The following is a 144,179-nucleotide window of genomic DNA, read 5'->3' on the forward strand; positions in this document are numbered from 1 at the left end:
CCATGGTTAACTGAAATTGCAGTTCTCTTCTGTTTGGATTTGTTAGCTCTTTTAAGACCTATGAGGCATATAAACTCATTTTTACCCTATCTACTTCAAGAAAGAGGTGTGAAGTAGATACATACAACAGAACAATATAAATAATGAGTGAACTAAAGGCAAAGATTGAAGGAAGGGCTGGGATATAGCAGGGCTAGGGTAGAAGGGGGAATTAATTGTAGCTGTGATTTATTCATTTTTATTGCTCAGTTTATTTCGTTGTGTGAACGTCTTACAATTTATTCTGCTAATTGTGGTTTGAGTTGATCCAGTTTTTGGCTACTACACATCATGCTACCAGGAACATTCATGTACATGCCTTTTGATGCACATACAGATGCATTTCTGTTGGTATGTAACTATGAGTGGAATTACTGGGTCATGGAATATATGGGTCATAGGAATAGACAGATATCTTTATTAGGTACTACCAAACAGTTTTCCAAAGCGGTTATGCCAATTTAAACTCCCACCAGCAGTTTATAAGAGTTCCAATTGCACCATATCCTTGTCAAGATTTGGCTTTGTCAGTGTTTTTAATTTTAGCCATTCTGGTAGATGTGTGATGATATCATTTTAATTTGCACTTCCCTGCATACTAATGATGTTGATCGTCTCTTTATGTACTTGTTGGCCTTTGGCTGTTCTCTTTTGTGAAATACCTATTTAAGTCTCTTGCTCACTTTTTTTGTTGGATTTATTGTCTTTTACTTATTGATTTATAGGAGTTTTTAAAAATATATTCCAGTTATGGAAACTTTTGGTTATGTACGTTGCATATATCTTCTTCCACTCTGACTTTTCACTCTTTTGTCTTTTGATGAAAACAAATGTTTAATGTTAATGTACTCCACTTTATCAGTCTTTTTTTTCATGGTTAGTGCTTACCAGGCCCTGTTGAGGAAATTATTACCCAAGGTCATCAAGATATGCTGTGTTACCTTCCAGAAGTGTTACCGTTTTACCTTTCAAATTTAGCTGATTGGCCCACACCATGTATTAAAAACCTTGTTTCACAGTGCTATGCGTTTGTCATAAATCAAGTGTCTGCGTGGGGGTCTGTTTCTGGGCTCTTTTGTCTGTTCCACTGGCCTATTTGTCTACTTGTACAAATATCACACTGTCTTAATTAGTGTAGCTTGTAACTCTTGATTTCCAGTACAATAAGTTTTCCAGTTTTGAAGGTCTTCAAGAGCATCCTTGCTATCCTTGATCTTTTATATTTCCATATAAATTTTAGAATCAGTTTGTCAGTTTCACACATGTACACACACATCTCCAGGGATTTTGATTAGGTTTACAGTGACTAGAGATAATTTGAAAAGAATCGACATCTTCTGATCTATGAACATGGTATACCATATTTATTTAGGTTTTCTTTAATTTCTGTATAAAGGTCTTCCACATATTCTATAAGATTTACTCCTGGATCTTTGATGTTTTTCAAGCTATTGTAAATGTTGTCATTTTTAAAATGCTGTTTTAAATTTTTTGTTGCTGGTCTCTAGAAACAAATGGATGTTTTCATATCAACCTTGTATCCAATGACATTGATAAATTCATTTATTCTAATAGTTTGTCAGTAGCTTTTTTAGATTTTCAATTTACACAATTATGTTATCTGTGAATAATGGTCTTTATTTCTTTATTTCAAGTCCCTACAACATTTATTTTTCTTGTCTGGTCACACTTACTAGGACCTTTGGTACAATGCTGAATAGAAGTGGTGAGAGTGGGCATCCTTATCCCCTAATACCGAGGGGAAAAGTTTTCAATATTTCACCACTAAGTATGCTGTAGGCTTTTTGTAAATTCTATTTGTTAGATAAAGAAGGATTCATTCTATTCTTAGTTTGCAAAGAGTTTTATAAAACTTATGAATGGATGTTGAAATTTATCAAATGCTTTTTCTATGTCTATTGAAATGATTACATGGGTCTTTTATTTTGTTCATGTGTGAATTACATTGATTAATTTTAAATGTTAAACCAATCATATGTTGCCAGAATAAACTAAATTTGATCATGATACAATTTTCATATGTATATGAAATGTCTTTTTTATATTTTCTTTAGGATTTTTGCATGTATGTTCATGAGAGAGATTGGCCTTTAATTTTCTTTTCTTGTAATGTCCTTGTCAAGGTTGTGGTATCAAGATTATTCTGGCCTTATTGAATGAGTTGGGAAATGTTCTCTCATTTTCTATGCTCTGGAAGAATTTGGACAAGATAGGATTATTTCTTCCTTAATGTCTGGAAGAATTCATTGTTGAAGCCATCTGAGCCTAGAATTGTTGTTTATATGTTTTTTAGGAATGCTTTTAGTTATGGATTCAGTTTCTTTCATACATGTAAGATTTTGAGATTTTTTTTGGTTACTTCCTCTTGTGTCAGTTTTGGAAAATTATTAGAAATTTTTTCCTTTCATCTAAAATTTAAAATTTACTGTCAGAAAGTTCATAATAATACTGTGTGTGTGTGTGTGTGTGTGTGTGTGTGTGTGTATGTTTTAATGACTCTGGGGTCTTAGTGATCTCCTCTCTTCTTTACTGATACTGGGTGATGTTTATCTTCTTTTCTTTTTGGTTAGTATTTCCAGGTGTCTATTGGTCTATTCAAAGAACTATATTTTGGTGTTATGTTTCTCTTTTGTAAGTTTTTTTTTTCTTGCCTTTTTAATTCAGAGCTCTTCAGCAGTGATTCTTAACCTTGGCCACCAACACAGAATTAGCTGTGTCACTTTTAAAAAGGCCTGCCAAAGCCTCAGCTGTACTGACACTGACTTGTTAGATTTGGGCTGGTCCCCTGATGCTTTTATGCTTAGAAAGCATCACAGATGATTCTGATATACAGTCACAGCTGAGAACTACTCCTTCATAGACTTCTCTGCCTACTAAGAAAGTGGCTTTTACGTTGTCATCAACACACTGAATTCTGTGGTTTCATAAAAAGTGTGTAGAACCTTCAATGATAGTTTACAGACTTTCATGCTTTCTGAATTAATATATTTTATCTTTGGCACATTCCTCATACTAACTTCAACTTTGATGGAGAGATAGAAAAGTATTTTTTTCTATATAATTAAGCTTTCTTCTAATTTCTGTAAACATGTCAGTTCCTTAAAGTTTACTCACAGGCTCAACTTCTCAGCTATTCAGTCATTACATTACTTTTCCCTGAGCCTTTAAAAAAATTCTCCATATTTTTTTCAGTTGTTGAACATTAAAGTAACATATTAATCTACTACAAGTCAAAGTGGAGTTAGTTAAGAGAGATTTTAAGGGCATTTCCATGTCTTCTTTCTTTCAGCACTCTTGCTTGCTCATTGTCCATTAAGTTGTTGGCTAGTTAGGATGACCCTCAAGCTCCCTGTTGTATAGTTGATTGGCCATTTATAGACAGGTGAATGGATTCTACAGGGCAGAGACCTGGTCTTTTTCCTTGTGCAAATAAGATAAGCCTTGATTGTTCCTGCTACACCAGGAGGAAAAGAAATTGTGACAATAAGCAATGAAAAGGAATATTAACTTTGAGTAGAAGTAGGGGATAGAAACCTTCTAAAGAGTTTAGGTGACTTGGAATTGATAAGCTGGCACAAAAGTGGTACCCAGGAACTGCCAGTAGTGAGCTTTGAAAATTGTCTGCTAGTCCTGGTGTTAGTCGTATTCATGGAGGGATGGCCACTTTTCTATCTAGAGTCCTGATGGTGGGCTAGATGTATCACTGCTTGCCAAAGATGGTCTTCCCAAATTAGCATTTAGATTTTAACAGCAAGGACAGAATCCCCAGTGATGACCTGGAAGTAGCATAGTCATTCAGTAAATCATCTTGACTGTCCCTGCTTATGGAATAGCCAGATCTCATTCATAAGTCAAACAGTTTTACGGCTTTCCTGATTTATAAATCACTGCTGAATCAGTATGTTTCTTATGAAGATGTGGTTCATGGAAAGAATATTGACATTGGAATCTGACACATTTGAGTTCAAATACTAGCTGAACCTGTGTTCCTGGTCTGTAACACTGGAAAATACTTAACCTTGCAGTTATGTTTAAATGAGACAGTAGTTGCAGCAATGACTCAGTGTAAAGTAGCGCTCCAGATGTAGTTTTCATAGGGAACTGTGTCATGGGGCAAGAATTTTAAGGCCTCTCCTGGCCTGCGTAGGGCCCACAAGTGAGTTCTAAATAATTGGGGCATAATATCCAGGGGGCTATGGGCCTCTGGCAAGTGGATGTGTTCATATTAGCCAATCTGATTAGAAGAGAGAGGTGTTAAAGGGATCAGGGCTTATGCTGGAGAGAAAAATAACATCATCTCCTCTCTGATTCTTTTCCTGTTTTAGATATATTTTTTTCTTTAATCATTTTATTGAATGGCCTGAACTTGATAAGGTACAGTGAGTCAATAGCTTTCTTTTTGTTTCCACTGCTATCTTCCAATATGATCTTTTGGATCTCCTGTCCCTGCTCCTTGACAGCATCTCAAGAAGACCTTATAACTTTATTGTCAAGTTTATCTCAAACTTTTTAAATTTTATTTATTTATTTATTTTTTCCCCCAGAGCCCCAGTAGATAGTTGAATGTCATAGTTGCACATCCTTCTAGTTGCCGTATGTGGGACGCGGCCTCAGCATGGCCGGATAAGCGGTACGTCGGTGTGCACCCGGGATCCGAACCCCGGGCTGCCAGCAGCGGAGTGCGCGCACTTAACCGCTAAGCCACCGGGCGGGCCCTATCTCAAACATTTTATAGAGTCTGAACTAATCTAGATCAAAAGTTCACTCTCATTCATTTGCTTCAGCACTTCTCCCCTTACCTTAGTTCAGGCCTGAGCCTGAAGTTCAGGGACTAGCAGTAAGGAAAGAGCCGTGGAATGTTCTTTTCACTCTCCCTGCTCATTCCCTTCCTCACCCCCAACTTCTGGCTGCCTTAGAGCCTGGAGGAGGAGGTTTAAACGAGAAGAAGGCAAAGGACATTGTTTACTTTTATTTATTTATTTTTATTGAGGTCATGATAGTTTATAACATTGTGAAATTTCAGTTGTACGTTATTATTTGTCAGTCACCATATGGATGCGTCCCTTCACCCTTTGTGCCCACCCCCCCATTGTTTACTTTTTCAAGAAACAGCTAATTTTGTTTGTAATACTCTCTTGGTCCTCAAGTGTCCATTGTTATGGCAAGAATCTGGTTACTAGCTCTTTTGTGGTGCATTTACAGATTCTTCAGAGAACCCCGTAGAAAACTTCCACATCAGTTCCCTGATGTGGCCGACCTCTTAAAGTCCCTCTCAGCTCCTACCCTAGTCATCCACACCTTCCAGCAGTGCTCTGGAACAGTGTCGCCCACACTGCCTTCCCCAACATCCATTTGGATGATGGAAAGCTCACCATCCTTGCCCCAATAAGAGGCAGAAGTACAGGTGCTGCCGCCGTGCCCCATGCCATCAGCGCTCTGCTTCAGGCTGCTCCAGTGGTGGTCAGGCACCCTTCTCAATGCCTCCACAACACAGGTCAGGTTTTCCTGAGAACTTTCTTGGGGACCATCCTGGTGGCAGCAGGAGTGGGCCAGGAGTTTCTGCAGCTCAGCAGGGGCAGGATGGGTCTGTTTGGATACTGGTCGTCTCTCCTGGGAACAACTGCCTTCTCTGAGTGGTTCTCTTGAGGTCCATCTTCACCCCATTTCTCACAGGGAAGAGTAGAGAACATCACAATACTCCCAACTGTTATGAATTTCCTTCCAGGAACCCTCCCTAATGAATCTGTGTGCTTCTCTTAGGTAGGCTATTGGGTGTGAAGGCCAACCAGCTTGTCTACTTCTTAGCAACAATGCGTTGAGCCCCTCTCTTTAGACCATGGTGCATACATCACCCATGGGACTTGGCTTTGAGGCTCTATTCAAAATTCTGGGGAATAGAATAGTCCATTCCACATTCTATAAATGTGGAGAAGTAGTAAGGAGAATGACAGGCTTAAAAAAAGTCCATCAATTAGTAGAGTGGAAAGTGAACTCGGCATCTTTCAGTACCACATTAGAGATGAGTGACTGCAAACGTTTTCCTAACTCTGAGTTTTTTATTATCCTAACACTGGGTGCTAAGACACGTCTCCTGTCCAGAAGCCCATGAAACCATTTCTGACTTCCCTCCACATCCCAAAATGTTTCTAACCCGTACTGGGGTCCCTTAGGACTTTTTCCTTAGAGCTAGTCTCAGAGGCTCAGAAGGGTAACAGGTAAGTATTTTAATAGGGACCTTCTGGAATGCCTTACTGCTAGTGGTGAAATTTTCAGACCCAAAGGCAGGCTGGTGGAGAATATAGCACTGAACGCATCCAATTCTAAACGCATCAAATTTGGTGAGTCCTTGAGTTATTTTCTTACAATGCCTTGCACATAAAAGCTTTAGACTTGAAATATTGATTGATTGATGTCCCTTTCTGTTTCTAATACATATGACAACACATCTCTCCATGTGTAACCACAATAAAGAAATGTTTTTAATGTTAGAATAATTTGTCACAAATATATGAGAAAAGGCTGAGTTGAAGCTAAGATACAATTAGTTCTATTTTTATTTCCCATTATTCTCCCTACCAAGTGGGTAGATAAAAACATGGGCAGTTTTAGGTGAAAAGCATCTTCTTCCTCAGAGTCGTTCTCTACAAGTGAACTCTGACCAGAATGCACATCACATTCCCTTCTGGGGAGGACATGCTGGGAATCCATCAACAGTCCCCACTCCACCCCCATTTTTAAAAAATGCCTTTATGTTCTTTATAAGGAGAGTTAGGAAGACAGACTATTTTCTTAACAAATCTTTAGTTTGTGTCCATTTTTTTTTTGCAGAGAAAGCCGTAATCACATGCTGATGAAAAATATCAACACCTGCAAACGTGGGATGAGGATGAGGGCTGTGAGCCACCAGCAGGAGCAGGTGAGCCACCTGGCAGCAAAGACGCTGTTTAGACCTCAACAAAAGCACAAAGGACAAGATTTTTCTTCGTAGGTCTTTGTTTTTTCCTTCTGCTTCGGTGCTAGTTCTTCTTTTGGTCTGGTGGATTGTCTTGGGAGCCCATCCCCATGAAGCAACAGGATGGGGTGACAAAAGACCACCATGGCATCAAAACCCCAGATTCAAGTCCTGACCAGCTAATTACTCGCCGTGGGCATGTTGCCTAAATCCTCTGAATCTGTTTCCTCATTAGCAAAACAAATAATATCTGTTCTCCCAACTTCAAAAAAATTCAAGATACATTAAATAAAACCGCCAAGAAATGTGAAAGAGCTTTGTAAACCTTACACCCTGCACAGCTGTGTGACAGAGAAACTGCACAGGGACATGGTATTGGAAAAGGGGGAGCAGGCTACTGCCATAGTCACCTGGGGCTGAGCTCCTGTTCCCGGCCACATGCTTGGCTTCCTGTGGTCCTGAGAATAGAGACAACATTCCTCTGCCTGACCTACAGGCCCTGCAAGATCTGGCTCCTTCCTACTTCACCAGCCTCGCCTTGTACGTTTTTCTCTCTCCATCTAGAACTGCTATCCATCCTTTAGCTTTTAGCCAGTTATCACTTCCATAGGGTACCCACCCGTGACTCCCTGACCAAGTTAAATTCCTCTATTGCTTGATCTTACAGAAACATGTATTTTTCCAAATTTGTAAAGTTTGTCATGGTTACAATTTACAATAGTTTGAGTGATTTTACATCAGTATCTGTCTTTCCTATTTGCCTGTACAATGGACAGGGATAAATTTTCTCTTACCGTTTTATTCCTGGCTCCTAGCACAATGCCCGACATATGGTAGATGCTCAATAAATATTTGTTAAGTGAGTGAATAAGTGATCAGATGAATGAATGATGAACTGAGTCCTTCTTGTAAATCCTGTGCGACCAAAGGATGACTCTTGGATATCTGAGCCTCACCTCTGATTGAAACTTGGCCCAAAGAGCTTTGAAACTTTGAGAAGGGGTAATTGAAAAAATGAGCATTAGAACCAGAGAAGGCCAGAATACAACTTTGATGCAAACTACCCTTTCATGCTTAGAAATTTATTTAAAGAGTCATTTGGATTTGGGTATGTCAAGTAAACATACACAAAAGGACATATATAAAAGGAAAAGGAGCTTTCTGGAGAAACTGTGCCTCCTCGAGAACCCTCTTCTGGCTGAGAAGGTAAAAATTGATGGAGATGAAGTTGCACCTGAGCAGATTTGTTTCTTCTGTAAAAAATGTTATTTTTTTGAGGAGGGAATTGGCCTGGGTTATGCTTGCAAAGCTGTTTATTCTTGTGTTGGCGTGTGTGTATATTCTTGCTTGAGCAGCGGCTATCTCAAGATGCCTGGGCTATGCTAGGGCTATTTTATCAAGGCGAGAGGTGTCATGGGGCTTTGAGCACAAGCAAAGTGGCCTCAGAGCCGAGTTGGCAAAGCACACACCAGCAGAGGAGGAAGGCGTCTCCTTAGTTCTGCAAGCAATCCAGCATGCCGCTGAACTGCAGAAGTGACCTATTTGGAGACATTGGGAGCCATCACCCTTAGCTGTTCTCCTGTGAGAATTGTTGGCAGGGTTAATGGTGACTCTTTTTCAACTGATTAAGGGAGTAGGGGACAGGTGGTAATGAGAAGAACAGGGTGGATACTGCAGAGTGATTGCTGCTGACAGACAGATTAAGCACGAGGCTCCTCCTTGTGGACTTGCAGAAATGCCCGAGGGAGGCCTAGGGTGGGGTAGTCAGGCAGAGGGTCTGCCAGTGCAGGTGAGACAAGCAAAGGAACTTAGGTCATTGTTGTAAAAGGGACTTTATTTGTAGTCATAGCCTGGGTAGGTCTACTGACGTTTGGGTTAAAATTTAAGGGATTTATAATGTGATTTTGCCTGTAGTAAAAGACATTTCTGAGGAGCTGATGCTTCTCTCCACATATGTGCTCACATTGGGCAGTTCTTGGGCACAGCCACTCTAGGGTAACCAATTTGTCCCGGTTTGCCGAGGACTTTCGTAGTTTTAGCACTGGAAGTACCCAGTTCTGGACAAACCAGGATTGTTGGTCACCCCACCACTCACTCACACTGACTTATTTCTTACCTTCATGCCAGGGAGACAGGACAGAGCACTTATAGGCTCATAACAGAGCAGAAACAAGAATATGTCTTCTCTATGGGATATTAAGGGTGTACAAACGGCCAAGATATATTGTGAAACTCTCTTTCAAATTGTGTACCTGAGGCTAAACATGGAAGCAAGGAGGGTTCTTATCCTAAGGTGCTATTCTGGGCCAATAATTCATTTTAATTTGCCAATGCATCTCCTTCAGCTTTGCTTGCTCTCTCTCTCTCTATCTAGTGACTATTAACACTAGATTTTCTATGATAGATACAATTTTTAATATATTTTACTTAGTAATAAAAGAATCAAGTTTATAATTAATGGTATGAGTTTAAAAACATTTTATATAAATAAAATCTCAAATCAGAAAAACATGTTTGTTAGAAACCATGCCTTGATTTTTCATTCTGAAATTAGGATCACCATATGACCAAGATAGTCAAATCTTTAACAAATGGGACAGTGACCACCCCTCCCACCACCACAAATGAGGCAAACAAATATAGAGTGATGAAAAGTAAGGAAAAGAAAGGATTCTACTGACATTCCTTTATTCCAGAGATTCCTTGGCAGAAGCGAGTCCTAGATGAACAGGTTCCTCGGTCTTGGTGTTAGATAGAAGGAGCCATCAGACTCCTCTGCTGGAGCACAGGATGATGGGGCTGTGGGACCAGGCATCCGGGGAGACAGCACATCTTCTTTTCGCAGGCAAGCCGAGGACATAAGGAGTAACCCACCAAGGGCCAGGAAAATGCCAGCAGCCCAGCCCAAGTAGAGAGCATCTCCAAACTCCCACCGAGGCACAATCTCAGGGACACTGTCATCCCAGAAGTCTTGGATTGTGGCATAGGCCACCCAGGAGACTGGAAAGAGGGTAGTGGCTGAGGCTGATGCCTCCAAAGTTCCTCCCAGGAGGCAAAGCCGCCTCTTAAATACCCATCCAATCCTGTGAAACTGGAAGCATTCGGACCCAAAGACAGAGAGCAGAAGCCCCAGTAGTCCCAGCCCATGCGAGGCTACCATGAGGATGCGGGATACCTGGAGCTCCTGGGGCAGAGACAAGAAGGACTCAAAGGCCTTGCACACGGTGGCAATTGCCTCCTGATTCACACAGACCTCCCAAAGTCCCATGATCCAGGTCTCCATTTCGTTCAGTTCCAGATTGAGAGTCTTCCACTGGGGCAGGACGGTGGTGGCACACGAGCAGACCCAGCCAAGGAGAGAGAGGATCAGTCCCCCCAGCTGGACTTTTCCACAGAAACTCCAAGCCATGGTTGCTCCCACCAAAGAGGCAGAAAGAAAAGGACAGTGGCTCGGTGACTGGTTAGCAGAGAGTCGTTTTGGGGAGATTGAGTGGAAGATCTTTCACATTTGGAGAGGGTTCCTGTTTCAGTTTTATAGGCTGCAGCTGAGGCAGGTGCCAGGAACTTGGCAATGTTTGGGTTTAGGGGGTGTGCCCAAGATCAGATGTGGGTGTGGATTCTGGGGGAGGGTCCCATGAAAGGTAAAAAAGCCAGACAGTACACCGTCAATACATATTTGATGAGTAAATTCATAGACTTAAAATCATTCTCCAGTTCTGAGATGACAAGAATGATGTTTGGAGAATATACATTGATGTAACCTTTCTGGAGGGCAACATGACTTCATGTTTCATGTTTTTAAATATATGCATATTTTGACCCAACATCCTACCTCCAGGAACTTATCCTTACTGATTGTGAATATATACAAGGATTTATGAAAATGTCCATTGAAATATTGTTAATGTACATTTTGGTTAATACTAGACAACCATTTTAAGCTGATGTAGAAGAAATTTTAATGACATGAAAAATGTTTTTGATATGTTGTTAAGTGAGAAAAGCAGGTGAAAAGCAGTATATAGAGTATATAGAATATTTCACTCATAAAAAAGTGCATATATCTACACTGACATCTATATCTATATATATATCTATGTATGTATATACATATCATATACCACAAAATATTAACCACAGTGAGTTTAGTTGTAGGACTATGGATAGTTTTTATTTCCTTATTTTGTGCTTATCTATGTTTTTGTAAATTTTATAAATTTATCATTTAGTATTTTTGTAAGCAGAAAAAAATTGAAAATTCCCCAACCCAAAGAACTTATCCAGACCCAGAATATGCCAGGAGAGAAGCCTCCCTCCCCAGTATCCTGCTGCTGCTAGGATAGCAACTATAAATAGACGGTAGTCATACCAGCTTCCATTCCTAGGTATTTATTGCTGCTGCCAAGAATCAAGTTCTGACAGGAAAGGAAATAATTTGCATCTACTGAGCGCGGCTAAATGCCAGACTTTTGGCTAGATACTTTATCCTTATTTAATTTTCACGCTACCATTGTGGAGATACATGTTAGGTAACTTGCCAACATCCCCCAGCTGGTAAGCAACAGATCCGACTCCTGAGCCAGGAGGCTCAAACTGTGACATTTGACGTTCTTGTCCCCAGATTGCAACAGTGATTCCTCCTGCACTGCTCCAGCGTGTGGGTGAAGATTAACCTTTATGGCAAAACACAGAAGAAAACGGAGATTTATTATATTGAAGACATAAATGTTTGATCAGTGTATTCCCCTATTCATATTTTAAGCTACTGCATACCCTATGGTACACCACAAAGTGAAAGCAGAGGTGTAGGACAGTCAGCAAGGAGGAAACATCTGAGACAGCATCTTTACTTTATCTGAATGATGTCTCAACACCTAAGCAGCCTGAGTAGATTATCAGTGGTGTGGCGGTGGAGGGAGGCAATCAGAATCATCTGGAATGCTCTTTTTTCTTTTATGTTTTATTATAGAAAATTTCAAACATATACAAAAGTAGAGCAAATGGTATAAAGAAATCTCATGTCGCATCACCCAGCTTCAACAATTATCCACTCATACCCATTTTGTTTCATCCATACCTGCGTCCACCACTCCCTATCCCTCCCTTCATACTTTTTTGAAGCAAATGGGATGCTCTTTCAAATTGTAGGCTCCTTCTGTGGCTTTTTTAACAACCACATGTTCTAATCAACACAATGGCAAAATATTATGCGTCCTTGGAAACACTGTCTGCTTGTACTATATTCATCCAGATTTGTGTTTGATACTTTGCTTCCTGAACGCAGGTATGCTACTTGTGTGTGAGTCATGATAAGTCAGGAGGAATCCTTTCAGACATTGCTTCTTATTTCCTTTCCTTTTCTTCAGAGCGCTTTGTTGATGATTTGTGAAAATTTGTCAATTGGGAGACATACAAACTATCATAAGTGTGAACTATGAAGGAAGTAAGGTTAGTGAGGGAAAGTGGAACCCATTCATTTATTAATTTCTTTTTCCTTGTTCAAGTATTCATTCTTCCTGCATGCATTGACCATCTATGTGTGGCAATCACACCTCATTCCCTATGCTCTTTCTTCTCCTTCCTCAGACTAACCCTGGCTCTTCCCTGTCTTTTCCTGGAACCTTGAGGAATGGTCTTTGGCTTATGTAGGGACCTCTCTGCCCAGGGAGAGGTGGAGCTTCTGCAGTTATGTTTGTGGGTATGCAGTGATTGGTTTCCCAGAGGAAGATCCCAGAACCTCAACCTCAAAGCGGCACCTCCTTTCATTCTTAGTTCAGATGCCTCCTTACTGTGAAACCTCCCTGATTCAATCAGAGACTGGGTGCGGCTCCCCCAATATTTCCCCCGCCCTTTGTACCTTCCTCAGAGGTAGATTCAGTTTCAGGGTCTGCTACTTGCACAGGCCCCTTCCAAGGCCTGCACCTAATTTTCTATTTGTTATTTTACATTCTTTTCCTTAAAGAGTCCTCTCCTTCCCCACAACTCTAAGAGATTAGGCCCCACAAAATCTGTATCCCTCCCTCATCTACCTCCAAAATAGTAATTATCATATTTTCCTGTGATTATTTATTCACATATTTTGGATTCCCAGACCTAGCGTAGTATCTGTCGCGTAGTAGTTACTCAGTAAATAGGTAATACAAGTTTTCAGGAATTTCATCTGCAGGTCTTTCTTTCTCAATGAGCATTTATTACTGATAGCATTTAGGATTCAAAGTGAGGCTGACAGGTCTAACAAACAGAAGCTGATTTGGTTTTCTAGGGAGAAGTGTTTCCCAGGATGGTATGGCTGTCCTTTGTGCTTCCTGTCTCAACCCCAGTTTCATTTGCTTTGCTCATGTCACAGGAAGCTGCCCTTGCCTCAGTAGGATAAGCAGATTGTCCCACAGACCCTTAAAATTGACAAGGACCTTAGGGTTAGCATCTACTTGGGGTTAGCCCTCACAAGATATCTTTGTAAAAATTTAAAGACAACATTTTAATTAAAGCAGTACATTTTTATTGCAGAAAAAATAGAATAGATGGGGAAAGACAATAAATACCATAAGTCCACCACTCAGAGAGATAATTTGGTATATATCTTTTATCTCTATATACATATCTATATCTATTCATTTTTTAAAAAAAGAAATCATACTGTACATAGTATATTATGAATATCTTTCAGTATATAACACATTTAAATAATGAAACAATTTTTAAAAGCTTTTGATAAAGTTGATTTGTAATCTCTGATAGAAAGTGCTAAGTATCTTGTTCTAGTCCACACAGTGCTAATGTTATTTATACCTAGGTAATATAAATAATGTAAACATGTAATGTATTACGTCGATGTAATATAGGTATATTCATGTGTACATAGATGCAGTATATATAAATGTAATATATGTACATAGATGTAATATAAACTATGCAATGTAAAAGGAATGCAATTACAGGCAGACTTTTATTTATAATGAGGTGACGCCACTTCGTTGCACAACTCCAGAGGGCACCATTTGTACGGATTCTGATGGCCACTGCGCCTATGGGAGTGAATATTTAACGAAACAAAGATCAAGATGGGCTCGTCGGGTCTTCTAGCTAGAAATTTATCTAGCCAGAAGGTTATCAAAGCTAAGAGGTTTGAAGTTGAGAAAGGTTCAGTTAGCACTGATTATTAAATAAAAACATTTCATTTCTTCTAGTTAAAAACGGGCGGGAAGAGACCATCTATTTGAAAACAGCCAAGAAGAAAACGCGTCTCCCCACAGTTTGCCAACTACGGGACACCGTGGAAATTGCACACGAGGATAGTCGCGGTGCCTGCTGGGAGTTGTAGTGCGGCCCTCGTCTTTCGAGCGGTGGTCTGGGACCTGCGAGACTCCGTTTCCCGGCAGGCCGCGCGCCAAGGCCGCCGGCGGGACTGGAGCTGCCGCGCTGGCTACAGGAGAGTGGCTCTGTGTTGCTTCTTGTGGTGGCAATGGCCTCGTTCGTGACGGAAGTTCTGGCACACTCGGGGAGGCTAGAGAAGGAGGATCTGGGCACCAGGATCAGCCGCCTGACCCGGCGGGTGGAGGAGATCAAGGTGGGGGCGCGGCAGCAGTCGGCGGACTAGAAAGCGACGCCGGGTCGGTCTGTGAAGAGAGAGGAGTGGGGCCTAAGGGCGAACAGAGTGGGTACAAGCAGAGTCAAGTGTGGGGGCGGAGTGGGAAGAATGAGGAGTGGGAGGGCTGGGAAGTATATGGGTTGAGGAGGGAGCGTGGCGCCCGGATGAGTTGGGGACCGAGGAGGCGAGGAGGCCCGGGACCGTGGGAAAGAAGAGGCGGTGGCTGGGGGAACGTTGGGGAGTAGGGTTAGGTTGGGGAGGCATGGGGTAAGGGGCCGAGGAGGGAGACTGAGGAGGCCAGGAGGGCAGGGCGCGTGAGACTGAAAACCCCGAGGTGCCTAGGGAGGGATAGAAGGGATAGAAGGGAGGACCGGACCCCCTCCACATCGGTGAGTGTTTATCTCCTCCACCCACTCCTTTTTGTATGATTTGTTGAAGAATATAATAGCTTTGGGAGGAGTGTACCATTCTCCTCCCTGAAGTTTTGTTATGAAAACCTAGCAGTATGTTTATTAGGCTGTCTTCTCCATCCCCAAGCCCTTGAGGCTGTGCTGAGTGTTATAGAACATGTGAATGGCACTTCTCTGGACCCTGCTGTCTTGAGACTGATACAAAAACAAGAAGCACAGAGCCATACACAGGTTCACTGTGTATTGCTGTCCTTACCCTTGCCAATATTTGCCCACACCTTTGTTGCTTTCATTTAAAATTATGTGCACCTGCATAGTCTGGATTTAAGGGAGCCAGTTTGGCACCCTACCATAAAGGCACGAAAAATAGCTCTTCTTAACAACTCTTGATTTTACAAAAATGGTTTCCTACATTGTACGTATTCACGCCACTGACATCTCTTTGACATGGCTTTTGGACTTTTCACCACATTGTATATGATAGAAAGAGGACGGACTATTAAGCTACCTTAGCATGGGACTCGAGGCTCCTGTGTGTTCTGAACCTAACTTACCTTTCCTTTCACTAGTTTTCTTTACCAACTTGAATCTTCAGCCGATTGAGAATTACTTTTTGTGCTCCAAGAAGGCCCAATATCTTTTCTAGGTCCGGATTTTGCTTATGTTACCATTTCTCTATCTTTGCCTGTAGGATTTGTACTCATTTTTCATGTTCCATCTCAAATGTAGTTCCCTGCATGAAAAATATCCTCATTTTCCCTCAGGCAGAGGTGATGTCTTTCTCATTTGTGCTCCTGGAGAGCATTAACTCTGTTGTTGTGTTACATTTCTGTATTCTGTATTCTGGTTACTTAAGTGTATAGTATTTTTCCTACCTAAAAGGAATTTATTGGTGGGCAGGCATAATTTGTTCCTGTATCATCCAAAACATTGACTATTTTAGTGCAAAGTATTCAATAATTTGTTTATTAATGAAACTCAAATCAGTTTAGAGTTTTAAGATTAGACCTTAAAATTTTATAAGCAAGAAGATAGAATTCATAAATTGATTGAAGTATACAGAGTATGGATTGGATTTATCCATTTGCTTTCTTTTTTTTTTAGATATATGTATAATTAAAATTGGTTGCTATAGTCTGAGCTGATATAGTTCAATATGAGAACTTCTGATCCCACCTTCTCTTTTCCAGTGTTTGTACAACTCTTGCGCACTGGTGGGATTTGGTGATCACTGTCTTCTTGCACCCTAAGAATGTTATAGGACCCTCAAGGGTGGAAGAAATGTGTTCTTCAAAGAAACCCATTGGTTTGGAGGGAAGGTGAATGGGTCTGGGTAACTGGCAAGAAGGGTCCAACATGGAAGATTCCTTAAGGAAAATGAGCTGTATATTTTTAACAGAGTTCCCTACTCATCTCACTGTAATTCTTCTGTCTTATAGGGCGAGGTATGCAGTATGATCAGTAAGAAGTATAGTGAATTCCTGCCTAGCATGCAAAGTGCACAGGACCTGGTTTCCCAAGTGGATAAGCTATCTGATGACATTGACCTGCTGAAATCCAGGATAGAGAGTGAGGTAAGAAGAGCTTGTTATATTGGGTAGGTTTGCAGGGAGGTAGTTCAGCTTCCTGATTCCTAAGACAATTCAGTTCTGTACAACTTTTCAAGACCTCACTTTCCTTATGGGTAAATGGAAGTTAAATTAGATGATTTTAGGATAACTTCCAACTTAGAAATATTTTCCAAAATTATAATTTAAACAATTTCTTTTTTATGGTAAAATTTTTTAAGTTATAATAATAATGTCTTACATTTGAATAACACTTTATAAATCTTTTAAAAATAATCTGAGGATTTTATTGTCTTCATAATAAAATAAAAACAGATAAAGCTTAGAACTGGATCATTTGGCCTCTTCTGTTGTCTCCTCCTCGTTTAAAATGCTTGCATCTCTTAATGGCCAGCTTTCTCTTATGTCTGTAGCTGGCCTCAACACATTCAAGCTTCAGCACAATCTTTGTCTTTTGACCTTCTTCTGGAAAATTGGCTTGATTTGCTAATCACAACCACTCTACGTCTTGTCGTAAGGCTCCTCTCTCTGGACATACAGAGAATCCTTGCCCGTCTTGTACTGTGTCAGTTTGTGGGGCTAGTGCTTGCTATACTTTTTATGCAAAGTCTGGTGGGTTTTAAGAATGTTTACCATGTTTTCTGGAGTGCTTTCATCACAAAAAAAAAGTAAACCAGTGTGGAAACAAAAATATCTGCTTTATAATTTAAAAAAAATTTTTCACATATATTGTCTTACCAGGATATTCCCCCTGCAGTTTCCTTTTAGGAAAATTAAGCAGTTGAAAGAAAGCAAGCTGATACTAGAGGTTTAAACAACGTCTAATCTTAGGTGTCGTCTACATCTATTTCTAAATTATTGCTCAAGGCTCACTGATATCCAAAATCAAGATATTGAGGTATTCTCAAGGTCCTCAAGGAAAGACACCAGATCTCTTCTGTATGTGCTAGTTACTAAAGAAGGAAAGTGAACAGGTGTGTTTTTCAAAAGTTTTCTGGAAAACTTGAATCCCGAGTGAATCCCAAGTGGGGAAACTGCTAGTTACCTAGAAAATTTAACAACCGGTTCACCAATCATTCTGATTAGAAGTTTTAATAAAAATAAATCTGTTACTCTACAACTCTGGCACAGTTCACATAATATTTTCAAAGTGTATCTGTAATTAGTTGATTAATCAATGAGTCAATAGTGCAATCTTAGTCTGTACTACTAGAAATGAAGTATCTGGAACAAGAGAGTAGTGGGCTCTCTGTACCTTTTGCTGGCCAGGTTATGGCTGGTGAAATTTATTCAGTTCTGGTTGTTGTATTTTGAAAGACAGCTGGTCTAACTGAGAAGGTCCAAGCCTGAACACTGAACCATCTGAACTGAAGAACAGTGAAAGAAACTGAGGGTGTTTAGTCTTAGTAAGAAACACTTTCAAGATTTGAAGCCCCATCATGTGGTAGAAAGATTCAAATTTATATCTAGAGAAGGGGAATTAGATTCAATAGGTGGATATTATAAAGAGATTTATTGTCATTTGGTATATTTATTGAGCATCTGTAAAGTGCCAGATACTGTGGTAGTTACTGAACAAGACAGTTTTTTATTTCAAAATGTGACTCTCATGCCTGATGTAGATCAGTAAAATAGTGTGATAGACACTAAATAGGAATAATTCAGTTAGAGAGAGGAGATGTAGTCAAGGATAGTTTCCTGTAGGAAATAGTATCCAAACCAAAACCTGAAGTGATAGGTAATTAGGCAAAGAGGAAGGAAGAGTGTTTTAGGTAGACGTAAGGGACCACATTGCAGAGGCCTGGATGTAATGGACAGATGTCACTTTTGGAGAGCTGTAAGTATTCCATATGACTCATATTTAGAGAGTGTGATGGGAAGGGACATGAGATGAGGTTAGAAAGATAAGCAGGGACCTTGTATATCAGGTTAAGTAGTATGGATATTGTCTTCATGGCATTATGGAAGCCATAGAGGATTTTAAGCAGGGGAGTGACATCAGAATTGAATTTTAGGAATCCCATTCTGGTTGCAGTTTTAAGAAAGGACTTGAGGGAAAAGAGACTGGAAAATGAGAAGGCAGTTAAAGCATTAGGATACAGTTAAAGTAATCAGGGAAGACGGTGTGGTGACTTACTCTAAAGTCAGTGGCAATGAGGTTGGAGAAAAGTGGATGAATCCTAGTGACATTTAAGAGATAAGATCTTTGGGACTTGTTGATGTGGGGAGTGAAAGAGGGAGGAGGCAAGGATAACTGGGGAACTAGGTCATTGATGTGCCATGCATTGAAATAGAGAATCTAGAGAAGGAGTAGGTTTTTGTGGGAGAAATTAGTTTAAATATGGAGTGCCTGTAGGATATCCAAATGGAGTTGTACACTTGGGGTATATTAAGATGAAGGCTAGATGTTCGAGAGAGAGAGAGAGAGAGAGAGAGAGACGGACATTGAAATGCAGTGGCTCAAACAAGATACTTATTTTATTTTTATTTTTTTTCTGAGGAAGATTCGTCCTGAGCTAACATCCGTGCCAGTCTTCCTCTATTTTTTAGTATGTGGGTTGCCAGCACAGCATGGCTACTAACAGAGCAGTGTAGGTCCACATGGGAACCAAACCTGGGCCACTGGGGCTGGCCCAAGATACTTTTTTTTTTTTTTGAGGGAGATTAGCCTTGAGCTAACATCCGTTGCCAATCTTCCTCTTTGTGCTGAGGAAGTTTGGCCCTGAGCTAACATCTGTGCCCATCTTCTTCTATTTTATATGTGGGACGTCTGCCACAGCATGCCTTGATGAGTGGTGCATAGGTCTGCACCCACGATCTGAACCTATGAACCCCGGGCCACCAAAGTGGAGCGTGCAAATGTAACCACTATGCCACCGGACCAGCCCCTCAAGATACTTATTTTTTAATTGTAGTAGTCTGGGCTGGCAGGCTAATTTCTACAACCTTGGGCCTACCTACTCTAGTATAGTCTCTGTTGAGAACTGTGAAGGGGATCTGAGATTTTAACCTACTTGCAAGTTAGCCTGCCACGGTTTCATGGATGCTGTTAGAAGACATGAGACTCCTTGGGTGAGAGACGAAAAATAGTTTATTACTCACAGCAGTAGCCAGACTGAGCATTTTTGCACAGTGCCCTAAGCCCCAGTTCCTACAGGGCAATGTGCAGTGGGTTGCATTATAGAAGAGAACTCCTGAGCTTAGGGAACGGGAATCTCTTATAATGGTAGTAAGCATGCCTGCTTTTTGCTTTGGAGGGAAACACCATCTCTATTTTCCAAGCTGTTTATTACACAGACATCCTTGAAAAGATAGTCCAGAACAAAAGACCGTCATTGCTTCACTTGCAAGATAGTGCAGACCCCTAAAGGATTGTCCTTCAACAGTCTATAGAACAGCAGAATTAGCAAGACCTGGTGGCTTGTTAGAACTGGAGGATCTCAGGCCCCGTCCCAGACCTACTGAATAAGATTGCACTTTAATAAGATTCACTAAGTAATGTGTATGTCCGTTACAGTTTGAGAAGCACGAGGATTTTGTTGTTATTTGCGTGGTTGAAGTTAGTCTCTCCCTGTGTCCAAGTTAAGCTGGATATTAAGAGCAAAGAGAGGGCATGGAGGAGGCACATGTATTTTCTTAAGATTCAGACTTGGAAATTGTGCACATCACCTCTGCTTATATTCCATTGGTGAGATCTTGGATACATGGTTACACCCACCTGTGAGAGAGGCTAGAACATAATAGTCTAGTTGGGTAGCCATGTGCTGTTACTGTGGGATAATGGGAGTATAGATTTTAGTGGACAGTTTGCATATCACTCATCCATATATGTGTTTGGAGGTTAGGAAAATGATGTGGACTTGAGATAGCGGCACTTAGAAATTGAAGCCATGGGAATGGATGAGATTGTCCAGAGGGAGTATATAGAGCAGGGTTTCTCAAACTTGGCACTGTTGGTATTTGGGGCTGGATAATTCTTTGTTGTGGGAGAATATCCTGTACATTTAGGATGTTTAGCAGCATCCCTGGCTTCTCCTCACTAGATGCCAGTAGAAGTCCCTCAGTTGTGACAACCCAGAATGTCTCCACACATTGCCAAATGTCCCTGGATGGGAGTGGGGCAAAAAAAGTTTATTTTTTGAGAACCACTGGTTCAGAGTAAGAAGAGGGCCAGAGAGAAAGTGATATCAATATGTTCGAAGTGATCAGAGGGAAAATGAAGCTACCAAAAGAAAAGGAAAAGGAATGGCTAGAGAACTAAGAGGAAAATGAGTAGAGAATGGTGTCATGGAACTAAGGGAAGGAAAGTAACAGTCTACTGATAATTAAACACTGATGATGTATGCTTTGGATTTAGCAACAAAGAGTTGATTGGTGTTTTTGGCACCAACTGTTTTGGAATAGTTTTGATGGAATGGTGGGGGTAGAAACCAGATCACGGTGAGTTATACAGTAAATGAGAGATGAGAAAGTAAAGACAGTGAGTATGGATCACTCGCGAGAAGCTTGTGTGTGAGAGGAAGGAGAGAAATAAGGTAGTTACTGAGAAATAGGGTGGTTGCTGAGGTGGAGGAAATTTTTTCTCAAAGATGGGGGACATTTTAACATATTTAAATTTGATGGGAGGACCCATGCTGTAGTAGGTATTCAATCAGTATATATTTCATGAATGAAGAATGAATTAGGGAGAGGTAGAAGATATAGAAGAGAAGAAATAATTGATAGTGCAAAGTCCCTGAAAAGATGGGGCAGAATGGGACGTACATTCTGATTCAACATAAAATCTTTCTGATAGAACTATCCAGTGTAGAGTGAGTTATCACTTGGTAATGAGGATACCTTCTAGTAGTTCAGGTGGATGAGCTCTCTGATGAAAGATAACTGCTTAAATTAAGAATAGGTGGTGAGACAAGGATATTTCGTTGATGGGAATGGGTATTCCTGCATTGGATAATGGTTTGGACTAAGTGGACCGCTTAGGATCTCTTCCTGCTGTGTTCTGTGATTTTTATTCCAGTCTTAACCAGCATTTAAATTTCAACATGAATTATATTCACCTAATAAAGGTTATTGATTAGCTATAAATGTTTTGTGTCTTAGGTATAGAGTAGCTTAAAAGTACTTGTTTTTGATGTATGAATTAGGTCCGCCGGGATCTTCATGTATCAACTGCTGAATTTACAGACTTGAAGCAACAGTTGGAAAGAGACTCAGTAGTCCTAAGTTTGCTTAAACAGCTACAAGAGGTCAGTAAACTCAACTCAAACTTCCGTGTTTTGGTGGTGAGAAAGTAATTTTTTTTTCAATTGGTCTCATTATTAACTGAGTATTCCCTGACTATATGGTATTTTTTCCTATTTTAAAAACAAACAAGCAGACAGACTTGAAATAATAAGATATATAAAATAAAATGACTAATAACTATCTCATCTTTTTAGTTTTCTACTGCTATTGAAGAATATAATTGTGCATTAACAGAGAAGAAGTATGTCATTGCTGCTCAGCATCTGGAAGAGGTATTAAATGCTTTCTCCAAACATAAGCAATTAGTCCTATTCTTATTTTTAGTAAATGTTGTGTTCCATGTATTCCTTATCGTTATACAAATATATTCTAATTGCCCTAAATCCAGATGGAATGTTTAACAATGATTCTATTTCACTACTAGGCAGAGAAATGCTTGAAGTTATTAAAATGCAGAAAATACTTTGATTTAAAAGTGATAAAATCTCTCAGCATGGAGTTCACAATACAGAAACAGAACATACTTTATCACCTTGGAGAAGAGTGGCAGAAGCTGATTGTGTGGAAGTTCTCACCATCAAAAGGTGCTGCTGACCTCAGGTGGACTGCTTTGCTTAATCTGCCTGAACCAGTTTGACCTCTGAATGTATTCTACATATTTTATATTGGTAGATGAGAAGTTTTCATTTATTAATCACCCAAATGTACATTGAGTTTTCATATTACTCAAAATGCTTGTTAGGATCAACTCATCTGGGTCCCTAAAGTGTTCACACTTTACTTCCCTTACCTCTCTTTGTGTGCCCTTCACTGGGAAGGAGCAGAGAAGAGGGAAGATGATTGGATGGCTGGGCTCCATGTAATGAGGGTGTAGTAGAGGAGGTGGTAGTAATTTAAGACCACAAAAGTTTCCACTACATTGTAGGATGTAGCCATTCCCAATAGCCCTAATCCCAACAGTTTATCTTGGCTAGAAAACTTAAAGAAGCTGTTCAAACATTCTTTCTCTTGCTGAGGAAAGAAGACAGGGAGTCAGTAGGACAAGAGTCTGTCTCAAATTTCTTCAGTCGTTGGGGAAAAAATAGTGACAGAATCATGAGCTAGAGGTGCTTTGCAAGATGAAGCAGTAGAATAACTCTGGCCCTGGCTTTGAGTTATGCTACTTGGCTTTCAGCCCCTCTGCCCACCTCTGAGTGTGAGCCCTCTTTGATATCTTCTTAACAAGAAGGACAACCTCTGAGGGTAGAGGCAAAGGACATGCCATTACACCTGTGTATTTTCCAATATTGAAACTTGAAATTTAGTCTATTTCAGGGGAAACCTCACAGGCTCCCTCCACCCCCTTTCCCACATCCACTTTGGCCTCCAAATATGTTATATATGTATGTGTGTACATAGAGACACACACACACACAGGTATGTATTTCAGGTACTTTGAAGGAAGTAATCTAGAAAATTTTAGATTCTATTTTCAAGCAGACTGTAAAATTAAGAGAAGATAGCAGGTGTGTTAATTATTTATTATAACACACCCTTCCTGTTAAACATGTTTGGCAGGCTCTTCTCTTTACTTGGTAAGAAAGAACATTGACTAGGAGGTCTTAAGTGAAACTAGAACCTCACTTTTCATTCCTTCCCTTCATTCACTACATATTTCATAAACATTTATTGTGGACACATCATCTTGCTTTTGCACTTTGATTCTTTAGACATATCAAAAAAAGTCATTTCCTGTTTTAAAGTGATGCCAAGGACATGTATGTCATAATTAATATTTGGTTGCATTAAAATTGTATTGTAATAAAACCACTTATTTAGGAATCTCAGTAGAGAATGGGCACTGAGTAATAGAATTGGAAACATCTTGTGTTGCTGAGACACTGATATTTTTTCCTTTTTTCTTAGATACTGGCAACTTGGAATCTTGCCTACAAACAGAACTTCATTTATGCACTGAACAATCTCAGAAAGAAGAGAAGACCCCTGTGTCACCAATCAGTTCTATCCTCTTGGCATTTTCTATTCTTGGGGAGCTACATACCAAGCTTAAATCATTTGGTAAGGCGTACTACTTTGTTTCATTTACATGAACTTTTAGAAGGTCCAGTGTTAAAGGAATGACAGGAAAAATTATAAAAATATTCTCTGGATAATACTGATGATGGATCACAGGGTTTGGCCTCATGATTCATCAAATGGAATTGTCATAAATATTACCCTTTTTATTAAGGGCTTAGATCCTTTCTTTCTTTTTTCCCTCTCTAAACTAGCTGCTACTATTTATTTTATTTGATTTTTTGAATAATTTAAATAAAAATCCATAGACAATCTGGGAAACTTCAGTGGGAAAATCTGCAGCATCTAATGAGCAGTGTGTAAAGTCATGGTATATGTATTTTTGTTGTTAGGCTCAAAGATCTTTATTTGTTTTTGACATGCTTACCTTTTAAAAGTTTCTTCTAGTGATTTCTGTTGAGTTTTCACATAATTTTTCAGGTCAGATGCTGCTAAAGTACATCCTTAGGCCTCTGGCATCTTGCCCATCTCTTCATGCTGTGATAGAAAGCCAGCCTAACATTGTTATCATTCGTTTTGAATCTGTGGTGACTGACTTGGAACATCCGTCGCCATCTGAGGTTTTTGCAAAGATCAGACAGGTACTGGAAGTGCTCCAGAAACAGCTTCTAGGTATGTATCCCCAAGGCAGTGCTTTTATATTTTGGAAAAGTCAATATTGTTTCTAAAAGCAAATATTGTTATTTTAAAGTAGATAAAAATGCCCATAATCTGAATGAGTGGAGGATCAGAGGTGAGTAAATTATGCCATAGGGCCATAGTAATTACCTTCTTATTTCTTGCTCTATTTTGCATTCCTTCTCTACCCTATATTGACAAGTAGGGTCATCAGTGTTACCCCAGGTTCTGTATTTGTAATATTTAGTTGAATTCTAGGATACACTTCTCTCGCTGGACTTCTGGTAGTGTTACCAAACCAGATTTGTTTGAAATGCCGATCACTGAGATGATGAGTTTGCAGCAGAAAAAGGGTTTTGTTCACAAGGCAGTCAAGCAAAGAGACAGGAGCACAAATCCTAAATCTGCTTCCCCGAAAAAGGAGATTAGGGATATTTATGGGATAATGGGGCAGAGTGGTCTGAAATGTGGGAAAAGATGATTGGAGGTAAGGAGAAATGAGGTAATTGATGATCTGTGCAAGCATAGCTAAGCTTCATAGCTCTTCCTAGGACTCATGGTCACAAAATGGTGGCATTAGAATGATCTGAGTGTGGAGTTTTTGGCCCCCTGACATCAAAGGGTCACCTGTCCGTCATCTGAGCAGGCCCAGTTGATGAGTTGGTGGTCTTAACCACCCTGAACTGGACAAGGAGTTGACTCTCAGTTCCTGAAAAACTTGGGCACCTGTTACTATGGTGACCCAAGCATCAGAGATGTTATCTGTAGGCTACAGGGTGGGCTTTAGTAATGCATTATCTAACTACTTTTGCAAACAGACAACTAACTGAGTATAGTTAAAGCAAGTTGTGGCCTGCCCCACCTCGTTTCAGTAACAATCACATTTTGGGACTCATGCTTTAATTATAGGAGAAGCAGAAATGAGCCAAGTGCTGTTTTACACATTTCATTGGGAAAATCCCTGTTACTTGGTATAAATAAACTATGTTTAACACTTGAAATAGCTAGTTTCTGTATTGCTTGAATTATTTTTTTTGGTTGTCATACTATTAAAAATAGTTTCTTCTGATGTTTTATTTTAATACTGTTGTTTTTTAGCTTATTTGACTTAACCTTCTTTTTGCTTTTCTCAGTTGTCTTATTGAATAGTCAAATCAAGCATTCTTGAGTGGAGAAGATAAAAAAGAAATGCTGCTGTTGTTTGTATGCCTTCCTGGCAGTCAAGTGGTTTATTTATAAAAAATAATTTATATAAAAAGCAAGGAACTCTTTCTAGTTTTGACAGTAGCAGAGAAGAGAAAATCTTAAGACTTGCATAAACTGTAGAAATCCAAGGTAGTTTTCTTGTTCCTTCACTTAGGGAAATAATACACTTTTATTTTTATTAGATATAAACAAAGTATCCAAAGATTGGAAGGAACCAGAGAGGTGATTCAATCCCAATATCTCTGATGCTGGAATCTCCCCTATAACTTTCCTATCAATTGGTCATAGGACCAACCTGAGCACCTTTAGTGAGAGGGGACTCACTTCCTCTTGAGGCATACCATTCTACCTCCGGGCCATTTTGAGTACTGTGAAGTTTTTTTTGTTTGTTTGTTTTTTAAAAATCTTATCTCCTATCGATATTAAATACTATTGCCAAAATGCCCATTTTGCAAATCAAATCTTTAGGGTAGTTGTTTAAAAAATTTGTTTAAAATATATTACCACTGTAATGTTTGTTTTACTGATGCTATTTCTACTGTATGGAGCTATATAGAACAAGTCTAATTACTATTACACATGATGGAATTTCAAATTCTTTACAGTAGCTGTTATTATTTCTCCTGCAACTTATCACCAGTATAAACATCCTTAGGTGTTTTTGAATGACATAGTTTTAGGTTCTCCTTATCTTGATTGCTCTTCTGTGAATACAGCCATGTGCCACATAACAACATTTTGGTCAACGATGGACCCTATATAGGATGGTGGTCCTGTAAGATTAGTAACGTATAGCCTAGGTGTGTAGTAGGCTATACCATCTAGATTTGTGTAAGTACACTGTGTGATGTTCGCACAAGGACAAAATCGCCTAACAATGCATTTCTCAGACTGTATCCCCGTTGTTTAGCGACACATGACTACATATTTCATTTCTTCTGTAGTTCTTTTATTAAAATACGGTGTTCAAAACAGAACAAAGTATTCTGGGTATAGTCTGAACCAATTCAGAATAGCATGGGAGCATGCATGCCCTCGTTCTCAGTTCCATGCTTCTGTTAGTATAGCCAAAGGCTTTTATTACACAGTTAACTCATTGAGCTTAATGTAAATGAAAATCCTGTGTTATACTCAGTGCTCTCCCATTTTGTACTTGTACTTGATTTTTTGGAATTAACATTAATCTTTGTTAAATTTTACTTGATAAAATATTGCAATGTGTTTACTACCTTTCTACTTCATATCGCATGCATAATTGATAACCATGTTTTCTTATAGTTTAATCTAAGTCAGTGATGATACCGTTGCCTCAGATAGGGCCCGAGTCAGAGGGTGCTCTGGGAATTCCAGTAGAAGTCTCTTTCCAGTTTTACGTTAGTCCATTAAATTAATAAGTACGAAACTTGTTTTATTTGAAAGTTTTCTTAAACCTAGGATAGTCAGAGCAGAAGACAACTCATTTAGTGTTGCTAGGTGCTCTTCTAATCTCTTTATGCATTTTAGGCTTTAGTTTCTCTTTTACCATTTATTCTTCCCCTTTTGGTTCAGAGATCATTTGTCTTTGGCCAGGAAGAGGATGACAAAACAGGACTTTAGGAATTCTGTGTTCTCTTTGATATCCATCAGTCAGCATTCCCTTCCTTCATCTTCTTGGTCTAAATATAACCTGAAAATCGTATTTTGAGTCCTTAGTTCTTTTTGGAATCTTCTATTTTCTTTGGATTTTAATTATTCTGAAACTTCGTAAAGGTTTTTGCCCTTCTTCCTCTTATGTCTGTCTTTGGTTATATGCTCTTTTTACCTTTTAAATGTGTATTTTTTTCCTCCCAAGTTTTCTTTATTATTAACCATTATTATACCACCAACAAAGGAACTTTTAAAAGAGGGAGAAAAAAATTCTTTTGGAAAGAATTTGGCCTAATATATAAAAAGCCTTAAAATGTTTATTTCTGTTAAACCAGGATTTCAACTTCTAGGAGTCTACCCTAAAGAAATAATCTTAAATATATAAAACCACTTATGTATAAGGATGTTCATCATAATGTTACTTATAATACTGAAATACTGGAAAGTAATGAAATCTTGAAGAATAGGAAAATGATTAAGTAAATTAGATAGCTATGTAATAGACCACTTTGCATAATTGTGTTATACTTTATTGAATTTTGAAAAAGTTTTAAGACTAACTGCTTCTAAAAAGCCAGCAACAGGCATTCTATTAGAAGGTTAAAAACTTTATTTCCATTAAAATCAGTTATGTCAGGAATGCACAATATCATTAATATTTCACATTGTTTTAGGGGTTATGGCTGATGCAAAGAAGAGAAATAAAATAAGTATGAATATTAAAATAAAGAGAAGACATTATCTTTACTTGTAAATAATATAATATAACTATATACCTAGAAAACCAAAAGACTCTACTAAAACTCTTATAATTGATAAGAAATTTAGTAAGTTGTCTAGATACAATATAAATATATAAAAATCAATAACCTCTCTAAACTAGTAATAATCATTTATAAATTAAAATGTAAAGATATCTTATTTATAATGGCAACAAAATCTATAAAATTCTTAAAGATAAATTTAGTAAGAAAAGAAAGGACATATGTGAAGAAAACCTTAAAACTTATTGAGGACATAAAGTAAGACCTGAATAAAAGGGAGGCTATCTTGGATTAGAAGACAGTGTCATAAAATTGTCAGTTTATTCCAAAACAATGTATAAATTTAATACATTTCCAATCAGATTCCCATTATATATTTTTCAAACTGTACAAGTTACTCTAAAGCTTACATCAAAAATATATTTGTGAGAGTTGTTAATAAAGATTTAAAAAACACTAGTGGGAGACCTTTATAATTACAGCTATGTTCTTGGTCCAAAAAGATAGTGGAATGAAAAAGAATCCAGAAGTAGAGCCAAGAATAAATGAGAACTTACTGTTTGATCAAAGTCACATTTCAGTTTAGTGGTATAGATAGTGTTTTTAATCATGGTGCTAGCAAAATTGACTATATGGAATAAAACAAAGTTAGATTCCTGGTTCATACTTCATACAGAAATAAATTTCAGATGAATTAAAGCCCTATATGCAAAAACTGTTAAATAGTAGAAGAAAATTTAGGAGAAGACTTGAAGAGTCTCAAGAAGCTCAGAATGCATAAAGGAAAGCATTCTCAAATTTGACTACATATAAATGTTAAATTCTGTATGGTAAACAATACCATAAAGTCAAAAGACAATAGTTGTTACTGGGAGAAAATATTTGCGATACATTTGACAGATAGATAGTTAATATAAAGATTTTTTTCCAAAGACAAAGAGAACAATAATTGAAAAATGGACAAAAAATATGAATAGGCAATTCGTGGAAGAAAAGGTACAATTTGTCAATAAACATAAAAATCTGTGCTGCTTAATCTCTCTAGTAGAGGAATGGAAATCACACCATCAAGGTAGAACTTTTCACGCTTAGGGTTGACCAAATTAAAAGATCTACGTAAGACACTTCTGGTAAGAAAGTGGAAAGGTAGTCTCCTTCATTGCTTTTTATGAATGCTTTTTAGAAAGTAATCCGAAGCTATATAGTAAAATATAAAATATGCATCCCTTTGACCCAGATATCCCACTTTTTAATTCCTTACAGAAGTGATAGCAACAGTATGTTTGTACGTGTGAGTAGTCTATATACTTGCACACTGAAATGTGCGTCATTTGAGGAATGGTTGTATAACTTATGGTTGAGCCATACTATGGGATATTGTGTAGCTATTCAAAAGAAATGAAGTAGAGCCGGGTATGTTGACCTAAGAGAGGGCCAGGATCTATTTTTAAGTATAAGAAAGTGAAGTGTAAAAGCTATGGCATGAGGCCATTTTTATAAAAAAGAAAGCAGCCCCTCATATGAGTATTATATTAGTTTGCTAGGGCTGCCATAACAAAATACCACATGCTGGGTGGCTTAAACAACAGAAGTTTATTTTCTCACAGTTTTGGAGGCTAGAAGTCCAGGATCAAGGTTTTGGCAGATTTGGTTTCTTCTGAGCTCTCTCCTTGCCTTGCAGACAGCCTTCTCACTTTGTCCACATGGCCTTCCCTTTTTGCATACACATCCCTGTCATCTCTTCTTATAAGGACCCTAGTCATATTGGATTAGGGCCCGACCCTTATAATCTCATTTAAGCTTAATTATTTCTTTCAAGGCCAGGCCCTGTCATTAGAGCTTCAGTATATGAGTTGGAAGAGGGATACCATTCACTCCATATCAAGTGTGTGTATGTGTATGTGTATGCATTTGTCAAATTCATATATATATTTTATATGAGTATAAGGGAGGAAGAATATAAGCCAAACTCTTAACATTGGTCACTTGGGCAAGGAGAGAGAGATAAGCTTGTGGATGTGGAAAGGGAAAATTTGGCTTTTTCTTTATAAATGTTAGTGGTGTTGGGTTTGTCACAACAAGCACATTTTGCTTTGCCATGGATGATTTTCTAGAAACTATAAATTACCAAAATTTACCAAGAAGCAGAAACTACAAATAACTGTAGAAGAAATTTGAAAGGTTAAGGATTAAAAAGGCCACCATCAAGCACAGAAGATTTATGGCTAAATTTATGTATTCTTCAAATTACAGATAATCCCTTTGTTAATCAAGCTCTTTTGGTCAATAGGAAAGATGAACAGTGCCCCAATGAATTTTTTAAAAACCAAAGTAAACTTAATACCAAAAAGTAATAATGATAGCTTACACACAGAGAATGCACTATAGAACAATTTTACCTTTGGCTTATAAATGCAAACAAAAGAAAAGTTAATTAAATCTAATAGTACCTTTAAAAAAAGGTCACGTGGTGACCAAGGGTTTATTCTAGGAGTGTAAAGATGCTTCAACATAAGAAAGCTATCAACCATTTCATGTCAGCATACTAAAAGGGGTTACTTCGTTAGGTATGGAAAATATTATGACAGAATTCACTACCCTTTCCTAATAAAAAACTAAGTAAAATAGGAATAGAATATTTTTTTTTAAAGGTTTTTTTCTTTTGGAGGAAGATTGGCCCTGAGCTAACATCCGTTGCCACTCTTCCTCTTTTTTTCCCCTCCCCAAAGCCCCAGTAGATAGTTGTATGTCATAGTTGTACATCCCTCTAGTTGCTCTGTGTGGGGCACCGCCTCAGCATGGCCTGATGAGTGGTGTGTAGGTCTGTGCCCAGGATCTGAACTGGCAAACCCCGGGCCGCCAAAGTGGAGCGCACGAACTTTACTGCTACACCACTGGGCTGGCCCCAGGAATAGAGTATTTTTTAATAGTATAATGAAATGTTGATGATATGATCTTAAGGAAAAAGGCAAGGATACAAAATGGTTTATACAGTGTGATCACACCTATGTATTACACCTAACTTTTCCTTCTTTGGTATGTAGCATATATCCATTCAACAAATCTTGTAGAGCAAAGCACTGTGCCAGATGCTTATACCATTTCACTAAGATGGTACCTGTATTTAGCTGCTATGGTCTAGATCAGCACTGTCTAGTAGAAATAAAATATGAGTCACATAATATAATTTAAGATTGTCTAGTAGCCACATTAAAAAAAGTCAATGAAATGTGAACTTATATTTAATAATGTATTTTATTTAGCCCAATATGTTAAAAATGTTATTTAAATATATAATCAATATAAAAATTATTAATGAGATGATTTACATTCTTTTTCATACAAAGTCTTCCAAATTTGGTATTTTACACTTATAGCATATCTCAATTTGGATGCAAATTTTCCCTAGAAATCCTTGATCTGTATTTAGATGTCAAAATTTACAGTTGGAAAAGTAGGCTCCATACCCAAGTTGTTCCAAACATGCTGAAAAGTTTTCCAGTAACTATTGAGTACCAAAAAATCCTTTTCCTTTAATATTCTCACCTGGATCAACAAATTTGGTTCATCCTTTTTAAAAGAATTAATTTGACTTTGAAGCAAAAGTATATCAGTTTCAAAACTATGACTAAGTTAAGTAAATTCACTAACTCATGTATCAACTTAATATTATTAACATGGAATTCAAAGTGGTATTACATAAATTTTAAAAAACTCTAAATTTGTCAATATCAACAAAGCATTCTTCAAATTCTTTTGATATTTTTGGCAGCCAATTTACATTGCTGATTACAGTTAAAATCTTCTTCATATTGAGTTTTGTTAGAAAAATGGTAAAGTTATTAATTTGTATTATGAAAAGGTTTAATTTCAATATAAATTCTTGCATCTGTCTAGCTAGGTCACAGATAAGCTTTTCCTTTCCTTGGAGCTTTACAGTTAGATTGTTCATATGCAGTGTGATATCAGTAAGACAACAAAGTATATTGCCATTTTTTATCTCTGATTATCAAATGTTTGGCAAGCATTACTTTTGTTTCAAGAAAATCTTGATTTGAAGATAGCAGTTCAGTAAATCTTTGTAAAACTCTTCCAGACTCAACTAATGAGCATATTGGCAAAAAAAACTAATTTGCATGTATATGGATGATTTTAACAACTGTATTTATGACACTTTTCATAGAGTCTATTTCAGAAAAAAGCTAAACATATATATGTATCATGAAGTGGAGTGAAGCAATAAGGGAATCATTGGTCTCGTTTTAAAATTCTAATAAATCTGCATTTTTTTAATCTAACATAGCATTGGAACACTGTTGTGATAGAAACGGATTTTCTATATCTAGCTGAAATTTGTCTTTGTCATATAATCATATAATTTTTAAAAGATGAAAAAATATTACACTGCAAGTTTGATGTTTTAGGCTGTGAATTGATAGTATTTCTTTGTAAATTTGGAAGTCCTTTTAGACATAATGTACCCAAAGTGTCATCTAAAGCTAAAGGAAAGTATTTGCAATTTTTTAGAAGTTGAATCAGAGGGAGAAAGTCAAATACCGTATGATCTCACTCATAAGTAGTAGATAAAAACAACAACCAGCAATCACATAGAGACAGAGATTGGATTGATAGTTACCAGAGGGGAACAGGGGAGGGAGGAGGCTGAAAGGGATGATTAGGCACATGTGTGTGGTGACGGATTGTAATTAGTGTTTGGGTGGTAAACACAATGTAATCTATACAGAAATCGAAATATAATGATGTACACCTGAAATTTGTATCATGTTATAAACCAATGTTACCACAATAAAAAAAAGTTGAATCAATTGATTGTTGATATTGTTAGAAAGATCTAGTATTCTATGGCTAATGTGATCCAGATATTGTGGATTAGTGGCTTAATTGAAGATCTGTCATGTTTTTAAAAATGTCTTTTTCTCATAATTTTTCAACAAAGTTTCCATAACTGAAATAATAATTTCTTTTGCCATCTCTCTATTTAAAAAACTTTTGAGTGTGTGCTCAAGAATCCAAGTCATTTTATAGCTGGCCAAAGTTACAAGCTCAGATCCTGTTAAAATCAGCTTTTTGGTTGGACATTTAGTTGTGATTTCAGGTGACTAATTTTGTCATTTCTTTTTTGAGAGGAAACTTAACAAATTCCCGATATATTTGTTGAAAATGTCTCTTAATATTATCTACTTTATTATCTTTAAAAGAAATTTTGCATTTTTGTTTTGCTCTGTTTTAGCAAATTGCAGCTGCCATTCATTGTGGAATTTGTGACATATTTTCTTCCAGTGTTTTTCTTTTACTGTTCCAGCGGTTCTGCTAGCTTCTACATCTTTACTTCCTTCTGCATCAATAGTGTACCGTAGTTATAAATTTAAAAGTCTGTCCATAGTTATTTTCTTAAACTAGAAAAATAATTATATCATAATTAAAATAGTAAGTATTTCAATTTAACTACCTTTTACAATTTACATAGATATCACTATAACTAGTACTGTATGCATAAAACATTTAAGTAAACACATTACGATGTTAACATTGGTGCATAGAAAAAAATATATCATTCAAATGGAATGAATCTGTTTATGCTGACTAGATCGGTGATATGTTTATGTGAAATACGAAATACTAGAAATGGTGTACGTGCCTGAGATGAGCACTATAGTAGAGCATAATAGCTTACATAGTGCAATATGGTTAAAGTGAAATGTAGTCTTATCCAAACAACAAAGTTGTGTTTAACAGAAAAGTATTTACGCTACTTGCTTTGTTTTTTTTCAGTTTAAAATTTTTATTCAAAAAATGTACAGAGGTCTCATGTACCCTTCACCCAGTTTTCCCCAGTGTTAACATCTGTGTAACTATAGTCAAATATCAAAACAAGGAAATCGACTTTGGTACAACTCACAGAGCTTATTCAAATTTCTCCAGTTTTACCTGCTTTCATTTGTGTGTGTGTATTTAGTTCTGTGCAATTTTATAACATGTAGATTCATGTAACCATCACCACAATCAAGATACAGAACTATTCTATCGCCACACGTCTCCTTTGTGCTACCCACCCCCCCCCCCCCTTTTCTTTTTTTTGTGAGGAAGCTCAGCTCTGAGCTAACATCCATGCTAATCCTCCTCTTTTTGCTGAGGAAGACCGGCTCTGAGCTAACATCTATTGCCAATCCTCCTCCTCTCCCCCCCCCGCCCCTCAAAGCCCCAGTAGATAGCTGTACGTCATAGTTGCACGTCCTTCTAGCTGCTGTATGTGGGACGCGGCCTCAGCATGGCCGGAGAAGCGGTGCCTCGGTGCGCGCCCGGGATCCGAACCCAGGCCGCCAGTAGCGGAGCACGTGCACTTAACCACTAAGCCACGGGTCCGGCCCTGTGCTACCCCTTTTTAACCATACATCCTTGCCTCCATTTTTAAACTTGAATTGAAATTAATTACAATTAAAAAAAATTTAGTTCTTCGGTCACACTAGCTATATTTCAAGTGCTCAGTAGCAAAATGTGGCTGGTGGCTATCATATTGAACAGTGCAGGCCTAGACTTTAGACATTGTCAGGTATCTCAAGGCTCTGAGATAATATGGTCACTTTCTTTGAAGGTTCTTATCCCCTAAAATCTTCCTTGGTGAATCAGAACTAGTTTCAAAATAGGTGGTCCTTCTTATGGTTCTTCTTCCCTCTACATTGGTCACTGATTCTTAACGATTATTTAATTAGTTAATAATATATTCTAAATACAACTCCCTCAAAATGTGTTGGAAAAAACCCACTGTAAGATATACTATAAAAGAGATATTAAAGTATTCTGTTTGGTAGACTAGATATTATGCTAGATTGTAAGGTGTTTATTGATATTTTACTTAGGATGAACACTTAGATCCTATGCAGAGGTGAAAAAAGTATGTTTATTCATTATTAAAGAACTAGGATTTTATTCTAAACTAGTTTCAATTTAGTATGCAGAACTTCTGAGTGCTTGTCATCTAATCAGATCAGTGGATTAGCAGTAGATGATTATAATGTAGATGGCTTAATACTTTATTGTTGTAGAGGACAGGCAGTAATACAGCTCAGACAATTCATTTGAGCAGTGAAAATAAAATAATAATTGTGTGTCATGCTTTGTCCCACGCAGTCGGTTGAGGTAGCTATAGAATTATCTGTGCTGTTTTCTTCTCCATCATCTTAAAATGAAAGAATTCTAGAAAACTAGGGAACTTGAGAATATATCCGGACTGTGAATGGTTTCTTGTTTAAAACTTTTTCTTTTCAATTCAGATTTGCCTCTTGATACTGACCTAGAAAATGAGAAAACATCTAAGATCATATTGGCTGAGATACTTGGTGACGTGATCTGGGAGGACTTATCTGAGTGCCTCATTAAAAACTGTTTGGTTTATTCTATCCCAACAAATAGCAGCAAGTTACAGCAGTATGAAGAGGTAAGAGCAGAGATATCACAGAAGGTTTTAAGAGACTCTAGGTTCCTGTTGGTGTCTTTTGTTTATCCTTTAAGATCTTTTGTTCTTTAGTGACATCTTTAAGAATATTGTTAGTAAGGAGTGGAAGCAGATTCCCCATAACTTCATTTCTCTCCCAGCTTCCTACCTTGAAATTGGGAAAGTATGTTTTCTTATTAATTATATTTTCTTTAGTAAAATACTTTTGAAAAACAATTCTGCTTTTATACTTGTATCAGCTATAGTAGCTACTATGTGACACTTTACTTTTTTGCTTCTTTTTAGTGTATTTCCTTGAACACTAAAAATTAAAAGATCTTTGCACCTTTAGTAAGTAGAGTCAGAAATTTCTATTGAAGGTACTCTTCCTAATGAGTTTAAGGCTGGAAAAATATATAATATTTTTATACCTAGTTATTGATGGTCTGTTCTAAAACTTAAATGACCAGCTAGTCCTTGTTCTTTTCTATACATTGGATTTGAAATTTTAATATTAAAATGGAATATATGTATATAATTCTTTTTTTTTTCCTCAGATCATACAATCTACTGAAGAATTTGAAAATGCCTTAAAGGAGATGAGGTTTTTAAAAGGGGATACTACTGATTTGCTGAAATATGCCCGTAACATCAATTCTCATTTTGCTAACAAGAAGTGTCAGGATGTGATTGTGACAGCTAGAAACTTAATGACCTCTGAAATTCACAACACTGTGAAGGTATGGGGGTTATAGTATTTTACGTTGTATTTAGGAAGCAGCTCATTTTTGAGATAAATATGGTAGAGTGGGAGAGAGCATGACAGTTACAGAGCTCACTGAGGCAAGTTATTAGTCTTCTTAAACATCAGTTTTCTCACCTTTAAAGTGGTCCTAATATCTACCTCTTTCCTAGAGTATTGTGAGGTCCAGATAAGATAATGCACATGAAAGCGTTGTATAAGTTGAAAAAGTCTATGTAAACATAATGGATTACTGTTGAAATTAGACAGTATATTAACCTATAGATTTTTCTCAACTTTATTACTCAAGTTTTTAGTATAGTACACAATTTTGTGACAGGTATTATTGGGCTTTATTATGTGCAGAGATTGTATCCTATTATGTAAATGTTGACTTCATCTCTTAGGCTAATAGTTTTGAGGCACTAGTTTTGAAGTTAAAATAATAAAACAAAAAGAGATGATCTATGTAGGGTATAAACAATTATCTGCCAAGTCAGTGGACAAATTAATTTGCATTGAGGGTAATTTACTCCTTTGACCTTAGATAATTCTGTGTATTTTCTTTTCTGTATTTTTTTTCCATATCTTACATATATAAAATAATATTTGGTAAGTGTAAGGTATTACTTAGATTAAAGCTACAGGTAGAATAAGGTAATCACTTAATAGAAAATTCCTCAGCCATCTTTCTGCTATCACTGCAGGGACTAGGCTCTTCTTCCCTCTATCTCTTCTTCCGTCCTCCATTTTCCTTGGAGGAACCCTGTTACTGTGTCCACTTCAGCAAAATATTTAATTAGCCATTTGAGGTGCACAGATATTAACACATTTTGAGGTAATTTTGGATTGTTAAGATAGCTGAAATCCACTCAGTACCAGGAACTGTGCTGCGGTTTGTTTTTTACATAAATATCACTTGATTATGTCACTCTTCTGCACAAAATCCAGTGGCTTCCCATCTCATTTAGAGAAAAATCCATTGCCTTATAGTGGTCTTCAAGGCCTTCTATGATGTATCCCCCTATTTCCTCTCTGAGTCCATTTCCTATAGCTTTAGTCGCTCTGCTTCAGGCACCCTGGACTCATTGCTGCTCACTGAATTTGGTAGGCCCACTTGGTGGCAGAACCTTTGGGAACATTCTTACCCCAGATACCTACATGACTTTCTCTCTTTCTTGACCACTCTTTTTTAAAATTGTGACCTCCCCCTATTTCCTATACCCTTTGCTTGCTTCTTTTTCCTTCTTATCACTTATCATCAACAAACATTCTGTATGAATTATTTATTTTTTCTCCCTCTCTAGAAAATAAGCTCCTTGAGGACAGAATTTGGGGTTTTTTTTTCCTGTATGGTTTACTGTTGTATCTCCAGCACCAAGAAAATACCCGGTGCATACCACTATTTACTCAGTGCTCAGTAAATATTTGGTAAATTATTTAACGTATATATCACTTACCTCTGTCATAACTTCATGATGTAAATAGGATTGTTACTGGATTACTTTGTGACTCTGGGCTAAATCTTGTGACAGAATTGAACTAGGTAATCTCTGAGCTCTCTACTCAACTAGTTCTGACATTCTATAAAACTACCTTTTTCCCAAGTACCCGAATCCTAATAATGTAGCTTCCTCTATATCAGGGTTTCCCAACAGTGGCATATGGGGTCAGATAATTCTTTGCTGTGGGAGGCTGACCTGTAGGATGTTTAGTAGTATCCCTAACCTCTACCTACTAGATGCCAGTAGCCCACCTCTCCCAGTTGTGACAACCAAGAATGTCTCCACAGATTGCTAACTGTCTTCTGAAGGGCAAAAGTGTCCCTAGTTGAGAACCACTGCTCTAAATTCTAACCTAGTTCTTTTTCTTGGCATTTCAGTCCTGGAATTAGATCTTCTAAACTGCCCAACTTTGAAAAGCTTGCCTTTCTCTTTCTAGAAAAAAACTATTTTCCACTTAATTGCCTTTCATGGTCTTCATCTAAATTCTCTCTAAAACAATTCCTTATGTGTATGAACTATTTCCCCCAAAGATCTAAAGTGTGTTTTGTTGTTTGTTTTGTTTTTACATTTTAACCTGACAGATATCATATTAGACCTTACATTCTTCCATCTTGAGGTTCCCTCACCCTCCTCATGAAGTCACTCTTTTGAGTCATGTGTATTCTGGGTTCACTATTTTTCAGGTGAACATTAGCATTTTTCTAATCATTTCTATAATTCTATTTTTTTCTTCTGCATTCTAATCATAGCCGTAATTTTGACTGCCAGGTCCCTGATGATTGTATTCTCATTTAAACTTCTTAAGAGCCCTAGAAAGTAGATATTTGACAGATTAGGAAGGCAAATCTGATGGCTTAAACATTTTTGTTAGACTTGGAACTTTTTCTATTGGAACTTCTCTGGCGAGGTCCAGTGTGTGCAGCACAGAGCTGCTCTTCCTGCAGTGGCACCTGCTGCTGCCATCTGCTCCATCTCCTTTTTTTTTTCCCTTGAGGCATCTTTGAGAAGCAAGCTTTGGAAACTATTATTGTAATACAGTTTCTTCATTTTTCAATGAAAAAGTTGAGGTCCAAGAGGTTAAATGACTTTGTTAAAGGATAGGGTAAAAAACATCACTGTTTCCAGACTAGCAGCCTAGTGTTCTTTCCTTTAGTCTTGACCAGGTCTGGGAATTTTCTTTCTGTATAAATGTTAGGGAGGCTTTTTTGGTTTTGGTTTGGAATTTTTTAAGGGGAGGATCTGCTATCTTGAATGAGTTATTTCTTTGGCTAAGTCAACACATGTTCGAGATGGGAAATAATTTGTTTAATGACAAAAGAACACAAAATCATACTGGTCTGCAGTAATCTAGTAGTGTAGTCTGAGAAAGATGATTTTTGAAGGTCCTTTCGTTTACCTGAAATCTTGAGCCAGTTTCACAGCTGTGCTATTTCCACCAAGATTAAGAGTATACAGTAGAATTGGTAGAATTGCACAGTAAAGGGGATTGCTTATTTCTTATGACATGCTCTCACCCAAGATCGAGCAGTCATTAAAATACTGCCATATTTACTCACGTCTTTTAATTACTCTGTAGAGCTACAGCTTTATCATCATGGAAGCAACCAGTATCTTATTCCTCAGTGTATGCTTGCATTTGAATTATTCTGAGGACAATGCATTTTCTGTGTTTCTATGTTTGAATCTTAGATTACTCCTGATTCTAAGATAAGTGTGCCACACTTACCCAGTCCTGATGAGAATAACAAGCCAGAAGTACAGAAAATGCCCACAACTCAGTATGATGAAGTGATGAATTTAGAGCCTGAAAATACGTTGGACCAACATTCCTTTTCTTTGCCCACGTGCCGGATCAGTGAATCTGTGAAGAAATTAATGGAACTTGCCTATCAGACTTTACTAGAGGCAACAACCAGCAGTGACCAATGGTGAGAGTTCTGAGTTGTCTGAAAATGGCAACGACTTTCTTAAATGTGTATCTAAACTACATACTTATTAAGAAAATTAGCTAGAACTCTTTGGGTTTTCTTATCCCATTAATTAATTTTTTTCCATAGAAAAACAGTGTAGTACACAGATATATATTGACAATTAAGTTTTATTTACAATAACATATACATCTAATGGCAAAGTATAAGAAATAGAAGCATGTGTGTGGATGGACAAATGGGTTTCTTTGATGTTAAAAATTGTTAATCACTTTTTAATAAAAAGCTCTTTAATTTTTGTTTAATTTTTACTTTTTATTTGAGTTGAATCATTTAACATGAGAAAGCGCATGTAGTGAGCTTAGAATAGTACCTGGAAAATGATTAAATGATTAGTACTCAAATGTTTATTGTTATTGGTGGCAGTGGTGATAGTGATAGTTGTACCATCTGCTCCAGCTGCTTTGGCGCTTTAGCTTAACATTCATTTTGCCCTTTGAAATCCAAGTTCTAATTAATTTACATTTTAAATGTTTATTTTTAAAGTAATAATATTTCGTTGGGCAGCCAAAGGTAGAAGGGAAAGAATGCACCAAAGATCTGATTTCTCCCTTTCAAGATGATTTCTTCTAATCTATATTATATTTGGGGTATCTCAAACTCTATTCCACATCTTTTATTGAATCTCTTTGTTTAATAAGCTCCTTCCCTACTCCTAGACTAAACTGAGGAGAAAACGGAAGACTGTAGCCCAAGTTGATTGTAGAACAGTTTACAAAAAAGCCTTTTTAGTTTGAATCTTTGTGTAGCTGTTTTTTACTTCTCATCCTTATAGTAGAAAACGATTCAAGTTAGGGCTTGACTTAATCAAATTGCATCTTCAGATGGGCTTCCAGAGTTTATTTTTTTCTCCGTGTGTAAACAAACCCCTTTATTTTATTCTGCTCTAGAAAGAACATGTTTACCAAGATACTTCCATGACTTGAATGAATCATTATATTCACAAGTCCATCCAATTTTAAATATAAGTAGAAAGAAAAATACATGTAAGGAATATACTCTTCTGGCAAAATAGATATAGGAGTGACTGTTTCTTCATATGACATTTACCTGAAATATACCAGACCAGAAGTTGGGGATGCAAGGGAATATTTCCTAAATTTTTTGAGATCACAGAACACCAAACAATATTTTTGTATACTGAATGTCTGTGGACATTCTTTTCACTAAAAGAAATAGTTTTTAACGGGACAAACAAAACGCACTACTCACTACAGTAACCTACTTCCTTACTATCAAACCTCAAACAGCAACGTAAGCAGCAAAAATAAAATAAAATAATTTAATCAAGTATTGTAGTAATCAAGTGGTAAAGGTGTTTTGGGGTATAGTAACCATGACTTATTTTTCTAAACATTTGTGGAATTTCTGTGACTTATTCAAGGTACATAGTTTAAGATATTCGAAGTAATCTACACAAATCTTATATTTGCTCTAAGTATATTTTAATAATAATCTTTAGGTGTTCTAAGGCCAGATTTAAAGGGCAAAAAACCTTGAGGTTAGATTCTGTCCTAGAAATGTTGATTCATCTCCTTGCACTGGGGTAAGAAAGAGAAGAGGTGAAAGCTGCAAGTCAGCCTGATTCTGAAAGAACCAAGTGAATGCCTTTATTGATACCTCGCCCTTTGCAGAGTGCGTCAGTGAGTGGGTGACATTTGCTTGAGGCTTAGCTCCATTTGTTACAGAAGGGAGACTCTGGGTACTGGCAGAACACAAATTGATAAATGGAAAAGAGGCTTTGGGTTGGATGCTGCTATTCTTAAAATTATTAATGGATCCAGGTTTTTAGAACTGCTGTCTAGTTAGTAAATACTGGTTGAGAATATATTTCCATCTAGATTAATCACTGTTTTCAGCAGTCACCAAGTCAAGTGTTCTCTCCAACTGTAGTTTTAGCTGATGATTCTCACTTAAGCACTGAATTTGAATTTTTTTTCTCATTTCCAATTTATCCTTATGCATTTCTGTTGAAACTGTTTTCCTTTTAGTGCTGTTCAACTTTTCTACTCAGTGAGGAATATTTTCCATTTGTTCCATGATGTTGTACCAACATATCACAAGTAAGTGCCACTGTATCTGATTTCTGTATAACATTGTAGTCTAAAATGGTAGTAATGTCGGGTTAAAACCACTAATTTTATATTCCACCAAAGATATTTTGGTTACTAAAATTCACAATAAAATGCAATAAACCATTTAAAATACATGTTTAAAGGACATTCGTCATTTATTAATAAATTAATAAGGGTACTATAATCTTTCAATATAGTCGATAATGCAAATTTAAAAACTCAAGAGAACTTTTCCCTGTTTTTGATGGTAGGTATTTTCAGAACCGCCTCACTGTACTTGGTTACAAAACAAAAAGGCCGTCACTCCACATTGCTATCCACTGAACATACCACATTTTCCCTTGGCATTCCTAGCTTTGCAGGCTTAATACCACAAGAGATTGCTATTTAACTGTCGAGTATGATCAGCCACTCTTCCTAGCTATTTACCTAACATCTTGGATTTTAAAAGTTTCTTTTAATATTAATCTGAAAAGTTACTCATAACTTTAAGCCTCTAGGAGTTCTCTCTCTTATCCAAATTAAGTGTTTTGTGTGCCTTTTATAAATGTGTTAAATAATATGTCAACAAAGCTTTTCCTTAGTCAAGGACTCTGGCTTTAAAGAAAAAAATCAGTTTATTATTGTAGTATTTTTTATTTCAGATTTTTGAATAATTGAGATGCTTTTAAGTAGGCCAACCTATTTTTGTTATAAAATAGAGCTTATTTATTGTGAACCTTATGTTTATTCGTATTTTCTTTGCTGTGGTTTGAAATTTTTATTTCACTTTCTACGTAGTCAAGTAAAGGAAAAGAGAAAACATCTTTGAGTCAGCTAATAGCCATGTCCTTGGAGATTCAGAGACAGTTGGCTTAGGAGTTTCTGTGCTTAGAAACATTTTCACACTGGTGTGAGGATTTGCCTCTCTTTCTCCTTTGTATGGTCTTGGAACTTTGTGCTGGACCAATGGTTTACAAAGTTTGGTGTGCATCAGAATCACCAGGAAGGCTTGTTAAAATACAGATTTCTGGATCCTGTGCCCAAGGTTTCTAATTCAGAAGGACTAGGGTAAAGCCTGAGATTTTTAACAAATTTCCAGGTGATACTGATATTGCTTGTCAGGGGACCGCACTTTGAGATCCACTGTTCTAGATTAGAGTTCTCTGCTTTGGCAGTACTTTAGAATCTCTTATGGAGCTTTAAGAATATATATATTTACCTAGGCTCTGCCCCTAGAGATTTTGATTTATAGGTCTGGTGTAAGACCCATGCATTTGTGTTTTTTTAAAGCCCTACAAATGATTCTGATGTGTAGCCCAAAATGAAGACAACTGTCTTAGATTGTTAGTTTCTGACTTTGTATATTCTAGCCTGACATTGAATCAGCAAAGTAGGAAGTATTAATTGAATGACTGCTAGTGGATATATAGCAGAAATATAAGAGAAGATCTCTTCTCAAGCTGAGTAGATTGACTAATATGTATGGAAGGATTAGAGCAGTGATTTTTGATCTTGTATGAAAAATAAAATCACCTGGGATGATTTAAGACCTATAAATGCCCTGGCTTCACTCAGAGGTTGTGATTTAATTTGTTTGGGGTGAAGTCTAAACAGTTATATATTTTAAATTTCTCAATTGACTCTAATCTGTAGCCGGCTTTGAAAACTTGTGAATTAGAAAATAGTTAAGTGCTTCATTATACAAATGAAATAAGAATTTGGAGAAAGGGGAAGTAAATCTGTATTTCCACAGACTTAGCAGTGTTAAATTTCAAGGGAATTATTCTGTACAGCTATGCTAGGTTTCCAGTACGAAGAATGACACAGGTAAACATCTTGATTGCTTTACTCTTTCTTTTTTTGTTAATCACTGGGATGCTTTTATAGGATAAGGTCACATTTGGGCAAAACAACCACGCTCTGATTGAATGGGAGTGGGAGTGATGAGATTACATCTTGTTATGTACTGCATTTATACAGTAGACAATGGTTAAAGCCTGGAAATACATTAAAAGAGCAGTAACTTTTCATTGGCCCCAACTTCAATAACAGGTGATTTATTTCTTTTTCTACCCCTCCCCCTGGTCTAGAGAGAACCTTCAGAAACTGCCCCAGCTGGCTGCCATTCACCACAACAACTGTATGTATATTGCTCACCACTTGCTGACCCTCGGGCATCAGTTCAGATTACGTCTTACCCCCATTCTTTGTGATGGCACTACTACTTTTGTGGATCTTGTACCTGGCTTCAGGAGACTTGGTAACTAATACCTTAAATTTTAGAAAGCGTATTGATTATGCAGTTTCTCAGCCTAGTGTCTTTGTAATTTATGAATGACATGGTTAGAAATTAGGTGGTGTTCCTGAGCTATATTGGAAAGTGGGAGGGCATTTAATTTACAAGTGATCCAGTTATTTAATTTGATAAAGTGAATGCAGTCTTTGTGGAAGCATTGCTTTTTCATGACATGATTTCATGGTACATTAGAGTTCCAGACTGCATTACTGGTGTGCAGTGAATTCACCAAATCAGAGTTATGTTAGTAGAATGACATATAATAAGATTTGTATTGTGACAATTCTGTTTGCATTGTTGGTAAGAGCTCACTAATGTCAGTGCTTGTTCTTTTGCAAAACCTCAAGACAGCTGCCCCTTCTTCTACCTCTCTTAGCTTTACGTGGGATTATTAAAAATCAAAAGAGGGCCAGCCCGGTGGCATAGCAGTTAAGTTCACGCGCTCTGCTTTGGCGCCCTGGAGTTCACAGGTTTGGATCCTGGATGTGGACTTACACACCGTTCATCAAGCCATGCTGTGGAGGCCTCCCCACATACAAAATAGAGGAAGACTGGCACAGATGTTAGCTCAGGGACAATCTTTCTCTAGCAGAAAGAGGAAGATTGGCAACAGATGTTAGTTTAGCTCAGGGCCAATCTTCCTCATCAAAAAAAAAAAAAAAGAAATGAAATGTGGGGCAAATCAATATGTTTACTATAATGATAATCTAAGAAAATCAGAGAATCTTTATGATTCACTTAGCTTTTCAATTCCTGACCTTTCCCTTAGGTGGTGTAGATATATCAGAAAAATAAGTAGCTGTTTCTTCTCTATAAGTAATTTTTCTTATCTGACTCTGGACAAACTATTGGGAAAGACTAATCCTGAGGGTGGGTTTGGAGGTACTGGCTAATGTGTTAGAAGTGATTGTTTCTTGTAACCTTAGGGCAGCTTTATGATGTTATCTGGCAAGCAGTTGTTTTCACCTAGGCAGAACAGATATATGATTCATGCTTGTCTCTCCTGTTTCGCTCTGGTTTTGCAGTGTGTGACTGAACAACTTTTAGAATTCTTTATTCTATTTCCCCATCATAGGGACAGAGTGTTTTTTGGCCCAAATGCGGGCACAAAAAGGAGAACTTCTGGAACGATTATCAAGTGCTAGGAACTTTTCAAACATGGACGATGAAGAGAATTATTCTGGTGCAAGTAAAGCAGTCCGGCAGGTGGGAGGCTGTTGTTAGCTCTGGAATTTGTACTCTATGTTTAGATAATCCCCCCTTGTTTTTTAAACAGTGAAGAATATGTAATAGATAGGCTCAGTTAATTCCCCACCACCCCCATTGGAAAATTTGGATACCTTTTACATTCATGTTGACAACCCTTCCCCTGCCCCACATCACCCCAATGGTGTGACTAGTTATCTAATAAGTCTGTGGTAGCAAGTATTTGACCCGTGAACTTGAGTTTGGGTAATTTTAAATATTAGCTTTCATCTTAATGCCCCTCTCTCCTATGTGATTTATCTTTTTACAGCAGTTTTCCCATCCTTAGGCTGAGTTTACTTTTCATCTAGCAGGGATAGCACTAAGGTTAAATGTTCAAGAAGCACATATTCTTGATTACCTCACCTTTGGATAACACTTCTTCTCCCATACACACACAAATGATAAATGTAAATCTGAAAAATAGGAGTTGCAACAATCTCTTTTCCATGTAAATAGCTGTATTCTTCTGACAGGTACTGCACCAACTGAAGAGACTTGGAATGGTGTGGCAGGATGTCCTGCCAGTGAATATATATTGCAAGGCTATGGGGACCTTACTCAATACAGCAATTTCTGAGATCATTGGCAGAATCACTGCCCTAGAGGTAAGGGACGTTAGATGCCTCACCAGGCTTGAGATGCAGCTCTTGTTCCACATTGTCACTTTACTAAGAAGATGATGTTGGAGTCTCATTTTTAGTCAACACAGATGGTAGAAGAAATTGTTCATGTTTTATGTCTAACTCATTATACTGTCATTCTTTCAGTTTTGTCTTAATTTTGTTTTGCTGGAGACTTGCTAATCTCTATCTTTTATACCTGTATAAGAAAGTAGGATTGTGTTGATTCTCCATTTAGCCTCTGTAAATTATGAATGAGGAGCTTGGAAACTGGGTAGTCCCAAGACAGATTGTAAAGTATGAAGTCATATATTTATTCAATTTTCAGGTGAACTAACTAATTTAATTTAGTAAAGTGAAATGCAGCCTTGTGCAGGTACCACTTTTCCAACACACTGTGGCAACTGGGATTATATGTGTCATCCTACAAGAGAGTTGCCTGGACTCTGCCAGCTGATGCCTCTAAAGCACAGATTGGCTAAACTCTTATTTGTAATAACATCCCCTGCTTTATAGCAAGCTGTGCCACATTCTACTGGAGAAATGGGCTCTTTCATGCAGGCAAACTAAATTACTGACAATCTGTTGAAACATATTTTGTGTCTTTCTAGCTTTAGGGGTATTGTCAGAGAGCTGATGAAGTCTAGTGTCTAGTAAGGTATGCTAAATTAGTTGGAAAACATTTTGTTGTAGCTGATCCCCTGGACAGCACACAGCAAAGATCTACCCTTTTCTTATTACTAAGCTGGCCCAATTCTATTCTGTTGTGTTCCCTTGGTGCAAAATCAGGACATCTCTACTGAAGATGGTGATAGATTGTATTCCTTATGCAAAACAGTGATGGATGAAGGACCCCAAGTATTTGCACCTCTATCTGAAGAAAGCAAGAACAAGAAATATCAGGAAGAGGTTCCAGTCTATGTGCCAAAATGGATGCCGTTCAAAGAATTGATGATGATGTTACAAGCCAGCCTGCAAGAAATTGGGGATCGGTGGGTATAACCCTTCTGTAGAGGCATATATCTCTCCACAACTACAAAGAGTATTATTGTCATTGATAACAGTGCTTTTCTCTGTTTCTTAATGTTACTCAGGAAAGAATTTCATATTGAGAAGTAGTAGTTGGGGTTTTCGCATGGTCTGTCATTGTATGGATCTCATAATCACTTTCTCATATTTGATAACATAAAGATGCCTTGTTTCATTTTATTTTGGTCTTGAACATATTGTTTTGGCATGCTGTACAAATGATCTTACATTTGTAAGAAGTACAACCTTGTAACACCTGGATGGAAACTGTTGCTCATTTTAACCAACAGTGGATACATTTTAAGATTGGCTTTGATATGTTAACAGAGAAGTGGCTTTTATCTGTACGGAGTATTTGGCATCAAACCATTGTTTGATCGACCAGCAGTTTTTCTGCAGGGAGTACAATAATTTTAGAGATTAAGCACCATACACGTAGAAAGGATTCATCTTTTCTGAAATATAGTGGGTGATGTTTTCTCTCAACACCATCAGTTAACATTACTATGCCCAGTAATTGTATGCTATATCAGATCATACTGAGTGTGCAGAGGTCGTTGATACTGCCCAAAACAGAATAGATGTGGGTTAGTTATATATATATATATCTATGGATGCTTTTATTATTGTTTTGGTAGATTATTAACAAGTGTGCATACCTTGCATAGGGAACTCCCTGAATAGGCTTTAAGGTACATCTCCATCCCTATAGCTATTTGTCTATCTGCTTTTGCTTGGCTTATTACAGATGCCCAATTATATTAGACCAGTCATCCTAGATGTGTCTGAGTTGTCCAGCAAATATTGTCCATTCTAAAACAATGTAAAGGAGATTTCTACTTGAAAAAAATCACATCAAAATACCTCTAACTACATTTAGTACAAAATTTAATTTATTTATTTGTTATTGACAAGTCCTTAGTGGGTAATAAGATGTCTTTAGGTAAGACTCCAGAGGGCAGCAGATAAGAATTTTTCTTTCTGCTATTAAAAGGCCCTCTTACAGCTAAGAATGATCATTAATTCCTTGTTATGAGAAAAATTACAATACTGGTATTTCTTAGCTTCTCTTTTTCTGCATCAGAAGTTTTTTTCCACCAGAGATTTCAATAAATTTAAGTATAATAACTAATTGAGAAAAATTTTTTTACCAAAGAAACTACCTCCCATCGTATAGTTTAAACATTTCAAAATTATCAAATATACATATGAAAGAGTACAGTATATGTAACATATATTCACAGTTTAAAGAAAAAGAGTAAAATAAATGTTCCTATACCGATTACCCAACTTAAGAAAAATATTACCAGTACCTTTGAAGACTCGTGTGTACCCCTCTCCATATACTCCCCACCAGAGATAACCACTATCTTGAATTTTGTGTTATTTATTTTCTTGCCTTTCTTTAGTTTTACCACATTTACTCATGTCCCTAAACAATATAAAGTTTAGACTTGCCTGTTTTTGAACTTTCTGTAAGTGGAATCTTCTATAACTTGCTTCTTTTGTTTAATATTATGTTTTTGAAATTCATTCATGATGGTGTGTGTAGCTGCAGTTCATTTTCATTGTTTTATTTCATTATACAAATATTTTACGGTTTATCCTGTTGCTACACATTTTTACCAGTATTTGGTTTTATGAGACTTAAAAATTTTTGCTAACTTGGTGTGAAATGGTAGCTCATTGTCATTTTAATTTACATTTCCCTAAATTCTAATGATGTTGAGCATCTTTTTATTGATCATTCATTTTTCTTTGTTGTAAAATGCCTGTTCATATTTTTTGCCCTTTATTTTACTGGGTTACTTGTGATTTCATTATTGATTCATGGAAGTTCTCTATGTATTTTTTATACCAATCCTTTGTCAGTTAAAATTTGTTGCTTGTGGTTCACTCTTTAAAGTAGTTACAGATCCCAAGACTCCATATAACTATATGAGAATGTGGTCATAATTGTCAAGTTTAAACAGGGCTTAGTGAATATAGAATAATGGAGAACAGTCTTATCTTTCTAACTTGGTTTTTTCATCTGTCTGTACTGATACCAAAATGTAGCCAAGAAGCAAAAGAGGTCAAAGAGATTGAGTGGTAGATCTATAAAGAAGGGGAAGGATGCCAAGATTTGTTTTATTTCCATTTAAAATAAATAAGCATTTGGGATCAAATAAGCAATTTTAAAGTCTTGGTTACACTTCGGTGACATAATAGGAAATAGAATTTGTCTTTTATTTTGCAGGTGGGCAGATGGAAAAGGGCCCTTGGCAGCTGCATTCTCTTCCAGTGAAGTAAAAGCTTTAATTCGTGCCTTGTTCCAGAACACAGAAAGAAGAGCAGCTACCCTTGCTAAGATTAAATAGCTCCATCTTCCTAAGAAAACCATGCCTTGATTATGTGGATTCCTGTCTTGGCATAATTACTCCTTTAAAGACTTATTGGAATCACCCATTGGTTTTGGTGAACCAATATATCATGGAAGTTTGATTTCACCTAAGAACGCCTTACCTCCTGGCCTGTATGAGGCTTTGTTGAAGAACTGGATGTTAAGATAAGATGTCAAGAGAAGCACCTCAATTTGTTAACTTTCTAGCCACTCTCCCTTGATAAGAAAGAGCATTATTTCATGTTGCTTCCAGGGCCCTCTGGGAACTGTATTCATTGTAAATGTACACCCTGGCCTCGGATCAAGGAATCCAGGAGGTTCCAAGAGTCAGGGTAAAGAATTTGTGAGCAAATGGGAGATATATTTTGGGGGGTAGGGGAATCATATCTGGCCTTGCAGGAATTAAGGAGACTTCCTTTAATATTTCTTTCCAATAAATAATGCTTTTCAGAGTAATAGATGAGTGTCTTTAATAACTTGGGAGCTTTGACAAAAGAGACCAAGTTTTCTTATCTTCTCTGCCATTCTTTTTATTGACATTTATGATCCTCACAGAGGACTCACTGACTTATCATCTTCTTTCTTCATAACACTATCTGATAATTTCTCAGAATTCCTAGGACTCCTAGGACTTTCTTTCAGTATAAATTTTTGGCACTTTTTGCTATTTTAACTAAATTCTGTTTTCTTGGTTGGATTTTTTTTGCCTTCTCAAGCTCCACTGCTTCTCTACCTTCTCAAATGACAAAGGTTTAAATTACCAATGTTTTTTTGGCATGTATGTGCCATGAGACGCTAACTGTGGGCTCTGTAGTCTAATCCTTTATTTGGTAGACAGAGGTAATCCTTCAGGTCAACTTTTTGTGTTTTTAACTCTTTGCAGCGTTGGAGGTACGTATTATGTTAAGGTTATCCTGGATCTCTGTAGGACTCTGGATTGTATTTCTTCAGACTGAAGTATGGTTTCTCATGAAAAGAAGGTAAAGGATGTGATCTTTATGTGCTTTTGATGCAGATGCTGTCTGGAGGAAGTTTTCAGGACAGCGGGCATGCTTCCTTAGGCCTCAACTGCTTGATCCCTGGCACACACAGAACAAATTGTTTTTCCTTCTGCCTTCAAGTGTTCTGCCTTGACCCTCTCATTCTTAGTTCTGGCTCTGCCCCTAGTCATTCTGGTTGCTTAATTTTTCTTTTACCTATTTAGGGGTCATAGAAGAGTGAATAAGAAAGAAGACTGGTTTTCTTTTTATAACAAAGCTCAGTTGTGGTTACTGACAAGCTATTTGTCTGTACTCAGCATGTCTTACTATGAGAACTCACAGAAAAAAATTGCCTGAACCAACTTTAGTTTTTAGGAACAAAGGAGTTGTCTTTCTTGAGAGAAGAGGAAGGAGCCATTTCACAGGTGAAGAAGGTACCTGTTTTTGAAAATTCACACAATTTCAGGTAGCTGAAAGAATTCTCTCAACAACTGAGAGAATGGGGAACTAAGGACAGAACTGAAATAAATGCATCACAGGACTATTACACAGAACATCAGATTTCTTTTTTTCATAGAAGCTATTCCTGTTGCTTGACAGGTACAGCAATTTGGGGGTGGGATCTCTTGTAACTGAAGAGCATGCTCCTCACTCCTTTCCTCCCTTCAGTAGCACAGAAAACTGCATTACAGTTTTCCTGAAGCTGTGTAGACTCTATCCCTCAGGACTATTTCCTCTAACGAATAGTTGGAATACCACGGCACACAGAGCAGGCAGACTCCATCCTCTTCCCTGGCCAAGGCAATTGATAGCTAATGACTAAGTGGATGTTCATTCTGGTTGGGGATGAGCCATCTGATGGAGCATGTGGGAGTTGAGTCTGGCAACTCTTACAGGGACCTTGAGGGTACCTATTTTGATTGGGAACCTGAGTTGGAATGGGAGTAGAACCTTTCTCCTTTAGAAAGAGTATGTAGATTATGGGAGAAAGGGAATGTTAAGAGGCTTGACTCATTTAGTGGATACATGGGCCAACTAGAAGAAACCTCTTCCCAAATAACAACCAGAACTATACAAATGACTTTGAGAACTGAAATTCAAGAAAGGTTCCCCAAGATTTTAGTAAAAAGGAAAGTTTTTGTTAAAAGGCAAGACTGCAAACAACTTAAATCCATAAAGTGATTTGATAGTTACTATGTGGATCCTGCATTGTTGGTGGCACATTCCACAGTCAGTTTTGCATGAAGATTTCTCTGTAAAATGGAGATCCTCCAGATGGCACTCTTTCCTCAGGCCTGGTAGCATCACCAGGTAGCATCTAGGCCTGGTCTATGGAAGTGAAAGCCAGGGAGCCTGTCCGTTTTACCCTGGGCTTATATTCTGGCCTCCGTCAGCCCAGGAAAGTTATCCAGATCCTGAACAGCATCTATACTATAAGCTGCAACATGTTGCTGAACAGTCACTTGTGAATAGATCAGACAGTATTTTCTTTGATTAATACCATTGTTGAAGGAATGTGGATAATTTCCTTCCCGTGCTTGCAAGTACTTATGCTATCACTTAAGGCAATGATTCCCAGCCTTTTGTGGAGTTTCATTCTGTTGTTTTATCTGATGTCCAGAGATTTTTTCTATGTTCTGAAAGTTCTGAGTGGTACACACACACCCATCCACCCCCTCGGGTATTTTTGTGATAAGAAAACTGGCCCAAAGAAGTAGTTTGTCCAAGCTCCACAGCTAGTTTGTGCTACAGTTAAATGAAGGTGTGTATAGGAGTAACTTCTTTGCGAAGGTAGGTGACTGTAAATGCAGGAAGGGATAAGGCTATTGGAAATTGCCTCACATACAAAAAGTCTAGGTACAAAGTAGTCCTTTTAAACTGGGTTTTGATGCCCACATTCTTCCTAATCACAGAACTGATTTTGAACGTTTATTTTATGATAATAACTTCCTCCTAAAAATACACATTTTGCTAAAGCCTAAAATTTCCTCAAAGCTACAAAGCCCCAATTTTGAGAAGTATTTCAATTATCCTATGGTTTAAACAGAAATTCCTCACTTTGTCATGAGGAGTTTGGTTAAGAGTTATGTGATGTCACGTGATATACCTGGAGATAGCCTTAGATGTCTCAAACCCAAGTTATGAAATCTCTGTTCAGAGCTTGGGGAGGAGGGCGATAATTCTGATGAGCTATGTATAAGCTCTTCACTCCTCCTCAGAAGTCAGGTGCCCTAGATTTCTGGTGTAGTGCAAGGGGGGGGGGGCGGGGAGTAGATGGGTCTTAACTGCTCCAGCTATTGAGGAAGACACTAGAACCAAGGCCAAAGACACCTACTCCTTCCCTTGTCTCAGCCTTATAAGTCTAAAACCTTCCTACATTCATTCCACTTACATTTATTGGGTACCAGGTGTTGCTCTAGTCACTGAACAAAACTCCCCCCAAAACAAAAGTTCCCTGTCCCTCTTGTGATTTAAATTCTAGTGACAAAGACAGCTAATAAACATAAAATAAGTAAATTAGTATGTTAGAAGATTTTAAGTGCTATGGAAAAAATAAATGTAGGGTGATAAATGTGAACTCCACTGGAGTTCCGGAGATAAGGGAAAGAGGAGTGAGCTGCCATTCTGAAGAGGATGGTCAGAGTACACCTCCTTGAGAAAGTGAGCCATGTGGGTATCTGGGTGCAGACAGCTCTAAGCAGAGAGACCAGCCCTTGCAAAGCCCTGAGCTGGGAGGAGTGTGCCTGGTGAACTCAAGGCATAGCAGAGTGAGGGGGAGAGTAGGAGGAAAGGAGGTTAGAGAAGTAACTGGAGAGAAGGGGATAGATTGTGTAGGCCATTATAAGGATTTTGTATATTTATTTTTACTCTGAGTCAAATAGTAAACCTTTGGTAGCTTCAAAAAAAAAAAAAAAACAAAAACCACTTAAAAATGGAAACATACAAAAGTAGAGAAAACAGTATGGTGAACCCCTAGATACCCATCACCCATCTTCAACAATTACGATCGTACAGCCAATCTTGTGTCATCTGTACCCCTCCTCACCCACTCCCTCCTCCTTGCTGCTGCAAACACACACTGGATTGTTGAAGCAAATGCCAGACTGCATATTATTTCAAACCCAGGGCTCATTCCTATGAAAAGTCTGAATTTTGTTTCTTTTGAGGCTTTCTGTTTTTGCATCCTTTCAGCTCTTGTCTTTCCCCCCTCCCCTCTAGCTGCCCGCCTCCCTCTTTTTCTCCCCAACCTCAGTTCTCCACTCAGGCTCACCTATATCCACTCCACTCTCATTCCCTGAGCTCCAGGTATGACCAACACCTCAAATGCTGTTGACAGCTGACCCATGCCATCACTTCCCCTTTGAGTTCTCCTTCCCTCTGCCCCAGCCACTTGCTCCAGCTAACCCAATCCCACAGTTTCTGGGTGTTCAAAAGGTGCCCAGAAAAGACTCCTCTTGCTGATTGTTTCATCAGAGAGGATATCCCCTATCCCTTTGGAACTAGATTCTCCTGGGTTCCTTTCACGGAGAATCCCAGTAGACAAGGTGACCCAGCCTCAGCTACTGAGTTCTGGGCCTGGTGTTGGCTGAAGTATGGGACTGGTTTGGTTTAAGTCAGGGGAACCTTGTTCCCTAAGGTCTGTCTGGGTGGAGTGGGGTGGGGAGTGGAGCAGCCGCTGGTGGCTTCTGTCTCCCATTCCCATTCTTTGACTTTAGAAATGCTGCTTTAAAAGAATAATAATTGTTTTCATTTGCATGAAGGGCTCCATTTATGCTTGATTACCATGCAGTATTATAAAAATTATGCATAACATTAAATATGTCAGATTAACTTTGTTATAAATTTCATTTAATTTCAATACGAAGCTCTTTTCCTAAATGCATAGTCTAAATAGTTTGCCATATCTGTATCTACATTATTATTACTTAGAACTAAAAGAGGAGGACTTCTTCCTCACCAACTATCTATTTAGTAATCTGTTCTAGGATCTTTTGTAAAATTAACTTCAATTGCATTGGTCTGAAGAAACAGTAGACCTTTTGCCCTTTTTGAAAATTGGGACACTTGCTCATCTCAAGGATTATGTAACATTGTTTTGTGATTACATCTGCAGTTTCTTTTATTCTTAAGTCCCATGGGATATAATTCTAGAATTATATCTAGAGTTTAGAATTGTGGACTCATTTAAAACCCAGATTTTCTTTTTCTATCTTTTCATCCATCTAAGGCTTCATTTTCAAATATGTTTGTTCCATCCTTTCCAGGTTGAAGATGATTGTCCTTGATAGGGAATATGGAAGCAAAATAGTGTTTGAGTTGTTCAGCTTTCTGTCATTTTTTTAACATCACATCATCAACTCCAAGCATAATCTAACTCTTTCTTGTTCCTTTTCTTTTACTGACCATACCCCCTCCCCACCCCCCAAATCCCTTGAAATAGTGTTTTCCATAAACTTCAGCATATTCTGGGCTTTGATCTTTCTGACACTATTTTTCCACGTCCAGGCCATTTTTATATTTTTCTTATGAAGGGCCTATTTCTTGTTTTCGTTGTTGTTTTGTAGAACTCATTGCTGATTTCCATTTGCAGTCACACTTCTGTTTTTTATTGTGTCACGATGTTTTATTATACGGTCAGATTTTCAGTTTTGAACACTGCCTCCCCCCCCACCACCTCACTTTCATTCGTAGGACGATGTCTTTCTTTTATAGTCTATGACCATGAGAACTTTCTGGTATTTTTCTATACTCTTTAAATGTGCTTTTCTATACTCTAAAATATGCTTTCAAGCCAAGGCCTGTGCCTAGGCCAAACCATTTTTTTCTGGCCTATTGTGAAATTTGCAATTGTTCTCAAACTAATGTTTTGGATAAAAAGTTCCCCTCTTTCCTTCTTTGACTTTCTGAAAAGCAACTATTAGCAGGGCAACTAAAAAACACATTGGACATTCTGATTTTTAGCAGAATGGGACTTCTAGCAGACTTATGAAGAGCTTAAATCCCCTCCATCCATGTGTCAATTTCCTGTTAATTTTAGAAAAATATCAGTCACCTCATCCATCTGGCTGGGTGGTGCTGTAGTACATGCATGTGGCAGTATTATTTCTAATTCTTTTTCTGTTTCTTTTTACTCCAAGTGCCTGGTTGTTTAACATTCACTTTATCAACCTATGAGAATTTAACTTGGGGTCCCTAAGAACTCAGTAGACTCTTAACTTACTGGGTTTTGTTTGTCTTTTACTAATATCTGCCAGCAAAGCAGTAAAAAAGAAAGAGTAGTTCAATTAGAGGAGAAACAAACCTATATGATAACTCTTTTTTTTTATAAAGACAAAATGGCAAAGTCACGGTCTCATTAAGAAAGTAATATTATTTTTCCATGAAGCAAAGGTCGTAAACACCTGTTTTGATTTGCACTGAAGTATATTTCCCCTTGGAGTTTGCTTCAGAGTAGAAGAAAGGGGCTCTAGAGAAGCCTGTTGTCTCAGTTCTCTGCTTTTTTGTTTTGTCTTATTTTGGGAAAGATTACTAGGAGCCGTGGGTGAGTATGTGGGATGAAAAGGGAAAAGAAGAAAGAGCAGAGGGGATGTAGTTCTGATTCTTTGGATGATCTCTGCGGTGGCCAGCTGGTCTACCTGGACTTGGGTCAGAGGAGGTGTGGAAGACGCAGGGTTGGAGGCATGAAATGCCAGTGTAGGCTATGGAGTTACATTGACCTGAATTCATACATTAGCACTCAACTCTGTGACCTTGGACAAGTTATTTATTCTCTCTCAGACTCAGAATCTTCATTTGTAAAAAGGGGATAAAGATATGACGGACCTCATGCAGCTGCTAAGATAAAATGGGACCATCTATGTGAAACACACAGCACAGGGCCTGACACAGAGTAGTGATCATAGACTCGTTAACTCCAGTGCTCAGCACTTCCAGCTCAATGCACACAGTTTAGAGTTTAATTACGTATGTAGTTCTCCAACTAAACTGGAAGTCTTCAAGGGCAGGAATGGAGTCAAATGCTTTTCTCGATGTGGAGCTGGGCAGAGTAACCTTGATAAATCATGACGGATTGATTTGAGGTCAGCAATGTGTGGCAACATGGCCCAAACAAAGAGAAAAGGCGAACACCTTTGTGGCATATGCTGGAGTGTCCTTGTAAGTAACCCATGAGACCTCTAACATGGGAAGGATTTGATTTTGGGTCTCGAAAGAGCTTCTTCCCTCAGCTGTGTGTGGAAATTTGTATTTATGTAAATGTATAAAAGCCTGTTTGTTTAGAATTTATACCACCTGAAGGCACAAGTCACCTTCAGTTCTTGTTGTCAGGACTTTTCAGCACTAACTAAAGCCCTGACAGTGTCTTTGAAGCACTGCCAAATTCCCCAAGGCTCTGCACCGGTGGACATCAAACCATCCCAGGCACTTGGAGTTTAGCGTATTTCATTTACGTTGTACTTCTTTGAAAGGCAGTCTTCAGCTTTGATGGGGTAACTTTTAAATAGAATAGGCAGTTAACCAAAACAGGCAATTTCCCATCAATTCTGGACAAATAGGGCTTTATTATATAAACTTATTGTTACTGGAAGTGGTTTTCCATTTCGTTTTATTATTATTTTTGGGTGGAGGTGGGAGGGTGAAAGTAACTTTTTCTTTTTTTTTAACCAGGTAACAAAAAGGGCAAATCAAGGTGCAAATTTTTCTCCGAGTCTGTATGGCTGTCTCCAGGAGTGAGCACGAGAGTAAAGTGGTGAGAGGCAGGCTCTGAGGGCTGCTGAGGAACTGTCCTCTCCTGGCCCAAGCCTGGCCGGAGAAATGGAGAGGGACTTCTGAGCATAAAGCTCAAGTCTGCGGTCAGAGACAGAGAGAAAGAGCAAAGTCTGTGATAAACTCAGTGGGGCAGAAAGAACCGACGAAGGAAGCATTCATGGTCATGTTCACAGGCTCTGCTGAGGGTGTGGTAATATCAGGCTAATGTGCACGTCGTAGTTATTTTACAAAAGCGACTCATTATACTCATTACCCTCAGTGTTTGGTAGCTGGTCAGAATTTACATTGGCGACTGTGCCAGGTTGCTGAGGTGCCATGTACGATCTGGATCTGTATAAGCCAAAGACCGCATGTTTCACATTTAATCCTAAGAACATTCCTTTGAGGAAGATAGTATTGTCCCTATTTTACAGATGAGAATCAAGGCACAGAGAGGTTAAGCATCTTGCCCAAGGACACACAGTGGGTAATACAAAGTCAGGATCCTAACCTAGGTTTGTTTGATTCTAGAGTGGGTACTCCGTGCATTATTTTCATGAAAAGTTCTTCTCACCCAGGGGTCTTTCTGCCCCTCATACATCTCCGGATGTATTAGTTGGCCAGGACTACTGTAACAAAGCACCAGAAACTGGGTGGCTTGAACAACAGAAATATATCGTCTCACAGTTCTGGAGCCTGGAAATCCAAAATCAAGGTGTTGGCAGGATTGGTACCTTCTGAGGCTGTGAGGGAAGGATCTGTTCCAGGACTCTCTCCTAGGCTGATAGATGGCCGTCTTCTCTCTGTATCTCTTCGTATCATCTGCCCTCTGTGTGTGCCTCTCTGTCTCAATTTCCTCCCTTTTTAAGGACACCAGCCATATTGGATTAGGGCTCATCCTAATGACCTTCTTTTAACTTGATCACCTCTGTGAAGACCCCGTCTCCAAATAAGGTCACACTCTGAGGTACTGGAGTTAGGAATTCAACATATGAATTTGGGGGAGAGGGCACAAATCAACCCGTCACATCAGACGGGTCTCCTCCAGGTCACACACTCTAGCAGCTGTGCTTTAGACACTTTGTTTACGGTGGCAGGACTTCCTATTGCCCCTTAATGTCTTTGTCCGTTTTGTTTAATCTGTTAGCTAACAGCCATGGACATTGTCACCTTCCAAGTGGGCCTGCTCACTGGAGTGAGCTTCGGGTCAATAGAGCATTCACTGGGCTCTAATTTAATTAGCCAAGTTGCTGGGGCAGCTGCTCTGTGACTCTGGTTCACAGACCAGCAGAGAACAGAGGCGACACTGGCAGAGCTCATTGTCGATTCCAGGCGTCCCTGATGCAGCCCAGGCCCTAGGAACTTGGCTCCTGTTCTGGCCGGAAAAGGGAGGGAAGCTTAAGTGGGATTTGGGATTTTCTACCTTAGGTGGATCTTTTAAAATTAAATGGGAACCAGAGTAAAAGTCAAGGCCCTGCAGTTTCATTCCCCTCCTGCCTCATCTTGCCACCTATCAAGTCAGTTCTCTCCCATAATTTAAAACGTTCCTGAAAATCCCCTTCACTACAAAACCTTCACGACCTGATACTGGGTTTGTCAGCGGCTTCCACCCACCCATCTAAGCTGGCATGGTTCCTCACACCTCTCCCCGTCTCCCCCACCTAAACCCCAGTCCTAGCTCTGCCTCTCACTCTAAAGAGCACTGACCTTGTAAGTCTCCCACTGGTCTTCCCAGGTCTGTGGGAGGCAGCCCTGGAGAGGGTGAGAGAGCTCTGGATTTGAAGTCAGAAGACCTGGATTTTCTTTTAGCCCCTGTCACTTGGCCCACCAGTGTGAACTTGGGCAAACCATTTAGCCCCTCTGCTCTCAGTGTGGTCACTAATCAAATGGAGATAGAAATGCCTGCCTTGCTCATCTCCCAGGATGGTCGTGAAGACAGAATACACTTCAAAGGAGCTGTCCCTGCATAAGTTGGTGTGAAAATGAAGAAAACTCTGATTTTGCTTATGTTGTATTTACCGTACAACATATTACTGGGGTCATTTTGTTTTCTCTGTGTTCTGCGTGTGTGTCTGAGTTGGATTGTGACTTCCAAGAGAGGGGAGAACTTGGTACAGTGCCCTGCCCTGCACTGTGTACAGTCAGGCATTAATGGGCTTTGGATGACTGATGAAAGCCGGTCTTGGAGAAGAAAGGAAAGACCAGTAGGTGACAAAGTGGATATCAAAGAAGGTTGCACATGGAGAGAGTGACTTGTTTTCTCTGAGTCACAAAGGTTTTAGTCATGTCAGTCGTTAAACATTGACTTCAAGTGTTAGACAGCCATTGCTGCCCTAGAACAGATGGTTAGGAAGTATTTTTAATCAACCACATGATTGATAGTTTTTGCTACTCCTTTGTGTCTTAATTAAAACAGATGAAAAATGCCCTTTGTGTCCAATAGTGACACCGCTGACTCACCATGTGGGGAATTCTTCTCACAGTCCGTATTTGACTGAGTAATTTCCTAAGTTTAAATGTTTAGATATAAATTGGAATGACTCCCAAAGTAAATGGCTTTTAAACAAATTAAAAAAAAATGATTGCTTAACAAAATAAGTTAATTTGGTGGGGCATATTTATTTATAGTTGGTAAATTATAAACTTCATATTTTATCTCTGAGCTTGAGAAATAGTCCAGAAACAATGGATGGTTCTTTGCAGGCTTAGGAATAATTTCCTAGAATACAGCTTGGGTCATTTTTGTCTGAATATTTGAACAAGGGAGGCCTTGTTTCCCTTTCCTCCTGAGAACACATGCTCCTGCGTGGAGAGCAGAGAGCTGCTATTCCCCTCTCTCCCACTCTTCATGGCCGTCACAGTGGCTGATGCAGGGGGAGTGCAGTGCAGGGACAGAATGGGGCTCATTTGTTTTTTATTTGAGGACTCTGATGCGCCAGTTACTGGGCAAGGTGCTAGGAATAAATGTATCTGTACAAAAAGACTCCACTACTTCTGGATTTGGGAGATTAGGGGAGAAATTTTGGGATGGGTTGGCAGTTGAGCTGTATCTTGAAGCACCAGTGGTTTTCTAATTAGGAAAACATGAGGGAGGGACATTCTAGGCTGAGAACACAGCCTAAGCAAAGGCACGGGGGTGGGAGTGGTGGCCTTCTTGAGGAATATTCTAGACCTTTGATTGTAGTTGGAATATAGGGTACAGGGAAGAAAGGATGCAAGGAAACATGAGGGCAAAAAGATTAGTTTGAGACTGCATCATGAAGTGTATTGAATAATTAGCCTAAAAGATTTGAATTTGATCCTGTGGGCAGTGGGGAGTCAGTGAAGGTTTATACAAGGAGCAGAGTGGCCTGGTCTGTCCTTTGTTTAGGAAGGAACCCTGGCAGCTACATGGAGGATGGGTTGTGTGAGAGAGAGAAGGGAGGCAGGGCACTTGTTTAGAAGGCAAGGTGTGATAGGAGTCTGAACTAAGGCAGTAGGGTGGAACTTTCCTGACTGGGCAGGATGGTGGAGGGGAGGAAATGAAGCAGACTGGCAGCTGCATGTGTGGATTGATTGATCATGATTCAACAAAACTTTGCTGAGCACTTACCACATGACAGACACTGTGTGCAGCTGAAAGTACAAAGATGAAGATAGGGTCCCTGCTCTCGAGGACTTACCACCCACTAGCCCTCACCGTGTCCCATGTGCTAGTGGTGCCTGTGCTACTAGAGGGGGCTATCCAGTGCAGGGCTGCCAGGGGTATTGGGGAAGGCAGAGGGATATTTAACTTGGGTCTTAAAAGGGTGGTGGCAAGCTGATTGTGTCCCTGGGCTGCTTTTTAAAAAGGGTTGCCATTGCTCTGGGGCTAAGGACTGAGCTCACCGTGGCTCTAAAGGCTTTGCCTAATCTGGCCCAGCCACCATCCAGCCTCTGCTCACAGCGTCCTCCCTTCACTCGCCCGCTGGGGCTTCTTTCAGTCCCTTGGGGGCGCCACACTCTCTCCCGCCACAGGAACTTGCCTGTTGCCTTTGCCTGGAGAGCTCGGGCTCTTCCCAAATCCCAGCCGAATCGTCCCTTCCTTGGAGAAATCTTTCCTGAGTCTTCAGATTCAGTTCTATCTCTGTTCCATGATCTCATTAGCACCCTGGACCTTTCTTTCACGGCACTTTTCCTGACTATAAATGTGCACCTTATGTGGTCCTTTGATTTACATGTGTCTCCTCGCACTAAACGGTAAGCTCTTTAGGGCAGGGATTGTGTCTGGTTTTGCTCAGCACTGTACCTTCAGTATTTGCACAGTGCCTGGCACACAGTACATTCTCAATAAATATATATTGGCTGCCTGATTGACTAAAATAATTAATTAGTTAGAGGGGGAAAGGCATTTCAGGAATAGGCAACAGCATAAACAAATGTTCCACGGTTGATTCTGGGGATATTCTAAGAACAATCAGTGGCTGGCTTATGGGAGGGGGGTTAAAGGGGAGGAAAAAAGATGAGGCTAGAAAAGTGTGTTGGGTAAACTTGGAAAGAAGCTTCTGTGCCATTCTAAGGATAGCCTGGGTGCAAGTTAGGTGCTCCCATCATGCTCTGTTCTTCCCCCATCAGACATTGCGTGCTAATTGTTGGCTTGACAAAGCTACACTATAAGCTCCTTGAGGGCAGGGGCTCTGTCTGCCTTGTTCATTAACTCCAGAGTCTAGAACAGTGCCTGGCACTTGGTAGAATCAACAAACACTTGCTGAATGAATGAATGAGCAAATGAATGAATGCGTTTATCATGGGAGTTATGGGGAGCCATGGAAGGTTTTTGCTATATTTAGATTTGCCCTGGGAAATGTTACTTTGGCAACACGGTGGGAAAAAGAAAGGTCTTTTCATTTATTTTATCCTTTCATATTGATAGTTGAGCATCTGGATTTGCTTAGAAGGAGTGAAGGCACAAACTGATCGGAATGGAATGGACTGGAGGCAGGAGATCCATCGGGCTGCTGTTATAGGAATTCTGGTGGATGGTTAGGATAGTGGCTATGGGGCTGGAAGAGGACGTAGATTTGAGAGAGCTCCCATTTGAATGGCTGGATAGAAGGTGAGGAGTTGGGAGCAGGCAAAGATGACCCCAAGATATTCAAGATTTCTATTTGCCACGGAAAGGTCAAACTTGTTGCCAGTGGGGTCTTGCTGGGGAAAGGAAGGGGAAGAGAGGGGAGAAGACTGAGGAGGAACCACCTCCAGACTCTTTAGGACCCTTCCGAGGAGGCTACCCTCCACACTTGCTCAGGTGTCCCTATTCTAGATTTTGATCAGAATAACAAGACAGGAGAGAGGGCTCAGAAGGCAGTATGCTGGTGAGTAAGCAGCTGATTGCCATCTGAGACCACACAGCCTTTCTTTTCCTTCCAAATATACTTTCACCCATTTCTTTATATTCAAAGCAAACACAATGGCAACAGACACTTGGGGTTTCTTCACTGCCTGTTGATATGCAGTAATGGTCTGGAATAAGTTAACTGGATTTAGCATTTTCCCAATTTTCACTCATTAAATCTTGTCTCTTATTAGACTTAGGAATCATTCATTTCCTCATTGAGAAAAACACTCTGCAGAGGGCTGGTTGGAAAGACGCATGTGGTTGGGTCTCATTAGGCTGTGGGATGGCAGTAGAGGCTCTGGTGGCTTGAACAGTGGGACAATCCAAACTGAACTTGGAGAGGATGCGGGTTGTTTGGGGGACCTGGGAGTATTGTAGATGCAGGTGGACCATGCTACAGATAGAGACTAGATGAGAATGAAGGGTGCATTGTTGATAGAGACAAAGCCAAAGATGGGAATAGGGTGGGACTGAGGGCGATGTACAGAGCTGTCCAGAATCTTGATCCTGCATCTCACCCCATGCATGCTTTCATCACCTCCACCTGGAGCACCAACATTTCTCTTTCTGGGAAATAAAGAGAGAGTGATTGCAGGGGCTGTCTAAGCAAGTCTGAAATCCGTAGTGCAGGCAGTCAGGAAGAGAAGATTACGGGCAGGCTTAAATCCACAAACAAGGGCTGAAGCTGTCATCCACTGGGACACAGGAAGGGAAGATCATGAGCAGGATGGAACTCCGTAGACACTGGACAGAGCTGTGGTCCACAGGTGAAATTTTTTCTGAGTCTGCCTGTTCAGTGAATACATGACTTGTGAGGCATGTGTGTGTGGTGGGAGTCAGGGAAGATCCTGGACCAGGTGTTAGGAGACCTGGGCATGGATGGCCTCCAACATCCTGTGGCATATTCACCTTTCAGAGCCTCAGTTTTCTCCTCTGATAGGAGAGATGGTAGATTCAAAGGTCTCGTTCAACAAACTTTCTAAGTCTGAGAATTCTGTGTAACTTGGACATGGGTATTTCATCAAGACCCGGGTCTTTCTCCTCGGTGGAGGAGAAAGACAACAGTGTGATCTGCCTGAAGGTACCAGAACCCATCTGGACAGTTGAGAAAGGCCCTTGTTGTTTTTGAGAGTAGTGACTAAAGGAGGAGAGAAAGCGAGAATTTCAAAGCTCATGAGTTGAGGCTCATCCATAGATGTGGTCCTGGAGAGTCAGGGAGTAGTCAGTGGGGAGAGGCAGGGGAACAGGACCAGGACTAGAGTGAGACTACATCTGAATCACCAGGTTAAAAATACAGACCCCAGGGCCCTCATTCAGAGGGGTTATGCTTCAGTCGGTTTCAGATAGGGCACCCTAGGGTGCAAGATTTAAGAAGGCATCACTCTTAGGGTATTCCAGTGCTGACACTCCACTCGCTAGGGAGTACCTCCCTAAATTTTGTGTCCTAGACTCCTGCTACCTCACTTTAGAGGTGGGTGTTCTGTCCAAACCAGATAAATGACCAGGGCAACTCAGAATAGCTCATCTGGGTTGGAAGGAGTTAGCAGAGAGAAAGGGAAGAAAGACTTCTTGGATAGCCAGGCAGAGAAGGATGTCTAGAAAGAGGCCAGCCCCAGTTTAATCTAGAATCCACTCTTTTTTTAAAAATCAGGTTTATTAAGGTATAATTGACAAATAAAATTGTAAGATATTTAAAGGATACATCGTGATGGTTTGCTCTCTGTATATGCTGTGAAAGGATTCCTCCCATCTAGTTCATTAACACATTCATCACCTCACATATTTATCATTTTTTTTGTTGAGAATATGTAAGTTCTATTCTTTTAGCACATTTCAATTATAAATTACAGTGTTATAAACTATAGTCACCATATTATAACTTATATGAGTTATAAGATGAATAAGATGCTCAAACCTTATTTATCTTATAACAGAAAGTTTGTACCCTGTTACTAACTTCTCCATATTTGCCCTACCTCCCAGCCCCTTGGCAACCACTTTCCTACTCTCTATTTCTGTGAGTTTGGCTTTTTATTTAGATCCTACATATAAGTGACACCATGCAGTGTTTGTCTTTCTCTGTCTAGCTTATTTCACTTAGCATAATGTCCTCAAGGTCCATTCATATTGTCACAAATGGCAGGATTTCCTTCTTTCTCATGGCTGAATAATATTCCATTGTATATATATACCACATCTTCATTTACCACTTATCCATGACAGATATTTAGGTTGTTTCTGTATCTTGGTCATTGTGAACAATGCTGCAGTGAACATGGGGGTGTGGATACCTCTCTGATATCCTGATTTCATTTCCTTTGGATATATACCCAGAAGTGGGATTGCTGGTTGTATGGTAGTTCTATTTTTAATTTTTTGAGAAACCTCCATACTGTTTTCAATAGTGGCCACATCAAATTACATTCCCACCAACAATGTACAAGGGTTCCCTTTTCTCCATATTCTTACCGACACTTGTTATCTCTTGTTTTTGATGATTGCCATTTTAATGGGTGTGAGGTGATATCTCACTGTGTTTTTGATTTGCATTTCCCTGATGATTAGTGATGTTGAGCACATTTTCACGTATCTTTTGGCCATCTGTATGTTTTTTTCGGAAAAATATCTATTCAGATCCTCTGCCCATTTTTTAATCAGATTGCTTTTTTTTTTTTTTTTGCTATTGAGTTGTATGAGTTCTATATATATTTTGCATATTAACCCCTTGTCAGATATATGATTTGCAAATATTCTCTCCCATTACATACATTGCCTTTTCATTTTGTTAATGGTTCCCTTTGCTGTGCAGAAGCTTTTTAGTTTTATGTAATCCCACTTGTTTGTTTTTGTTGCTTTTGCTTTTGGTGTCAAATCCAAAAAATTATTGCCAAGACCGATGTCAAAGAGCTCACCCTCTCTGTTTTCTTCTAGGAGTTTTAAAGTTTCAGGTCTTAAATATAAGTCTTTAATTCATTTTGAGTTGATTTTTGTGCATGGTGTATGATAAGGGTCCAGTGCATGTGGCTGTCCAGTTTTCCCAGCACCATGTATTGAAGAGACTATCTTTTCCTCACTGTATTTTCTTGGCTCTTTTGTTATAAATTAATTGACCATATATCCATGGGTTTATTTCTGGGCTGTCTATTCTGTTCCATTGATCTATGTGTCTGTTTTTATGCCAATACCATACTGTTTTGTTAACTATAGCTTTGTAATATAGTTTGAAATCAGGGAGTGTGACGTCTCCAGCTTTGTTCTTCTTTTTCAAGATTGCTTTGTTATTTGGGGTCTTTTGTGGTTCCATACGAGTTTTAGGATTGTTTGTTCTATTTCTGTGAAAAAGCTATTGGAATTTTGATAGGGATTGCATTGACTCTGTAGATTGCTTTGGCTAGTATGGACATTTTAACAATATTAATTATTCCAATCTGTGAGCATGGAATATCTTTCCATTTATATTCCTAGATATTTTATTCTTTTTGATGCAATTGTAAATGAGATTGTTTTCTTAATTCCTCTTTCTGATAGTTTGTTACTAATGTATAAAAATGCAGCAGATTTTTGTATATTGATTTTGTATCCTGCAAATTTACTGAATTCATTTATTAGTTCTAAGAGTTTTTTGGTGGAGTCTTTGGGGTTTTCTATATATAATATCATGTTATCTGCAAATGGTGACAGATTTACTTCTTCCTTTCTGGTTGGATGCCTTTTATTTATTTTTCTTGCCTGATTGCTCTGGCTAGGACTTCCAGTACTATGTTGAATAAAAGTGGTGAGAGTGGGCATCCTCGTTTGTTCTTGATCTTAAACGAAAAGCCTTCAGCTTGTCACCATTGAGTATGATGTTAGCTATGGTCTGTCATTTTTCTTGAATAAACACTTCCCATATTACTGTAAGCCTTTGGTTAATTTACAGAGTTCTAAAAACGGTAATTCTGACAATTTTTTTACAGTTTTCTCATTGCTTTTATGGAGGAGAGGATTTTCTGAGTTCTTTACTCTGCTATTCTCACTGACATCACCTGCAGTATATTTGAAATGCCCTTCTATGTGATTGCCTTCTCATTTCTTAAAACTCAGTTCAGATGTCTCCTTTATTGTGAAGACTTCTCTGGGTCCTCTGGGCAAAGGAGTCAGCTATTTCTTCATTCTCCTATACCTCTGAGTTCATGCCTCTGTTATTTGACTTTTCACAAATAGCCGTTATTTATATCTGTTCCTGCCTCTCCTCTCAGCCTGCAAGCTCCTAGCCTGTGACTTATTCATTCCCCATGCCCAGGCTCCTTCCTGAGACACAGTAAGTATTCAGATCTGTAGGCGGACGACAATTATTCTAGGAGACCTCAGAGCCTTGCCAGGGGACTCTCAGCTCCAGCCACCATTTCTCTCCTCCTGCTTTTACGATTCATAGCTGAGCTCTGTCTCTTCATTGTATCGTACGTGGAGAGCTCTGTGTGATGACCATAAGCTCAGAGTTGACACACTGAATATATGAGGAAAATAGGAAGCAAAAGTACAATGTCTATGTGAGTGAGGTTCAACTCTAATAATAATAACAATGATAATAATAATAGCAGCTAATATTTACCGAATAGAGTCTATGCTAGAAACGAGGCTAAGAGCTTTATGTTCACCATTCATTTAATTCCGACATGATTCCTATGAGGTAGGTACTATTATCCTAACTTTACATGTGAGGCTGAGTAAGGGAAGTGGCAGAGCTGGGGTTGAATGAAGGCCTGATAATAAGCTCCATGTTCGTAACTGTCCCATTGGAGGGATCTATGAGAGGTGTTTAGAGGAGGGGAGGCCCCACCAGCCTTTCCCTTCCCTGGGGCCTGTTCTGCCTCCTTGACTAAAGAGGTCTTTAGTGGCTCCCAGGTGTGTTCAGCCCATCCTGGGCTCAGCTAGGCCACCTTGTGCTTTGAAGCAACATAGCATTGAAGGCTCCTGTAGTAACCGGTCCCCAGGGCAGCCTGGTGGAGAGGCCCCATTTCCCTGGCACTAGGGTGACAGGTGCAGCCCTGAGGAGAGAGACGACAAAGATCTCTCACCATCATCCCAATTCCAACATGGTGACAGCCCCAGACTGCTGGGAAAGCCAACACACACAGAGGTGCGATGTAATCCAGCGGGCTCAGAACATTTCAACAAATGCTAATATAGGTGTCTCCAATACAGCCCTGTCAGCAGGAATGGGGAATCGTGCTAGCATGCATGGGGCACACTTTTTGGCACAAGAGACCTGGTTGCTAAGCAACAGTAGCTGGCCTCCCCTCCTCCTCATAACCTTTTTCTCTGTTTCTAAGCTTCCCGTTAGCAGATGGGAGGGGCTGAGGCTGCCCAGCCCAGCCCAGCCCTTGGCCCCCTTTCCTGCAACAAGGGGTCTATTCATGGTTTCTGAGCAGAGTTCATTGTCTCTCTGGCGTGTGTGTGTGTGTGTGTGTGTGTGTGTGTGTGTGCGCGCGCGCGCGCCTGTGTGTGTGTGGAGGGGGATGAGGGGAGGGACCATGTGTGAACTAGGGAGAGCTCACCCTACAGCCAAGCTGGCTGGGCTATTTAATCAGTGCTGATCCAGGAACAGGAGCAGAACCCTGGCTGGCGGACCCTGAGGCTTTACATCGGTGCCACTGTCCCATATGGTAAGGCTACATGTCTGTGCCATCTCCGATCTAGCTTCTGTCTCTCCCCCCTGCCCTTGGAATTCTAGGCTGGTGGAAAGAGTCTCCTCTGGCAGCTCTGGTGCAGGGGCTAGGTCCTAGAGGGGGCCCTGTGTGACCAACCTCTTGGTTTTTAACCCATGGATTATCTTTTATTTTCCTCTCTTGTCCCCCATATGCTTTGCACAGGGCAGTGCTTAACAAATCGTTATTACATTGAACTCTTACTCAAAAGGAGGGCCAAAAGACCCTATGCCATTAAAAACCATTTTTCTAGGCTACCCCATGAGCTTGGACAGGTTTTGAGATGGGGCAGCACCTGAGGTGAGGCCAATTTGTCCAGAGGCTGAACCTAAAGCCAGGCTCCCTTGATACTGAGACAGGAGGAAAGGCTGGGCATGTCCCGGAATTCTCTCAAGACTGAGCTCTGCCTCTCTGCTCAGAGGCACATCAGCTCAAGAGAAACCATATCCCCAGTGAAGAAACCCAGACCTCACCCCTGTTGCCACTTCTCTGCCTTCTTATGGGTGCTTGACTGGCTCTCTCGAGCCTGCTGTTCTTCAGTCTCACTGCCTCTGCCCTATGAGCCTCATTTCTAGGCACAAGAAGAAGTGTGTATGGTTTGGTGCAAGCCATGACCCCTGTTTCTTATGGAGAAGCAAGGCCTGCTGGTGGTGGGAGGTCCAGCCCTACAGATCCCAGGCTGGGATTGGTGTAGGAGATGGGAAGTAGGAGTGGTATATAGTGAAGGTTGGGCTGCTGCCTCATTTGTGAGCTGAACCAGCATGGGTGCTCACACGTCTAGTGGAGTGATTTTCAGGGTGATTTAGAGGCAACTGACTAGGGCGAGTCTGACAAAGGCCTTCCTTCTCCCAGCCAGAGAGTCTGGAAAGCCAGTTCAATGGGGCACAAAGGCAGGATGAGGAGGGTTTTACTGTGAAAAGAACATTCCACATGATGCATGAAAATCCCATCTAAGCCAACAATGTTTTAGAATCAGTGTTTCAGGTTTTTATGATCTTTGGGTACAACTCTATGTGTTGACAGGGAAAGGTGGTCTGCAGGAGGGATGAGAGTCACTTCAACTTTAAGGCGTCTTATCTACTCTACTGGATAATAAATTCCTTGAAGAAAGAATTCATAGCTTATACATATTTCTTATTAATATTATTATTATACCTAATATTTGCATTGTACTTTATAGAACCCTTTCAATCACATAGTCTTATTTAGCCTGCCTGCCTTCCTTCTTTCATTCCTACCTTCCTTCCATTCTTTTACTCAATGTGCATTAATTGAATTCCCACTCTGTGCTAGGCCTTGAGCTAGGCCCTGATGCCTAGACCAGTGAGAAAGGACAGAGAGAAATAAATGAACATAATATAGGGCCACAATAAGTGCTCTATGGGTTGAAGAAAGCTTCATGGAGAAGCGACATCTAAGCTGAGTCTTGAAGGGTCTGCTATGTGGGGGAAGGGACTACAGGTGCAGAGTCTCCATGGTGTGAGGGTGCATAAAGGCACTGAGGACTGGCAAGTGTGTCAGTATGTCCCTGAGTTCCTCTGTGGAGGGGTCAGTGCTGGCAGAGAAGGATGGAGAGGTGAGGAAGGGCCAAGATCCTAGAGGATTTTGTGAGCCATGCCATGGAGCTTTGGATTTTTCCTGAAGGCTACAAAGATTCGTTGAGTATTTTAAAGATGAGGTTAAGTTGCTCATATTCGCATTTCAGAAAAATTGCTCTGGCGTGGAGAATGAACGGAGGGAGACAGGAACTAGAGGGGGGAGATTACTCGTTCGGAAGAAGGGGTTATCACTCTTATTTTATAAATGAGAAAATCGAATTTTGGAGAAATGGTGAGTGGTCAGGTTCACATAGCAGGCTGTAGACCTAGCTTTGAACTGCTAGTCCAGGGTTTTTCCCAAGATCTTATTTTCCATTATTCTTCTTTATGGCACATGAACTTCAGGCAAATGTGTCACTTTCTCTGTTCTATGCTTTCTTACCCCCATGCTTTTGCCTGGGCAAATTCAATCCTTTTTGCCTGGACTACCCAACGCCCATATACGTCAGTTCAAACCCTATTCATCCATGAGGGCCTGTCTCAGAGGCTACCTCTTCTACGAGGTCTTCCTTGATCTCCCCAGTGTGAAGTAAGCTCTGCTTCTTCTGAATGCCAATGGTAGAAAGAAAAGTTAACTGAACTTTTCTTCTGTCACTTAACATGTATTGCTTTGTTTACATGGCTTGTCTTTAGGACTTAACTGCAAATTCTTTGAGGTAGTAGTGGTGGAGGTCCATGTTGATTTATCTTGAACTCCATACCATATCCCCCATTGTGGCCTGTCCACTTGGGCTAAATAATACTGAATGAATGGACGGTGTACTGCGGAGGGGCACGTCTTCCTCCAGATAGGAGGGAATGGAGGAGGGTGGGATCTTGAGGCCTGAGGAGGGATATTGAGGGATTCAGCGGATGCCTTCATAGCTCGTGGGAGCAAGGTGAGGGGGTGGTGAAGAGCGTGGGCTTTGGAGCCGGCCCAGTCTGGATTCAAGGCTCTGTTCTGGCACTTACTGGCTGTGTGAGAGTAAGGTGGGTGGGGTTAGGGGCTCTAGGAGAGCAGAGAGGGCCTGGAGGGGAATCTATGGGAATACACAGGGAGTCCCCAAGATGAAGAAAGGCTTGCAAGCAGCAGTGAGGGCACGGCCGAGGTTAGAGAGTGGGGATTTGTGGTGGGCTGTGGCCTCTCTCCTTGGTGTGGGAATCCTGAGTGACTGACAACTATTTCCCCAGAGCCTGATGCTGGATGGCCAAGCTCCCACGGAGGCTCAGTATGCAGAGAAGGCCCCAGGACCCGGGATCTTCAGAGCAGAACCGGGAGACCCACTACAGAGGCCCGAGGCCCAGCAGCAACCCAGTAGGCCAGACTGGGCCATAGGGGAATGACAGGGTGGCGGCAGTGAAGGGATAATCTTCCTACATCCCCCAGATTATCTTCTCCCTCAGACCTTCCTTGGGTCAGCCCCAAATTATGGATGGCGAGAGGCTGCCTCACTATTTATACCAGACCTACTTTTGCTCTGTTTCCCATTTTGGGGATTGAATGGGCTCTTTGGGCTTCAGAGATCAGGGCCCTGCCCCCCACCGAGATGGAGCAGGGGGAGCTAGGCAGGCACAGTGGTGCCAACTCCTGCTGCAGCTCACTGGCTGCCTGGCCCCTTGGTGGTGCCCCTTGGTGGGGTGAGGCTGGCAGGCAGGAGCAGGGCACCTAGACACTCCTCTGCCCTCCCCCACAGTCTCTCCGGCAGGACTCTGGTACTCCAGGCGCCGTGCCTGTGTGGTGCTGGGAGCCCTCGGGCTGCTGGCTGGTGCCAGTGTCGGCTCATGGCTTCTAGGTCAGTGCTGGGACTTCAGTGGTCTGGGGAGGGACAAAGAATGGGATCTGGGGGATGCTGGAAGGGAGGAACAGGTGCTGAGCAGGTGTTAAAGGCAGATGGGATGAGCTTTTTTCTCATCCACTCTGAGTAGACAACATGAGGAGAAGGTATGAAATTGCAGTAGGAGGGATTTAGGCTCCACATAGGAAGAAGAACATTTTAGTCTTATAGTGAGAAGCGTAAGGTCCTTTAATAGATATCCAGGGAGGACCCAGTCAAACTTTTTCTAGAAATCTTTCCCAGTCAGAAAGAGAGAGAGAGAGAGACAGAGACAGAGACAGAGACAGAGAGAGACAGAGAGACAGAGAACGAGAGAGCTATGCCACTCCTCTGTGTGTTCGGTGGGGACCAGCCTAAGGCAGGGTGGTTGATGAGGAGTCCCCAGGTGGCTGCTTTCATCTCCCTCTGCCACAGGTGTCTTGTTCTGCCCCTTGGCCGCCTCCTATGGGAATCCCTCCCTTCCCCAGCCTCTTCTCTGTGACCCTCTCCTTGCCCTTGTCCCCTGAAGTGCTGTATCTGTGGCCAGCTGCCTCTCAGCCTGTTCCCGGGAACTTGCAGGATGAGGAGATGACTTTGAACTGCTCAGAGGCCAGCGGCAGCGAGGAAGCCCTCCTCCCCTCGCTTCCCAAAACAGGTGGGCCACACCCCCAAGACTATGAGACTCCTTCCCAGCCCAGGGATCCTTCTCAGCTCTGGGATCCCTGCTTCTGCCAGGGGGCAAGAAGACCCAAACGAAGGGCCATGACACTGCCATCTATCTGTGTCTCCTCCTCTGGTGTAAGGGTGGTGACACAGTCCAGTCTTGCAGGGCTGACCTCTGATTTAGGGCTTTCAGCATTCCCTGGGGACTGTCTTGATCTCTAGCTGGGGCAGGGCCAGGAGCCCAGGCGACTTGCCGTTTGGGGCAGAGTGAGCTGCAGCACGGAGGAAGAGGAGACAGGTGTGTGTGGGGAGCCAGCGTGTGAGCAGCAGGGGTCTTTGCCCAGTGGCCACCCAGAGGACTGGGAACATCACTCCACGTTATCTCCCCCTTCCCCTCACATTGTCCTCTCCCCTCCAGGTAACAGTCGAGGATGAGAAGATATGATGCTGCCAAGGCTGGGGTTAGAATCAGTTACAGATGAGCATAAGCTTGGGGCCCACCTTAGGTGTGGGACTCGGGGCACATTACTTTGAGTTTCCATTTCCTTCTCTATGAAATGGAAATAGAAATATTTACTGCATAAAGCTGTAAGGATAATGTGAGCTGAGGTACAGAAGTGCTTAGCACAGAGCCTGGAAAAAGCAGACGCTCAATAAATGGTAACCATCACTAGTATTGTCACAAGATTTGAGATCAGAGGCCCTGGACTTAGTCCTGGATTCATTACTGTGGATTCTGTGATCTTGGACAAGTCACTTAACGTCCGTGCCTTAGTATTCCCTCTGCAGAATGGGGAGGGTGGTAATCCTCAGCCCACAGGGCTGCCGTGACAGGGAGTGATGGAGCCCGTTTAAAAGCACTTGGTTAAAACACAAAACTGAAATGCTGCACGAATAGGACTTATTTTGTTTTCAGAACTGGCCTGACACCCTGGGGAACAGGGATCCTGACATTGGGTGACCCAGCTGCTATCATTAAGGCCTCTTCAAGTCCCACAGTGGCCAGGTTCAGTTCCCCTGCCCACCCCGCCCCACCACCCCACAGCAGGTAGGATGTGGTTTCAGTATCTTTCAGAATAAACGCCGAGTGCTACTTGCTGGAAGTACAGGTGAGGGCCCCGCCAGACTGGCTCCTGGTCTGCCACGAGGGCTGGAGCTCTGCCCTGGGGGTGCGGATCTGCCGCAGCCTTGGGCACCTCAGGTAACTGGGGCCAGAGCTGGGGCCTGGGGAAGGTGGAGGGCTGTGGGTGGGAGAAGGGGAGTTGGAGACCTCTGTCTGCCTGTTACCATCAAAGTACTCGGGAAATGGCAAGAAATCATTTTGGCCATCTCCTGGCCTCTGGGCACGATGCCTCCCCAGCCTGTTTCTCTCCTCTCTCATCCCAGCTTTTTAACAAATATAAATCCCAGAAGAGGTCATTGTCAAAGTCCAGCTCAGTCACTACTGGTGTAATATCTCATGCACAGTCCAGTTATAATTAACCACCATCTCTCACGCTGCCACTTAAAGCCAATTTCCTCCTGTTCTATGCCCTTCTTCTGCCAAGACTCACTCACCACAAGGGAGTGAACCTGTCTGACATCAAGCTCAACAGCTCCCAGAAGTTTGCTCAGCTCTCTCCTAGCCTGGGAGGCCTCCTGGAGGAGGTGTGGCAGCCAAGGTAGGGCTTCCGAGGAGGTTGAGTGGGGTCCCTTACTTCCTGGTGAACTGTCCAGCAAAAATCTTGGAGGTGTAAGACAGGAGGACAGAGAAGAACATTTCCCAATCAGAAATTACATACTTGGTTCGCATGAGCCCTGCCCAGCAAAGTTTCACATATGTCCTCTTATTTGCCCCTCACAAGAACTGCAACTGCAGGATTGGTTCTTATTGTCACAGGATTTGAAATGGCACTCTTATTCCCATTTTACAGGTGGGGAAACTGAGGCTCAATGAGGTAAAGGGGCTTGTCCAAGGTCACAGAACTAATAAGTGGTCAAACCAAGTCTTGAAACCAGGCTCCTGTCTCTAAACTAAGCACTGTCTCAGCCCTGCCACACTTTATTTAGATAATTCTGGTATCTCAGGAGAGAGATGGTTGACTTGTTCTGGCTAAAAACTGCGTGGGGCCTGGAGACCCTCCAGAGACGAGGGATCTGAGATGGAGCAGGCCCTTCCCCAAATCATGGGGGAGGGTACTAGCAGAGAGGGTCTTTGCCTTGCCTGGGTTTCCTCAAGCTTTCCAGCAGCCTACTGAGCTGGCTGGCCAGGCATCCCATCACCACTCTAAAGCCCTCTCTTCCTTGCACCACTATTCCTGTCTGAACCGTTCTCTCAAGCCCCTCCTATCCAGCTCCTGTCCAGTGAGGGGCCCTCATGGGAACGTGGCTACAGAAGGGGAGGCTCGGAATGCTTCCCTGTCTTAGATACCCGAATGGGCAATGGGAAATAGGGATGGGGCTGACTCTGCCAGGAGAGCTGGGAGGGCTGTGGGTTTGAGAAACTAGAAGAAACTAGGAGAATCCAGACACTGGACTTCTGGGGGCAAGAGGTGAGTAAAGAAAGAGAAGAGGGCTTTGGTCCAAAAGGAATTGAGGTTTATGCTAAGAAAGAGGAGGGGAAGAGGAGAGCAAGGATATGAATCTTCAGGTTCCGGGCAAAGGGCTTGGGATAGAGAATAGACTAAGCCAGGAAGGAGCACAGGGCGAAGAGCCCTGTTGATTCATTCACCCGCTTATCCCCTCATCCATCCAATACACAGGAGCCCTTAGTGGGAACAGCTGGACTTCCTTACCTATAAATACTTGATTTGTAACATTGGGTCCTGCCCAAATTGATCCTCAAGGACCAGGAAGTCCTGCTGGTGCCCTGGGTCGGCTGGGCAGAGTGTGCACTGCTGTCCCGGAGACCTGTTATGAGGAGGGACCTAGGGGCTTGGGTGGGGGCAACCAATAACTACCCCCCTCCTCCATGCCCCCGGGTGGGCTGCCGCTCAGCTTCTTTCTGGTGCCTCTGTTTTGCAGGGACAACTGCTCTTCTGGCCAGATTGTTTCCCTCAAATGCTCTGGTGAGTCATGTCTTGGGTCCAGGAAGGTGGCGGTGGGTGGAAGCGGTATCCCCGCTGCCCTGAGTGTGGAAGAGCCCCATAGAGAGGCTCAGCTGGGGCTGGGGTGGAGTTCCTTGCCCCCTTGCCCATCTGCCTGCCAGGCCCCTTTTTGCAGACACAGTTCTTCCCAAACAGAGCCCTGTCTAAGGCTCTGTCATGTCCCCCACCAGCCACTGGTCTGGGCGGATGACCTCCTTGCTTTGCTACCTGACACTACCTGGCTTGACCTCTGACACTCGCTCCCCGTTTCTTATAGAGAGCCCCAAAGATGGAATTACTGTTGGCTGTTAACCGGTTAGCAGCTTCAGGAAACTAAGGAAAGTGGTGAAGTGGGGGCCAAATGGGAGACAGTGTGTGGAGTTCCTTTCCTCTGTCTTCCCGTTCATCTATCCATCTCTTCATCTGTCCTTCCATGCATCCATCCACACACCAACATTTTGACCCCTCCTACGGGATAGGCATTTTGTTAGGTACTGGGGCTCCATAGATAATGCGAGCGCAGTCCCTGAGCTCACAGCCTGATGGGGCAGGCAGGTGTGTAATCAACATTTGTACCTTCCCGTCCCTCACACTTAGGACCAGGAGTAATAGATGAGAGCTGTCCACGCTGGACCACCCTGAGAGTTAGGACCGTGCTGACATCTGCTTCTCTTTCTTTCCATCTCACTGGTTCTTCTCTGTTTGCAGAGTGTGGGGCAAGGCCCCTGGCTTCCCGGATAGTCAGTGGGCAGGCTGTGGCTCCTGGGCGCTGGCCGTGGCAGGCCAGCGTGGCCCTGGGCTCCTGGCACACGTGTGGGGGCTCCGTGCTGGCACCACACTGGGTGGCGACAGCTGCACACTGCATGCACAGGCAGGTCTCGGGCTGCTGGGGAGGAGGGGGCCCTGTCGTCTTTTCTGTTTGGCCGTTGGTATGTCTTGTATAAAACGTCCATGTCCAACTGTCTGCTTCCCTATCTCCGCTCCGAGTGGGTACAGGTGGTGTTTGTGAAATTCTCCCTGTTCGGCGCCAGGAACAGCTCTGCAGGAACAGCAGTAATCATACGAATATCAGTTCTTTATATTTGTTCGGTTTTTAAGTTTTTAAAATGCTTTCACATTCACAGCCCTCTGTGCTTCTTACTGTTTATCACCACGGTAATTAAGTCATTTCCATGTCATTATTTGTTTAATGTCTTCCTTCTCCTCTAGACTGGGAGCCCCGTGGAAGCAGGGACTCTCAGTCTTGTTTCCCACTGAATCCCTTTGTTGGTTTTCCCAATGCCTTGTCCCCATGGCCTAGAATAGTCCTGGAATATAGTAGGTGCTTAATAAATGCTAGTTGGAGCAATGAAGGAATGAACAATGAGTAAGCGAGCTCTTTGGCCCTCTTCTCTCGGTGGCTGGCAGGGCAGGTAGTGTAGTCCTCATTTTACAATGGGGAAACTGAGGCTGGGAGTGGGGAAGTGCCTCCCCACGATCACACACAGTAAGTGGAGAGACGGGACTGATGGAAGTTTTTCTGACTTGGGTTAGAGTTATGATATCACATAAGGCCCTTTGATGTTCACTGTCAAACTTGGAGGGAGTGATTTACAGGAGAGAGGAGTGGTGGGTGCAGATGACCACTAGTGTCTCACTTCTCTATCCATCAGTACTTGAGCATTTATTAAGCATCTACTGCATGCCCAGTGTCTTGCCAGCTGCTGGGGGGTACTAAGAGACATGGATTCTGGGAGATTGCAGCCTGGTGATGGGGATCCCCACTAATAGCCTCTGTGACCAGCTTCCTCCACCCGCCACCTCACTTATGTTGACCTCGTCTGCCCCTTCCTTCCCCGGGCTCAGCATGGCTCCTGTGTGCAGTTTCAGACTCTTCCGCCTGTCCAGCTGGCGGGTCCACGCAGGGCTGGTCAGCCACAGCATGGTCAGGCCTCACCAGGGGTCTGTGGTGGAAAGGGTCATCACCCACCCTCTCTACAGCGCCCAGAATCACGACTACGACGTCGCCCTCCTGAGGCTCCGGACCCCGCTCAACTTCTCAGGTGAGGTGCTGGCCCTGGGTGAGCAGGCTGCAGGCCGTGGTGGGAGAGGAGCAGCACCGGGAGGGCCGAGAGGCAAGCTGAGTTCTACAAGTTCCTCCTAGTGATGTAAGCCTGAAAACATTCAGTTCCTTTGGTGACGGTCCTCAACTTTGGCATCACCTGGACCTCAAGTCGCACCAAGTCCTCTACATGCTCTTTTGAGGACAAAGATTCCTGCCCTTTTCACAGCTGGGCTGCAAGTGGGATTTGCCTCGTGTCCCAAGCAGAGCTTCACAGTTGCTCATCTACTACCAGGCTGCCCCACCCCTGTCCCCGGGCTGGTCCCAGGTCCCAGCCACCTTGTGGCAGGTTACAGTTAGTAAGACTTCTCTTATTTTCCTGAATATTCTTTCACTCAATCCTCATACCAACTCTGACAGGTAGATGAGGCAGGTGTGTACAGATAAGGACACTGAAGTTTAGTGAGGGAAGTGACTCTCTTCAAGTTCATGCGGGAAATAGTTCCTGAGTCTGGTGCCCTGACTCCAGGGCTGGGGCTTCTCCTCCACAGCATCTGACCTAGAAGGGCAGCTCCTCAACATGCACATGTACATGCATACTCACCGACAAACACTTACACTCACAGAAACACACACGTGCACTCACACACTCACCACAACCCACACTCACGCAATGCTCACACAAGTACACATGCACACTCCCTCCTACGCACAATACTCTCACACCATACGCATTCATGCACACTCACTCTCATGCACACATGCTCACACAGTACATACTCATGTATACACACTCACAAACACAGTCATGCACACTCGTGCATACACTCACACACACTCAGCACTCCTTCCTCCGGCTACGTGTAGCCTTGGGTTTCTGGACAACAGTTGTTGCTATATAGCTTTCACAAATGTTATCATATACGGGCACCCTCTGAACTGTTCAACAGTTAATATTCCTGGATCGACTTAAATATATTTAAAAGGGAAACTTTACATTGCTACCTAACTGGAGAACCCATATTACTTACAGTAAATAGAGAATAACCACCAAAATACACCAAATGTAAACCAAACGGTGTTCAATTTCTAGTTAGGTGCCGTCCTCTGCAGAACTGCTGCATGCAGACCTGCTCTCTCTGTGTTTAGACGGAGGCGGGCAGGCATTAAGAGAGGTGCAGGGGAGCACTAGATGGCATCTTCCTCCCTGATGCAGTTAGAGGCACTGAAGGAGAACTGACAGGATATACTTTCTCCCCAAGTGAAGCAGTGTTTATTTAGTCTATGTACTACCTAAGGTCATGTTTGGGCTCTACCCGTAGGACGTGTGACACACTTTGGGAAACAATGCCCCAAGAGGGTCCAAACCCTGGGGAAAACCCAAAATGGGTCCTCATTAGGAGGAGTTAGGTACAAACACCCAGAAGCAATTTCATTCTCCCACAGTCCCCGGGTGGGGGGTGTGCAGTGTGTACACCATCCAACCTAGAGGGTGCTATGCACACTGCACTCTACACATTGTCCTCCGTGTGCACGGCGACCCCCAAAGTGGTACAGTGCGTGACCCACACAGCCTAACAGGAGGCCTGGCTGGGGGAGGACAAGAACCAGAACTGTTTGAGAAGGGGATGAGGAGGATCTGCCAGCCCTGGTCCTCCGCCCAGGCTTGGGGAAAGGGAAGCTGAGCCTGAGTGGGGCCCAGGACCGCGTGCCTCTCTACAGACACCGTGGGCGCTGTGTGCCTGCCGACCAAGGAGCAGGATTTTCCCAGGGGCTCGCAGTGCTGGGTGTCTGGCTGGGGCCACACCGACCCCAGCCACAGTGAGTCAGCTCCCTGGGCCCTGGGTGCAAAGGGGCGTGGGGGTGGGAGAGGCATCCTTCCAAGGTGAGGCAACTCCACTTCCCCTGGCACATGGCAGTGCCAGCCCCCTTTTCCATCGCACTTGGCCAGGCCAGGGGCCCCAGTCTCCAACTGCCTGGGTATTTCTGAGAGAACAACCCCTGAGTCTTCCCTAAACCTAGGCCGTTTACCCCCACTCCCCTTGTGCCAAGAGTGCCATGGCCTCTGCATTTGGGATGGATGTGTGAGTTCTACTCCTCTTCACTCCCAGCCCCCAGGTCTGCCAGATCCCTGCCTCCTTGCCCAGGGTCCACACTTCCCACCCCGGGCTTCCCTCTTGGTGTCTCTGGGGTCTCTAACCACCTCCCCTCTTGCTTCTGTGCCTTCCTGGGCCTTGCTTTGTGCCCTGCAGCCCTGCTCTGTGTTCCTCCATCTCCGTATCTGCCTCCCACAGCCCACAGCTCGGACACACTGCAGGACATGGTGGTGCCCCTGCTCAGCACCCAGCTCTGCAACAGCTCTTGTGTGTACAGTGGGGCCCTCACCCCCCGCATGCTGTGTGCCGGCTACCTGGATGGGAGGGCAGATGCATGCCAGGTGTGGCGGCAAGAGGGCCCTGGTGGAGGGTGGGGGCACGGGGGCTTGCTGTGGCTTGGCCCCTGGTCTGAGTGGCCTTTCCAGGAGGGATGAGGCAAGACTGGATCCACGCTGGAAGCAGGAGGGGACTGAAATGGAAGTTCCCTTCCCTGGGGAGGTCTGGTGCCCCTCTGCTAGGAAGGACTAACTGCCTGTTTCTCTGTGTCTCTGTGCCTGGATTCCTCAGGGGGATAGCGGGGGCCCCCTGGTGTGTGAGGACGGGGACACGTGGCGCCTGGTGGGGGTGGTCAGCTGGGGCCATGGCTGCGCAGAGCCCAATCACCCCGGCGTCTACGCCAAGGTCTCCGAGTTCCTGGACTGGATCCAGGACACAGCATGGGTAAGTGTGGGCACAGGAGTGTGGGGGGGTTTGTAAAGAACCCCTCCTTCGGAAACTATGAACCTCACCCCTTAGGCCTGGGCCCTGAGAGGGGGCTAGGGAATGTTCCCCAGAGTGGGAGGAGGAAGAAGTAATGCTTATAATGTTGAATCTGTTGGATTTCTATCCATTTAAGCATTAACTAGGAAAGAGTAGACTTGAGTATTTTGGCACAGATCTGCCATTTACTATGTGACCTTTGGCAATTTCCTAACTTGGTAAACCTCAGTTGCCTGGTAATAGCCATCGTGGCTACCTCATATGCTACTGTGAGGATTAAATGAGGTAAGACCTCATATAAGGCCTGCACAGTGCTAGGCTTAACATGAGCAATCCCCATGTTATTTGTGTGTTTATTTATGACCATCATTCCTGCCTGCATTCTCTGCGTTATGGAGACAGCTCAGCATTTAACAGTTTGCGTTCAGCAACTAATTAATTCTTGTGTGACACTGGGCAAGCCACTCAACTTCATCCATTCAGTGGGAGGACCAAGTGAGATAATGTGTATAAAAACACGTTTTTTTGTATGAAGGACTTTTTAAATGCAAGACTTGATCGTGAAAAGCATCCTTCTGCAAGGTTGGGCACAGGGTGGGTGGTAGATAATAAAAGTTAGAGTTTACAGGGGACATGTGCATCCATCGTCTCATTCAAACCTTACAAAAAACCTAGAGCAGCAGATATTTTTAGCCCCATTTGATAGAAGTGGAAATGAAGGTTCTGAATGGTTAAGGGATTTACTAAAATGAAAGTTACTCTGCTAGTGCTTGGTGGAGCCACGCTGTGGATCCAGCTCCTCTCTTTTCCAGCACAGGGCTCCCTCCCCAAGTCCTGTTGTTTCCTCCATCTCACTGCACGGCAGCTTCATGTTTCCTGGGGTCTCTGGCAGGTCCACTAGATGGAGGAGATGCAGAAGGCATGGATCTCCTATCACTGCACAAGAGACAGTCACCACCCACGGGCCAGCCTCCGGGCCACAGGGCCTCTCCCCTTGGGCCCTGATTTCCAGTCCCTCTATCTCACCAGAGAGCCTCGTTGAGAGGAGAGATGCTGGGGCTGGGTCGGGAAGGTGGGGGAGCTGAAGGGTGCTGGGGAGGAGCTGGAGAGGAAGAGGATGCCGGCAGTAGCTGGGAGCCTGCCTTTCTGCCCTCTTTCTTCCCCAGGCCCTTTGTGCATCTTTTGGGAGGATGCTCAGGGATACACTGGGCCTGCTTTCTCCCTGTGCTCTCAGGTGGGGGAAGTGTCTCCCTAGAGGAACCCCGGCTTGGAGGCTTCTGGGCAGATGGGGTCAAGGCTGGGCCAGCCCAGATTAAGCCCATGGAGTCAGGATCCTCCCCATTCTCCAGTCAGTCTTACATACTTCCTGTTCTCACCTCGGCTCTGGCTGGCCCTGCTGGGGCAGGGGTCACTGTAAAAACACTCTGGTTGGCGTTGGAATAGGGTGTTGGTTTTAAAACGACAGTTCTGTGAACTGGTCCAGGATTTCTGTTATTAAAGTGAAGTGATGTGTGGTCTTGGTCCAGTTGTCTCTCATTCTCTCTCTCTCTCACACACACACATTAGGGGTAGACTTACAAATTTCCTCCCATACATGTTTCTTAAAGCTCTGGCACTGACTCCTGCTCATCTCTCTAGAATTTTGGCAGATACTCATTTATTGGTTATATCTACATGTTGTGATCTGCAACAAAGAGCCCCAGCCGCCCAGGTGCTCTGATGTTGCAGGTCTGAGAACCACTAACATCAACGCTCTCTCAAGGAGGGTCTGGCTTCCCCATAAGACCCATCTCTCCTTTTTAGCTCTTGTTTCAGAACTGGGCCTTCTGGCTTGGGGAGATTACTTTCTGAGTTTATGCCTGGTTAGCATTTTCCTGGTGAAGCTTCTCCCCCACTCTCTCCTCTTTAGCAATTAAGATGCAATTGGCATCTTGTTTCTAAAAACTGCAATGAATTTTTTATGGTGCTTACCCAAGGAAATGCAATTAGAGTTTAGCAATAACACAACTTTTTCAGGAGTTTATCAGCATTTTGTTTTTGAGGGGTGGTACAAATGAATATTCATTCCTGGAGGGTCTGCTCCCTTTACATGAAGTGCACTAAAAAATAAGGGCCTCAGTTCACTGTTGCTTTATTACCTGAGGAAGAGGTTGCTGAGAGTTTGCTGTCAAATTGCAGAAGTGGCGTGGAGAGGCCCTGGCAGGTGGCAAATAGTCTCACCCTGTGTTCTTAGAGCCCAGACCTCCAGCCTCCTCCTGAGGTCAGCATTTCCTACCCAACTCTGGTAGGTCCCACCTCCAGAGGCAGTTTCAGGGCCGCCGATCCCCCCGGGCAGGGAGGAATTCCCTGAAAATCTATCAACTCTGATCTTTTTTGTGTTCTCGTGTCAACCATTAGCATTTGCTTATTTAAAGGGAGGTTTTTATTTATCACAGTCGCTATGACCTGTTAATAATCAGTAACATTTGAATACTACTTTACAGTTTATCAACCCTGCTCACATGTGGTATCTCATTTAAATCTCACAACAGCCATGTGGTGAAGATATTATTATTGTGCCCATTTTACAGGCAAGAACATTAGTTCAGAAAGATTGAGTTCCCCAAGACCAGCCAGCTAGTAATTGCCAGAGCCAGGATGTGAACGCTGGGTCTTTTTACTCCCAATTCACATCACTGTTTTGCACGTGGATGAACAAGATGGTCCAATATTGCACAGAAGTGTGGAATTGGAAGGTCCTTGATCACCTGGGTTAGTCACCTGCCTACAGTAATGCATTGCCATCCCTACTTTTTATAGGTGAGATAACCGAAACCCAGGAAGTTAAGTGGCTCCCGCCAGAAATCTTTCTTACAGATTTCCAGTTCTCCACGAGATTCATGGTCTAACGTAAAAGTTACAAATGAGTATCTTCTAAAGGAGGACAATAAAGAGAACCCTAATTGGAGAACTTGTTAATAGCGATTCCCTGTTTACCTGTAGAAGCTCCCGGTATCTTTGCCAGGCTACCAGTCAGATCTACAGAGTCACAGGCTCTCACCTGTCCTTCCTTTGTCAGCACCTGCTAATCCAGCCCTTTGGAAAGTGAGGAGAAAGAGCCCTGGGCCGGCTTTGCTCTCCTGGGCCAGCTGCTGGAATGCAGGGGTGGAGATGGGGGCAAGGAAGGCTGGGAAGATTCAGGTCCAGAAGGATTTTAATGAGGACAAGCTGAGTTCCCAGCTGTGTTAAGCTTTGTAGGGAATTTGGAGGTAGAGAAGCCGACTACCTTATTGAAGCAATGAGACTTTTTTTGCAATAAATTATTAGTGGCCAGCCAGGCAGGAAGCTGCATGGTGAGGCAGTAATTGCTCAGGAAGCTCCAAGGGCCTGTTGTTGAATAAGTCAGGGCATTTCTGTGTGCAGGAAACCTGTGCTTGCCTCCCTGGAGATTCAGCCTCCCACCTGCCTGGGCAGAGCTTGTGAGCCTCCTGGGACCTCCCAAGAAGGTTGCTCCTGGCTGCCGTGCCCAGGGCGGAGCCCTGCACTCATCTCTTCCTTCTCTGTGCTTTTGGGGTCTGGAGGGTTCAGTGGAGTGCGGGCTCTTTCATCTTGTTAGACCTTCTGTGGAGTCCTGCTTTTCCTGGAAGGGTTGCAGCCAACAAGGGGGCAGCCCTGCCATTCCTCGGGAACATTTCTTAGGCTCTTTCCTGCATTTTATTTTTGGAGGTGCTGGGTTCACCCACAATAGGACAAAACTGGAAATGCTATAAATGCTAAAAGCTGGTACAGTAGCTGTCAGGATATGGTTTTCCTGAGTCTCTCCATTGTTTTTTCTCTCTCTCCTCTGCCTTTTCCTGGCGGTGCACTTAGGCCCCTCCTGGCTACTCAAAAGAGAACCCACCCTGGGTCTGGATCCCTCCTTACCTCCCTACTCAGACACACCAGAATGTACTCTTTGGGTTTGCCTCACCCTTGGGACTCTGCTTCCTGCTAAGTTGTTTGGAGCCCAGTGTCGTTAATGGCTCTTTAAACTGGGCCTTAAATGTCTCCCTCTCTAGGGAGCTTTCTAGTGCTGAGTGAGGAGTAGCTTGCTACTCCTGAGGGTGAGGCTGGTCTTTCTTACACATTCCAAGGCCAGAAAAGGGAGAGGAGGAGCAGGCAGTCACCCTCTGCAGATTTCCAGCCCCTTGGAGGCCCCAGAGCAGAGCTGTCCAGGGGAATCTGCTGGAGGGTTTTCATCTGGATTTGGTACTGGGGTGGACCAAGCTGGGGACTCAGAGTGAAGAAAGGAGTCCCGGCTCCGGAAGGCACCTATCTCCCGCTAACGTGCCTCTCCCAAAACAACTTGTGGTCTCCAGGAGGGCAGGGGATTTCACAGGGCTGGGCTTATCTTCTGAGCTTCCTCCCTTCCAAGGACCCTCTGGCTGTGGCATCTGATGGTGGAGAGTCCCTTCTGGGTCTCTGACCCAGAGAGAGAATGTGCTGCCCTGAGCTGGTGACTCAGCCTTCCTGGAATTTGGCCTCCTACCTGTCAAATAAGGGGTCGGAGTGAGGTGGTCTTCATGGATCTGCCTTGTCAGGCCAGCTTTGACTCAAACCTCCATTGCCTCTGGTGACACCTACCCCACAGCTTCCGGTTTGCACACGCATGGAGGGGAGCCTGTTCTCTGGGACAGATCTAAAGGAACAAGCTTGCTCTGGTGTCTCAGGCCCACACCAGGATAGCACTCACAGCTACTCTCGTCGAGGCCTCCCTCTGGGTGCCTGGGAGGATGAAGCACCAGGCAAAATATTTTAAAGCCATCTTTCCCCTTGTCCTCCTGCCCAGTGTGTACCCTGGCGAAGGGGTCAAGGACAAGTTAAGCCCTTGACCTGGCACCATTCTCAGGTGCTCCTTCCCCACACCCCAGGCTCGGTGTGGGGCCTCATGGGCCCCAGCCTCCTAAAGACAGTGAGGGAATTTCTTCCCTACTGTGAATACAACAGACACTTTCTTTCTGCCTACTTTCCCTTGACAGCTCCTAAACTGGCCACAGAACCACCTCCGCTCTCCAGCCTTTCACCACACATGAGGCGGAATCGTAAGGAAAGTTTTCGGCTAGTGGAACTATTAACCAGCAACTTGAGTCCAAGCCGTCTCTGTCCTGCGCCATGTGCCAGGCTCAGAGGGGGCAGAGCCTTTCCCATGGCCCCTCAGTTAGGGTGACCCCGCCTTCCCAGTTTGTCCAGGACTGTCTCGGTTTTAACTGGGAAAGCCCCGTGTCTTGGGAAACCCCTCCGTCCTGGGCACACCGGGAGAGTAGGTCATGCTAAGTCAACTGCCTCTCTTCTGTATAAAAGGGGCTTTGCAAAATCCAGTGCCCCTTGGCCTCCTCAGTCCCCCTGCAGTCTGATTGGGCTTAAAGGAAGGCTTCCCTGGTGGCCAGAGTTGGAGGAGAAGGTTCCCGGGAATTCTCAAGGTCTGGACTGTTTTGCAAAGGCCGCAACGCCAGTAATGCTGCCTTGGCCCTGAGGCCCTGAGAGTGAGAGTCCTTCCTTCCACAGAGTCTGCAGCGGACCTGGCTGCCCCCTCTTTTCCATTGTGGCTCCTCAGATGGCAGCCAGGGCAGCTGTACCTCACCTTGCCTAGTGTTTTTGAGGACACTGCTTGGCCCTCCCAGGCCTGGAAGCTCTCCTGCACTTTAGGGGAGGCTGGGAAGGTGAGGCAGATGTAGTGCTGCTCCATGAATATTAATTCCCCAGTTTCCCCAGGTCTCACTGGTCTGGCACAGGGCTCAGCGTGTGACGGGTGCTCACTGAGCCCACTCAGGAGGAGAGAAGGGGAGCTGTTGCCCCCATGGGAGCTGGGTGGGTCTCTTCTCCTGGCCTCTGCCTTCCAGAGGGGATCAGCGAGGAGCACAGAAGAGACTTCCAGACTGCTAGAGGCTGCAGGGATTTTGTGGGGTTTGTTTTTCCTCAGCACTGTCTGTAGCGGTGAGGGCATGAATAAAAGAGTGAGGAAGATTTACTTTTCGCACAGCTTGGCAGTCACCCTGTGTTTGTACAGCAGATCCAGGCAAGGAGGGGCTGGAGCAGGTGGGGGCGATACTGGAACTTGGAGAAAGTCAGACCCTTGCACAGTCTTTCTGCAAGGATCCTGGGGTGGAGCTGAAGCTGAGGCCAGGAGGGGTGTATTTATGTCAATTCTCCAACCACCAGGGACCAGAGTGTCTCCTCCACTCTCCTACCTTCCTCCTGCATGGACTGTTAGCAGGCAGCTTGGATCTGAGAATCTCTAAACCCAGGGGCCCGTAGTGGGCCGACAGGGCGTGCTGCCAATGGGGACTCCAAAAGAAAAGGCCCCAGGCTGGGCTTGTCTGTCACTCATGGCCCTGATAATGGGTACAATCAAAGAAATGACTTTTTCATGGCCTCTCCTGGCCTGGGGCTGGGTGGGCAGGGCTTGGCCTGGGACTTGGAACCTTTGAGCTGAAAGTAACCTAGAATAGGGCCCAGCGTTACCTCCACATGTATGTCCAAGGCTATAAAACCCACGTCTTGGTGATATTGTACTGTTCCTGGGGCCACCAAAAGATGGGCTACTTTTTGTATATGTAATGGGCCAAAGTGGTGCTGGGAGGTAGCAGAAGAAGAGAGGAAAGACAGGGACTCAGAGTGACCCCCTAGTGACACTGCGAGGTGATATGATCCATATTGTGAGTGTGTCTGTGTGCCTGAGTGTGTCTGTGTCTGAGTGTATGTGTCTGTATGTACGAATGTGTGTGTATGTGTATTTGTGTGTATCTGTTTGGGTCTGTGTGTGTGTTTTTGTGTGCGTGTCTGTGTCTATATTGGTGTGTATACGTGTGTGTGTGTGTGTGCGTGTTCTATGGGAAACTTGAAGGGCCTGGGGGAAGAGAAGTATAAGGAGTGTGGGGTAAGGCTCTACAAAATTTCTCTGCTAGCCCTTAGAAGAAAGATCTGATTCTGGCCAGTTTCCACACTTAGGCCCTCCCCCCACCACATTTAGCTGCCCCCTTCATGGACAATGTCAGGGAAACTCTCATACAGAGTACTATACTTCTTCCTCACCACAAATCTGCTCATCTTCTGGGGTGACCATGCTAATTCTCCCCCCACACACTCATACACTGCCTCAACACTTTACTCTGGCAGGCATGGTCATAAATTACTAGAAAGAATTAGTCACGATGGTTATACACAAGAACTACAGACCTGTAGTAGCTTGTGTGTGTGCACGTGTATGTGCGTGCGTGTGTTCGTGTGTATGTTTGTGTGTGTGGTCATTACCCCACAGGGTCTTCTGAATCTTGAGTCACCCTCTCAAGAATGCTTCCCCCAGACCCACTTTAACATTTGTTTGGTTTGGGGCAGGAACGTGGGTGGAAGGCTGCATCCATATGTCTACATATATAAAAATTACACATCAAATTAGCAAATTGTTAAATTAAAAATGTTCTCTCCTCTTGCCATGGCAAGTATATCTTCTTAAGGATGTAGGGGGCCAGATTCAAATTTAGGAGGGTTGAACCCTTGGATTCTCTCCTGGAGCATGGCAAGATGGGGAAAGCCGGCTCGTGGCCACCTTTCTTCCCACCCCATGATCCGTCCCCTCCCACACAGGGCCTTGTGGGCAGCCATGTGGGCACCAATCCTGCTTAGGGGTGTGCACACCAGTGAGGTCTGCTCTCGGGGAAAGAGGCCTGTGCAGCCTCACGGCCACATGAATTCCAGGGTCTAGAAGGGGCATACGAGCTCTGGGTGGGCACGTTACCTTAGCCCTGTGAGCTTCTTCCCTTGGGGAGAGTCTGATCAAAAAGGGCCAGGACAGCAGGGCCAGGACTAGAGTGAGGCAAGGGAGGCGTGGCTCTCAGGACCACACAGGGCAGGCTGGATCCTGCTTCAGCCCGGTCCTGGCCCTGCGGGACAGGGTCCTATAAAGGGAGCAGCCCAGAGCAGGGAGGGCTTCTCTTGTCTGGTCTCCATGGGAGTTGAAATGTACTCCAGCCCATCAGTCGAGACAGAGGTAAGATGACAGAAGGAGACTTTCTCTCCTGTGCCCTCCACTCCTCTACAGGACTGTAAAGCACCCCTGGCCACATTTCACGGAGCTCCACTTCCCATCAGTCCAGCCTCTCTGGCCGTCCGTGGGCTCATGCTCAGTGGAAAAATCCCCAGAGAGATTTCTTATGATTCCCACTCACGTGGCCTTTCAGAAATTAATTGAGATAAACATGGAGAAAAACTCTAGTATACAAATACATTGTACTCGAGAACTCATTCACAGAACAGAATTCAATGAAAACTTAAGATGAGTCAAAACTAATTAGAAAAATGGGTGTGTAGGGTCAAGGAAAGGCTGTGGGAGAGGAGCTGGAATACACATCTGTATGCATTTTGGAGAGATCTGGATTAAACTTGTTGTGGACTGAATTGTGTCCCCCCCAAATGCATGTGTTGAAGCCCTATCCCCCATTGTAACTGTATTTGGAGATGAGGCCTTTAGGGAGGTAATTAAGGTAAATGAGATCTTAAGAGTGGGGCCCTAGTCTGATAGGACTGGCGTACTTATAAGAAGAGGAAGAGACACCAGAGCACTCTCTCTTTCCTCGTGAGCACAGAGAAGAGGCCACGTGAGGACACCCCGAGAAGGCAGCCATCTGCAAGCCAGGAGGGGAGTTCTCACCAGAAACTGACCCTGATGGTACCGTGATCTTGGACTTCCAGCCTCCAGAATTGTGAGAAGTAGATTTCTGTTCTTTAAGCCACCCAGTCTGTAGTATTCTCTATGGCACCCCTAGCAGACTAATATAAAACTAAATCACCATAGAAGACACTCCTAAAATAGCAGAATAAATACAAGAGCAAGCCAGGGTGTTCCAGCCCGATGTAGAGCCCGTTGCTCAGGTATTCATTGCCCCGTGTGTGGGAAACATTTAGGGGATGCTAGGCGGGGAGGAGACAAGAGTGCTGGTCCAGGAGCCCAGAAGTCAGAGTTCTAATCTGACCTCTATCGCTTGTTAATGTGCCCAGCTGTCACTAGACTTTGCTGAGTTTCTATTTTCTCCTCTATATAATGGGACTAATAATACATATTCTGCATAACTCACAGAGTAGATGGGAAGACCAAGTACAATTAAATAACGAGAGGGCTTTGGAGATTGGGTAGGGCTAGGCAAAGGTAAAAGCGTATTGTTTCAACCTGTATTGGCAAATCTGCCAATTGTCATGTTTATCCCATCAAATCCCATTTATTGAATGTGTCCTTGGTATCCATCTAAGCCTTGAGCACCCAGAACTGAATAAAGTAACACTGCCTTCCAGGAATTCATGATCTGGTTGGAGATAGACACTAAAAACTGGCTATATTTATTGTTTGCTGAAAGAGCACAAATATAGAATATTTTGAAAGAGTTTGATACAATTACTTTACAATCATTTAAAGGTAGATGCTTGTTGCTGAGAAAGAATTGATGTGGTAAATGTAGAAATTTCCCACCTACTATCAGCATGTAAGGTTTTAAGAAAACCAACGGAGGCAAATGATGTTTTGATTGTAACCTCAGCAGTATGGTTTCCACATCAACCTATTTGTGCAGAGTAAAAAGCCCAAGACTACACGCTGCCTCGCAAAATTTGCAATATGGCTAGCTTTGATTGAATCATGTTTTAATAGAAAAGATTAAGGTTCCGCCCCAACCACAGGGCCCTGCCAAAGTGTGCGTGCTCTCACACACGTACACACAAACACAATGGAAGGTAAAGAGGGGCCCTTAGAAGGGTCAGATGAAGCTCTCCTTGGAATCCTGGGTTCTAACCCTGGCCCATCACTTTACGTCTCTGGGTCTCAGTTTCCTCATCTGTATAATAGGAGTAATACTGCCTCACGAGTTTTATTGTCATGAAACTGACATGAGATCTAAGGTATTATTCTCTTAAAAGAGCAAGGGGCAGAGTCTTTGCACAGGTAGTCCAGAACATAGCTTATCTGGAAGGGCTTCTTCCGTGCTTCCAGGAGGTGGGCAGGCACGACACGAGAGGCTGTGTTTAGCTTTCTGTCTGCCTTGTCAGGACAGTCACCAGGGAGGACCCAGTCCTTCCGGATCTCTCCTGCTGGCCTCTGACCATCCCTTCCTCCCTCCCTTCTGTCCTCCTTTCTCACCTCTTCCCCTTTCTCCTCCCCCCACCTTCCTTGTTGTTATGGAATACCTGTTGTGTGCCAGAACGTAGAGATAAATATCTCACTATTGCAGTAGAGGCTCGCAGTCACATGGGGAACTGGGAGCTGTACAGTGATCATTTCAGCACAGGGCGAGGTATGAGGTACGACAGGAGCACGGACCAGGCATGGGGCTGGCAAAGGAGATTCTGCTTGAGTTGGGCCTCGACTGATGACTGTCAGAACTGAGTTGGGGCAGGGGCGAGGGGATGTGGCTAGGAGGGGAAGAGAGAATGAGGGCATTTTGGGCCAAGGGAACAGCATGACATACATGACATTTCCTGGGAAACAGCAAGTAGTTTTGTGCAAGTAGTTTTATGATTGAGGACCTGGAGCAGAGTCTGACGCCAAGTGAATATGTGGGAGCCAAGCCAAGGGGTCCTCACGTTGTCTTATGGGAAATGGCAGAAGGCACTGAAAGTGTTAAAGCAGGAGAGAGTCCCAGTCATGTGTAATGAGTATATGAGTGTATAATGGAGAGATTATTCCAGGAGAGGTGTGCAGGAGGGGCACTGGCATACCATTATAACCATTAGTGTAAGGTTTCAAACTTCTGTTAAAGTTAAAATCTTTATTTGGAACCCTTAAATGTATGAGATAAAAGCAACATTTTATTATTATACATTTATTTCATCATTCCAAATTGGCAATACACATTTAGTGTAAAATCAATGTGAATGTTGTTTTTATGAGCATAGGAAGTTGAAGTCAAGGGCTATGCACCAAATTGCAGAGTTATGTCAGTTTCAGGACCCAGTTTGTTTCCAGATTTTGGTTTTGGTTGCATAGCACCAAGAAATCCTGACGTATACAGTTAAGTAGTTGCTAATAGCAATGGGTTTTTCATAGCTTGACTATAAGTCTAAGGACACTCTTTAATTAAAGGGGGAAAATTTTATTCAGAGGCCTGCATAAAATGAGTTAATTTTGTATCCTAAATTAATGGGCTGGTGGCCTCCATGTACCAAAATTGAGTATATAACACATTTTCATTATGATTTAAATGGTTAAAATATATCTTAGCTTGGGCTACCATAACAAAATAGCATTGACTAGGTGGCTTAAACAACAGACATTTATTTTCTCACAGTCTTGGAGGCCGGAAAGTCCCAAGATCAAGGTCTAGCCGCTTTGGTTTCTAGTGAGGCCTCCCTTCCTGGCTTGCAGATGGCCACCTTTTCACTGTGTCCTCACATGATGGAGAAAGAATGCTCCGGTCTCTTTTCCTCTTCTTGTAAGGACATCAATCCCGTCATGAAGGCCCCACTCTCACGACCTCATCTAAACCTAATTACCTGCTAAAGGCCCCATCTCCAAATACCACTACATTGGGGATTGGGGCTTCAGCACATGAATTTTGGAGGTACACAAACATTCAGTCCATAACAGTTGCATGAACAAGAAATCCTGATTTTGACAATTAAGTAGTTGCAGATAGCAATAGGTTTTTCACAGCTTGACTTTTAGTTTCAGGATATTCTCTAGGGAAAACTTGATTCAGAGACCTATATAAAAATGAGTTATTTTGGTATCCTAAGTAAATGGGCTGGTGGTCTCCATGTACCAAAACTGGCTATCTAACACATTTTTATTATGGTTTAGATAGTTAAAATATATTTTAAACAAAACAAATCAAATATTTGAGAAACTGCAAGGCACATACAGAAACTGAAGATATTCTAGCCCTGAGAGTGAAGGGTATTATGTGAATTATTTGTGTTGGGCATTCACCGGGGGAGAGCAGCTGGCCCTCACCATAGCTGGAGGTGGACAATTAGGGTTGCATTAATACGCACTTCTTCAGTGTGGGTGTTCAGAGGCAATTCTCTCAAAACTGGCAGGAGTGGAGGGTGGGTGGCGACATTGGGTCCATCTTTCCTAGAGATAGCATGTGGCATTTGTATAGTCTTTTTTTTTTTTTTCGTGAGGAAGATCAGCCCCGAGCTAACATCCATGCCAATCCTCCTCTTTTTGCTAAGGAAGACTGGCCCTGAGCTAACATCTGTGCCAATCTTCCTCTACTTTATGTGGGACGCTGCCACAGCATGGCCTGACTAGCGGTGCATTGGTGCGCACCCGAGATCCGAACCTGGGCCGCCAGCAGCGGAGCGCGCGCACTTAACCACTAAGCCATGGGGCCAGCCCCTGTATGGTCTTGGTACCTGTCTGATCTATGATTTGTGGGCATTGAGAGAACCGTAGCAAAATGTCGGGATATGGAGAGACCTCACATGCATCTGAAAACTCCTACTTGCATACACTTATGGAGCTTCCACAAAGTACAAAAGCCCACCAAGAGGAGACCTACTATGTGCTGGGCACTTTTTGTGTACTTTACCAACACTTTTAATCTTTGCAACAACCCTATGAGATGATTGCTATTATTGTCTCCATTTTATAGGTGAGGAAATTGAGGCACAAAGAGGTTAAGCATCTTGCCCAAAGTTACACAGCAAGTAAGTGGCAGAGCTAGGATTTGAATCCAGAGCCTGGCTCTAGAGCCTGCATGCCTAATCACTATGTTCTCTTGTGCCTCTTCAAGGTAAGAATTCACATTAGACCCCTGAAGTCAAATACGTATGTTTTAATTGGGAATGAACATTGCATCTGTCCCTTAATTTTTTCCAATAATGTCCTCAGTGCTAGTCGTAGAATGTGGGTTCTTCTGATGATGTTCAAGAGGGGGTTTCAGCAGAAATTGTGCAATATGCAGTGCAGGTGGGGAGAGGGGCTCAACACATGTGTGAACTTTTTTGAAATGTACTCTTTGGAGCTGGGCTTGAGGCCTCCCTGGTCTGGATTCATGATGCTATCAGGAAGTGTCAGGTGGCATGAAGTCAGTAAACTGTCCTAGGGGTCTGTGAGCCAGGCAGCCTCTGCTTCTCTTTTAATCACAGGATCCAAGATACCAAGTGGGTGGAACAGATCTGGTTCAAAAAGGGTGATGGGATGGATGCTGAGGCTGTGGAGGAGGTGTGGTCCTGGCTCCTGAATCCTCTTCAGACCCACCCTTTTCTGGCCTTGGTCTTTCTAAGTAAAGAAAAGCAGCTCATTAAGCCTCCATGGAAGGTAGGAGGTTGAAAATCATAAGAGAAGACTGGAATGAAAGTGAATCTGCAAAGCAGCTAAATTGATAGGAAACAGCAGGGTGGGGGCAGCCATCGCAAGACCAGTCTATTAAGGGAAGGCCGCCAGAGGCAGGGCTGGATTTTCTCAAGAATGAATGCTAAGCCGAGCAGACTGAGTAAATGAAGACGCGTCAGTCAGGGCCGCACAGATTGGCAGGGCAGCACGCTCTGGAGTCAGTCATGGTCGGGCTGGCAGCTGCCCCATTTGCAGGGCTCAGAGCGGCCACCAACCTTGAAGTTGGAAAGAATTTATTCCAGGATTAACAAAAGGAATCTCCTGCTGGGAGCAATTTTATGGAGCTTGTTATCTGGTGTTCACACCAGAGAATGAAAATAGCATCAAGGAAAGATTTAATGAGTTCTTGGAGAGTCGAGAGCAAAAGTCCTATTAAGGGGAGCCATGGGGGTGCAGGGAGGCTGCCTGACCTTGTGGGGTCCCCACTGTGAAGTTCAGCAGCCTCCTGCGACCCCTGGTGCCACTCCTTCCCAAAGTGAACATAAGTCATGTTTGCCAATGACCCTCAAGGGCTTCTGCTCAGGTTCCAGCATGCTGAACCCACCTCCAGGGTTAGTCTGAGCATCAGGCCCAGAGGTCTGGTACCCCTTACTCACAGCCCACAAACTTCAAGGTGTCAGCTCCCCAGGGTAATGCTGAACTTAGGCCTCTCCACAAGTGAGCAAGTGGTTCCAACCTGAGAATGGCTCTGAGAATGAGAATGTGTCTCCTTTCCATGTGGCCAAACGTTTGCCCCTAGCTCAGAAGAGCAGGGAGGGAACTGTGCTTTTGGGACACATCCTTTGTATCAGACACTGAGCCAGGCACGTCAACTACATTGGTTCACTGAATGTTTACAAAAACCCTGCTGGGGGGTAGTCTGTTCCTCTCTGTGTAAATGGGGAAACTGAGGTTCAGAGAGCTTAAGTAACTCACCCAAGTTCACACAACTGGTGAGGGATAGGGACAGGGTTCAAGTACACATTTTTGGGGGAGTTCCCAAATCTACGATCTTTGCACTACCCCTGCCTATTGAGTGGAAGACAAGAAGCTTACCCTTTCCCTGAAGCCCAGGAGCAGGTGGCGCAGTGTCTCCCAGCAGGGCTCAGGCCAAAATGTTCCCCACGGGACTTAGAGGTTCTCAGTTCTTGCCTGATCTTGGGCAAGTTATTTGACCTTTCTGACCCTCAGTTTCCAACACAGATAAAGTGGGAATACTACATCCCCTTTCCCCTTTGCAGGGTTGTGAATATAAGATGGAAACAAATGTGCAGAAGCACTTTGTGACTGTCAAGGACACGTTTGGTGATAGAATAATCAGTGTTAAACTGCCCAGTGAGTTCACTTTCCTGTTCCCCAATATGCACCACTAGGGATCTCTAGCAGAATGTTGGTCTTCAAACATTCTGGGCTTGAACTGATGAAGACCTCACTATTCAGCCAAGAGGAAAGTCATCTGTAATTCTTTTCAGAGTCTCGTGGTCATGAGGAAGAATAGGGGAAAAACCATCTAAGAGGCTAAATTTTCTTTTGTGCCAGTGCAAGAGAGGAAGTAAGTGATTTTTTGATTCAAGGCCTGGGCAGCCAGCCAAGCTCCAGGGAACAATGGAGGTGCCCAGACTCGAGGGGAGGGCAGACCCGGGATGAGGATGGCAGCTCTAGCCAGAATCCCAGGCATGTCAAGTCTTTTAAGAACTGGATGCGGGAAGGAGGGTGCTGTTGGTAAATGCGGAGGGAGATGACGGGTCCATGAAGACCCCCGGGCAGGCCCTGCAGGACTCCGTTCAGCACTGCAGTGAAGGAGGCCCTGTGGCTTTGGAGCTTTCCTTGCTCCTCAGCTGTGCCATTTCTCTCCTTGTGGCAGGATCCCACTGAAATTGTCACTCCTTAAAACACTTCCTGCTCTGAAGAGCCTTCATCCCTCCTCAGAGCTCCCCTTCCTGCTGCCATCCCTCTGGCCTGTTCTCCCTGCCTGGGAGGGATAGAGAACAATCTGACCACACCTCCCACTCCCACCCTCCATCCTCCAGGGATGGAGCTGCTCCTCCCGTGTGGCTCCTCCTCGTCTTTTCTGCGAGCGTCCACTGAACGTCAGCTCTGGGCCAGGCACACGGGAGGGGGATAAAGGAATCAGCACGTGTTTTAATCATACCTTTTTATTTTCTGACGTTTTGACATCTGGGGCCTCGGGGACCCTGGAGGGACTGCCCCTTCCAGGGGCAGATAGTAAGACTGTCCTGCAAGTGCACCTTTCATGGGCAAAACAGCCCACTGGAGCCCAGCCCCGCCTGCTCCTTTACTGGGCTCTCACAGGGCTCCCACACTCTGGGCCACCAGTCACCCCAGGGCTGGGGACCAGACAGCGAGGGCCAGCCCCTGTACCCAGCTCGGCGAATGGAATCATCCTCCAGCTAGTGCCCAAGCCAGAAACCTGGGGTTAGCCCTGGCTCCTCCCTGTCTTCCTCCTCCAGTCATCACAGTCCCATGAATCCCATCTCCTTGACAGTCCTTGAGTTGGCACCTTCCTTTTCTTTCTCCCCACTCCTTAGTTCAGACTCTCATCATCTCCTCCCAGGCCTTCGGTTACTGCCTCCTCACTCGTCTCCCTGACCCACTTCATCCTCACTCTACACCACCACCAGACTGAGTTTTCTAAAGTACACATTGGATGAGGTCACTTCTCTGACTCAAGTCTGTCAATAGCTCTCCAGTGTCCTCGGGATAATGTAAGACTCCTGAGCTGAAACATATACTCCTGCAAAATCTGGCCCTCCTACTTCTTCAGGCCCATTTCCCCCACTCCATCTCTTGAACCCTATGAGACACCAAACTACCTGCAGCCTTTGAATGTTGTCTCCCAGCTACCGCTCCACACCTGCCCACCTGTGCCAGGGCGCTCCTCCTGTCCTGACAGCAGTCACACTGTTCCCCCGTTGCTAGGCCAACTCCTACTGATCCTTCAAAACTCATTCAACAATGACCTCCTCCATGAAGCTTTCCTGACTCCTGCTTCTCCTTCACCTGGGATGCCTTCACCCTCGATGTCCTGGCACATCCACAGGCACACCTCTGACACAACCTGGGCATCACACTGACTGGTTACCTCTGAGGTGAGGTTGTTGGGCTCCCCTCCCACACTGAGTGCTCCCTGAGGGCAGTGACTTCGCCTTGTTGGACTCTGTCTTCCCACCTAGCAGTGGAAAGACCCACGTTGGTCCTGGGTAAGTGTCTGGCGAATGAATGTTGAAGGTCTGGAGGACATGAGGGGAGGTGACAGAGCTGTGCCTTGCTCCAGGCATCTCCATTTTCATCACCTTCAGCTGAGAGCTGAGTCGGCTCCAGTCAGCTCCTTAGGAAACAGAAACCCTTGGCTGTGCTCCAATGATGGTGATGTAGGTTTTCACCATTAAGTCCCTGCTGGAAATGACCTTTTTCTATGCCTAAGAGCACATCTCAGGCTCTGACATGAAGCCATTCTCAAGATGAGGAGACAAAGAAAAGGGAAAACCCAAGAGAGGAGTGACAGAAGAAGGTGACCATCCCTAGGGACCAGTCCCCTAACTGACCTGTTATAGACTCTCAAGCTGGAGATGCCCTTCCTCTTATAAAAACCCCACTCTAGAGACTTGTGGGAACTAGAATGCCTTGAGATGCTTTGGGTCAGAGTCAAAGAGTAATCTGAATGTTTGCATCTAGGATGCCTCTCTTAGGGCCCAGAGAGTTGCCAAGGGGCCAAGGAAGTCCCTGATGGATGGTCTCAACTATCAGACAGAAACTCTGAGATGATGGGGTCACATTGGAACCTTGCGGGCTATGATACATTGGTTATCTGGTCTAAAATCTCCCTGTGGGAAGCAGAACAGTGAGAGAGACAGAAAGAACAGGAAGAAGTACTGGGTCTGTTAAAAAAGGTGTGTGTGTGTGTGTGTGTGTGTGTGTCTGTGTATGTTGGAAGGAAATGGGGAAGCAGGAGGAGAGAAGCTGGGAGGGGCAGCATCAATGTCTGGCATGGAAGCCAGATTTTGGCAGTGGTGGTAGCGGGCTGCTGGGGGGGTGGTGGCATGGAGTATGGGGCTAGCACAAGCTCTCGCTCCTTGGGAGACTCATCACTTCCCAGACATTGTCGCCTGTGATGACCCCCTCACAGGGATGAGACATTATGCTGACAGGGCAGTAGAATGGTGATTGAGAACAGGGGGTCACATAGACTTGGAATCTCTGTGCACTTGGTCAATCTCTTCATCATTAGCAGGGGACTTCTCAAGAGAACCCACAAAGGCCAAAAGGCAGTGGGATAACATATTCATTCAAAGTCCTGAAAGAAAGATTGTCAACGAAGAAGTCCATATCTAGCAGAATTATCCTTAGAAAAATGAAGGGGTGTTAAGATATTCCCAGATAAACAAAAACTGAGGGAATACCTTGCTAGCAGGCCCACCCTACAAGAAATACTAAAGACGATCCTTCAGGCTCAAAGGAAAGAACACTAGACAGTAACTAGAATCTATACAAAGAAATAAAGACCAGGGCTGGCCCCATGGCTTAGCTGTTAAGTGCGCACGCTCTGCTACTGGAGGCCTGGGTTTGGATCTTGGGCGTGCACCTACGCACCACTTGTCCAGCCATGCTGAGGCCGTGTCCCACATACAGCAACTAGAAGGATGTGCAGCTGTGACACACAACTATCTACTGGGGCTTTGGGGGGAAAAAAAAGGAGGAGGACTGGCAATAGATGTTAGCTCAGAGCCGGTCTTCCTCAGCAAAAAGAGGAGGATTAGCATGGATGTTAGCTCAGGGTTGATCTTCCTCACAAAAAAAAAAAAAAAACCCCTAAAAAAAAAAAAAAGAAATAAAGACCAAAAAAGAGTTTTACTAAGCTAACTACATAGGTAAATATAAAATACAGTATAAATATTTTGTGTTTGTAACTCTTTTGTTCTCCATCTAATTTAAAAGAAAATTGCATAAAGCAGTAATTATAAAAATGTGTTGATGGCTTAGCTTGTACATTATAATGTATAAAAATGTAATTTGTATGACAATAAAAGTATAAGAAGGTGGGGAGGGAATAGAGCTATATTGGAGCAAAGTTTTTGTATACTATTGAAATTAAGCTGGTATTAATCTAAAATATATTGTTTTAAGCTAAAATGTTAATTGTAATACCTAAGGCAACCACTAGGAAAATACCAGAAAATAGAGTAAAAGAAACAAAGGAATTAAAATGGAATACTAGAAAAAAATCTATTTAGTACAAAGAAGACAGTAATGGAGGAATAGAGGAAGAGAAAAGACATGAAATATGGAAAACAAATAGCAAAACGGCAGATGTAAATCCTACCTTAGCTCTAATTACATTAAATGTAAATGGACTAAACACTCCAATCAAAAAACAGAGATTGGCAAAATGGACAAAAAAAATCATGATTCAGCTATGTGCTGTCTATAACAGACACACTTCTGATTCAAAGACACAAACAAGTTGAAGGTAAAAAGATGGAAAAAGACATACCATGCAAACAGAAACCAAAACAGAGCTGGAGTGGCTATATTAACGTCAGACAAAATAGACTTTAAGGCAAAAATTATTACTAGACAAAGAAGGACACTTTGTAATGAAAAGGTTTAATTTATCAGGAAGACATAACAATTATAAACATACATGCACCTAACAAGAGAGCTCTAAAATACATGAAACAAAACCTGACAGAATTGAAGGGGAAAATAGACAATTCAATAATAATGGTTGGAGACTTCAATACCCACTTTCGATAATGTATAGAACAGCTAGACAGAAAATCAATAAGGAAATGGTGACAATACTACAAATGAACTAGACCTAACAGATATCTATATAATACTCCAGCAATAGACTATATTTTCTTCCAAGTACATATGGAAAATTCTCCAGGATAGATCATATATTAGTCCATAAAACAAATCATTATCAAAAAGATGGACAATAACAAGTTTTGGTGATGATGTGGAGAAATTAGAATTCTCACAAATTGCTGGTAGGAATGTAAAATGGTGCCGTCACTTTGGAAAACAGTTTGGGAGTTCCTCAAAAGGCTAAACATGAAGTCACCATATGACCCAGCAATTCCACACATAGGTATATACCCAAGAGAATTAAAAATATATGTTTATATAAGCATCTGTGCATGAATATTCATAGCAGCACTATTTATAGTAGCCAAACGGTGGAAAAAAATCCAAAGTCCAACAACTGATGAATGCATAGAGAAAGTGTGGTATAGCCATACAATGGAATATTTTTTGGCAATAAAAAAGAGAACTGATGAAGAACTGATACATGCTATAACATGGATAAACCTTGAAAGCATTATGCTAAGTGAAAGAAGCCACAGGCTACATATTGTGTGATTTCATTTATATGAAATGTCCAGAATGGACAAATCCATAGAGGCAGAAAGTAGATTAATGGTTGTCAGGGGCTGGGGGAGAGGGGATGGAGAGTGACTGCTGATGGGTACAAGATTTCTTAGGGGGTGATGAAACTGTTCTATAATTAGATAGTTATGGTTGTACATCTCTGTGAATATACTAAAAAACACTAAATTATACACTTTAAAGTGATGGCATATGAATTATATCTCAATAAAGCTGTTATAAAATTGTATTATAAAATTCATGGGCCCATGTGAGATAGAGTAATTTATCCGTGAAGATTTAGGATAATGGGTAGAGGAGAGATACTTATGTTTTCGTTTATTGTTCAGTCTGGGCATATGAAGAGGCTTCATAATATCTGGGCATCAACTTTTCCTCTTCAGACCCAAGAACCATCTCTTTGTGTTCTTTATTGTAAAATTTTCAGTTCCTGGGTAATTTTATATCTCCCACTGAGAAAAAGGAAGCTTTGCTGTTATTATGCACAATTCCATGGCTCTTGGGAATGTGTTTTTATTGAAACAATATAATCTTCTTGCCTCTGCAGTTCCCTAATACCATGTAGTTATGGCTGGTTACATCACTACTCGTGACTGTGTTATCATCTGTCATACCACCTGCGAGTACTGTTTTCTAAGACTCTCTCAAAGATTGTTGCTATGCTTATTTGTTGATGATGACCACAAATGCAAGTCTTACCCAGAGTATACAAGAAATTAGGAACAATACTTTGTATTATGGTCACATTAAATTCATCCTTTCAAATTTTATAGCATAAACATTGAACAACATATTTTAAAACCATGTCTTCTTTTGACTTCTCTAGGCACTTTAGAATATGATTTCTTTCAATGTGGACTGTACCTCAGTATTCCACACACTGCCACCTGCAGGGAAGATAGATAGGGACACACAGGTGGAGGAAGAAGGACATTTCCTTGCCCGGGATGGTTTAAGACTAACCTAGAAGAACATGATGTCACCACATCCATCAGAATCAAGAAAGGGCATTGATTGGAAGGGCCTGCTGGATTCTGGAGCAATAATCTCTAAGGCCCTTGGAGGAGATGGCCCAGCTACCCCTAGAGGACTGCCTGACACATGGCACAGAGCCTGCAGAGGGTGAGTGCCAGTGATTGGGAGAATGGGTGCCCCCACTGTCCTTGGGTGCTGTAGACTGAAGGCAGCACCATGGATGGAATATGATGCATGGGATCCCACACTCAGCTCAAGCCCCAAGATGGGTGGTGGACCTTTGGAAGCCTAAAGTCTTGAACTCATCTTGTGTCTGACATGAATGAGGGTCACCAAAAGAAATGTGACAATACCATTCTGGACACCTAATATTGTGTAATCTCATGAAGTAAATACTGCATTGGCCAGCAGAAGCAATTCTTCTGCCAGGCTGCCCTCCTGGAACCACCTGTGAGGGCCTGGGACAACCACATTGGCACCAGCCCTCGAGCTCTCAGGGCATCTGGTCACTCCCACATATGAAGTAGAAGGTCTGAGAGCACCCTGAATGAAAGAAATGGAACAGGGCCTGTGCAGGTCCTAGTCCAGGCTTGGGGTGCCCCACTTCAATGATACTGCCAGCCCCAACAGGTCCTAGACATCAGAGAGGAAGTACAGGCCCCCCTGAGGTGTGAGGTCTGGGACAGGGGCCCTGCTAGCCCTGATCAAAGGGTGCTACTCTTCTTGTGTTCACTTCTTACTACAGACTACCTTAGTAGTCCAGTGTTTCTTGGTTTAAAAGTTCCAGAGAGGGGATCTGGTTATCTTAGCTAATTACTTTTGCTCTGGGCCAGTAGTATTCAAAATATGGTCTGTGGACCCCTGGGGTCTGAGACTATTTCAGAGGTTCTGTGTGGTTGAAACCATTTTCATGATAATGCTAAGATTTCATTTGCCTTTTTCATAGTGTTTACACTTGCAGTGATGGCACAAAAACAATGGTGGATAGCAGTGCTGGCACCTTGGCATGGATCAAGGCAAGGCCACCAAACCGTTCTAGTAGTCATTGTATTTTTCACCACCAAGCACTTGCAGTAAAAAATAAATAAATAAATAAATAAAAATAAATAATCCAGTTTTATTAGAGAATGTCTTTGATGAAGCAGTAAAAAGTATTAATTTTATTAAATCTTGACCCTTGAGTACATCTCTTTTTAGTTTGTATGTAGTACACATATGGCACCTCTGCTTCATACTGAAGTACAATGAGTGTCTCCAGGAAAAGTACCTGCATGACTGAGTTGCAAGCTGAACTGGCCACTTTTTTCATAGAACATCATTTTACTTGTGAGATTTATTGACAGGAAAACGATGGTTATTCCGATTTGATATTTTGTAGACATTTTCTTGAAAATGAATGGAGTAAGTCTGCTCCTTCAAGGAGAACAACTGATAGTGCTGACAATGATGACATTTGAAGTTTCAAGAGAACATTAGGGTTTTGGAAAACTTGTATCCACCAGGAGCTGAACAGCTTTCCAATACCTAAAGACTTTTCTGATTGGTGGTGGTATTAATGAATGTGACTTTTTTGATATTGTATAATAAAATATGTCATTTGAAAAATCTGCATAATTCACTACGCCAATATTTTCCAAATGATCAAGAAGTGATGTAAAAGAATCACGCCTGGGTGAAAGACCCAGTTAAAGTACTGGATAGACCAGCGGATTTGATATAACGGAGTATGAAAATTTCACTAATATGGTTTCAGGTTCTACATTGCAACCAACCTTTAAAAATCGATCTCTTGTCGAGTTTTGATGAAGCATCAAAAAATACTATCCACAATGATCTGAAAGGCTGTTAACATACTCCCACCTTTTCCAACTACATATTTGTGTGAGGCTGGATTTTCTTCGTATATATCAACCCAAACAACATATCACCACAGCTTTTATGCAGAAGCAGATATGAGAATCTGTTTTCTATTAAGCCAAACACCAGGGGGTTTTGCAAAAATGTAAAACAGTGCTATTCTTCTCATTAAATTTTTTTTATTTTGGAAAATTTAGTTATTTTTTAATAAAAATATGTTGTTTACGTTAGGATATAATAGGTTTACTTATTGTTATTTTCAAATGAATTAACGAATAAATATTTTTAGAGTTAGAAAATTTAAATATTTATAGATATTAATAGATATTTTAATTAATTAGATAATAGATTTAATTAATTAATAGGCAATTTAAATATTAATAAATATAAGCCACATAAACAAAAGTAGTCCTCAGTAATTTTTAGACATGTAAAAATGTCCTGAGACCAAAAATTTGAGCATAGTCGCTCTACGCCATGCTGGTTCCCCTTTGAAGGGTGCCCACTATGATGCAATCGGCTGTGGCAGAGAGTGGATGGTCTGGGGTCAAGTCATAGTCATGACTACCCATTCAGCAGGTCATGGGTGGGCAGCTGTCCCTTAGAAGGAGCTGCAGGAGCAGCAGGCACCATGACCAAATGGTCAGCATACTGGCCGATTTTAGCACATCCTTCAGACAGTAAGTGTCTTCGTGAAGCTGGAGCTCTCTTGGGCTACCTTGGCTATTCCCTAGTACCTCGTCAAACCTCAAAGCCTTGATGCTTTAGATGTTCAGTTAGAACATGGACGTGTTCTCACCATGAGAGTGTGAGTTCGTCAAGGGTAGGGACTTGTTCACATTTGTGCCCCCAAGTTAGAAATACAGGGGTGAAGAAACACACATGGCCCCTGGTCTCATGGAGCTTATAGTGTAGTGATGATATATTAAACATAGTATTGCATAATTATATGCAATACTTATATGCACATAATTATAAAATCACAGACTGTGAAGGAACAGCACTGGTACTTGAGAGAGTAAAATGGAGCGGTCAGGGTTTAGGATTTAGATTAGGGTGGTCAGGGAAGGCCTCTGATGACAGGAATTCTAGGCTAAGACTTGAAGGATAGCTTGAGTTAGCCAGAAAAGGAATGAGCAATGGCACACCATATTAGTGTCCTCTTCTAGGCACGAGGGACAGCATGTGCCGAAGGACTGGAAATGTTTGAGGACTGTGATTGGCAAGGAGGGGTGGAAGGGTAGCGTGGTCTTGGAGGAGGACTGAGATGGTCAGGGGCCAGAACGTGAAAGATCTTACAGGGCTTGTAAGGGATTTGGGATATTTTTTATTTTCTAAACACAAGTGGAGAGTTTGAAGCAGGGGATGACGTGATCAGATTTGGTTCCGAGTGGCTTGTTCTGGTTACTGTGAGGAGAATAGGCTGGAAGCGGACAAGTGTGGAAGCCTAGAAAGTAGTTTGGGGTCCTCTCGAGAGATGCTAGTGGCCTGGGCTAGGGTCGTGGCAGTAAATGTGGGAAACAGATGGATTGAGATGTATTTTGGACGTAGAATATTCCGGGCTCGGTGAAAGAATGGGTGGGGGCGTGGGGATGTGAGCAAGAGGAAGGTGGCAAAGGTGTATCCTGGATTTCTAGCTTGAGCACCTTGAGAATGGGAATGTCATTCTTAAGTTGGGAAGACTATGGATAGAACAGATCCCGGGGGAAGATCAATCATTCTGATTTGGACTTGGCAGGCGTGAGGCGCTTTCGCTACAGAAAGCAGCCTCAGCGAAGGGGCAGGATGTCAGACTCCGGGAGTCCGAACAGAGGAAGTCGAAATGTTCCTGGTGTGGGGTGGGCACATCCTGAGGAGAAAAGTGGTGGTCTCTACCCTTCATGGGACTATGTGGGCTGCTTCCTTGTGTTGACTGAGAGTTTCTCTAGAAGCAACTCCAGAGCCACCATGGGAAAGCGTTGGGAGGGCCTGGCAGTTGAGGCTGGGCTCAACTCCCTCCCCCTAAGCTGACCACATACCTCTTGGAGGCTCCGGGTACCCTGGAAGGTGACCTTTGAGTCTGGAAGGTCACCTCTGAGACCCTAAGGGGAGGAGGGAGCTTGGGTAGAACACTTAACTGTCCCATAACAATGCTAAAAATAAACCACTCAGCATCCCAAGCCCTGCTTAGAGGTGAGGTAGACACCCCCAATCTTCTGTAGCTTATCAGATACCGTATTTTTCAGAAATCCTAGCCGAAGCCTGAGTATTGCTGCACGAACACCCCGAGCCAAAACGCCAGGGAAGACAATTAAGTCTGAAGTTCTGGCAGGGTGGCAGAGGTCAACAGAGCAAGAGGGAAAGAGCTGGCAGAACATCAAAGTAAAGCCGGTTTTCTTCCGAGGCTCTGGGTTGGTTCCAAATGCAGTAATCAAATGTCTGGAGGAGCAGAGAGTTTGTCCTGGGCTAAGGCTGTGAGGAAAGGTCCCCTGTGATAGAGGTGCTCTTGTTCTACCCTTTTCTATATGTTTCTGCCACCGGGTGAGGTGTTGCATAGCTTAGGCCAGCGGTCACGACCCGTATACCACCCCAGCCCCAAAGAGAAGGCAGTGGTGTATGTGTGTGTGTGGGGAGGGGGGCGGGGGTGGTGGTGGTGGTGACAGAGTGATGGTGCTGGAATGTGACATGGAGGGATTTTAGCTGAAACAGAGACGCTGGTCCGGGGTACTTTGAAGTCTTTAATGAAAATCTTTCTTGTGTAAATAGGTCTTATTTGTCTCTGTATCCTGGTTGGTGCAGGCAGCTAGTACTTGGTAAGTGTCTGTGGCATTGTACTGTGAACTGCTTTGTAGGAATAATGTACAAGGCACAAAACATTCCAGGCTTGGAGGAGGAAGAGTCTTCAAGGGGCAAGCCTCAGAGGAGGCTGGAATTTCCCCAGAGGGCTTGTTGAGGAAAGCGAGGCTGTTAGAGAAATGAAAGGGAGAGGGAGCACTGAACAGCATGGGAGGACAATGCTGACAAAGGAGAGCAGAGAGAGGGATGAAAGATCCCTGATGGAGATCAAAAGGCAAGGGCAGACAGATGTCCTGCGGGCCTTCTGCAGGCCGGAAGAAGAACTAGAGGTAGCAGTTCCCAGCCTGGGCTCCTTTGCCTGCCAAGTCCTTGGATGGAGGCATCAGAAACTAGAATCCAGACTTCACCCTAAGCTGGCAATTTTGCCAGGAGGGCCACTCAGCAAACTATGGTTCTGCAGACCTTTCTCAGCAAATATCCCCAAATATCTCTGATGTCATGTCATTCATCAACTCAATGGGTCCCCAATACTGGTAGCTTTAGGTCTCACCTTCATTCTTTCAGTCACCCATCCATTTACTCATTAATTAATTAAAAAAAACCATTTATTGAGTGCATCCTATATGCCAGGTACATGCTACGTACAAGGGTAAAATAGTGTAGTCGTTCTCAGAGTGTGGTCCCTGGACCAGCTGCATCAGCATCATCTGGTTTATTAGGTATCTATGGCTGCCTAACAAAGCACCCCAAAACAACAATGATCATTTATTATCCCTCATAATTTCTGTAGGTTCTGACTTAGCGTCTATCATGAAGTAGCAGTCAAAATATTGGCTGGGGCTACAGTCGTCTAAAGGCTTGTCTAGGACTGGAAGATCTGCTTCTAGGGTGGCTCATTCATGGGGTTGGTAATTGGTGTTGGTTGTTGGCAGGGGCCTTGAGTTCCAAACCATGTGCACCTCTCCACAAGGTTGCTTGAGTGTCCTCACAACATGGCGGCTGGCTTCCCCCAAGTGAACAATCCAAGAGAATAAGCAGCAAGCTGCAATTTCTTTTGAACCTAGTCTTGGAAATCACTCACTATCACTTCCACAATACCCTATTGGCCACACAAGTCAAGTCTATTCATTGTGGGAGGACACCCCACAAGGATATGAATACAGGAAGCAAGAATCACAAGGCCATTTGTGAAAGTGGTAATTTGTTAGAAATGCAAATTCTCAGGCCTTACCCAAGGTCTACTGGATCAGATACTCTGGGAGTGGGGCCTACAGCTGGAGTTTTAGTAAGCCCTCCTGGTGATTCTGGTGCAGACTAAAGTCTGGGAACCATTGCAATTATGTATGAAACAGTCCCTACTATCAAGTTGCTCGTGGCCTAGCTTAAATTACTAAGCAATCATGGAACAGTGCTGTAACCAGCACATGGGAGGGGTCAGGGAAGGTGTCGCAGCGCAGCATTTAAAGTCTGCCTTAACCTGAGCTCCTGACCCTTCCTCTCATTCCTCATTCATTCCTCTCCCACTTGGGCCCACTGCTGTCGTCTGATCTCTTTCCTGTCCCCATTCCCCCACGTTGTATTTGTTTCCTCTTCTGTGGAATGAGCTGTTATGAATGTGACAGCATCTGGCATGGTGTCTGACACATAATAGCTGCTCAATAAATGCGTCCTTCCTTCTATTTCCCTTGTTCTGGATTTCACATTCGGAAGACCCAGCTTCATCTAACCAAATTCTGACCTTTCTTCAAGGTCCAGTGCAGGGCCCCCCACTTCCATGAAGCATCTCAGATTTCTTCACCCACACTAGTTTCTCCCTTCCCTGAATCTCTGGGCAATTAGAGTCTGACTCATACAGCCTAGCCTTTGATGACACTGATGCATTTTGTCTTGTATTTTTCCTCTGAGATTCTCCATTTGTGACAACCTTTGTAGCTCTTATTGTCTGAAATTGCCTTGTTTATTACTCTGTTTTCAGGCTGCTTCCTATCACCACTGCCCATGTCGCAGCCCTTACCTCCACCAATAGGCTTAAATCATGCCCCCTCCCACCCAGAGCCCCTGTGAGAGAACAGCCTCCAAGGTCAAATCCCTCTAAGTTGGTTTGTCTTGGCTAATGAGCTCCTACAATGTGCAGGGACCAAGGTGGTCCTGACTAGGAGAGAGCCCTCCCTTTTAAATGCTATTACCTGTGAAGCATTCACAGCTCAGGGCAGCTGACTCTTGTGGCTGAAGGAGTACAGAGCAAAAACCTGCTGGATTCCTGGTTTTCGGGCTACCAGCTGGGTAATCCTGGGCAGGTCCTTTGCACTGATTTAAACCTCAGTCTTCCCATCTGTGAAGTGGTTCTCATACCCACCCACATGTGAATGATCATACAAACCTGAGTAAAGAATGGATATGATAGAATTAAACTATAAAGTTGCCAAGGAAATGACTGCTAATGCTTCAGAGTTATCAGTTATTTATCGTCTATTTATTAAATGCTTACTACGCATTAGAACCTGTGTCAGGTTCTGTATAGAACATGGTGAAAGAGGTCCCTTAGTTATCACTTGAGACTTTGCAAAGGTTGGCTCTCAGGAAGAACAAGGCAGAGTAGAAATCCCTCTTTGAAGAAGGAGGTGGAGACTGTGTGTGAGGGTGGGAGAAGGGAATAGGACCCCGAGGAGGTGGGCAGGCAGGGACTGGATCCAAACTGTGCCAGTCCACAGGTAGCTCTCCAAGTCCTTCAACTTCCTTTTCTTCTTGCCCCCAAGGACCCCGGCATGGTCCTGACATGCTGGAGCACATTGCTGACCTGTGTCTTCCTAGTGGGCTGGGGCCGGGAAGAGAGGGCAGATCGGGCCTCTAGATTCCTCCAAGTTGGGTTTCATGTGGAAGAACCCCCTTGGAAAGCCTTGCCCCAGCAGCCCTCAGGGTTATCCCTCCCCTAGGACCATCCCTCAGGACCCATCCTCCTTTTTTTGTGTATGTGTAGCAGCTGAACTGTGACTCACTTAAATATTCCTCAGATGATTTCATTAGTAAAAGCAGGTGTCAGTTCTAGTTGTCTCTAGGACCAATTCCCCTGTACAGACTTAATTGCAGAAGTAAATGCGCTTAACACCATCAGTTCAAAGCCAACATAGGACAGGGATTTGGTGGAGGGGGCGGTAAAGAAGAGCTGCTTCAGCAGGGATCTGCGTGAGGGCGGCCACGCTCCATGGTTGGCTTCTAAGAAGGAGATGTGTTTGGCCTTCTCTTGCTAAGTGATGCTCTCGGGGTCCCTCCGGCCTGCTTGGGAAGGAAAGCAGTCATCTGCTTGCCTCTGATAAATTCACGTTCAGAGAAGACGACAGCTGGGTGTAGGGGGAAGATCATCGAAGTAGAGTCAGGAGAATACATTTTGTCCCAGCTCTGTTACTAACTAGCCAGTGGCCTTAGCCAAGTCACAGAGCCTTTTTGGACCTCATATTCTCATCTGTCACATGGGTGGGAAGGATGAGGGTGATCCCTAAATTCCCTTCCTGCCCCCGTGGTCTTGGATTGTAGGAGGAGCCTCCAGGCTTGTTCCATGCCCTATGGTTTTATGAATTCTGCTCTATGATTTTATGAATTATGCCCAGTTCCTCCTCAGTACCTCTCCCTTTCCTCCTCGCAAACTGGAATTGCTTTGCACAACAGCATCCCCCAAGAAGGATTCAGTATTGCACAAAAGATAAGAGATGAACACTGTAATGCTAGCACCTGGCAGCCTGTATGTAAAGTTTATGCCCTGTATCTTTATGAAAAGTTCAAATGAAACACCATAAGGGCAACCTCTGGAAACTATCCAGTCCTAGATTTCATGGCTAGGCTAAATTTGGGTCTGTGTCGATGCCCGAGCTTAAATTGCCACCTCTTCAGCCCAATACCCCTATATAAGGTGATAGTCTCCAATATCAATTATTGTGGAAATGGTTTATCCTTGGTTGTTAAGGAATTTAACTCCGTTTATCAAATAATTACTAAGCTCCTCTCATATGAAGATCCTTTTGTGGATGCGCTAGGCAACAAAAAGGACAGAACATTCTCTTCCTTGGGGACATAATTCTTTATAGAGTGTATTTTATGCAGTGATTGTCCAAGACGATAGTTGTATGTTTTGAGCATCTTAAGGTCTTTAGCATATTGCCTCATAATGATTAATTTTTTAGTTAATGCAAAACCACCTGTTAGCCATCATGCTAAGCACTTTGTAGGTACTTTCTCGTTTAGTCTTCATAACAATCCTATTCTAGAGATGTGGAAACTAAGGCCCAGAGACCTCAAGTAACTTGCCAAAGTCATATAACCAGTAATGACAGAATAGGGACTCAAATCAGGTCTGCCTGCCTCTAAAACCCATGACATTTATCATATGAAGTCTGCTTTGTGTAAAGTTGACAATCCAGACATATTGGTTGAGTAATTGAGTAAGTAGAGAGAGTGCTTGAAAGAATAAATAAATGGAAGTACTATGGAGTAGACCCTGAGTGGCTTGAGGGAGTTACAGGCCCCCCTTGACCTCACTGAATGGGGCCCAGGCCCTACAGCTGGGTAACTGTCCCCTGGGCCCCTCGTGGTTCTAGTGTGCTCTTGCCTCATGAAGGACCAGCCCCATTCCCCTCACATACTCACCCATATCTACGTTTTTATTCGAGTGGAGCCTCTGCTTTGAGTCAACCTGATAATTTCTTTTCATTTTGTCCTCACTTCCACCTCCACCCCAGGCCTACTTCCAGCTAAGCTATTATACAGTCCATTTCCTGGTCTGAGATCCTGAGATAGCCTGGGAGCCGTCCTCAGAGTTATTTGCTTATCTCTTTTGCAGACGCCCAGAATGGAGACCAGCTGAGGAGCAGGGAGACAGCCTGTTATTGCACTCAGCCGCCTCTTGGCACCTTGTCCACACACTCAGAGGCTCTGCTCAGCTGAGGCGAGATCCAGGAGCTGGGAGTCACTGGCCAGTGACAGTCTTCCACTGGGCCCTCCAAATTCACGGCAGTGGGAGAGAAGAGTCCTGCCCGATGCCCCCTCGCATTAGCGCCTAAATATTCTAGGAGGGGAGGAATGCCTGCGGCTGACCAGGAAGTCTGTGAACTTGGAGACAATGGACCAAAAGGGAGGGCCTGGCCTTGGCTTTTTCGGCCCTCCCTCACGCTTGTGCTCCCTTTGTGCTCCATCAGGAGCCCAGTTCCTTAGGACGTCTTCAGCCTCCCTGCAACCTCAGCCCTGCCTCAACAAAGGCGAAAGGCTCCTTCCCACTGAAATGCTGAGGCTATCCTAAAGAAAGCATGAAGGGAGGGAGAGGGATGGAGAGTGCGAGCTGGTCGGAGGGATGACACTGTAGAGAGGGGAAGAATCAAGGCATCTCTCAGAGTGTGAGTGGCGCCTCCTGGGCCCTGGAATTGTGAGTTAACCCAGGCAGGCCTGGCTCCCAATGCCAACTGAGGGAGAGAAGAGCAAGAGGGAATCTGATTTATTGAGAGCTTGCTACTGTGTGCCAGGGCTGTACCAGGGCCTTTACACATGGTTCATCCTCTGCCTGTTACAATCATCTTCTGCGTTGTGTTTGACTACACCCATCTTACAGAATGTGCTCCCATTCAGCACACAGATACAGTGGGGGAAGTATGGAGAGGAGGAGGAGGGCTTAGCTCTCTCAGATTTATGGCCTCTGCACAAACGCAGGGTCTCTGGGGTCTGCAGAGCTGCGTCCTCCCCACCGCAGCACCAGCTCCTGTCCCTGCCCAACCTCTCTCCTCCTGCCCAAGTTCTGACTGCTAGGACAGCCACGCCCCAGGCTGCCTCAGGGCGTGAGGGTTTGTGATTGTGTTGTAGGCCCTAGTCTCGTTCCCAAGGGGAGGTAATTGAGCAGAGACTCACATGTGGAGCAGGATCAAAACAAACTGTATTTTACTCAATTCCCCTTTCTTCTCTGCGCTAAAAAGCTTTAGGGAAAAAAAATAGGCTCTTACAGAAAATTACACCCTACATCTCCCTTTCTGCTACTCCTAGAAAGTCATTTAAGATGGAAATTAGAGCCCATTATTGCACATTTAATTACCCACCAAATGAATGGCATATTTAATGGAAATGGCAAAATCCTCCAACATGTATAAGATTTCTGGTTCATGCATCTCCAGACATGTTGCAAAATAATTCATTAACTAGAGATGTGAGTTGCTGGGGCTGCCTCAGGGGAAAAGCAGGGCCAGGGAATGGGGCCAAGGATGTATGAGCCAATTAGCCAACATACCTGCCACCAGGACCTAGGTAATATGGAATTTGCTCTTAATGTGCTCTGAGGTGAAGGCCCCTACTCACCAAGGATGAGGCAGACAAGCCAGCACTGAGGACACAGGGGTCCTGGCAGGCTGCTCCTGGGCTGAGTGGGGAGAAGAGGGTGGGGCAAGCCCATCTCCAGCCCCCTCCCCACCCCCAGTTTCCCAAATCACTTTTGTTGCAGCCCTAGGCAACATGCAGAATCAGCTGTTGGGTGGGGGGAGAGCTCAAGAAAGGGTAGGGACAAGGGAACAGTTTCTGAGGCTGTTATTGGGTGGCAGGCTCCGTCACCCCTGACCGTCCCATCAATGTTCTACCTGTGTCCTCTCTGGCTTTGGCTTCTGGCTATTGTTATATTTTAAGGATGTTTATTCATTCACTCAACCAGCCAACGTTTATGGAACATCTGCTATTTGTGGAAAATCTGTTTGTTAATTCAACCATGCAAACAAACAACCTTCTTATTAAGTACCCATTATTCATTCATTTTCTCATTCACTCATTTGTTTTAAGCAGTGAGCTAACCAGCCAACATGTATTGAATACCTACTGATTCACTTTTTCATGTAACCAATCAGCAACACAGTACCTACTGTCTGACCACTCGTCCGTCTATCCATCCATCCATCCAATCAAACAACTAACCAACCAATCAATACTGAGTATTAAGTGCTTATTCATTCATGCAATCCACAAACATATATTGAGCACCTACCATATACCAGGCATTGTGCAGACACTAGGGAAACAAAGATCAAGACACAGGTCCTGACTTCAAGGAGCTTAGAGTCAAGTCATAATATTAATAACTAACATTTATTCAGCATTTGAAATATATGCTCAGCACTGTGCCAAATGCTTTACTTATATTAACTCATTTGCTGTGATAGGTACCATGAAGAAACAAGCATAGAGAAATTAATTTTCCAATGTTACACAGCTTTTGAGTGACTGAGTTTCAGAGTGTGAACTCAGACAGACAGATTGGGGAACGTGTACTCCTACCTAAATCAAATCGCTGTCTCCTTTAATCTTGTAACTGAAAACATTATTCTCATCCATATTTCACAGTTGAGAAAACTAAGGCTCAAAAGTGTTACGATGTGTCCAATGCCACCAACTTTTAAGGAGAACAGCTGGGATTAAAATCCACATTTCTGATTCTATATTCAGGTTCTTGAGAGAAGCAGAGCCAAGTTAGGAGACCTTGGTAATAATTGATTCATCATACTATTTTCTTGAACTTGTTTCCTTTAATCTTCCTGTTGCCAAACATTGCCCATTTGTTCTCTAATGCCCTTCTTAACTAGCATTTCTTCCACTCAGTCCTCTATGGTTTCCCAGCTAATCATAACCGCATCGTCCTGTGGCTACACCTGGTTTGTATGTGCATGTCTGCTCTCTCTGGTTGTTTCTAAACTTTAAAAAATAAGCAGTATGGAATAGTGGTTAGTGCATGGCTTCTGGAATCTTTGATCTCTTGGACTCAATAATCTCACTCAGCCCCTCACTCAACCCTTGTATCTCATCATCAGCTAGATGATGAATGGCCATTTATGAAACTCCAGGACATCATGCTCTGACTACTCCCCCATCCCTCCAAGTTTATCACTCACCATTTATGGATTTCTTGTCAGTAATTGTTCAATAGATTGTTATTTTTTTTTTATTAGGGTGGGTAGGAGGAAGAGGAGCCAGCCAAGTAGACAGCTAATTCCTGGGGGGAGGAAAAAGCCCTAAGGGTACAGTTTATTACATCTTCTGTCAAGTGGAGGGCAGGCAAGACCATTATTGTGTACCTGTTACATGCCAGGTACTTAATGACACTATCTAATTTAATAATCTTCACAACAAAATTATATGAGTGTGTATGTCTATTTTTATTTTACTGAAATAAAGTTCAGAGAGATAAAGTAAAATTCTCTAGGTCCCTCAATTCGTGGTGGCAAAGCCAGGACTTGAACTCACGTCTGTGAGTGCACATCTGTGAACTCACTCGGGAGCCCGTGCTCTATCTGCCATGCCTGTGACCTCTGAGGTAGGTGTGCTGAGATGAAGAACCTGCAGGACAGCAAGGTCTCAAGCCCCAAGCCATGCCCAAGGATCTCAGCTCCACTTTCCACACTGCTGGTAACTCCCCCTGTCCCCTCTGCTCCGGCCTACCCACTGACTTCTCTAAAGAGGCCCTGGTCATGACTCAGCTGGCAGCTGTCCAGCCCCACATTCCAGACCTTGTGAGAGAGACTTCTGAGGTAGATAATGGCTTTCAAAATGTAGTTTAACTTAATGCGCTGCTGTATTCTTACTAATGTAAGCCCTATCGTGTGTGTCTCTGAGGCAGCCCACTACAGAAACTTTCATAAAGAAAATGTCTAACCTAAGGCAACTGTTACTTTTCTGAACAAACGGGATGGGGTTTAACCATCTGGCCAGGGACTGGCATTTGTGGCCTCAGTGACTGTAGTTGAGATTCAAGGCTTCCAAGAAAATGTCAGGAAGAAGGTCCCCATTATCCCCTCAGGAGTGGCACAGAGATCCCCTGTGCTGAAGATCCCTGTTTCCATGCCTCCCCATCCCACAGCCCATCATGGTGGAAGAAGGCTGCCAACATCTGCATCCCCCCATCCCACAGCCCATCGTGGTGGAACAAGGCTGCCGACATCTGCATCCCCCCATCCCACAGCCCAGCATGGTGGAACAAGGCTGCTAACATCTGCATGGGGATATTCGTGTCCACATGGGCTAAATTCTTCACCTTAATAAAAAGACATCTCAGCAGAAAGAAAAAAGGACTTGTAATAAGTATTCTTCAGGTTAGGTGGTTAGAGGGGGTCTTGTAACAGATTGCTGGCACCCGGGGACACTGAGTCAAGTCACAATTCAACCCTCATCTGACTGGTATACAGAGAAAATGCTTAAAATACACTCAGGTAGGGGCTCCACTTACCTTCCTCCCAATTTCTGATGTTAATCTCCCCTCCTCTTCCCTCCCACACCAAAACTGTCACCGAGGGGTTCCACTGGGTTCCCTGCAGAGAGCCACCCTCTCTCTTCTCTCTGTCACTCAAGCCACACTTCAATACTTCTGCTCCAGAGGCAGGGTTCAGGCCCTGCACTCTGGAGGCAAGTGTGTGACCCACTTCCCCTGGAAGTGTCCACCCTGTTACATCTGGGCTGTAGCCCCATGTGCCTCTGAGATTTCTGAGGGCTACAAACCAAATTTCAAAGCAGCTTGCTTGAAATCCTCATTTTTTAATGTGATGGTGGGAAAAATCAACCTGTGTATCCCAAGCTAAGAAACTGTCTGTGTGAGTATATCAGCTCGGAAAGGTCCTACCTCTGGGACTTGGAGATTAGAGCCGTTAGTGCTGTTGTGTGTTGTGGAGCATTTGGAGTGTGTGTGTCGGTGTGAAGTGACTAGAGCAGGTAAGAAGTGTTGGATGGACAAGGGGAGCCGCTCTATGTCCCCAGGATGAGCACACAAAGTGGAGAGAGCCTAGATGTTGAGTTCTAGCCTCTGCTTTGGCAGCCTTGGTCTTCTGGGACCAAGGAATCAGCAGTAGGAGGAAACACCACAGCCTCGGTGGAGCTCAGGTTGTAGTTTTGCTTCAGGTCCAGCCGTGATATCCAAGACCTCCCATCCATCATCACTCCATCAGTCTATTCATTTGTCTATCTTTCCAACCATCCAGCCTTATCTTTTTTCCAAATTAGTCAAAAACATCATCTTCAGGAGAGTTCAAGCTTTGATGAAGGTCACAGGCTCTTCAGCCCAGCCCCTGCATCCCCTCCAGCCTTGTCTCTCCTGACCCTCTGCTGCAGTCTACACCCTGATGAACTGGCCACACTCTCACCTGCCAGCTCTGGCACATGTTGTCCCCGCTACCTCACACTCTCTGCTTTGACTCCTCTACTATACTCACCTTCCACTCACCCTTCAGGCTTGAGTTGAGACATCACTTCCTCCAGGAAGCCTCTCCTTACATCCTTCTCATTGCCCATGTCTGGGTAAATGTCCCTCCTCACCCATGCTTCCTTAGCTTCTTGAATTTACCCCATGAGGACACACCTGTCGCCCTATAGGGGAGGCCATGAGTGTCATTTGAGGTTGAATAGATCTGCTCATGGTCCGTGTCCTTGGGTTTTAGCCCAGGGGCAGGAAGCTGGCAGCTGTGGCCAAGGCTGCTTCTCTGCCTCCACCTTGGGGCTGTACAGGAGGCTGAAACCTCTCACAGAGTGATCAGTGGGTCTCCCTAAAAGAGGCAGCTACTGCCTGTGAAGGAAACATCAGATATTGATCTGTGATTGGTCCTGGAATCACAGGGAGGGGGTTAGAGGCTAGGAGGGTGTGATGATTAATTTTGTGTGTCAACTAGACTGGGCTAAGGGGTGCCCAGGGAACTAGTAAAACATTATTTCTGGGTGTGTCTGTGAGGATGTCTACAGAAGAGATTAACATTTGATTCAGTAGACTAAGTAAAGAAGATCACCCTCACCAATGTAGGTAGGCATCATCCAATTGGTTGAGGGCCTGAATAGAACAAAAAGGCAGAGGAAGAGCTAATTCACTCTCTCTGCTTGAACTGAGACATCCATCTTCTCCTGCCCTTGGACATCAGCGCTCCTGGTTCTCGGGCTTTCCAACCCAGATCAGGGCTTATCCTACCAGCTTCCCTCTCCATTTGCAGGCCTTCAGATTTGGACTGAATTATACCACTAGTTTTCCTAATTCTCCAGCTTACAGATAGCAGATCATAGGACTTCTTGGCTTCCATAACTGCGTGAGATTTACTATAGGAACCCCAATTCCTATAGTAAATCTTATATGTATCTATATAGATCCTATTAGTTCTGTTTCTCTGGCGAACCCTGACTGATACAGAGGGGATATATATTCTTCCTTTTGTGCATCATCTTGGTCTAGTGTCATGGCCAATCTACCCCGCTCTGAGCTCTACGTTCAGGCAGGGTGGAGAGAGTTATCAGAGGGCCCATATTTAGCCATTCTGCAACTCTAGTGTTCCTTCCTGATAGGGAAGAGTGTGAAAGTGGGAAATCCCTAGGAGGTATCTTGGGTAGGATTGTGGAGAGGGAGGCAGGCTATCCCACTGCCTGATGGCTTGTATTTGTTGGTAAATGTACTGTCTCATTACATGTTTCCTGGGCCTTGGAGCTTATCTTCCCTGTCCAGGTGGACTTTGAAAGCCTGTTGGAGCAGAGAATCCTGGGACAGAAGCAGGAACATGTCACAGGTTTTTATGGCAGAGTCATCCCTGGAATTTTAATTACCTTATCTTCACAATATTATATATTTACATATCCTAATGACGAGATTACACATTTCAATTAGTATGTAATTATGAGTTCTATTACTTAAAGAAAAATACTGAGGATAATTACACAATTATGAAGTACAATTAGAAAATGACATATAATTAAATTTAGAAAAGCTTTTGAAACACTCCTCCTACCCTCCCACCCCACCCTCCTGTACAAAAAATTTCTTGTATTTATTCTCTCTCCTCTTTCAAGTACCAGTACAAGTGCAGCCGAGTCCAGTCCAGCGTGAACAAGGGGTGAGTATTTCCCCAAAGGGCCCAGGGGCATTGTATCTTGTGGATGCAAGCTCTCATGATCTCTTGGAGGTTGAGGAACATCTCTTGACTTTGCAAACTCTACCTGAGGTTATGGAATCATGGGGGCATTTTTTCAGGCCCTAGGTAGAGTTGTCCTACCTTCCTTGCTACTCTATGTGTTGGAAATGCAGAAAGGGAGGGAGTAGGGTGGAACCTAGCAATCCAGAGGCTGGGGATGTCGAAGGCAGACCAGGCTTTTGACTGGGGCCAGAAACAGATTATTGGAGGTCATCTCTTACATGGCTACAGCAGTTTACCATCTTAAAAACACTTCCACTTTTCCCAGCTCATTCAATCCTCAGCACCACCTGATGAGGCGGGAAGACGGGTTCCTTTCTTGAAACTCCTTCTTCCTCTGATCTCCAGGTCTCCATGCTCTTCGTTTTTGTGTTTAGTTCTCTGATTTCCCTTCTCAGTCTTCTTTATTGCTTAATTTTCTACTTGGCTCACAGATTAAATTTTATTGTTCTCCAGAGTTCCATCCTCTCCCTTGTTTTTTTTTCTCTCTTTGGCAATTCAAATGGAATGGAGGGAACACGTAGGGTGAGGTTGGATGGTAGCAGCGAAGGCAGCCAGATAGTGCTAAGAAACCTCTGTGACAGACACTGGCCACTGTTTATACTCCCATTTCCCTTCTTCTGGGCCGCATAGTTAGAGTATCTTCCTAGAATTCCCAGTAGTTTTCTGTGGCCTGTAACTGTGGGCAGAAATAAGGTACCCTATTTCCAGGCTTGGCCCACAAAACTCCCCTCTCAGTCCTCCACTTTCTCTTCCATCATCTGCTGGCTGAATGTTTGAGTCCAGAATTACCTTCAAAGTCACCTTGAGGAAGGCAGGGACCCACCATCTCTAGAGCAGAGCACTCCATCGCTCTCCTCTTGCTACTGTTTAGAGTTTGAGCAAGAAAATTTTTATTGTATTAAATCGTTGAGATTTCTAGGCTTATCTGTTATAGCAGCCACTTATAAACTAAAACAGCCTTACTAACGTGAAATACAACTTGGACCCTAACATTTGTATTGGCAGTATTATTGTTCTCTTCTCTGGTAGGTCTAAATAGGAAGCCAATTTATATTCAGAAGTTGGTAAAGTTGGTTAGCCTGGTGGATGTCTTAGTTGCCTCCCTGACATCTATTTCTCTTTCATCTGGTAATCATCCCAGTTTTGTTCAGGTCCCCAATCCTTGTCCACACAGCCCATGTGCTTGAGGGGAAGCTGCCCCACCCTCTGCTCCAAGGTTGAGCCTGAGTATAACCTCATTCCCTCGTCTGTAGGAATTCAGCCAATGTAAATCATTCTTGGCCTCCAGATTTTTCAAGGAGGGCTGTGACCCAATTCGGTCCAGTGAGACATGAGGGCAAGCTTACTGGGGTCTTCTTAGAAAGATGCTTCTTCACTCTTGAAAAGAGAGCCACAGAAACTGTGTCACTGCTGAGTCCAGAGTTCTGAAAACAGAAAGCCAAAGATCCAGATCCCATCCAAGCAATAAGAACGGGGAGCATAGCCCCTCAGACCCATGTGACCTGGTCCCCAGGCAGCTGTGTCCTACTGGGATTCATTTATTATTTCCTCTTGCTATGCTTCCTAGCTCACCGAGGATACAACTTAGGATGCTTTTGATTGAAAGGAATCCAGGAAATCAGGAAATCCACCTCTAATCAACTAATTACAGTAACAGGGATTTATTTGATCATGTGAGTGAAAAAGGCTAACTATGGAACATGGTTCAAACATGGCTCTTGCTTGTTTTCTTTGAGATGCTCTTGGCACACTGTCTCTTTTTCGGGCTGTATCCTGCAGCAATCCCGGGCCTCGTAGTCATAGACAAGGTCCAAAGGAAGGAGGTTACGTCAGGCGGTTCTGATGGTGTTTTAGGCCTTCGCAAATTCTTTGGGCACTTGACTGTAGACATTTTAGTTGACTCTCACAGTTAACTCCTCACATCCATTGTCTGTGTATTACTATTTAATTCTTAGAAGAGTGACTGAATTTCCCTTATTTCTAAGTTCTTGGGCAGAATGAGCACCTTGCTGTGGCTCCCATGCGTGGCCAACATAAGTCGTGTTCTCACCCTGACTGATCTCATCCTCTCCCATGGCTGGAGTCATCACCTGTCCATTGATGACCTCAAACCTACAACTCCAGGGCAGACTCCTCCACAGGCTCCTCACAGTCGTCTAGTTTCAACCACTTGGTGCACAGCTCCCTGTGCACACCGGGCAAGCACCTCAAACATAGACCGTCCAAGTGGGAAACTCCTCGTCTGCTCTTAGGCCAGGGTTTTCTAACTCAGATAGTGGGGCTTCAACTGACCCAGTCGCTCAAACTTGAAACCTCAGCACCATCTTTGCCTCCTTTCTTTCTTTCCCCAACCACACCCAGCTGATTACCAAGTCCTCTGACGACATTTCCTAGACAAATTTTTAATCTGTGCCTTCTTCCTTACCTCAGTGGTCACAATCTTAGCCGAATCTCTTCTTATAGTTTACCCGGACTATGAAGGTAGTTTCTCGACTGGTCCTTCCGCTTCTGGTCTCACCCCTTTCAAATCCACCCTGTTGATTACCCTCTAGATCAACCTTGCTACAACATGAAAATTCATTCCCTGGCTTAAAATCCCTTCATTGGCTTTCCATTCTGCTAGAGACTAAGATCCAAATTCCCTAGCCTGACATTCAAAGTTCTTCACATCTGGCCCCGGCCACCTGCTCCAACCTCTTCTTTACCATGATACCCTGCACACTCTCCCTTTCAGTCATACTGAATTATCTGCTCTTCTCTGAGTACATGTTGCTCTATTACAACTAGGGACTTTTCTGCACACTTAACTCCCTGACTATGAGGTCTGTCCTCCACTCTCTGTAACTCACACACTCTCCCTCATTCTTGCAGCCCTACCTCATGGGTGACCTCCTCAATGCGCCTTCGTCCACCCTTCCTCCACAATGAGCACCTTCACCTTGCACTCCCCACCGTCGCACACTTATACATACCTTTCATGGCAGGCATCTCACTGCGTTGCCACTATTTGTTTATATGTCTGTCTCTTGCACTGGAGGATGAATACCTTTCAGTCAGTCCATCAGCATTTATTTATGAATGATCAGCATGTGCCAGACGCTGTGCTTTGGGGACAAACAGACAAACAATCCTAGCTAACATTCACATAGTACTTACACAGGCCAGGCACTACTCAATGCACTTTGCATACATTAACTTAAAGAGCAATAATTTGTTAGGAGCCATGGAGAGAATGTGACCTATGTCACATGGGGGTAAGAGTGAGGTGCCCAGCCCTTCCTCAAGAACTTAGAGATACAGTCATTCTTCTAACAATTAAATAGTAACACACACACAATTATCTTTGCAAATTTAGTTGGTGGGAGAGACAAAGCTTGAGTCAAGGTCTTTCAGCCCCAAATCTTACGTCCTTTCTGCTATGCAATACTTATTTTGCTTAACCTCCTTCCAGCTTCCTCATCTATCAAGTAGTGATGATAATAGTGCCTTTCTTTTCTACCTCATTTGATTTGTGAGAAGATCCAATATGATGGTGATAAAATTTTGCCAACTATAAAGCTCTATACAAATGTGAGTTGTCATTACATTTATACATGTGTCTAAGAAGCCATATTTACCAACCATTCTTGCCTAAAATAAGGCACCTCTTAAAGTTGCTCATCCTCTATGTGTTCTGAATTACATGAGAAAATGCTGTTACCCTGATGGGGTCAAGAGTCTCTGGTTGCTTCCTGATTCTTCTTGGCACCTGAGGCACAGATTGTTTATAATCAGGGAGATCATTTGCCTTCATTTGAAGAGTTTTAGTCTCCTCTTTACTATTCTCTCACCACTGTATGCATCTCCAAACCTTTCCATCTTTGCTTTAGGCTAAATAATCCCAAACCCCCAATTCCAGATTCTTGCCATGAGATTGGGAAGCCCCACAAGAGCTGAGACCTAACGGATGCTGCCCAGAAGGCCCTACCCAGGGCCTGACCTGGAGCTGGCTCCCCCCTGTGTCTACTTACACTCTCAGCCCCAGAGCAGAAACCTCTCTAGGCTCAGAGGCAGGACCCTGCCTTTCCCGTCGGCAGAACAGGCAGTAGTAGGCCTTGTGAGAAAGGCATCAATTGCATTGACAGCAGCACAGTCTCAGGCCACTTGCTCCTCAGGGACGTCCTAGAGCAACCCCAGCAGCCTCGCTCTGGCTATGTGCTGACTGAGGGCAGGAGAGACGGGCTGGTCTCTTGGCATTGGGGGTGATGGTGGTGGAGCAGTGTGGAGAGGGTCTCTTGTCATCTTTTATACACACAGACTCATGGGGTTCAGTTGGCTGGAAAGTAATGGAAAGTTTAACACGGGCTCAGCCTGGGGGCAATGAAGAGGGAGCCCCCAGTGTGTGGGCAGCATCACCTCCTCTCTCCAGGGAAGGCTGGTGGCCAGGCCTTTCCCTGGCATTGGAGGCTGGGAGGCCATTCCCTTCAGATGCAGGTTCTAGGGAGCCGTGGACCCTGTAGGCCTCACGCTCGCTTCCCATAATGACACTCAGAGACATTAAGGGACTCCTCCCATCTTCTCTCTTCTACCTTCTTTTTTTTTTTTTTTAACTTTTATTTTTTACCAATTGCTATGACACCAGTGCTTAGTGTGTCAAAGATAACAAAGAGCCAAGGTCGAGGTGCTGCTTCTAAGACAAATGGTTCTAAATTGCAGATCTAATTATATCATTTGCTCCCCATCTCCAGTTTGTTCCTCTTCCTCCACTTAAGACTATCCAGATATCTTTAGGATAATGTCCAGACTCCTTAAGCACCTATAATTCTCCACTCAGCCGCTGCCTTCTTCCCTAGTCTCATCTCTCACCAACCCGTCTCCCTCTTCCCTTCTGCTCCAGTTAAACTGAACTTCTTTCGATGTCATAGAATATGGCGACTCTCTGTCACTCCCAGGCCTTAGGGCGAGCTGTCCAGAACACCTATTCCTCCCCTTCTCCTGGCCAGCTCCTTCTCTTCCTTCAGTTCTGAGTTTAGATGTGACTTCCTCCAGGACCCCTCCTGCCTGGGGTGTTAGGGCTTCCTCCTTCTCTGTGCCTGCTCAACACCTCAACCTGCACGTCTCTGAGAAAATATATCAGGTGTTTTATGATCACATATTTGTTTGTTTATTTTCCCATTAAAACAGTTCTAATAGGACAAGGGCTGCTGTAACCCCTGACACATATTAGGCGCTGAGTGAATGAATGGAAACCCGTCCAGTCTGGAGCTATCTAGACTTGTGAGAGACCCAAGAGGTGGTGATTCCTAACATCTGTACTTCCTAATGGGTTGCTTCTTAGATTTCACCTGCGTTCCCTCTGCAGTCAGCCTACAATCTCTCCTGACACACAGAGCCATTGTGCCGCTGGAGGGAACTCTAGCCTCTTCAGGGGTTCTTGGAAGCTCTGAAATTGGGTGTTTTTGTTTGGCCTCTCAGTACTTGTGAAAGCAAGGCAACCCTGGGGAAGGGATTGCTTCTAGCCTTCAGATTAATGGCGTGCAGAGACCCCCCCAAGGGCGGCTTATAACAGAACAACTCACTTGATTATTCTTTTCCTTATTTGATATTTTTCTGCTTCTTGCCAGTTGATGAAACCTTGTGAGTTCCACTGCAAGTTCTTGGAGGAGAGTGGCCCTGTGGCTTCCCTAGGTTAACCTTGCTGGCCGAGCTTCTGGGCAGGGAGGCGGTGGGCTGGGAGGATGACTGGCTCTGCAGCTCACAGTCCTTCTGCTGGGATGGGGGTGAAACAGCTGTTCCCCTGAGCACGTTTGGAAAATAAAACACTTTGACGTTCTGGTGAAGCCTAAGGTGACTTCTACTGTGGAAGTCTCAAAGCCAGCCCACGATGAAGGGAGGTAAGGAAGGGAGGTAAGGTAGTCATAGGATGACAGTTATTTGAAGCAATTGATCTCCTGAAATCCACAGTGCTGGCCTTGACCCTGAACTTGTTTTTCAGGATGCAAACTGGCTACATTTTGGCCCCAGGCCCCTAGGCAGCAGGGTTACCATGTGCTTTGTTTTGAACTGAACAGTCCGGTGTTTGAGATTAATGTCTGGTGGAAAAAATATAGAACATGTACGGGTTTGTCTGCCTTTTTTTCCCAATTAAGTATGGGTTTTATTATGGTGTGACATGACTAGAGTGTACACCACCAGTGTCTTTGAATGCAAAATATAAGCTATAGTAATAATGGTTGTCAATTTGCTTTCCATCTATGTCTTTTTGGTTTGGTGCGCACATTTTTTTGTCAAGTGTGCCTGGTATTTATTTTTGGTTAGGAACCATCTGTCACCTCTAACAGGGAAGGTGTAGAAACCCTACAGCAAGTTCTTTTCATTATATTCATTTCCTGACTGGTAATGGGACGTGATGAATTCCAAATGTTAATATTTGAAGCCAAGCTTTTGTGATGTTTTGCTAAGAAAGCTGGAGTATTCTGTGTATCTTCATTAAATAATGACAAGGTTAATTATTGATGAGGAAACAGGAGCTGAATAAAGGAGTAAAGAATTCTCCTCTGACTCCTTCAGAGGGGACGGGACAACTCTGGGATTGGGAATAAGAGGAAGCGAGGAGTCCTGCCTGGAGGCAAAGATCTGTAAGAGGTAGCAAAGACTTTTGGTTGATGAGTAAGATCAGCCTTGGAGAGAGCTCTTTCAAGACAAGAGAATAGGGCTAACTGGGCTTGGACTGAGAGAAGATGAAATATTCCCTGAGCAGGAAATTGAGGACCAGATGGAGGTCTTGCAACAGAGATGGTGGTTCCCAGATTGAACAACTTCAACTCTATGCTAGAAATTAGGGACCGTCAAGGTCAAACTGTCTACTTTTTTTTTTTTTTCCATACCTAGGGGGAAACAGAAGCATAGAGAGTTAAAAAGAGCAGCCTAAAGTCGCACAGCTAATTAGTGAAGGCCAAAAGAAAGCTAACTGTATCTCTGTGGGGTTGTGAGGGGTGGGTGAGAATGTGGTTTAAAGGAAGCCTCAAAAAGTGACATTGGGTTTAGTGGAGAATGTCCAGGCAGGCAGAAGGGAGCAGGGCTTTCAGGATGAGGAAACGTGTTGCTTCTTTCCAGCATCCTGGCCTCTGTTAAGTTCTGAGGATTTTATGGAAAAGATAAATATACTTTTTTGCTAGTGATAACTTGGAGAGTTTTCTTAAGTAGGTAAAGTTAAGGAACTCTGCAGGGAAGAATAAAATGATTTCTCAAGGCAGGCTCAAAGAGATACATTTAGACCTGGGCTTATACAGATTACAGGAACCATATCTCGTAGTCTCACAATGTATGTCAGGAGGGGTTGAATGGTGGGCCCCAAAAGATATGTCCATGTTCTAACCCCTGGAAGCTGTGAATTTGACCTTAGTTGGAAAAATGGTCTTTGCAAGTGTAATTAAGTGAAGGATCTTGAGATGAGATCATCCTGGATTTAGAGTGGGCCCTAAATCCAATGACAAGTGTCCTTATAAGAGAAAGGAGAGGAAGATTTGAGACGCAGACACATAAAAGAAGGCTGTGTGAAGACAGGGGCAGAGAGCAGAGATTGAAGTGATGCTACCATAAACCAAGAACACTTGGAGCCATCGGATGCTGGAAAACGCAAGGAAGGATCCTCCCCTAGAGCCTTCAGAGGGAGCATGACCCTGCTGACACTTTGATTTCAGACATCTGACCTCCAGATCTGTGAAACAATAAATTTCTGTTGTCATAGCCACAAGTTTCTATGGTGGTTCTAGGAAACTTATACAGGCGGGGACCTTCTGATTTCTCTGTTTCTTCTGAGGCCTTGACTTCTTCCTGTTATCTGTGGGCCTCAGCACCACCTAGTCTAAGTTGGGTCATCTCTGACCATCCAGATTTTCTGGAGTAAAGATCCAGCATCCAGGAGGCAGCAACAGGTAGTGATTAAGAGGACAGGTTCTGAAGTCAGATGGCATAATCTCAGAAAAGTTATTTTCTCCTGTGTCTTGATTTTCTCCCATGTAAAATAATTTTACTTAACTTCATAGAGAGTTGGTGAGGGTTGAAGAAATTTATATATTTAGAATCTAATTATATGTATTTAGAGTCATGTCCAGCATACAGTAAGTGCTCAATAAGTGTAATGTTTCATTATTTCCCCTTTGAAAATATCAGGTTAGTGGGGTCACCAAATAATTTATTATCCAAATGGAACCACCTTGAGAGTAAAAGGGAGGCTATTAATAATTCCACTGGCAACAGACTCCCCAGGCAAACAGGGAGACGTGGCCACCCCATGAGAGGACCCACATTTTACATGTCGGGGTGTGGATGACAGGGGCATGTCAGAAAGCCATAAAAGACATTAGGCAAGAAACGTGGAAAACTTGAATCACTAGGATCTTTAAAAACAGCTAGCTGGAAGAAAAATAAATAAAAGGAAAATACACATGCATATATTTGGCCATTCAAGCCCTTCTGCCTTCAGATAACAGTAAATTTCCCAAACTGAAAGGTGAGGAAGTTCCCATTCACCTGCAGGGTCTACTCCTTTCTGCTCGAATGGTAAACCAGCATAACCTTAATGCCTATTAACAAACAGCATGGGGCAGAGGTCTGAAGGAATTAGAGAGCACAGAGCATTCTAAAACAGGAGCTGGAGCTGAGGAGAGGATGGAGGTGAGTCCTTCGTCCAGGTGTGTGAGCGGGGTTGTCCTCAGGACACCCTCTCCCGTATGCCACCACATGCTGGCACATCCACAGCCAGGACATGAGCAGTCTTCAGGGACAGTCTGTCTTCCAGCCTTGGGCCAGGCAGATAACCATGCTGCCCCTGCCCGCCCACTGCCCTTTTTTTCTGTGGGAAGTGCCCAGAAAGCTCTGAATGTTGAAACGCCAGTGTCTTGTTGATGTTTCCTCTGAGTCCCAGACCCCTTTTCAAAATGAGTATGAAAAGACTCAAATAAATTTACCTTTAAGAATTTGTTTCTACATCCTAGAATTTTGATTCTGAGAGGGAGTGACCTCTTTGAAGTGTTTGGTCTCCAATGAGCCGTTTTCCACATTCAATGAGTCCAGATGCTGGACAGGCTGTTTCTATAAAACAAGTTGACGTTCTAAGAGCAAAGGGCCATGGGTCTCTTCCTTCCTTGGTGAAGCCCCCTTACAAAGAGCACTGGGAAACCTAGTGATTATGCGACACTAGGTTTATCAAACGTGAGAGAAAGGGGGAACATCATCTTGATGGAATCCCAGTAGTGGCTCAAAAGGGGGAGTCGTGGGCTTCTGTGATAGGGTGGTTTTAGGGGACAAGTTGGTAAGTGAGGTCTGGGCAAGGACTGGCCAGAATTTGTAACCCAAGTGAATTGCTGGAATAGTCAATAGTCTTGTCTCTGAAACTTGAGTTCATTTGGAGTCGCTGTTAAATCATTTTCCCATGATCTTATTATAGAGCCTATGAATCTCTATGAGGTGGTGTTAAAATATTTTGATCTTAGTTTATGTTGTAAGACATGGTTTTGTATGATTTATCTATTTTGCAGGTCATAGTATGGTTTTGCAGTTTGTGGTTTCAGTTTTATTTCTTACCTCTGAGGACAGGAGAATTTGATTTCCAGAGAGCTGCCTCTCTTTTGATTCAGTCCTGGAAGAAATCCCTAATGGCAATGAGAATGAACGTTTGTTCCCATTGGAAGCCTCCCATTCACTGCCTCCACCTGCTGAACCAGAGAAACTCTAAATCTTCTTGCTGAATTGGGGACCTCCAAGGACCTGGCTTCCACCACCCACCACCCACTGTCACCACTCACCACCTCCACTGGCACTACCCATCACCATCAAACACCACCATCCCACCCTGTTCCCACTACTCACCCTCACCACTATCTCAGCCAGCACCACTTATAAAGCAAGAACTATGTGCCAGGAACTGTGCTATGTGGGTTTGTAACCATTGTTTTTTCAGTCGCCACTGCGGCTTTTGATACGGATTAGTGGTTCTCAACTAGAAAGATATTGATGGATCCAAACCCAGAAGTACTGAATCAGAAGTTCTTGGATGAGGGCTCAGAAATCTGTATTTGAAGACTATTCCACAGGGGCCAGCCTGGTTGCATAGCAGTTAAGTTCATGTGCTCCACTTAGCAGCCTGGGGTTCGCAGGTTCAAATCCTGGGCACAGACCGATGCACAGCTCATCAAGCCATGTGTGGTGGTGTCCCACATACAAAATAGAGGAAGATGGGCAGAGATGTTAGCCCAGAGCCAATCTTCCTTAGCAAAAAGAGGAGGATTGGCAACAGATGTTAGGTCAGAGCCAATCTTCCTCACAAAAAAAATAGAAAGAAAATTACATAGGTAATTTCAATGCACACAAGACATTCAAGAACCACAAATGTACACAATATCATCATTGTTTTACAGATGGGCCAAGGGAAATGGGATTAAAAAACGGTTTCACCTGTGATCTCAGGAATGGCTGTATCTGAGATGAGTTTGGGAAACAGTCTTAGAGAACCAAGAAAAAAGAATTGCTTCTGTTTAGTGACCTATTGTTTATCTCATTTTATAGAGGAGGAAACTGAAGCCCAGAAAGATTAAGTAAATTGCCCAAGATCACACAACTCACAAGGGCAGAGCTAGGATTCAGAAGATCCATCTGATCCCATGTGTGTGCTCTTTCCTGAATATCACAGTTGTCTTCAGGAAGATTTTCTCAGGCTGGCATAGGTGTTTCTTTGTTTTACGGACATCCTTCTCATGTTTCTGCTTCTACACTTTGGAAACATAGCCTCCCAACCAAGAATGACCTCTCTGCTATCCCAGCTTTTATAAACACAGCATCTCATCATCATCACCTTCCTTCCTCCTCCAGCAGCTTCTCCAACACCCCCGTCAGGCTTCTGTCCTTCTCCCTGGCACCCAGGTTTAAGACTTTAATATTTTTTCTCCTTTTTTACCTCTATCCAGTTATCACTTCCTGTCTAGCTTTTTTCCAATACATTTCTTTCCTCTGTCTTTCTCCAATTCCACTGCTATTGATGTGGTCGAAACCTTGTTTATGACTCGTTTTACAATTTCCATGAGACTCCACTCAGTCTCGCATGCCCCTACTTACTCAATCATCTCTGGTGAGGAGCGAAAGAATTTACCTCGGGAGGTGATCCACGACTTTAATCTCCTGTCTATGTGTTCCTTGAGGCATATCCTACCTTGGAATGCAAGGACCCATCTCATCCATCCGCCCCCATGCCCTATTCTTTGAGACTAACAAGATCACCTAATACTTTTTCCTTTGATATTTCTTTAGAGTAGTAAAAATAGTTAAAATCATATATAATGGCCCAGCACAAACACTTGCACTGCAGCTCTTTACTGCCCATGGGTCCTGTCCCCATGCTGAATGCAAAATAAAGGTGCCCAAACAAACGAACGGCTCATGTCTGAAAATTCTTTTTCAACTGGCAACTCAGCGGCCCCACATCACTATTGTTTCAGGTCTTTGTGCTCTCTGAATCCTTGTAAATCTCTCTCTGAAACTGGCCTTATTGACATCTCTAGTTTCTTCCCCATGTCATCTACTGTGAGATAATAGAAAATATATATATTGGTTTCTGCCCACAGTTCCCAGCACAGAGCTCCTAAAACCCTTGTAAATTCCTAAGTGATAAAAGCACTAGGAGCATCTTTTGTTCTAATGAGGTGGCTCTGGGTGGGCTCCTGGATGGCTCTTGGATGGGGGGTGGTCACTAGAAAGACCAAGACATGACTAGAAGCTTGAAATTTTCAGCCCCCCCAATCACTTCTCTAGAGGGGGGAGAGGGGCTAGAAATGGACTTATTAATTAATCATGCCTATGTGAGGAAGCTTCTGTAAAAATCCCAATAGTGTGGAGTTCTGAGAGCTTCTAGGTGGGTGAACACATTCACGCTGAGAGGGTGGTGCACCCAACTCTCTTGGGAAAGAAGCTCCTGTGCTCAGGACCCTCCCAGACCTCACCCTATGTATCTCTTCATCTGGCTGTTTATTTCTATCTTTTATCATATCCTTTAATAAACTAGTAAATGTAAGTAACTGTTTCCCTGGGTTCCGTGAGCTGCTCTAGTAAACTAATTGAACCCAAGGAGGGGATTGTGGGAACCTCTGATTTATAGCTGATCTGTTAGAATCACAGATGACAGCCTGGACTTGAGATTGGCATCTGAAGTGGGAGGTGGAAGGCAATCTTGTAGGACTGAGCCCTCAGCTTGTGACATCTGACGTTATCTTCAGGTAGAGAGTGTCAGAATTGAGTTAAACTGTAGGGCACCCAGTTGATGTTGGAGAATTGCTTGGTGGGGAAACTCTCACACATCTAGTGTCAGAAATGTTGTGCATGTGGTAGTAGTGTGAGAGTAAAGGAGAAACAAGAGGAGAACTGGGTTTTTCCCTACGCAGGAGGAAAGGGCTGAAGTTTTTCCAATACATCTACCCTGCGCTCAATGAAAATTTTATCCTCCAAAAATACTTTTGCTGTCACTCCTGGCTCTATAGCCCTATGAAGCCCAAACTGCTCATTCAAGGTCCTCCCGAAGGGGGCTCCACTAAGTCTACAGGTTCGTTAAAAAATAACAAATGATAACAAAACTGTTTTTGTTTAAAAATTACTGCACAAACAAACAGCTACGCAATTTGGACATTCCACTCAATATCTGGACTTTTACTGAAACTTTAAAGAATTGCCTTCTACATTATTTCAGTGTTGATAAAAACCAGAGTGAATTTGGACATAAATACTTGCTCTAATTTCATATAAAACAAACACTTCTAATAGTTTCCTTTCTTAGAAATCAATTTCTTTCTATGTAATTATGATTTTTGTAATGTTCAATATCCAGTTCTCAAAAGTATCTTTTATGTGCACTCTTTGCTATTTCAAGAAATGGTTGCTTTTCACTTTATGTTCTACTTGAGATCAGATTTCTAACTGACACAATTGTATCCAGTAAGTATATAAAATAGGGCCATTAACTCTAACAACAAATCTATAATCGGCATTTATATAAAAAAGAATCTTTGGCTGTTTCATGAAGTGTCTAAACACTGAATATATCACTACCCCTCTCTGCAATCTTTGTAAATAATTACTTGTTGGATTACGTTGGCAATTCTTTAACCTCAGATATGATTTTCGTCTCTATTGTAATTGTTGAACTTTAATTCATCAGTTGTGAAACTAGTTTATACACATGATACAAAAACAAACACGACTTTAAACAGCATTTTCCGGCAAAAGGCCATTCCATGCGTCGGAGTGACCCTGCGTAATCTACAAGCAATACTTTCACTTACTCTTGTCTCAAACGCTCAGAAAATCTCACCTATTTGGCTTCTTTAGGTGGATTCCAGCTTGGACTGTACGTTAATCAGAGCTATCCAGCCATTGTAACTAACACTAGCCACTCTAACAACCTCAAATCTCAGTGGCTCATCAACATAACAATTGATACTGATGGGGTTGGGTTATGCTATTGGGCAGCTCCCTTCCAAGTGGTGACTCAGGGATTCAGCCAGGCTCCTTCTATTTTGTGGTTCTGCCAGGCTTTCAAATGAGACATTTGTTGTGGCACTTGCTGGGGGCCAGATCTGGAAGAGGCACACATCACTTTTTCCAGTATCCTATTGGCCAGAACTCCATCACTTGACCAATCTATGTCAAGGGGTCTGGGAAATGTTGAGAAGCACTGAGATTTGAGTGAGGACTACTAACTTCTAAAATTGGGCAGAGAAGTTCACCTCTGGGGTTGATTGGGAGGATTGGACATCATAGAATTTGGAAGCCTTGAGAGCTAAGGTGGGAAGATTTCACTTGCTAAGTCATAATTAGAAGGTTGAATTCCCTGGAGGCTCAAATAGGAGACCAGAATCCTGAAATGCCTATCTAATCTGCAGTCCGTGGACCAGATCAGGTCTACCTAAAGGTTTTGCCAAACTTTGTTTTGTTTAGTTAATTAATACAATTCTCATGAACAGAAAGAGTAGTAGGCTACAGTGTTTATGCCAAGAGGTTTGGCTCAATTAATAATTTAATTTAAAATTTATTTAAAATTGAATATAATTAATTACATCATTTTGAACTCTTCATCTTCATGTTTCAATCCACTGAAACTTCCACTCTCTAACGTACCTAGGAATCACCTGGGTATCTTGTCAAAGTGCAGTTTCTAATTTAGTGGGGCCTGAGATTCTGCATTTTTAACAAGCTTCTAGGTCATGCTCATGTTGCTGGTCTGAGGACCACACTGAGTAGCAAGGCATCAGAGTAGACGAAATGGGTGTTATAAAACAATATTGACAAAGAAAAATAGCTATGAATGTTCTTGACTCACTTTTGAGTCATGTTCAATTTTAGTACTTGTGTGCATGCTAACAGAGAAACAACGTGACATAATGAATAAAAATAAGTGCTCTGGAATTAGTAAGACTTGGGTGTATATCCTGGCACTGTCGCTTATTGGCTGTGTGAACTCGAGTGAGTAATTGGACCCTTTGAGTCTCTTGATTCCTCCTCTATGAAGAGTGATGAACAATATCTGCATCAAATGATTGTTGTGAGATTTAAATGAAAGTCTTGGTAGAGTCTCTGGCACAGAACTAGCACTGAACAAGTGGGGGTTATTATTCTCAGCTCACCTTTGACATCAATGAAAATCATATGACTGGCATGCAGAAAAATTTCTGATCCTGGCCCTAGATTGAAAAAGAAAAACCCATCATATGCTTGATCAGGGTGTTCCCTGGTTCCTCCCAACTTAGGCACCTGAGTTGACTTCTCCCACCATCAGAACACAGGATTCTATCTTGAGTTCTGGGATAGATTTCGATTTGAAGCATCCAAAACTTCTAGGCTTTGTCTCTTTCAGCCTGGGAGTCACATTAATCTTTCATACACTGTCTTTAACTGACCGCTGTGTCTCTGGACACAGTCACTGGACTCCCGTTGCTGGGACTATGTGAAACAAACATATTGCTTTTTGTGCAAGATTCCATATGCTTATCTCTTGAGTTTTGTAATCCACTTGTCCAATTTAAAAATTTTATTTTTGATTTTTAAGTGATACAAAAATATATTTTCCTTACAAAAAAAACAAAGAACATTACTGAAAAGGTTAAAGTCTCTTTCAATCCCAGTTCCCTCTCCTCCAGAGGAACCACGGTTTTGAGTTTGACCTCTCTCTCTTCAATTTTTAAGACAAGTTTTTGTAGCCTGAAACTTTGCAAACCCTTAGAAATGTCTGTTATGAATGTAAGGGGTTTGTTATACTGTTTCCTTCTCTTCAATCCAAATGTATTTCCTAGGCAATCTCATCTAGACTCACAGTTTCCACTGCTATCAATGATTACTTCATAATTTGTATCCAGATCTCTCTCTCTTGAGCTCTAGAACAATCTGTCTAAGTCTCTCCTAGGCATCTCCATCTAGAAATCCTATAGGTACCTTAAACCCAACTTGTCTAAATCTGAACTTATAAGTTTCCTCCTAAACCTGTTCCTCCTCCTGGTTTTTGTCTCACAGCTAGACACCCCCAGTGCACCCAATTCCCAAGATAAAGGGAAATCAAAGCCAAAAAAATACAGTGATATTGACTGCATGTAAGTTACATGTTCTCATGAATCTGAGAGTGTTAAAAAAGCAAAAATCCTAAAATATAGAGGGCCCTTATTAAATTAACATTAAAATAATAGTAATGCCTATTGCAGGCAAGGGTCATGAAACACATGACATTGAAAATTGGTACAATCCTTTGGGAAAGCAATTTGGCATGTATGACAAGTGTCATAAAAGTGCTCATTTATTTTGTTTGATCTAGTAATTTTTTTCTAGAATTCTAGCCTAAGAAAATAATCCAAAACGTAGGGGAAATTATATTCATGTAGATATTTACCTTGATGTTATTAATAAGAGAGAAAAAGAACAATTTCATCAATAATGGATAACATTTATTGAGTGCTTACTATCTATTAGGCTCAGGGCTAAGTGCTTTACATCTATTAGCTCCTTTTCTCTTTACAGCAAAATTTTGAGTTAAATACTATTATTATGCATATTTTAGAAAGTAGAAAACCAATGTTTAATGAGTTTAAGTATCTTGCAGGTCACGTAGCTAGTAAGTTACATGTTAAGATCTGAACCCAGGTCAGGCTTCACAGCCTGATCTCTTAGCTGCTATACTAAACTGAGGAAAGGCTCGCTTGAGTAAATGATATAATCCACTTAATGAAGCGTCATGCGGCTGTTAAAGATGAATGAAAAGACTATGTAATAGCATAAAAATATAATTACTTCATGTATTCAATAAATATTTATTGCTGAATACATTCATTTGCTGAATGAATAAAATGTTAAGCAAACAAAACAGGATGAAAAATGGTGAGTATATAAAATGGGTAGGAAAAATACCAGAAGGAAATACAATAAATCATTAACCCTGTTCAGACTAGAATGGTGAAAATAATTGATTTTTTCCTCTAATTTATACTTTTAATATTTGAGTTCTATTACCTTTGACATTGTTTTTATCTTTTTATTATGGGAAATTTTAAACGCATACAAAAGTAGAGAGAATGGTGTAATAAGTATCCATGTAACCATTACTCTGTTTTACCAGTAATGAACTTATAGCCAATTTCACTTTGTAATATCCCTGCTTTTGTCTCCCCTCATCCAGATCGTTTTGAGGAAATCCTAGAGATTCCATCATTTTACTCATAAATATTTCTTTTAATTTTTTAATTATTTATTTATTTATTTTTTTCCCCAAAGCCCCAGTGGATAGTTGTACGTCATAGTTGCACGTCCTTCTAGTTGCTGTATGTGGGACACGGCCTCAGCATGGCCCGACAAGCGGTGCGTCGGTGTGCGCCCGGGATCCGAACCCGGGCCGCCAGCAGCGGAGCGCGCGCACTTAACCGCTAAGCCACGGGGCCGGCCCAACTCATAAATATTTCTGTCTGTATCTTTAAACAATAAACAATCTTAAAAATAACTGTAATATCATTACCTAAATTATGAATAATTCCTTAATATAACCAGATATCCAGTTAGTGTTCAAATCAATCCTATTGTATCCTAATCTATTTGTTTTTACAGTTCCTTTGAATCAAGATGCAAATAAGATCCACACTTTGCAACTCGTTGATATGTTTTTAAATCTCTTTTCATTGCTAGGTTTCCTCGTCCTCTTATTTTCTCCTTTTGCGTTTTATCTGTTGTACGAACAGAGTCATTTGTAGAGTTAATTTCCTATTTTTTTGGATTTTGCTGATTGCATTCTCAGGATGTCATTTACCTTGTCTCTCTGCTACCTATATCTATTGTAATTTGATAGCTGGATATAAAGTCTTTATCAGACTCAGGGGCAATGTTTTAGGTAAAAATACTTCCTAGATGATGCTGTATACTTTTATCAGGAGGCATAAAATATCTGTTATTAGCTGTAGTTTTGTATTTTTAGTGCTTATTGTATTGGTGCTTATTGCTCAGATCTGTGCTGTCCAATAGGAATATAATGTAAGCCACATAGCATAATTTTAAATTTTCTAGTAGCCATATTTAAAAAATTAAAAAGAAACAAGTAAAATTAACTCTAATATTGTATTTTATTTAATCCAATATATTCCACACATTATCATTTCAACGCATAAATAATATAAACATTCCTTTGTGTTTTGTTAGTGCTGTTGAGTCGATTCCAACTCCTAGCAACCCTGTGGACAGCAGAGCAGAATCCTGCCCAGTCTTTTTGTGCCATCCTCTCACCTTTCTGCTCTGTATCAGACAACGCTCCGCTGCTATTCATAGGGTTTTCATGGTTCATTTTTCCGGAATTGGGTGAGTGGCCAAGTCCTTCTTCCTAGTCTGTCTTGGTCTGGAAGCTCTGCTGAAACCTGTTCGCCGTGGCTGACCTTGCTGGGGTGACTGGTGGCATAGCTTTCAGCATCACAGCAACACGCAGGTGCCACAATATGACAACTGACAGATGGGTGGTGTAGTTCCCTGATCCAGAAATGAACCCCAGGCTGCATGGCGGTGAGAGTGCTGAATCTTAACCACTAGACTTTGTGAACATTACTAATGAGATATTTTACATTTTTTAAATATGAAGTCTTTGAAATGCAGTGTGCATTTTACACTTATAGCACATCTCAAATTGAACTTGCCACATTTCAAGTGCTCAATAGCCACATGTGGCTAGTGGCTACCATATTGGACAGAACTACCATGGGCTGGATCCATTCTGTGTCACTGAAGGCTGCAAAAAGATGATATTCTAATTCTATCACCCCTTCTTCATTTATGAGCTGACATAAACCTAAAAAAGAAACTTACCATCATTAATTATTTTGGTAAGAAGGTAAGACATGTACCTTCATCAACTTTCCTTGAGACAGTTCGTAATAAAAAAAGGCAAGATAGCTCTTGGTTTTTTTCCTTACTTGCCAGTTTTCAAATAATGAATAGGCTTCTTAGCATGCTCCAGAGATGACCAATGAGATTTTTTTCCCTAATGTAACATTATGAACTCATGGATTTAAACATATTTAATGTGTTGAAATAATTATAGCTATTTTATTATTGATGCCCAAATTGTTCCATCTTTGGCCATAGGAGCCTCTTCAAGCTGCCTCCTGAGTTTTCTTCACATGGCCCCAGTTGTCTTTGATAGATTTCTGATAAGACAAGATGTTCTAGGCTCATTCTTCAAAATTTCTGCTTAAGACTTAGAATCAGCCATTTCTCCTTGGAGCCCTGGTTCATTTAGTGGGAAATAAATTTAAAGACCATATTCTGGTGCATAGGGTGCTCATTGCTAGAGGCTTAGTCATTGTTTTTAGATCTTTTGAGTGGGCAGAGCTAGGAAATATTTTTAAAAAATGTCATTAGTTCAAACTGACACTTCCAATTAAAGTTCAGGATTACAAGGTTTTTATTTGGTTTTTCAAAAGACTTTATTTTTTAGAGTAGTTTTAGGTTCACAGCAAAATTGAGGAGAAGGTACAGAGATTTCCTATATACTCTCTGGCCCTGCACATGCACAGCCTCCTCCATTATTAACATCCTGACCAGAGGGTACATTTGTTACAACTGACGAACCTACACTGACACATTATATTTACCCAAAGTCTATAGTTTACTTTAGGGTTCACTCTTGGTGTTGTACATTCTATGGGTTTGGACAAATGTATAATGACATGTATCCATCTTTATAGTGTCGTACAGATTATATTCACTGCCCTAAAAAAATTCTCTGTGGTCTGCCTATTCATCCCTTCCCACTCCAACTCCTGGCAACCACTGATTTTTTTTACTGTCTCCATAGTTTTTCCTTTTCCAGATGTCATATAGTTAGAATCATACAGTATGTAGCCTTTTCAAATTGGCTTCTTTTACTTAGTAATATGCATTTAATGTTCTTCCATCTCTTTTCATGGCTTGATAGCTCATTTCTTTTTAGCACTGAATAATATTCCACTGTCTGGATATACCACAGTTTGTTTATCCATTCACCTACTGAAGGACATCTTGGTTGCTTCCAAGTTTTGGCAATTATGTATAAAGCTGCTATAAACATTTGTGTACAGGTTTTTGTAACTTTCTTTTTTTTTTTTCCTGGAGGAAGATTGGCCTTGAGCTAACATCTGTTGCCAATCTTCCTCTTTTTCTTTTTGCTCCCCAAAGCCCCAGTACATAGTTGTATATCCTAGTTGTAGGTCCTTCTAGTTCTTCAATGTGGGACACCACCACAGCATGGCTTGATGTGTGGTGAGGAGGTCCATGCCCAGAATCCGAACCAGCGAATCCTGGGCCACCAAAGGGGAACGTGCGAACTTAACCGCTACGCCACCAGGCTGGCCCCAGGTTTTTGTGTGGATATAATTTTCAACTCCTTTGGGTAAATACCAAAGAGCACAATTGCTGGATTGAATGGTAAGAGTATCATTAGTTTTGCAATAAACTGCCAAACTGTCTTCCAAAGTAGCTGTGCCAGCTTGCATTCCCACCAGCAGTGAATGAGAGTTCCTGTTGCTCCACATCCTTGCCAGCATCTAGCATTGTCATGTTCTGGATTTTGGCCATTCTAATAGGTGTGTAGTGGTATCTCATTGTGATTTTAATTTGCATTTTCCAGATGACATATGATATGGAGCATCTTTTCATATGCTTATTTGCCATGTGTATATCTTCTTGGGTGAAGCATCTATTGAAGTATTTGGCTCATATTTTAATCTGATTTGTTTTCTTATTGTTGAGTTTTTAGAGTTCTTTGTATATTTTGGATAACAGGCCTTTATCAAGGTTGCCTTTTGCAAATATTTTCTCCCAGTCTGTGGCTTGTCTTCTCTTGACATTGTCTTTTGCAGAGCATAAGTTTTTAAGGACTACAAAATTTTTATTTGTGAGGAGATCAGCCCTGAGCTAACATCCGCCAATCCTCCTCTTTTTTTTTTTGCTGAGGAAGACGGCCCTGGGCTAACATCGGTGCCTATCTTCCTCCACTTTATATGGGACGCCGCCACAGCATGGCTTACCAAGCAGTGCGTCGGTGCGCGCCCGGGATCCGAACCAGCGAACCCCGGGCCGCCGCAGCGGAGCGCGCGCACTTAACCACTTGCGCCACCGGGCCGGCCCCTACAAAATTTTTACTTAAATGTTTTGATCTTACAACTGTATCTCCTTTCTTTCCTGCTGAAAATACTGGCTTCCAATGACAGCAGCAAGATTAATCATTGACTTTATCACACAGCAGTCTCAGAATAATAGTGCCAACATGTCTACCAACAATATGATTAATAAAAACACTTAATTCTTTTTTTTTCAGTTGCTATATACTGAATATTTCTGTCCCCCATAAAATTCATATGTTGAAGCCTTAACCCCCATTGTGATAGTGTCTGGAGATGAGCCTTTGGGAAGTAGTTAGGGTTAGATGATGTCAGGAGGGTGGGGCCCTCATAATGGGATTACTGATCTTATAAGAAGAGACACAGGGATTTCTCTCTTTCTCTCTCTGCCTTGTGAGGACACAGCAAGAAGGTGGCCATCTGCAAGCCAGGAACAGAGCTCTCACGAGAAAGCCGCCAGACCTTGATCTTGGACTTCCCAGACTCCAGAACTGTGAGAAATAAATTTCCAATGTTGAGGCACCCAGTCTGTGGTATTTTGCTGTGGAAGCCTGAGCAGACTAAGACAGCAGTTCTTTTTGTCCTTAGAGTACATTTCTGTCCTTAGGTATATTCTAGAGTATATTTTAAATAGGGAGAAGAAAATTAGGAGGTTTAATGCATTTTGGTGGTTAAATTTTTTTCTGACTTTCAAATTTTTCTTTAAGGGTAAACTCAGTTTAATGTAGGTTGAAGAATTTAGAGCAATTTACTAATAGACCTTTAATTTTTTCAAAGTATTCAAGAATGTTGGTGTGGCTATTCAGGAAAGTGATGGGGGATATTCAGAGGAAGTTACATACACATGTCTGTACAAACATATGGAAATAAACATATTTTATTAGCCTAGTCTCTATGGAGTAACTGTACCATTGGTATAGATTCCTATAACTGAAGAATGAGAGCAATTTAACTAAATAAAGGTACTGACTTGCACATATTTCTTTTGTTGTGAAGTAGTTCCAGTGGTTGATACTCTAGTTGAAATATTTAAATATTTAAATATCTAAAAATCCCAGTGAATTTTGTGCTTCTAGTTTTAAGACAGATCTAATTGAAAGAAATTTTACACCTAGAAATAATTTTGCTGCAGATCCTCAAATCATCTCAAGTAATTCAAAGAATATTTCTACATAGGCTGGGAGATGCCATCTTTGCAGTCTCCCTCTGCCTCACTACAGCTCACTGGTACCTCTCAGAAAGAAGCATGTATACTTGTCTGGAGCCCTGATTTTTGCAACTGTTGCACAGGGGACACATTCAGATAGCCTGGTCTAGAGGCCAGCAGGGTTTGCAATTGCAGTCCCACAGGACTGTATATATTCACATACTTTAAAAGCTATTGCCTGAGAGTCTGGTTTCCAAACAGCCTGAAACTAGGTGCTGATTGAGATCATTCCCTTTGGAACACTGACAGTGTGGGCACTCCCTCAACAACTGGAAGCTATTAAAAATAAGTCAGGCTGCTTGGACAAATGCAAAGATTCAAGAGACAACTAAGAGCTAGGGCAAAGTTGAACAATAAGTTTCATCTCCTACATGAAGCCATTCCCTCAAAACTGGGAGAGGTGGCTGTTTCACCTAATACATAGAAACAAACATACAGAGTCAAGCAAAATGAGGAAACAGAGGAATATGTCCAAGTGAAAGAAAAAGATAAAACCTCAGAAAAAACCTTAATGAAATGGAAATAAGTAATATACCTGATAAAGAGTTCAAAGTAATGGTCAAAAAGATTGCTCATTGAACTTGAAAAAAGATTGGATGAACACAAGGAGAACTTCAACAAAGACAAAGAAAATATGAAGAAGTACCAAACAGAAGTCACAGAACTGAAGAATACAATAACTGAGATGAAAAATACACTAGAGGGGTTCAACAGCCGAGTAGATGAAGCAGAAAAAAGCGTCAGTGATCTCGAAGACAGGGCAGTGGAATTACCCCTAACAGAGCAGCAAAAAGAAAAAAGAATTTTAAAAAAGTGAAGATAGCATAAGGAACTTATGGGACAACACCAGGCAGAATAACATTTGCATAATAGGGGTCCCAGAAGGAAAAGAGAGAGAGAAAGGGGCCGAAAACTTATTTGAAGAAATAATGGCTGAAAACTTCTCCTAATCTGGGGAAGAAAACAGACATCCAGATCCAAGAAGCCCAGAAAGTTCCAAATAAGATGAACCCAAAGAGCTTCACAGTAAGACACATTGTAACTAAAATGTCAAAAGTTAGAGAGAGAATCTTAAAAGTGGCAAAAGAAAAATAACTCGTTACATACAAGGAAACCCCCGTAAACCTGTCAGCAGATTTTTCAGCAGAACGTTTGCAGGCCAGAAGGAAGGGGCAGAATATATTCAAAGTGCTGAAAGGAAAAAATTTCCAACCAAGAATACTCTACCCAGCAAAGTTATCATTCAGAATTGAAGGAGTGATAAAGAGTTTTCCAGAAAAGCAAAACCTAAAGGAGTCCATCACCACTAAACCAGCCTTACAAGAAATGTTAAAGAGATTTTTGTAAGCTGAAAAGAAAGGACACTAGTTAGTAACAAGGAAACATGTAAAAGTATAAAGTCTCACTGGCAAAGGTAAATATATAGTAAAGGTAGTGAATTAATCACACATAAAGTATGAAAGTTAAAAGGCAAAAGTAGAAAAAATAAGTATAACTACAATAATTACTTAAGGGATACACAAAATAAAAAGATGCAAAATGTGAAATCAAAAATATAAAATGTGTATGTGGGGGAGTAAATATGTAGTTTCTGAATGTGTTCAACCTTAAGTTTTTATCAACATAAAGTAGACTATTATAAATATACGTTGTTATATGTAAGCCTCTTTGTAAGCACAAAGCAAAAACCTACAATAGATACATAAAAGATAATGAGAAAAGAATCTAAACATAACACTAAAGAAAGTCATCAAACCAGAAAGGAAGTGAATAAGAGAAGAAGAAAGGAACAGAGAGGAACTACAAAAGAGCCAGATAACAATTAACAAAATGCAACAAGTACATACCTATTGATAATTACTTGAAATGTAAATGGACTGAATTCTCCAATCAAAAGACATAGTGGACATAGACAGAGTGGCTGATTGGATAAAAAACCAAGACCCATCTATATGCTGCCTACAAGAGACCCACTTCAGATGTAAGAACACTCACAGACTGAAAGTGAAGGGATGAAAAAGATTTTCCATGCAAATGAAAACCAAAAGAAATCTGAAGTAGCTATATTTACAGCAGACAAAATAGACTTTAAAACAAAGACTGTAATAAAATACAAAGAAGGGTATTGCATAATGATAAAGGGGTCAATCCAACAGAAGGATGTAACATTTATAAATATTTACGTACCCAACATAGGATATATAAAGCAAATATTAACAGATCTAAATGGAGAGATAGACAGCAATACAATAATAGTATGGCACTTTAATATCCAACTTACATCAATGGATGATCATTCAGACAGAAAATCAGTGAGGAAACATTGGCCTTAAATGACACATTACATTAGACCAGATGGACTTAATACATATATATAGAAAATTCCCTTCACAAGCAGGAGAATACACATTCTTCTCAAGTGCACATGGAACTTTCTCCAGGATAGATCATATGTTAGGTTACAAAACAAATCTTAATAAATTTAAGAAGATTGGAGTCATATTAAGCATCTTTTCTAACCACAATGGTATGAAACTAGAAACCAATTACAAGAATAAAACTGGAAAAATCACAAATATGTGGAGATTAAACAATGTGCTACTGAACAACCAATGGGTGAATAAAGAAATCAAAGAATACCTTGAGACAAATGAACGTGGAAAGACAACATACCAAAATTTATGGGATGTGGCAAAAGCAGTTCTAAGAATGAAGCTCATAGTTATACAGGCCTACCTCAGGCAACAAGAAAAATCTCAAATAAACAATTTAACATTACATCTCAAGGAACTAGAAAAAGGAGAACAAACAAAGCACAAAGTCAGTGGAAGGAAGGAAATAACAAAGATCAGAGCAGAAATAAGTGAAACAGAGACTAAAAAGACAATAGAAAATATCAATGAAACTAAGAGCTGGTTCTTTGAAAAGATAAACAAAATTGACAAACCTTTATCTAGATTCACCAAGGAAAAAAGAGAGAGGACTCAGATAAATAAAATCAGAAAAGAAAGAGGACATGTTACAACTGATACCACAAAAATACAAAGGATCATAAGAGATTTCTATGAACAATTATATGCCAACAAATTGGACAACCTATAAGAAGTGGAAAAATTCTTTGAAACATACAATGTTCAAAGACTGAATCACGAAGAAATAGAAAATCTGAACAGACCAATCACTAGTAAGGAGATTAAATTAGTAGTCAAAAACCTCCCAACAAACAAAAGCCCAGGACCAGATGGCTTCACTGGTGAAGTCTACTAAACATTCAAAGAAGAACTAATCCTTCTCAAACTCTTCCAAAAAATAGAAGAGGTGGAAACACTTCCAAACTCATTTTACAAGGCCATCATTACCCTGATACCAAAACCAGACAAGGACACCACAAGAAAAGAAAATTACAGGCCAATATCCCTATGAATAGATGCAAAAATTCTCAACAAAATATTAGCAAGCTGAATTCAACAATTTGTTAAAAGGATCATACATCATGATTAACTTGGAAACACTCCAGGGATGGTTCAACATCCACAAATCAATCAACATGATACACCACATTAACAAAATGAAGAATAAAAATCATATGATCATCTTAATAAATACAGAAAAAGCACTTGACAAAATTCAACATCCTTTTATGATAAAAACTCTCAACATAGTGGGTATGGAGGTAATGTACCTCAATATAATAAAAACCATATATAACAAGCCCACAGCTAACATACTCAGTGGTGAAAAGCTGAAAGCTTTTCGTCTAAGATCAGGAATAATACAAGGATGCCCACTCTTACCACTTTTATTCAACATAGTATTGGAAGTCCTAGCCACAGTAAATAGGCAAGAAAAAGAAATAAAAGGCATCCAAATTGGAAAGGAAGTAAAATTGTCACTGTTTGTGGATGACATGATTCTATATATAGAAAACTCTAAAGACTCCACCAAAAAACTCTTTGAACTAATAAAGTAAAGCTGCAGGATACAAAATCAACATACAAAAATCTGTAGCATTTCTATACACTAACAACAAATGATCAGAAAGTGAAATTAAAAAAAAAAACCATTTACAACTGCATCAAAAAGAATAAAATACCTTGGAATAAATTTAACCAAGGAGGTGAAAGACCTGTACACTGAAAACAATAAGATATTGATGAAAGAAATTAAAGAAGACACAAATAAATGGAAAGCTATTCCATGCTCATGGATTGGAAGAGTTAATATTGTTAAAATGTCCATACTACCTAGAACAAACTACAGAGTCAATGTAATCCCCTATCAAAATTCCAATGGCATTTGTCACAGAAACAGAACAAACAATCCTAAAATTTCTATGGAACCACAAAAGACGCTGAATAGCCAAAGCAATCTTGAAAAATAAGAACAAAGCTGGAAACACCATGCTTCCTGACTTCAAACTATATTACAAAGCTATAGTAATCAAAACAATATGGTATTGGTGTAAAAACAGACTCATAGGTCAATGGAACAGAATAAACAGCCCAGAAATAAACCCATGGCTGTACGGTCAATTAATTTATGATGAAGGAGGCAAGAACATACCATGGGAAATGGACAGTCTCTTCAATAAATGGTGTTGAGAAAACTGGCCAGCCACATGCAAAAGAATGAAAATTGACCACTCTCTTACGCCGTACACAAAAATTAACTCAAAATGGATTAAAGACTTGAGTGTAAGACTGAAAACCATAAAACTCCTAGAAGAAAACATAGGTAGTAATGATTCTTTTTTAGATCTAACTCCAAAAGCAAAGGCAACAAAAGCAAAAATAAATAAGTGGGACTACGCCAAACTAAAAAGCTTCTGCAT

General features: G+C 42.3%; 3 protein-coding genes and 1 pseudogene across 3 annotated transcripts; 2 read left to right on the plus strand and 2 right to left on the minus strand.

The window, feature by feature from the left end:
• Window positions 1-9,731: 9,731 nt before the first annotated feature.
• CLDN25 (claudin 25) lies at window positions 9,732-10,421 on the minus strand. The gene has a single exon (XM_058544500.1). It carries the CDS (start codon window positions 10,419-10,421, stop codon window positions 9,732-9,734), a length of 690 nt encoding a protein of 229 aa, XP_058400483.1.
• A 3,999-nt stretch (window positions 10,422-14,420) lies between these two features.
• Window positions 14,421-49,889, plus strand: ZW10 (zw10 kinetochore protein). The gene is made up of 16 exons (XM_058545197.1): window positions 14,421-14,579; window positions 16,450-16,584; window positions 21,723-21,824; window positions 22,017-22,094; window positions 22,247-22,406; window positions 23,728-23,880; window positions 24,319-24,510; window positions 35,405-35,568; window positions 36,123-36,305; window positions 39,502-39,740; window positions 41,792-41,863; window positions 43,948-44,117; window positions 45,229-45,359; window positions 45,875-46,006; window positions 46,811-47,013; window positions 49,290-49,889. Exons 1-16 carry the CDS (start codon window positions 14,475-14,477, stop codon window positions 49,408-49,410), a joined length of 2,340 nt encoding a protein of 779 aa, XP_058401180.1. The 5' UTR covers window positions 14,421-14,474; the 3' UTR covers window positions 49,411-49,889.
• On the minus strand, window positions 16,901-17,214 carry LOC131408443 (large ribosomal subunit protein eL42-like; annotated as a pseudogene).
• An 18,204-nt stretch (window positions 49,890-68,093) lies between the features above and the next one.
• On the plus strand, window positions 68,094-94,912 carry TMPRSS5 (transmembrane serine protease 5). The gene is made up of 13 exons (XM_058544743.1): window positions 68,094-68,161; window positions 70,972-71,095; window positions 71,475-71,573; window positions 72,124-72,249; window positions 73,323-73,458; window positions 73,805-73,918; window positions 75,261-75,304; window positions 76,031-76,193; window positions 77,186-77,364; window positions 79,086-79,184; window positions 79,658-79,800; window positions 80,027-80,179; window positions 94,781-94,912. The coding sequence occupies exons 1-13, from the start codon at window positions 68,159-68,161 to the stop codon at window positions 94,910-94,912; spliced, it is 1,515 nt and encodes a 504-aa protein (XP_058400726.1). The 5' UTR covers window positions 68,094-68,158.
• Window positions 94,913-144,179: the final 49,267 nt, after the last annotated feature.

The sequence above is a fragment of the Diceros bicornis genome, chromosome 7 (genome assembly GCF_020826845.1).
Source record: "Diceros bicornis minor isolate mBicDic1 chromosome 7, mDicBic1.mat.cur, whole genome shotgun sequence".
NCBI classification, from domain to species: Eukaryota; Metazoa; Chordata; class Mammalia; order Perissodactyla; family Rhinocerotidae; genus Diceros; species Diceros bicornis.

Bases quoted from the DNA above. Each gene is read 5' to 3' on its own strand.
- ZW10 (XM_058545197.1), top strand. From the start codon at position 14,475: ATGGCCTCGTTCGTGACGGAAGTTCTGGCACACTCGGGGAGGCTAGAG. The intron at 22,095-22,246 runs GTATTAAATGCT...TTTCACTACTAG, and splicing joins CTGCTCAGCATCTGGAAGAG to GCAGAGAAATGCTTGAAGTT. The intron at 45,360-45,874 runs GTGGGAGGCTGT...TTCTTCTGACAG, and splicing joins CAAGTAAAGCAGTCCGGCAG to GTACTGCACCAACTGAAGAG.
- TMPRSS5 (XM_058544743.1), top strand. The intron at 72,250-73,322 runs GTGGGCCACACC...ATGTGGTTTCAG, and splicing joins CCCCTCGCTTCCCAAAACAG to TATCTTTCAGAATAAACGCC. The intron at 77,365-79,085 runs GTGAGGTGCTGG...GCCTCTCTACAG, and splicing joins GACCCCGCTCAACTTCTCAG to ACACCGTGGGCGCTGTGTGC.
- CLDN25 (XM_058544500.1), bottom strand. From the start codon at position 10,421: ATGGCTTGGAGTTTCTGTGGAAAAGTCCAGCTGGGGGGACTGATCCTC.